The sequence below is a fragment of the Camelina sativa genome, chromosome 1 (assembly GCF_030686135.1).
Source record: "Camelina sativa cultivar CO46 ecotype springtype chromosome 1, ASM3068613v1".
In the NCBI taxonomy this organism is placed as follows: Eukaryota; Viridiplantae; Streptophyta; class Magnoliopsida; order Brassicales; family Brassicaceae; genus Camelina; species Camelina sativa.
In genome coordinates, this window is record NC_141880.1 from 13883853 (window position 1) to 14008173 (window position 124321).

At 36.5% G+C, this 124321-nt stretch overlaps 14 protein-coding genes, 3 non-coding genes and 4 pseudogenes across 18 annotated transcripts; 6 read left to right on the forward strand and 15 right to left on the reverse strand.

Annotated features, from left to right (window-relative positions):
• The first annotated feature begins 15180 nt into the window (after positions 1-15180).
• On the forward strand, positions 15181-16713 carry LOC104791125 (putative F-box/LRR-repeat protein At1g56400). The gene is made up of 3 exons (XM_019242934.2): positions 15181-15782; positions 15970-16113; positions 16197-16713. The coding sequence occupies exons 1-3, from the start codon at positions 15258-15260 to the stop codon at positions 16332-16334; spliced, it is 807 nt and encodes a 268-aa protein (XP_019098479.2). The 5' UTR covers positions 15181-15257; the 3' UTR covers positions 16335-16713.
• A 240-nt stretch (positions 16714-16953) lies between these two features.
• Positions 16954-21388, reverse strand: LOC104791133 (protein RRP6-like 1; the record flags this gene model as incomplete). The annotated part of the gene is made up of 15 exons (XM_087511253.1): positions 16954-17391; positions 17460-17555; positions 17973-18142; positions 18229-18316; positions 18409-18454; positions 18657-18739; positions 19170-19278; positions 19362-19412; positions 19503-19582; positions 19823-19906; positions 19992-20150; positions 20392-20547; positions 20689-20907; positions 21158-21183; positions 21220-21388. Coding segments are annotated over 15 exons (1842 nt in total), but the record flags the coding sequence as incomplete, so codon positions are not given.
• An 84-nt stretch (positions 21389-21472) lies between these two features.
• LOC104791168 (putative F-box/LRR-repeat protein At1g56400) lies at positions 21473-25203 on the reverse strand. Its single transcript, XM_010516998.3, has 3 exons — positions 22304-25203; positions 22031-22204; positions 21473-21952 (listed from the first exon to the last, which is right to left on the reverse strand). Exons 1-3 carry the CDS (start codon positions 22814-22816, stop codon positions 21653-21655), a joined length of 987 nt encoding a protein of 328 aa, XP_010515300.3. The 5' UTR covers positions 22817-25203; the 3' UTR covers positions 21473-21652.
• A 16177-nt stretch (positions 25204-41380) lies between these two features.
• Positions 41381-43598, reverse strand: LOC147949901 (uncharacterized; annotated as a pseudogene).
• Positions 43599-45303: 1705 nt separating this feature from the next.
• On the reverse strand, positions 45304-49600 carry LOC104708258 (putative F-box protein At3g29830; annotated as a pseudogene).
• A 4331-nt stretch (positions 49601-53931) lies between these two features.
• Positions 53932-54771, forward strand: LOC104791178 (uncharacterized). The gene has a single exon (XM_010517007.2). The coding sequence runs from the start codon at positions 54105-54107 to the stop codon at positions 54525-54527; it is 423 nt and encodes a 140-aa protein (XP_010515309.1). The 5' UTR covers positions 53932-54104; the 3' UTR covers positions 54528-54771.
• Positions 54772-55464: 693 nt separating this feature from the next.
• On the forward strand, positions 55465-55643 carry LOC147949902 (uncharacterized; annotated as a pseudogene).
• Positions 55592-55672, reverse strand: LOC147949903 (small nucleolar RNA snoZ7/snoR77). The gene has a single exon (XR_015565632.1). It is a non-coding gene; the product is annotated as a small nucleolar RNA snoZ7/snoR77 (small nucleolar RNA).
• Positions 55673-55721: 49 nt separating this feature from the next.
• Positions 55722-55873, reverse strand: LOC147949904 (small nucleolar RNA snoR2/U65). Its single transcript, XR_015565683.1, has one exon. It is a non-coding gene; the product is annotated as a small nucleolar RNA snoR2/U65 (small nucleolar RNA).
• Positions 55874-56063: 190 nt separating this feature from the next.
• LOC147949905 (small nucleolar RNA U49) lies at positions 56064-56129 on the reverse strand. Its single transcript, XR_015565690.1, has one exon. It is a non-coding gene; the product is annotated as a small nucleolar RNA U49 (small nucleolar RNA).
• Positions 56130-56654: 525 nt separating this feature from the next.
• LOC104708268 (uncharacterized) lies at positions 56655-57560 on the forward strand. Its single transcript, XM_010424818.1, has one exon. It carries the CDS (start codon positions 56655-56657, stop codon positions 57558-57560), a length of 906 nt encoding a protein of 301 aa, XP_010423120.1.
• A 4442-nt stretch (positions 57561-62002) lies between these two features.
• Positions 62003-65322, reverse strand: LOC104791187 (calcium-dependent protein kinase 6). Its single transcript, XM_010517019.3, has 8 exons — positions 64938-65322; positions 63791-64612; positions 63514-63657; positions 63265-63417; positions 63076-63191; positions 62827-62994; positions 62520-62744; positions 62003-62437 (listed from the first exon to the last, which is right to left on the reverse strand). Exons 2-8 carry the CDS (start codon positions 64545-64547, stop codon positions 62327-62329), a joined length of 1674 nt encoding a protein of 557 aa, XP_010515321.2. The 5' UTR covers positions 64548-64612; positions 64938-65322; the 3' UTR covers positions 62003-62326.
• Positions 65323-65882: 560 nt separating this feature from the next.
• Positions 65883-66902, reverse strand: LOC147949906 (uncharacterized). The gene has a single exon (XM_087511272.1). It carries the CDS (start codon positions 66900-66902, stop codon positions 65883-65885), a length of 1020 nt encoding a protein of 339 aa, XP_087367398.1.
• A 4447-nt stretch (positions 66903-71349) lies between these two features.
• Positions 71350-73497, reverse strand: LOC104791196 (phosphoglycerate mutase-like protein). Its single transcript, XM_010517031.3, has 9 exons — positions 73056-73497; positions 72853-72960; positions 72659-72738; positions 72385-72547; positions 72226-72300; positions 72055-72143; positions 71855-71974; positions 71704-71748; positions 71350-71615 (listed from the first exon to the last, which is right to left on the reverse strand). Exons 1-9 carry the CDS (start codon positions 73110-73112, stop codon positions 71537-71539), a joined length of 816 nt encoding a protein of 271 aa, XP_010515333.1. The 5' UTR covers positions 73113-73497; the 3' UTR covers positions 71350-71536.
• A 342-nt stretch (positions 73498-73839) lies between these two features.
• Positions 73840-76122, reverse strand: LOC104791205 (mitochondrial phosphate carrier protein 1, mitochondrial). The gene is made up of 6 exons (XM_010517042.3): positions 75586-76122; positions 75072-75421; positions 74945-74988; positions 74500-74714; positions 74257-74381; positions 73840-74156 (listed from the first exon to the last, which is right to left on the reverse strand). The coding sequence occupies exons 1-6, from the start codon at positions 75724-75726 to the stop codon at positions 74102-74104; spliced, it is 930 nt and encodes a 309-aa protein (XP_010515344.1). The 5' UTR covers positions 75727-76122; the 3' UTR covers positions 73840-74101.
• Positions 76123-76560: 438 nt separating this feature from the next.
• On the reverse strand, positions 76561-78101 carry LOC104791216 (homoserine kinase pseudogene; annotated as a pseudogene). Its single transcript, XR_015561992.1, has one exon. The product of XR_015561992.1 is annotated as a homoserine kinase pseudogene (transcript).
• Positions 78102-78104: 3 nt separating this feature from the next.
• LOC104767033 (glutamate receptor 3.1-like) lies at positions 78105-81998 on the reverse strand. The gene is made up of 5 exons (XM_087458512.1): positions 81108-81998; positions 79379-81008; positions 79258-79289; positions 78782-79176; positions 78105-78693 (listed from the first exon to the last, which is right to left on the reverse strand). The coding sequence occupies exons 1-5, from the start codon at positions 81391-81393 to the stop codon at positions 78244-78246; spliced, it is 2793 nt and encodes a 930-aa protein (XP_087314638.1). The 5' UTR covers positions 81394-81998; the 3' UTR covers positions 78105-78243.
• A 1315-nt stretch (positions 81999-83313) lies between these two features.
• LOC104791237 (protein NUCLEOLAR COMPLEX ASSOCIATED 4) lies at positions 83314-87026 on the reverse strand. Its single transcript, XM_010517074.3, has 15 exons — positions 86572-87026; positions 86406-86498; positions 86251-86324; positions 86071-86132; positions 85921-85972; positions 85680-85780; positions 85520-85581; positions 85310-85411; positions 85164-85222; positions 84902-85076; positions 84645-84815; positions 84361-84502; positions 83947-84004; positions 83745-83850; positions 83314-83602 (listed from the first exon to the last, which is right to left on the reverse strand). Exons 1-15 carry the CDS (start codon positions 86929-86931, stop codon positions 83480-83482), a joined length of 1740 nt encoding a protein of 579 aa, XP_010515376.1. The 5' UTR covers positions 86932-87026; the 3' UTR covers positions 83314-83479.
• Positions 87027-87170: 144 nt separating this feature from the next.
• Positions 87171-88251, reverse strand: LOC104791247 (uncharacterized). The gene is made up of 2 exons (XM_010517084.3): positions 87898-88251; positions 87171-87566 (listed from the first exon to the last, which is right to left on the reverse strand). Exons 1-2 carry the CDS (start codon positions 88126-88128, stop codon positions 87378-87380), a joined length of 420 nt encoding a protein of 139 aa, XP_010515386.1. The 5' UTR covers positions 88129-88251; the 3' UTR covers positions 87171-87377.
• A 28544-nt stretch (positions 88252-116795) lies between these two features.
• On the forward strand, positions 116796-118522 carry LOC104791257 (protein EXORDIUM-like 5). The gene has a single exon (XM_010517095.3). The coding sequence runs from the start codon at positions 117106-117108 to the stop codon at positions 118201-118203; it is 1098 nt and encodes a 365-aa protein (XP_010515397.1). The 5' UTR covers positions 116796-117105; the 3' UTR covers positions 118204-118522.
• A 1120-nt stretch (positions 118523-119642) lies between these two features.
• On the forward strand, positions 119643-120431 carry LOC104708315 (uncharacterized). Its single transcript, XM_010424863.2, has 2 exons — positions 119643-119921; positions 120039-120431. The coding sequence occupies exons 1-2, from the start codon at positions 119643-119645 to the stop codon at positions 120429-120431; spliced, it is 672 nt and encodes a 223-aa protein (XP_010423165.2).
• Positions 120432-124321: the final 3890 nt, after the last annotated feature.

The following is a 124321-nucleotide window of genomic DNA, read 5'->3' on the forward strand; positions in this document are numbered from 1 at the left end:
AATAACAATTAATTGCAACACTTTTAAATGAGAAACTAAGATAAATTAATAGTAAAAGGAGAAAGTATAGTAACACATGCATGGATATAGGGATAAATGGTGAATTAGTGTAACACGTAACCATTTTCTTATCTTTTGTGTATATTTTGAGGTGAGAGGTCATCATCCCTTTCCTCCTTTCTCATATTTAATTTAAAAAAAAAATAATTCAATGCAGAACAAAAAATAAATAATTTACCACATTTCATCTTCTTTATTGCTTTAATGTTTCAATTACAATCAAGTTATTCGGTAGGGTGACACTTTTAAGTATTGATCATGGCATGTTTGGGACTTAGCCACAACTGTACGGACATCCGTACGTCCGTACATCCGTACATATGTCTAATAAAGCCGAGTCTCACCAAGTTACATAAGGAAGAGAAGAGGCCTGTTCATCTAAGACCCATACGATCATGAGAAGTCTCTAAATATCTCTTATAACCGTTAGGAGATAAGAGGAGGAAGAGTTACATGTTTGCATACTCACATGTCTCATCCTAGGAGACTAGGAGCGGTCACTATCACCTTGGGGATCAACCTCTCTCTCTTTATGTCTCTATTACTTAGATATTCAAATGTAATGGGAAAACCCTAGTTGTCTCCCTATTAAAAGGCTTGCGCCTACATTGTAAACATACTATTCTAATAAGAATCTTTCTTCTATCCTTCCATTCTCTTTCTCTTCTCCTAAACTCTCTAATTCTCTATTTACTTCCGCTAGATTCAACATGGTATCAGAGCATGTTTCTCGATCTTGATTCTCTAAACATACTCTTCTTATTCTACTAAATTCTACACTCGATTCTCTTCTACTCTACTATTCTCAAAACTTTAAACCGATTAGATAATATTCTAGTTCTTGCTATTCTCTTGCTATGGAGAACACTAAACCAATCGTTACTCCAGTGGTATTGAAAGGTGCAAACTACCTATTGTGGAAACGGACCACGAAGACCGCTCTTAGTGGCCGGGGACTATGGATCCACATCGAAACGGACCAACTCCCCAAGAAAGCCAACAAAGAAGACGGCAAAGAAGTAAAGGAAGAAGATAAGGAGGCTGAACTGGAAAAGGAAGTCAAATGGTTCCAAGAAGATCAGACCGTGCTTGCCATCCTTCAAAACTCGCTTGACGCACCCATCCTTGAAGCATACTCATATTGCGAGACGACCAAGGAGTTGTGGGATACGCTTGCGAATGTGTATGGAAATGTGACTAACTTGACTCGTGTCTTTGAGGTCAAGAAAGCTATCAACTGTCTCCACCAAGAAGACTTGGAGTTCACGAAGCATTTTGGGAAATTTAGGTCCTTATGGGCTGAACTTGAGATGTTTCGACCAAGCACAATAGATCCAGCCATCCTCAACGAGAGAAAAGAGCAGGAGAAAGTCTTTGGTCTCTTTCTCACCTTGAATTCGGCGTTCAATGACCTTATTAAGCACATCCTAAGAGGCGACAAGCTCCCCACTCTTGAAGATGTGTGTTCTTGAGTACAAAAGGAACAAGGTTCATTGGGGCTCTTTAGTGGGAAGGAAGACCTAGTCACCGCCAACAAAGGAGTCTACAAACAAGAGGAAATAAAAGTGGTGGTGTGTGACCATTGTAAGAAAAGGGGTCATGTGAAGGACAAGTGCTGGATTCTTCACCCTCATCTCAAACCGGCCAAGTTCAAGGCGCATCTCTCTCAAGAAGGGACAAACGGACAAGGATCTGGTGCTGAAAACCAAGGAAACGCTACTGTCATGGCCGCATCCTATGGGGACCTTGTGAGGAAATCAGACCTAGAGGCCCTCATTTGATCAATTGCAACACTTAAGGATTCTGGTACCATTTTCTTTGCTTCTAAACCTAATAGATCGCTTGTTGTTGTCTCTGATGCTTCTCATCACATGATAAGTAACCCTAGTTCATTAAACAACATAAAACTGGCCCTAGGAAGTGTTATTATTGCAAATGGAGACCGTATACCTGTTAAGGGAGTAGGAGACTTTAAATTATTTGATAAGAACTCCAAAGCTTTCTTTATGCCTAATTTTACATCAAACCTCTTATCGGTAAAAAGGGCTACTACTGATTTAAATTGTTATACTATTATTGGTCCTAACAGTGTGCATTTTCAGGATATTGAGAGTGGAAAGGTTCTTGGGAAATGAAATGCTAATGGCGACCTCTATGTCCTAGAGAAAATTACACCAAGCTCCTCTCCTTGTGTTTCTTTTAAAACTAGTCTTGTTAGTGATTCAACTGATGTTTGGCATGCTAGATTAGGCCACCCTCACTCTCGTGTCTCATTTGATAACTCAAGTTGTGAGTCTTGTTTTCTTGGGAAACATTGCAAATCTATTTTTCCTAAATCTACTACTATTTATGAACATTGTTTTGATTTAGTACATTCTGATGTGTGGACATATCCTTGCCTATCTAGAGATAACAACAAGTATTTTGTGACTTATTGATGAAAAATCTAAATATATATGGATCACATTGTTACCTTCTAAAGATAGAGTATATGATGCCTTTGTTAATTTTCAGAATTATGTTACTAATCACTTCAATGCCAAAATTAAGGTACTAAGATCGGACAATGGAGGAAAATACACTGGTCATAGATTCAAAGAAGCTAAGCATGGCATCCTACAACAAACAAGCTATCCCTACACACCGCAACAAAATGGGGTGGCCGAGAGGAAGAATCACCACCTTATGGAAGTTGCTCTATCGATCATGTTTCACAAACATGTTCCTAAAAGATATTGGGGAGATGCTGTGATGACAGCTTGTTACTTGATCAATCGGAAACCAACCAAAGTTCTGCAAGATATCTCTCCGTTTGAGGTATTAAACCAAGTTACACCATCTTTGGATCACTTACGTGTGTTCGGCTGCGTGTGTTTTGTCTTATTTCCAGGTGAACAAAGGACGAAATTAGATGCCAAGAGCACCAAGTGGATGTTTATAGGTTACTCAACAAGTCAGAAAGGTTACAAGTGCTATGATCCGACCACGAGACGTTTACTTGTCTTTCGCGATGTCAAGTTCATGGAACATGCTGGCTATTTTGAGAAGGGCGACTGTAATGATTTGAAAGATCTCTCTTGTTCACCTAATGATCGATCTACAATCTTGCGGTTCGTTCTTGAATATCTTGGAAATACACCGGTTCTTCAAGGATCCGACAAGGTGATGTCACCTAACACCGCAACTACACCGGTGGACTCTCCCTCCTTGGATACACCTATGTCTACTACTCCGATGGCACCTCATGACTCACATCCTACTGATTCTTCCAACTACACTGGTGATGATGAGTCCCCTACCATCTTGAGTCCCGCTTCTTCCCTTGGCGACCAACCGATCGCCCAAGAGGAGATTGTTCCGGTACAACCTCTTCGCCGCAATGACCGCGTCAAGTCTCACCCCTCCACATGGAAAAATAAGCGTGTGTACTATAATAACCAAGTCGTGGCTCATCCTATCCAATATGTATGTTCGCTTGACCTTCTACCCTCAGACTTCCAAGCCTTCATTAGCAAGATTGATGAACATTATATTCCTCAAACTTTTGATGAAGCGCGTGAAAGTAAGGAGTGGTTGGATGCGGTTCAGGATGAAACTGGTGCTATGATCCGCAACCACACTTGGGATGAAGCTGACTTACCAAAAGGCAAGAAAGCTGTTAGCTCTCGCTGGGTGTTCACCATTTAAGTATTTGAGTACTGGTGACATCGAGCGTTACAAGGCTCGCTTGGTTGCTCAGGGGTTCACTCAAACGTATGGGGCTGACTATACGAAGACTTTTGCACCGGTGGCCAAGTTGCACACTGTACATGTTGTTCTCTCCCTTGCCGTGAATCTTTCATGGGATCTTTGGCAAATGGATGTGAAAAACGCCTTCCTCCAATGGGAACTTGATGAGGAGATTTATATGACACCGCCTCTGGGACTTGAAGACATTGTGGCTCTGGGCAAGGTCCTTCGTCTCCGCAAAGGCATCTACGGCCTCAAACAGTCTCCTGGAGCTTGGTACCACAAACTGAGCTCTACCCTCAAGACTCGTGGTTTTAGACGCTCTGAGGCCGATCATACTCTCTTCACTCTTCAAGGTCCTCTCGGCATTGTTATGGTTCTTATCTATGTGGACTATATCATTGTCTCTGGTAATAACAAGGACGGTATCCTTGAAACTAAAACCTTTCTTAAATCTGTGTTTGATATTAAAGACCTTGGTGAACTCAAATATTTTCTAGGCATTGAGTGAAACAGGGAAACTTGGCGTTAAACCAGCGCTCACTCCACTTCCTGAGGACTATCAGCTCAAGTGAAAGGGGGAGACTGTAACGCCCCCAAACCGTACTATGACCACCAAGGCCATAGCACAGCCCCGAGACGCTACTTTGGAAACATTCGCCAATGGTCCAGCCGGGTACGAGAACAAATCAAGCCCTTTGGCCGGTCCTTTGGTGAGGTTCCCGACCACATGACACGTCCTTAAGGCTTTGCAACCCTACGGACACGCCGTGTGTTGAGCCGACTCGGACAGAGTCTATATCAGTACAACTCGTTGGATTAAAGAAAATCCGATTCATTGATACTTAAAAGAGTTTACTACAAACGGTACACAAAAGTTCACAAGGCCTAACGCCAAAGTTTGGGTTGCAACACAACATACTTGAATTTTACAGTAGACACAAAATAAAATCTATTCCGGAGTCCTATCGTTCACCACGCCCTCTAGTTCCCTCTAGGGTTACCTGCAAGACAAATATTTATCGTAAGTAATCTAAAATTACTTAGTGAGCTCAGGGTTCCTGCAAAGAATTAAACCCCAATCCCAAACCCCAAAAACAACAACATGCAAGTTTAAACAACAACATGCGAACACACAACAACTTGCGAACGTATTAACAACATGCGAACATATACGAAGGACATGTAAGCATAAGTAACTAACATGCAAGCATAAGCAACAATATGCGACCATACAACAATAACTTGCGAACATAGATAACAACATGCGAACATATACGAATAACATGTAAGCATATGCAACAATATTTGATAAGCAAGCGCATACTACACCACAATCAGAGACAATATGCGGAAGCTAATAAGCCAAGCAAGATTGTTTTACAAGCAATCGCAACTACATGCACAACAAACAACAACATGCAACAATTTAACTTGAACTAAAACAACCGTTTTAACAAGTTTGATTCTATTGGGCCCGGCATGCATCCTTTTCCCTTAACCCCTCATGATTCTCCGAATCACAACCACAAAGGCATGCGATCGGATAACACTCAAAGCCACACCGTCGTGTAGACAGCCTCGGCCAGGGTAGCGAGCCCAGTAACCTCCGAGCTCTTTGTAACCAACCCTACACACACGAACATGGGTTGCATGTCGCGGCTGTATGTGGTACGGAATGGGAAGGATAGCAATACCAAATCTTACAACGCTTAGCCGGAATTTCTCGCGGACTAAGACGCCTTAAGACTTCACCGAACTTAATACTTGAGTTTTTATGGTTTTTAAGCTCATAAGTTTACAAGTATCTTAGCTAGTTATCACCCTTGTCACTAGACCATTTCGATCTAGTAACCGATGTAACCTCATGCGCATGCATTTAAACAAGAAAAATACCAAAGAAATTTCAAGTAAATGCAACTAAATGCTTCATGCAAACCGCGCACTAGATGGATGTCTTTAATTCCCCAACTAAGCCGGCGAAGTATGTGCCTGAACTCACAGTAAACCGTCGATGATCAGTCTCCTTCGACGCTGCTTCTCTCGCGGCACACTCTCGGATCTTCTTCTTCGGCTAGAATCGATTTCCTTATCGATTTAACCTTGGCCGATTGTCGATAGTCTCAGCTTGCTCCTCTCTTCTTCTTCTTTCGGCGGCAACTCTCTTCTTCTCTACCTCGCGAACCCTCTCTTCTTTCTCTTCTCTTTCGCTCACTTTCTCTCTCAAATTTCCTCTCCTTACCCCCTTGATGACTTATGCGAAAATGAGAGAGATGGAGGCTTATTTATAGAGGATTTAGGCGGTGGCGGCAGCCAATGCATGTGGAGCACTCTCTCCTCCTTAGTCGCTATTAGAGCATGTATAAACACATGGAGGAAAAACGAGCTTACACCTTGATTCCACCAAGTTTTCTTGATTTTTTTAATCCACCCACTAAACTCCACTAACCACCTTTGATTATTTAATTCCTCCACTAACTCCCATTAGATTAAATTAATCCTCCACCTTGAATAAATTAATCCTCCATTAGTGGGCTCCTTCCAACCTTGCATTCGCGTCCGCGTACATCCTTGGTCGTTCAGCGTTCAGCCGGTACGTTCTGACGCGTACGTACGTCCGGTACGGTACATGGTACATGGTACAGGGTACCACTGGCCATCTCTTGACTCGTCCAGAATTCCTCGGACATTACTTTTGTAATTCTTCTACTCTCCTCCCTTGCCTTCCATTTGTGTCCCTTGCGCGTCCTTGGACCAGGGGTTTTTATTTTAAATTTCACCCCTTGGTGAGGGTCGTTACAGAGACAGTCAAGGATAAGCCATTGGATCCATTGGACGAGCCATATGAAGACATTACACGCTATCGTCTGTTGGTAGGTAAGTTGATTTACCTTACGATTACACGTCCGGACTTATGTTATGTTGTGAATCAGGTAAGCCAATATATGAAGTCTCCAACCAAGTATCAGTGGAGTGTGGTGGAAAGAATCCTGAGTTACATCAAAGGGAGCCCAGGCCAAGGCATTTGGATGGGAAAGAACTCAAGCACTGAAATAGTTGGATACTGCGACGCTGATTATGCTGGTGACACACTGGATAGACGCTCTACCACTGGATATTGCACGTTCATAGGTGGGAACTTGGTAACATGGAAGTCGAAGAAGCACAAGGTGGTGTCGTGTTCAATCGCGGAGGCTGAGTACCGAGCAATGAGGAAGTTAACAAATGAACTCACATGGCTTAAAGCACTCCTCAAGGATCTTGGTATTGAGTCCAAACAACCGATCACGATGCATTGTGACAACGAAGCCGCAATTCACATAACCACCAACTCAGTTTTCCATGAGAGAACCAAACACATTGAAGTAGGTTGTCATAAGGTCCGAGAGAAAATTGAAGGAGTGATACTTCCATGACACACTAAGAGTCAAGACCGATTGACAGATATCTTCACCAAGGCTGCATGTCCACAGGTTTGTGAACACATTCATAGCAAACTTGGACTAGTAGACCTTACACGCCCATGATCGACTTCTCTAACACATGGACATCACACTCTTTTTCCCTTAACATAGTTTTGTCCCATGAGGTTTTCTATGTTAAGGTTTTTAATGAAGTGATGCTTCATGGGTTCCAAGCTTAGCCAATTCATTAGGTTAAGCTTTAGGGGGAGTATTGATCATGGCATGTTTGGGACTTAGCCACAACCGTACGGACGCCCGTACATATGTCTAATAAGGCCGAGTCTCACCAAGTTACATAAGGAAGATAATAGGCCTGTTCATCTAAGGCCCATACGATCATGAGAAATCTCTAAATATCTCTTATAGTCGTTAGGAGATAAAAGGAGGAAAAGTCACATGTTCGCACTCACATGTCTCATCCTAGGAGACTAGGAGCGGTCACTATCACCTTGGGGATCAACCCTCTCTCTCTCTTAATGTCTTTATCACTTAGATTCGAATGTAAAGGGAAAACCCTAGTTGTCTCCCTATTAAAAGGCTTGCGCCTACATTGTAAACATACTATTCTAATAAAAATCTTTCTTCTATCCTTTCATTCTCTTTCTCTTCTTCTAAACTCTCTAATTCTCTATTTACTTCCGCTAGATTCAACATTAAGTGCTCGGCGAACACAAGCTCCTTTTTAGAACAAAATAATGACTCACAAATGAGTCCAAAACTCAATAACTTGTCGGACAAGAAAAAGTCTATGACCTAAAAAGCCTAACGACTGATATTGTGCGATGCATCTAGATAGAGGAGGAAGACGTGAGAGTATTTCTGCTAGAAAAGGAAATAGATTGGTGTGTTACGTCTTCGAAAAAAAGAGAATCTACAAAACATCGGCTACAACATTTTTCATAGTTGTGGCCGGCTTTGAATTGAAATCCATATGTATAATCTAATACCCTTCACACCACATGCATTGAGTTATGATTTTTTTTTGGGCGCTCAATTATTGAGTTATGATAGTTTGGGACTTTTGAATAGGAACAGTGAAATATAGTGGATTCATGATTATAATCTTGTTATTATGTAACTTTCAACCCAAACACGATTTATAAAATAGAAGATAAAAAGAAAAACAGCAGATCATGTACCATCGCAATTAAAAACTTAACAGACAAGCATTCGTAGCACAAGCGACTGAATTATAACATAAAGATTCGATAAGATAAATCGTGTTTTTGGTGTAGAAGAAACGAAACAGAACGGAGAAGACAAAGTAAAAGATCTCTTCTTATTGTCAAAATAAAACAAAAGGGACAAAAACTTCTAGATTAATGTGTTAGGGTCAAAACCTAAATCATTAATGTAACTTTTTTTTTTGTAGAAAATATGTATTAAATGATAGGGTACGTATTGTCATATTTAGAATTTAGATATAAGTTTGAACAGTTTACAGGTAGGATGTTTTGATTTTTTGGAATAGTTTGGTCACTGAAAATATATGAACATAATTAAACAAGAATACGTAGTAGTAGTGGAAGATCCAGGAAGCAATTCAGGAACCTAATGATACTCTGGTTATGATGTTTTTTTGCGTTGCTTGACACCAACACCTCCTTGTAATTAACTATTGTTTTTTATTCTTTTTTGGCAAGGTTACATCTTCTAGGTTAAGCTTATTTTGTAAAACCTCAACTCTTTTATATATTAATATGATATTCACAATATAAAGAAATACGTTTTCGACGAACATAACTCAATTTTTCCACCGATATACGATAAACCAGTTGCATCGTTATCCGTGAAAATTCTGTCATGAAAATTATCCCTTAATAGTCATTCGAAATTTTGTATTTTCTGTTGAAAAATCAAACCTGATTTACTTATAAATATGTGTGTATTTTCTGATCAAAATATCAAACCGTTGAAAGCAAGAGCTTAGAACACTAGATAATACAGAAAAAAGAGAGGCTCAAATATATATCTTCATTTTTTTGAGAAACGATTACATAGCATCATTCTTGATGTTTAACCTAAAAATTACAATATTAGGTAGATTGCTGACAGATATCATCATCATCAGCAGGCGATCGGTGACGCAAGAGGACTGAACCTGTTCTGAGTTTGGAGCGTAGTATGAGCTCGCTTAGGTTATTTGATTGTACGAAAAGCACATGTGGTGTGTGACTGTCCTCTGTTACCGTTAACAAGAGATGCCATTTGAACATAGGCAACAACAGTGGACTTAGCATCCTCAAGGTCCAATTTAGCTTGTTGTTGGACTCCATTTGGGGCTTTACAACTTACATCCCCCCCCCCCCCCTCAAACTTTGGGTGGGTGGTGAGACCACACCAAGTTTGAACCTGAGATCGGTAAAAATTTGAACCGGCAAGGACTTAGTGAAGATATCGGCCAGTTGATGAGCTGAAGGAATATGATAGACCACCATTGTGTCGTCTGCAACTTGTTCACGTACGTAGTGATAGTGGACTTTAAAGTGTTTGGTCTTCTTATGGAGTGTTGGATTTGCAGAGAGATACACCGCAGACAAATTATCACAATACAGTTCTGGGACATGAGAGAGAGGCATTCCGACGTTATCCAAAAGATCCTTTAACCATGTAACTTCAGCTGCTGTATCAGAAAGACAACGGTACTCTGCTTCTGTGGAACTGCGAGAGACTGAAGTTTGTCGTTTGGCGGACCAGGAAATGAGATTCTTGCCAAGAAAGGTGCAGAAACCACCAGTAGAATGACTAGTGGTCGGGCAGCCTGCATAGTCACTGTCACTGTAGGCTCTCAGTGTAGAATCAGTATCAATAGAATAGGTAATTCCATAATCAATTGTCCCTTTGATGTATCTTATTATCCGCTTCAGCAAGTGGAAGTCAGCCACAGTTGGAGAGTGCATTCTTTGACACACAAGATTTACTGCAAACTGTATGTCTGGACGAGTGAGAGTGAGATACTGCAACTTACCGGCTAAGCTACGAAACAGAGTTGGCTGATCGAACTGCTCATCTTGTCCCCTGACCTTTTGGAGCTCCAGTGGCAGAGGTGTTGTTGCTGGAGCACAATCAACCATACCTGCAGCTAGGAGAAGATCCTCAGCATACTTATGTTGGTTGAGGAATAAGCCTGCAGAGTGATAATAGAACTGTATCCCAAGAAAGTAACTCAATCTGCCAAGGTCCTTCATGTGAAACTCTTGGTTCAAGGACTCAAGAAGTTCGTTGATCAAGGCTGGATTATTCCCTGTCAGTCCCATATCATCAACATACAGCAACAATATGATGATGTTGTTGTTTTTAAGATACACAAAGAGAGAAGGATCCTTGAAGCTGCATTCAAAGCCAAATTGCAGAAGAAATGTACTGAACTTATCAAACCATGCTCGAGGAGCTTGTTTCAATCCGTAAACAGCTTTGTTGAGTTTCGAAACATAAGATGGATGGTCTTCATCAACAAACCCAGGTGGCTGTTTCATATACACTGTCTCTATTAAGTCACCATGAGGAAGACATTCTTAACATCAAGCTGCTTTATCTCCCAATTGTAGCTTGTTGTCGCATGCAGAAATAAACGAATTGTGGCAGTTCGGACTATAGGGCTGTAGGTCTCAAGAAAGTCAACACCCTCTTCCTGATCATAACCCTTAGCGACCATACGAGCCTTGGGTCTGTCTAAACTACCATCCGTTTTTAATTTTGTTCTGAATACCCACCTGCATCCAAGAACATTCATCTCGGGTTCTGGTGGAGTCAACGAAAAAGTGTTAGTTTCAACAAAAGAGTCTACTTCATCTCCCATAGCTGCTAACCAGCCAGGATCCTATAGAGCAGAAGCTATCGTTTTAGGTTCTTTGACAGTGGTATGAGTAGCATGGAGAGCATACTTGGGATTTGGCTTGCGAACTCCACCTTTTCCTCGAGTTATCATGGTGTGATCATTAACGATGGGAGCAGGTAACGGTGGAAAATCATCATCTGAAAACAGAGAAGTATCTGTTGAGTCTGTGGTGTTACGACTAGTGGGTGCTGAATCAGGGATTGCAGGTTCTGGAATTGCAGGTTTTGCAGAAGCTGATACAGACTCAATAACTGAAACTGCAGGAACTGAGACAAGTATAGGGTCCTCTGATGGAGCAGATGAGGCATCATCAGAACTATGTGGAGGCAAGAAACCTTGTTGCCAAGCAGACATTAAAGGTGATGTTGTAGTAGGAAGAAGATTGGAATAATCAGCTTCAAAAGGGTAGACATGTTCATCAAAGAGAACATGTCTACTGATATACACACGACCTGTTGGAGGATAAACACAGTGATATCCTTTATATTTGTCATTGTAACCAAGAAAAATACACTTAAATGACCTTGGATCAAACTTGTTAGCACTGTATGCATGAAGAGTAGGATAGCACGCACTGCCAAACACTCTGAGTGAAGAGTAATCCGTTTTTTCTGAATACAATGCTTCATACGGACTCTTGAAAGTTTGATGAGCAGATGTGGGAAGTAGATTGCTGAGATAGTTGGCTGTGAAATAAGCTTCAACCCAGAATTGTTGTGGTACTTTACTGTGAAACATCATGCTGAGTCCCAATTCAGATAGATGTTTGTGCTTTCTCTCAGCTAGACAATTTTGTTGTGGCGTATGAGGGCAAGAGATAAGTTGTTTGATTCTATTGTTGGGAAGATGTGTGACAAACTGACTACTAATAAATTCACCACCACCATCACACTGAAAGAACTTGATTTTCTGATTAAACTGATTCTCAACAAGTTTTTGAAACAGCAGGAAAACTGAGTAGAAGTCAGATTTATTCTTCAAAGGATAGAACCAACAATAACGAGAAAATTTGTCCACAAGGATAACATAGTATCTAAACCCTTGTGTGGAAGTGACTGGAGCAGGTCCCCATAAGTCACAATGTAACCTTTCAAGAGGTCTACTAGCTACAAAATTTGAGGAAGAAAAAGGAAGTTGAGCCCTCTTGCCAAGCCTGCATGACTCACAAAGCTTGTTGGTGCGTCTGTTTATTGATATTGCTGCAGTAGAAGACAAATGCTGGAGAATCTCTGTACTCGGATGTCCCAAACGTTTATGCCAAACTTCGTCATTGGTTGCTAACTGTCGATTAGAATACAAAGCTTCAAACGCTGGATTACCGAGCACATAGTGATCTCTACTCCTGTTTCCGGTTGTGAGGAGCTGCTTGGTATACTTGTCCTTTACACGCACACCATCAGAGTCAAATTTAACAGAGCAAGGATAGTCATCAAATAACTTAGAGACGGAAAGAAGTGATTTAGTGACATTTGGACAGACCAGAACATCTTTAAGAGGGAGGAAGATCCTGCAGTTTTGTTCTGACTGTTGCTGTGTTGCTGAAACCCATAGCCTCTTGTAGAGTAGTTTCCTCTTCCTCTGTTTCCACCACCACCAGAACGTCCTCCTCTGTTGTTAGTTGAACTCCCTCTATCAAAGTGTTGTTGTTTTTCGGCTTGAAAAGCAAGATGTGGAGTGACCACAGGCGCAACAGAGTACGCTTTCAGTTTATCATCAAAGGCAATAACTTTGAAGACAACATCTTCGTAACAAGGAGGAGGAACAGAGTCCATAGAGTGTTCAATGACAGTGGCGACAGTCTCATAATCTTTCCCAAGACCAAAAAGTAGACCATGGATTTTTTCCAAATCATTCATAGGAAAGCATATCGAGTCTAGTTGATCAAACACTTGTTTGAGCTCACTAAGATAGTCCTCCATAGATATACCAGACTTAAGGCAAGCACGCAACTTGTTCTGCAGTTCAAACTTCCTAGAGGTTGACACCCTATTAAATTTCTTAGCGAGAGCAGCCCATACCTCTAGAGCCGATTGCAGACCATAGACGACTCTGATAGCAGCTTCAGATAGAGATCCCAGGATCCACGCCATGACCAGTTGGTCATTACGAACCCACTTCTGGAACTCCGGGTTGGGTTCTTCAGTTACTCCTGCTGTACTAGTGACAGAGCGAGTAGAAGCTGGACGAGGAAGCGTACCATTAACGTATCCAAGTAACATTTGAGGTGAGAGGAAGGACTCAAATTGAGTTTTCCATTGGAGATAGTTGGACTCTGTAAGTTTGAGAGTCATAACTTGAGAGATAGAAAGAGGAGCGGAAGAAAAAGAATCATCTGGAGCCATAGGACGTATTACTGGTGCTCTGATACCATGAAAGCAAGAGCTTAGAACACTAGATAATACAGAGAAAAGAGAGGCTCAAATATATATCTTCTTTCTTTTGAGAAACAATTACATAGCATCATCTTTATATAATGGAGTGATGTTTAACCTAAAGATTACAATACTAGGTAGATTGCTGACGGATGTCATCATCAGCAGCAGGCGATCGGTGGCGCAAGAGGACTGAACCTGTTCTGAGTTTAGAGCGTAGTATGAGCTGGCTTGGGTTTTTTTATTGTACGAAAAGCACATGTGGTGTGTGACTGTCCTCTGTTACCGTTAACAAGAGATGCCATTTGAACATAGGCAACAACATTGGGCTTAGCATCCTCAAGTCCCAATTTAGCTTGTTGTTGGACTCTATTTGGGGCTTTACAACTTACAACCGTTTGACCTAATTACATTTTTGTTTTTCAATCATCTCTATGTTGTCATTCAAATAATTTGTTTTTAAAAGTGCTACTTTCTCTATGGAAATAATATCAACCGTGAGAGAACAAGCCTCATTTTTAAGGAATCCAAGTTCATGGAAAAATCAGTCTTCGATAAAAAAAATACATAAGGGTTGTTACTTGTTAGTATATTGTTTGTTATTATTATGTGTGAATGGATCTTAAGGTTAAGGGGAAGCCCGGCTTATGTACGGTTTTGAATCTATCTTTGTGTATGCTTCCGCCACACACAAAGATCGACTCAAAACAAGACTCACAGTTATTCTTATATAAGACTTGACATATTTTTTATTGTTCACCACGTACGACTTTACACATTTTATCGGATTAGGCTTCAAACCTCTCGTTTTGAGCTACGACTTTAGTTTTGGCATTCAAGACCTTAAATGTGTTTCTTCACTTCTGGAAACTTTTCTAAAAAATATTCTATTGCCTTATGTATTTGATGTCAAAATGGTTTTTGGGTTAATATATATTTTTTTTTTCAAACATACACTAATTAGAAAGAGACTCATAGATGGAGGAAAAAAGTGTACAAAAGAGGATACATAAAGTAAAGATCTAGACGACCAGACAAAATAATCCGCCTTCAAATTCTCTGAGCTTGAAATTTTGAACAAGAAGAAATGAGAGAAAACAAACGGGAAACGAAAAAAAATCGTCAGGAAATTAGAATATTTACATTCTGTTTATAATAACTGGTTTTGGATTGAATATAATTTTATTTTCATTCTAAAAATAAAAGTAAAACATATTTTAGACTTCTCCCACTAATAAAATCTCCACTGATAACATTGTACTAGTTGCATCGTCTCACTGGAGCTAAATAGAAATGGCTAAAGAATAGCTTGCAAATATTGGGCCTACGAATAAGCTTACTAAACCATTAAACTTTTGAGAACAAAAAAAAAATATTTCTCATTTTTTCAATTGAAGCCTCTCTATTCTATATTCATTAGAGAATGCCATTTGTGGAAAAAATTAAAAGTAAGAGCATGATAGGGTTTTTGGTTGATATATAGTTCACCAAATCTGATTAACAAAGGTAACAAATCACCCAAATAAAGAAAATATCTTTTATTTTTCATTTTTCCTCTTAAAATAATTAAGCATTCTCAAATCACAATTATCTTTGTTGGAAACTCAAAGATAAATAGTTAATAAAAAAAAAGCTAAATAGAGATCAAAGTGGTTGAATAAAAAAAAAATCACAAACCAGGAAACAAAAAAATCAAGACTTTCAAAAGCTTATAAATAGATAACCTTGTGAGGTGCTAAAGCCACTGGTTTAATCATAAACACCATCTAATCTCTTTATCACCACACTCTCATAATGGTTTCAACAAACACCTCAGATTTCTTATCGAGACTTCATGATTCCCTTTTGGTTATGATAATCTCGTTGTTACCGTTCAAAGAATCAGTACGAACGAGTGTTCTTTCAAAGAGATGGAGAAATTTGTGTCGTGAGACAACAAGTCTTGTCTTCAAAGAGTACGAATTTGTTACACTTTGGAAGTTTGATAGAGATGTCGTTCGTGATAGGGTTTTCTTTGTTGGTGTTATGCTTGAGTGGATCTCAAAGTTTACCGGCAAAGTTATCCAAAACTTTGAGATTCATCTCTCCGAGCCCAGAGGTTTCGAGGGAGATCTAATGTCTCTCATCGAATTTGCCTCCTCTCGACAAGTTAAGAGCTTTGTTCTTGATTTCTCAGATCATGCCCCGACAGACTTATTAAGCTCAACAGATTGTATACTGCGATGCAAGTGTCCTCAAAAGAAGGAACTAGATGCTTCTCATATGTTTTTCAATCTTTTAAATGTTAGATCTTTGTCCCTTTGCTCTTTCTTCCTTCAGGTAATTTTTGTTTTCACTCTATATATTACATTACTTAGATCATTCATTCTATATTATTGTCTTTGATTTTTGAAGAGTTATATTTCATTTTCATTATATTTCCATCACTAGAACGTTCACTATATATGCAAACGTTTTTTTTTGTGTGTGTGTTTGTCAATTTAACATATTTTTTTCTTTGAAAAAGATGATCCAAAATTGTGATGATCCTATGGCTTTGCACGATACGATGAAAACTCGACATTTGGTGCTGAGAACTAATATGCACCCAAGTGACTTCGGGGGAATTAATAGCTGTCCGGAACTGGAATCTCTCACTTTTGATTTCGTGGTAAGTTATTTTTGTTTGTTTTCTAATCTCACATTATCTTGCCATTTGGTATAAAACGCTTAACTTTTAATTGGATTATGCAGAGAATTTGGTCGACATTGGTGATAGATCCGGTAACGCATTGGCTTACTAGCAAATCGTACGAGTGTTTGGAGAAAACGCTCAAGGTTGTGAAGGTAAAGAACTTTCATGGAAGCTCCAAAGAGTTACCTTTGCTTTAATACCTGATTCGTAATGGGCGTGTGCTGGAACGAGTTGACCTGTACGAGGAAAAGCGAATGAATTACCATAAGCAGAAGACGTGGATAATGGCTGGAGTCAAGGAGCTTCAGAAGACTCTCAAGAAAGATTCGAGTCATTTAAAAATTACTCTATTCAATGCTTGATTGAAGCATTTTCTTGATTTTCTGGTGAAAAGTGTAGACTCATCATTGAGTGATCTTTTCTGACTTTGTTTTATTTCATGTTAATGGTCTGTTTTTCAATGTTTTATTTGGATCAACTTCTTCAGTTGTTTAAGTTTATCATTTTCTTGTTTGGCTTGGTTAGAAAAACAATTGATAACTAAGAAATGAAATACTAGTTTGCTTGGTTTGGAAACTTGTACTCGTTTCAGTTTGGTTTTGTTTCGTTTCGTTTCTAAAGTTTAAGTATCTGTTTGATACAGTTTTAGAGGTTTTGTAATTTACCATAGTCTCTACTCTTGTTTTTGATTTAAAATACTTCCCCCGACGCCCTAAAAATGATGCCTTAATCCACAACTGGCATAACCTGCATAATATATATTGCGCCCAATACTTCTTTTTAGTTTATTAAACGCAGTGACAGCGCTATGTTTCGTTTTGGGTTAATTCAAAATTCAATTAACATGTCACTTGTTGTACATACAAGTCAAGATAGATTGTCTACGGTTGGACTAATACACAAAACAGCGACCAAAACATTGCACACTGTACCACAAAAGCTAAAGGGCTAAATGTTAAGAAAGCCGCGTTTTAGACTCATGAATCTCCTATGCTTCTCACTTCTCCTAATCATATCTTCATCTTCTCTACTTTCTGAGTCATTCTCTGACTCATCATCATCTTCTATAACCACAATTTCCGTACTACTTGTATTTGGCACTTGAGTCATCGATCCCTTAGAAGGCATTTCCAAAGCCCTATTGGAAGCATCCCCTCTTTCCCAGCTCTGTTCATCAGTATCATCATAATCATCCAGCACTATGACATTATCTGGCTTCGACTTGGACACTTTAACAACTTCCTTTGCCTGCAACTTGTTTGTCAGTAGATTAGTATTACCTAGTCAATTTGATACAATTTATCACACTATAAAAAACTCACCTTGTTTGAAAGTTCACTTTCAAACTTCCGTTTCTTCGTATAAGCTGTGAACTCTGTGCCCGGTTTCTCAATCATAGGTTTGATATTTTTCTCAACCTAAAAAAAAAAGCCATAGAGTAAAAGATCACATTGAATAATTACCAAGTGCATGCAATAAAACAGTCATGACTCATATGCCTATAAAGAAAAATCACCAAAACTACTAGACATCTGATTAGCAAGCTCACATGCTATTGAAGGGTGCAACATTCCGAACCTAATAAACCTGTTTTTTTATGACCTAATCAATTAAATCAAGCAAACATCATATATGATCACTGCTAATTGCTTTTCACCAAGCAAATACCCCCAACTAAAACCTTAAAACACATATTCTTTGTTAACAAATCTACTCGATGACTTCCCAAAACCACTCCAGGATTAAAAGGCAAGCACATTTTTTCCTTAGTCCTTATGTAAACAGAAAGAAACCCAAAAAAAGTTATAATACCAATTCATAACATAATATCTTACTGTTCCAGGACGCCAATCTTTTAAAGATTGAACAACTGGCTCGAATGCCGCTGCATTTTGCATTGCTCGTCTGATGACACTGATCACAGCGTCAAAATTACGCTCGATGTAAGGATGCTTAGACTTCAACAACCGGCGCAACTGGCCAACATTAATTGGCATATCCTTGGCTATTATATACCAAAACGAGTTAGGCCAAGTTAGGAACCAACGACAAATATCCAAGGACCTGGAGATGAAATAGTAAAATATCTACCTATATCAATAAGTGTTTTGTTTGGCAATACATAACCGGTGCTCTCATCGTCTGCACGTGCAATCTGATCTCGCCATTCACAAAGCCCCTGTAAGTCAGCAACTACTAAGTAAGCTTCATATTATAATATGAAAGGCAGATGAAGGGTGTCTTGGATTATTGCGCAAGTTGCCAACATACCGCAATAATGGCAAGTTGAACTGCATTGAGATGACCTGTCTGAACCCTAGCAAATGCCAAAATGGAAACACAACAACATATTAATTTAAGTTAATAAACAATGCATAAGGATTTGAATCTAATAGGGTACTGCTCTTCCATATGAAAGCAAGAAAGCAATTGACCGAACAAAAGAACAAGTACACCAGGCAATAAATAAAACTCAAGCAAATATTTTCTTTCATGAGGGGGGGCAATAAGCAACAAACCCATGAACGTGAAGATATGAATCCCCAGTCAAAAGCTCTTTCTCATATAGTTGCATGCACACATCGTAACTGCGTTTGTAAACCTGTTAGCATGGGTACCTTCGTCAATATGATTATCCAAAACTTTGAAGAAGACCATGGACACACCAGAAAACGTTAAATTATAGATATAAACGAATTAATGCCTGATCTTCATGCGCCGACAACCACGTAATAACTTGATACTAAGAAGCCATGGGATACACGACAAGGAGACACAGACCGAGAAAGAAGAATAAATTTATGTTTAATAAGCCATGCATAAGATTTCTATTAATAAGCTCTTCCAAGAGCTTAACGGTATGTTTAAAGTTATTGGGTGAAAGTAAAGAGAACAATAGTCACGACTCTTATTTTGGGAGGAATCCTGTATTTTCTTGTTTTTAATAAAGTTAGGTGTTTGTTTATAGTATCCTCTCTACTCTATCAGTCACCCTTGAATCAAAATCTAAGAAAAGAAACTTAGATTGTTACCTCTATTAGAGGAGAGTCAGATTGGTCGTTTTCCTTTGCCATTATGTGCAAGTCTATTTGCATTACGTCATAAATGTACAAAAGATAATGGGTATCTTCTCTAGCATATCTGCCATTATATGCAAAATGTGTGAGCTCAACACAACCAATGCAAAACAATAATGAAAGAGACTAGACAGAGAATATACAAACCTTGTCATTACATCCGGAAGGGGTCGTATTCTCCAGTCTGCATTTTGGTATCTGCAGCCAAGTAGCAAAATAGAAATTGAACGAAGAGTGAGAGGATGACAATGCAAGAATAAAAGTTAACGAGATTGGATTGTTATGCACTCTTTGTTTGCAGCAACTCCACAATAATGCTTCAGAAGAAATTCGAGACTCTTTCTCTCCAGCTTTAGCACCCTTGAGGCCTGACATAAAACAAAAAGTACTTTTTAAGATTTTACGGATACTTTAAACCATGAGAACCATGCAAACTAAAACTATCGTTTCATAGCCAAACATCAGTAAAGAAATACATGGACAGAAAAGTACGTTTTCACCATTTCTACCATGTCTAGCATACACAAATACAAAGAAAGAGATATTAAGTTTCATTCTTCTTTACAAGACACACGGCTTTGCGAAAACAGACTAACCAGAAATCAAACCTGTCCTGTGTCAAAAAGATTGCAGACATAAATGCCGAAGTCCCGTTGAAGCCAAATAATATCACGATCTGCTCCATGCATAACCTAGTTAAATTAAATGCTTTCACATTGCATTAATCATATTACAGGAATTCTGTAGAAAAGAATTATGCGAGGTTTTAGAGAAAACCTTTTTCTTTTTAGGGTCTTTGAAGAGTTCCCTTAGATAAGGACCAATGTGATCCCAAAGCTTGAATGTATCAACAATATAATCCTCGGTTCTGGTGGAGATTTGCATCAAACATGTTAATCCTTGAAAAGATCTATACTGATTATGCTCCAGATCAACCTACAAAATAGGAATAAAAGACAATAAACTTAGTGAGAAAGATATACCAATTAATATGGAAAGAGACGACACCATCACTAACTCATAACCTAAGTTCTATTTGACTACTCAGACTTTAAGGAGAGCTTAGTAAAATCAGAAAATTCTCATTCTCATTACAGCCTCCACCAAGCATATTGTCAAATTCCAAGAACGCATTGCATATTAGACAAAAAAGGTAATCAAAGGAAGGAAAATTTACAGCAAACTCTTCAACACTTTGCAATGTGGCTGCTAATTCCTTGAGATCTTTGACATCTTCAACAATCTTAAAAGGAGTCTCTTCCAATGGGAGAGGCTTAACAGGTTTCCTCTCTATAAGATTTTGATCCACAAAGTCCATCACCGAAAGTTTCTCCTGCAAAGTATTACAAACACATACGAAACGGCCAGGAAGACGCAAACACAAATCACATTCAGAACTGAAACAACGAAACTGAAGTCGAAAAATGAAACAAAACGAAGTATTAGCTCAAGATGATGTTTCCAAAAGACTAACCAAAGGATGAATGAAGCGAAGACCGTCCTCACTCCTCTCCAAGAAAACATGGTCGAAAGGTTTATTAGCATTGTCCACCAAAATCTTAAACTCCTCTTGAGGCTTGTTTATCGTTGCCACATGGAAAGAAACCTTGGCCTTGCCATGATGTTTCCAACTAGCAACTGAATCTTCCTCCATCTTTCGATTCCTCTTTAACTCATCTATGGAGTCCACTAACTGTATAACAACAAACAAAAACGGTTTATAAATATCAATTGATTTTGTATAATTAATTTACCCTAAGCCTTTGCAATCCCCCCCCCCCCCCCCTTATTTAACCATAACATCATCCTAAGAAAATCCTAAAAGCTGATTCTAAGTTGTAAAGAGAGTTAATTCGAAAGCTCAAATCTTTATATGAATACCCCCAAAGCTAAAAAAGTTTTAGAATTCGAATGGCCCAGAAGAAAAAGATAACATTTTTCACCACAAAATCGGAAACCCTATAGAACCCTAATCCTTAAAAGGAGTTAATTTCACTTCACTTACCACATGGTGGATACAACAGAGAAGAGGAGCCTCTTGTTATATCATCAAACGAGAAGAACCCTGTCAACTTACTAATCTTCAAATGAAAATCAATCGATTTGATTTTGGGTATAAAAGCAAAAGACCAATTCGGAAGAAGCCGATTTCTTTCTTTCAACTCTTTTCTGGGTTACCACTTAGCAATGTGAGAGAGAGAGAGAGAGAGAGAGAGAGAGAGAGAGAGAGAGCGTAAACGATGAGTCATAAAAGATTGTTTTTAAACCAAAGTAAACTAGTATTTCATTTCTTATAACAAATGTTATTTCTAACCAAGCCAAATAAGAAAATGATATACTTAAACAGACCATTAGAATGAAATAAAACAAAGTCAGAAAAGATCACTCAATAATGAGTAATACACTTATTCACGAGAAAATCAAGAAAAATGCAACAATCAAGCATTGTACAGAGTAATTTTTAGAGGACTGGAAGCTTTCTTGAGATTCTTCTGAAACTCGTCGACTCCAGCAATTATCCACGTCTTCTCCTCATGGTCCAATCCCTTTGCCTCGTAAAGCTCAACTCGTTCCAGCACACGCCCAGTACGAAGCAGGTATTGAAGCAAATGTAACTCGTTCGAGCTTCCACGAAAGTTCTTAACCTTCACAACCTTGAGCGTTTTTTCCAAACACTCGTAAGCTTCGCTAGTTAGCCAATGCGCCAACGGATCTATCACCCATGGCGACCGAACTATCTGCATAATGCGATTAAAGTTAAGCGTCTTTACCGAATAGAGAGATTAAAGATTAAAACAAACAAAAATATAACTTACCACGAAACGACTGGTAGTAACCAAATCAAAAGTGAGAGATTCCAGTTCCGGACAGCTATTGAGAAATATATTAATTCCCCTTAAGTCTTTTGGTTGCACATTTGTTCTCAGCACCAAATGTCGAGTTTTCATCTGATCATGCAAAGCCATAGGATCGTCACAATCTTGGATCACCTTTTTCAAAGTAAAAAAATATGTTACATTGACAAACACACACAAAAAAACTTTAAAAATATTATGAATCTTAGATAGCTAATAGAAAAACAATTTTACCTGAAGGAAGAAAGAGCAAACGGTTAAAGATCTAACATATAAAAGATTGAAAAACAGATGAGAAGCATCTAGTTCCTTTCTTTGACGATACTGGCATCTAAGCATACAATCCATTACAAATAAGTTTACTAAGCTTCCATGGTTATGATCTGAGAAATCAAGAACAAAGCTCTTGACTTGTCGGGAGGTGGCGAATTCGGTGAGGCACATTATGTCTCCCTCGAAACCTCTGGGCTGGGAGAGATGAATCTCAAAGTTTTCGATCACTTTGCCAGTAAACTTTGAGACCCAGTCAAGCATAACACCAACCAAGAAAGCGCTATCATGACGAGTGGGTTCTGCAAATTCGGACTCTTTGAAGACAAGACTTGTTGTCTCACGACAAAGATGTCTCCATCTCTTTGAAAGAACACTCGTTCGTACCGATTCTTTGAATGGTAACAACGAGATTATCATAACCAAAAGAGAATCATGAAGATTCGATAAGAAGTCTGAGGTGTTTGTTGAAACCATTATGAAAGAATGGTGATATCTCAAAAGAAAAAAGAAAAAAAACAAATTATAGAGAGAAGATGATGTTTATGATTAAACCAGTCACCAGTGGCTTTAGCACCTCAGAAGGTTATCTATTTATAAGCTTATGAAAGTCTTGATTTTTTTGCTTTCTGGTTTGTGATATATTTTTCAATCATTAAATACTTTGACCAGTGTTTAGATTTTTTAGTTAACTATTTATCTTTGAGTTTTCAACAAAGGTAATTGTGATTTGAGAATGCTTATTAATTTTTATTTAGCATTAAACATCAAAAAAAAAGTTTTTTATTAAAATTAAATTGATTCTTACATGATAGGCGCACTTTTTCAAAATTTTTGGTCAATAACGATATATGGTTTTTGAAATTACATTTTAAAATATAGTTTACACTTAGTTGAACTTTTCTTTTACATATTCCTTTGCAATCTTTCTAACATATTATTTTTAACAAAAAATAATTATTGCTTGTAAGTGCTTTGTTAAAAAAAAATTAATATATCTAAATAAATTCATTACATAATAAGATTTTGGTAAATAAAATTGTGAGTTAATATATTTTTTATATTATTAAATCTGTTAAAAATAGTAGATACTATGAAGTGAGTAATATTTTTATTTTGCTTTTATGGTATTTTTCATTGAAAAATGTATTTCTATTTAATTTAAAAAGCCTTACCTGGCAAATTTTAATTTGAACAACACATATATTTTGATGTAAGGGAAAAGTCAAATTTTTCTATTGGTGTATGTAAGGGAAAAAAATAAAATAAAAGATATTTTCTCTTTTTTTTTACACAAAAAAATATTTTATTTTTTTGATGTAAGGGAAAAAAATGTAAGGGAAAACTAAAACTTTTATATTGGTGTATGTAAGGGGAAAAATGAAAAGAAAATATATTTTCTCTTTTTTTTTACACTAAAAGATATTTCCTTTTTTTTGGGTGATTTGTTACCTTTGGTAACCAGATTTGGTGAAATATATTTTATATTAATCAAAAATCTATTATGCCCTTACTTTTACATTTTCCACAAATGAGAAACCTCTAATTGATAGATAGGTTTCAAGTGAGAAATTGAGTGATATCTTTGTTTTCACCATTTGATAGACTCCTAGACATGAATCTATGCCCACGAACACTTCTGAGCCACGACTTCTTGTTTCTTGTCCAGCTCCCTAAGTAATCTGTTGATGTCTTGAACTTCTTGGATTTTGATATTGTTAGAGGACCCATGATACTAGAATTTTTGTGTCTATCCTAGCAGGTTCAATTAACCGTATGCACTGTAGTACTTAAGGTGTCAATCCAAATGGGATGATGCTAATCACAAAAGATGCAATCAAGATAGAACAAGTTAAGCCAATACAGGTATGGGGGTGGTATCTATCAACCTAATGAAGCAGAAATGAAATGCAATAAAGTAAACAACTTAAAGAAGTACTAAGCAGAAATTAAGTTACTAAACAAGTGCAATAAACAAGACTAAGCAGAATTAACTAATAAGCAGAAGTAAACAAGAGAAAACTATAAAAGAGCAGAGCATAAATAAGAAAGTAAACTAGAGCTCGACCTAGCACTCGGTCGAGCATGGTATGAACCAAGGTCGAGTGCATGGTCGAGTGATGGAGAACAGAAGATTAAATGCAAAACTAAAGTGCATAATCTATAAAGAAGAAAATGACAAGTAATTAAATGCAATAAACATAAGCAAACAAGTAGCAAATAGATTCTAAGGATGGGAATTATTGGTTGGTGTTAAATTTAATCTATCTAGGTTGCTTAACAAAACTCAATCAACAAAGAGCTAATCCTTAGAAACAATGATCTTAAGGGCTTACCAATCCACTCTCATGACAGATGTAATCAAGTTTAGTAACATCCTAACCCAACTCTCATTGGTGAAACCATACTAAACAGGCTTTAAGAATCAGACCATTACTGGTCAAAAATCACCTTACACATCTAATCTCTTAGGCTAAGTATGATAATCTCTAGCATTAGCTTTATCTAACAACCTAAACATTGGTATGATGCAAGGAAGCTTAAGATCTGTTCTTACCCTCTCATATATAAGAACAGCTTAGAGTTCACCTAATCTAGAAAGAATTCTATAGAATTCAAGCTTAAACAATCCTAAACAAACTAAGTTCTCTACCAACCTAACCCATCCTTAAAATCTATCTCTACTCAGATCTAATAAATAAGATGTAAGAAAACAAACCCAGAAAATGATAAAACAGACATAATCAGAAAGATAATGATGAAATAAGCAACTTTGTAGAAGAAATCAAATGAAAATAATTAAAGGATCAAAAGTTATGAAGGTTACAAGTTTTGGTGGCTAGACCTAAAAAAACGAGATTGTCATGTGGCTAGAGGTAAAAGGTCTATTTATAGAAAAGAAGGGAAGCCCTAGTTAGCTAGGAGACAAAATATAAATCCAGTGGTAAGTGCTCGATCATGTGCTCGGTCGAATACATGGTCAAGTGATTTGTCAAGTAGCTACAGTCGTCGATCTGGTATGATATCCTTTCAATAAAATAGCGATAACTCTTGTAACACAACTCCGATCCGCCTTCGACTACCGGCATTGGAAAGCTAACTCGATTGTCTAAAACTTTCATGAAGACTTTGGAAGCTGAATGCCAACGGAAAATATTTATTTTAGTCGATCTTTGAGGGGATCATCTTGAATCCGACCAAGTGTTCGTTGGCAACGGTCGAGTGTGTGCTTGACGCCATGGTCGAGTGATTGTTTTACTCCTATTTTGAGCTTTATTCCCTTGCTAGATGTCTCCTTTTGATCATAACTTCTCCTTGGTGCTTCCAAAGTACCTAATTTACCTGTTTATGCACACAAATATGCAAATGCAATGCAAATTCTATCTTAATGTATAAACTGGAAATAAAAGACATGAATGTGCTAAAACTTACTCTAAACAATGCAAAACAGGAGATAAATGCATACTAAAAGATGGTAAAATATAGAGTTATCAATCCGTCGGGACGATCAATGCTTTTTCTGATGCTTCTTCCGATACAAGCTGCTCATTGGCTACTAGATGCTCCTTTGCTACAAGCTCCTGACTGACTTTGTCTGGTTCATGTGGTTGGATTGGGCTGACGGTGATCTCATCACCATTGTTTTTATTTTTTTGGTAAACTTTTTTTTTGTCTCGAGATTTTAGTGGATATAAGAGCATCCTTTTTGTTCATATTCAATACACTTAGTGCCTTAATCATTTTTTCAATTAATTTCATTATTAATTCAATTAAACGAGAGGTTAGTAGTGTCTATGGGAAGACAATATAACAAAGAACATGAATGTCTTATAATCTTAATTTGTTGTTATTTTTTTTAAAGACACCCACCCCCTCCATTATCTTACCAGCCAAGGTGGTCTAGTAATAGGCCCTTGCAATCTTTAAGCATTTCGTTTGTTTCTAACGACACAACCCAACTGCAATATAATGTTTATTTTGTGGGAGAAATATTCTAAAGAATAGTTTTATTTTATATTTAAAATAAATATAAAATTATATTATATTCTACCTAAAAATATCCATTTTACATCAAGTTTATTCCATGATAGAATGTAAATGTAATTTAGAAAAGTTTCGCGAAATTTAAATACAACTTTATGGTCTTGATGTAAGAAAAACAAAACTTTATATATATGCATGGTCTTGAAGCGAAACCAAAGTCGTAGACTAAAGTATGGTTTTAGTGAACGTTGCATGATATAATTAGTCAAGTACTCTTACGTTACGTGGTGAATAAAAAAAAAATTATCAAGTCTTAATTATATAAGAAAACAGTGAGTATTGTACTTCTGAGTCAATATTTGTGAGTGGCTTCCAGGGGCGGATCTAGAGTGTTGGGAGGTGGGGCACGTGCCCCATGCTTTTTAGTAATAACTGTTCAGCTTGCTAGATTGATTACTTAGAGACCAGGGTTCGGTACCTCATATTTGTACTTTTTGTTTTTATTTTGTTATTATATTCTCAATATTTTATATATTGCCCCATAAACTTAAGATCCATCCACACATAATAAGAAATTAAGAACAAACAAAGTCGTAACAAGTAACAACCCTTAGCCAGAAGGATCAAACAGTCAGACTCTCTCTCCTAGGTTCTATGATCATTAACCTGCTTTAAGTGTGGCAAAAATCTCATAACTATGTATGATGTTCCATTACTTAATGCTCTCTCTCTCTTTAAGAGATGGGTGTGTTTCTATTTGGTATAAATCTTAATATTAAACCCAAAGAAAAACAAAACCGTATCGTACACAGACTTTTCAATGAACTTGGATTCCTTGAAATTGAGGCTTGTCCTCTCATGATTGATATTTTTCCATCGTTTAGAAAAAAAAAAAAAAAAAAAAAACCCTTTTCTAAACAAATTCTTTGAATGACAACATAGAGATGATCAAAACTAAAATGCAATCAGGTCAAACCGTTTGATTTTTGGTAAAAAAAAACCCTTTTATAAGTAAAATATTTTTCAATGATTAATGGATTTTTTTCTTGACAGATGAATAACTGGTCCATCGTATATCAGGTCGGAAAGATTGAGTTATGTTCGTCGGGAACCACTACGTAAATCTAAACATCCTACCTATAACTTTTTAGACTCATATCTAAATATGATATCAAACTTAATTCTTTTGATATATCTATGACAGTATAATATCATTTAACGCAGTCAAAAACTATCAGAAATATTCCATGCATAGTTTCTACAAAAATAGTTACATTTATGATCTGTCTTGATCGTCCATCCTCCTTTCTTGTGTATTCTCTGTCCAAAAAAAAACTTGTAAAATGTTTCGGAATATAAATGGAAAAAGCTCTGATCATCAAAAACTTAAATAATTTGACAGAATCCAAATTAACCTTGATTATGCCAATCCACTAAAAAATAGTCAATTTGCGATGGAAGAATACATCGCAAATCCCTCGCAAATAGACATTAGCAAGGGATTTGCGAGACACACCAGTTCCTCGCAAATCACGTCTCGCAAATTGGTCAACATCGCAATTTCCTCGCAAATTTTGCGAGGAATATTCTTCTTCGCAAATCTCACGCATATTGCGAGAGAATGTTTTTCTCGCAAATCACTCGCAATTTGCGAGGGACTACCTTCCTCGCGAATGTCACGCAGATTGCTAGGGATTTCTTATCTCGCAATTGTCACGCAATTTGCGAGGATTTTCGTCTCTAGCAAATACGTTGCAATATTGCCATAGTTTATCCCTCGCAAATTGTTGTGTATAATAAAAAAAAATCAGAACTGATATTTAATATACTAGTACATCTACGTTGGGTTCTTCCGTAATATTCTTAGGAAATGCAGCAGTAGTTTCATGAAATGCATCATTAACCATATCATGAATACTATTTTCTTCATTATATCCATAAAAACCAAATTGATCAGATTCATGATGCACATAATTACTAGGTTGATCAACAGCATAATTCATACTTCTACTTCCAACATTACTGCTACAACCCTCTCCATGACGAAACCATACATAGTAATTTGGCATAAATCCTCGATTATAAAGATGCTTTTTCACTAGATTAAATTCCAAATACTTATCGTTGCAGCACTTAGGACATGGTCAAAATATTGTACCGTTTTGACGAGCAAAGTCTTGGTTTGTCGCCTGGTACATGAAAGCGCGCAACCCATCACAAAACTCTCTCGTCACATCACCGGTCTCTGGATCTCTGTGATTGTACATCCACTGTCTCGTTGTGTATATCTCATGATGCCCGCCTCCAAACATTATTATAGAATTTAAAAGTGTTTAGGCCTTTTTTTGTAGCCTTTTTTTCTCTCACAATATTTTTTTTGGTAGTAAAAAGGTTTTTGTTGGAAGTGTTTTGTGTTGTGGTTTCCATGGATCATGAACTTGCTATTTATAGGCTTACTAAAAATAGTTGCTATGGATTTGCTAGGGAAACTTGCAAGGGATTTGCGAGGGAAGTATAAAATTTTGTTATCTTGCAAGGGATTTGCGAGGTTTTTACTGTTATGCCGACATAACAGTTACATTCAGGAAAAACGTGGCTGCCGACATCATCGTCCCTAGCAACTCCCTCGCAAATTTGCTACGGATTTCGTCATCGCTAATTTGTCGCAATATTGCGAAGGAGTTGCGAGTGTTTTGCGAGGAACATTAGCGGAGTCGCAAAACCGTAGTAGCTCTCTCGCAAATTTGCGAGGGATTTAGCCCTCGCAAATTTTGCGAGGGAATTGCAAATACCCTCGCCTTCCTAGCAAACTACTTGCAACTCCTTCGCAAATTTGCGAGGAACTATCGCCGTCGCAGATTTCCGTCGCAAATCAACTGTTTTCTTGTAGTGATCAAAAAATAGATCATTAAAAGAAGCTACTAATACTTCTACTATACCACATGTAGCCGATACGAATCAAAGTGGTGAAAGACTCGTACTAGAATATCTCCTTCTTAGACTGGCCGCATACGGCATATCCATATTCTCTTACATCATCATCCCTCAAAGCATACTCAACAGAAACAACCCTTCAACAGAAAAAACAACCCTATCTATATCACTACAAAAAAAATGGTCTTATTGAGACGAACGTTTTTGACAAAAAATTTACTTCACAAATTTGTGACATTATAGATACATTATTCCGACTAACTATTTTTGTCATAAATTCGTAGTTATTTTGTCACAATTTTGTGACGTTTGAAGTCAGAACCGAATTATGTCACAATTAATGTCGAAAGTGTGACGATATTATTGATTGTAACAAATGTGATGATTCAGTGACTAATATATAGTCGTAAATTAGTTACAATTTTATAACAGATATATGAGTTACAATTTATACCATTAGAGTGACGAAACTGTAGTCACAAATTGGTACGAATGACTAGCATAATATTTTGTGTTAAATAGTTACATAATTTTGTAACAATTTTGTCATAATAGTGATTGATTTTAACAATTATTTATTTTGACTTAATTTGCAATGAAATAGTTGCAATAATATTAATATGTTACGTTATACACTTATACTTGAGTGTCATATATTGTTTGACTATTTCTTATGGTAAACGGAAATTTGTAACATATTTTTGAAATAGAATAATCATTTAATTTACATGGAAAAAGATTTTATAACATTTTTTTAGTTTATCTTTATTATTATTGTTTTTAGATAAACTTAATAAGCATCTTTTTTTCTTATGAGATAAAGTTAACAAAAATACTTAACTAGTTTTTTTCTATATTACTAATGAGAATAGAAATCTCATCCATCGATACATATATATATATATATATATTATTGCTTTCCTGGAAGATATCACAATCAGAACAATACCGAGATCTTGAAGTTTTCTCTACCAAAAAGCAATAGACGAGATCTTGAAGTTTTTGTCCAGCAGTTATAAGATTTTTCTTCTCATATGTATGAAAAGAAAACATTTGCCTATTCATTTACAAAACTTCACAATCAAAACATTTGTATTGTTCTCTGCAACTTGGAGAAAATATTTCCACCATCTTTTTTTGATGTTATGGAACATTTGCCTATTTATTTACCACATAAAACTCGACTTGGAGGACCTGTACAATTTAGATGAATGTATCTTTTCGAACTATACATGGGTCATTTAAAGAAAAAGATGAAAAATAAAGCAAAAGTAGAAGGTTTGATTGTTGAACAATACGTCAATGAAGAAATTTCTACATTTTGTTCTTATTATTTTGAACCCCACATCAAGACAAAAAGTCGACTAGGAGATCGACAATATGATGGATATGATCACTGTACACAACAAGCTGATGAAGTCCCATATATTTTTTCTCAACAAGGGAGGTGCAGTGGTAAAGCAAACGAGAAATGGTTTGAAAATGAAGACTACCATATTGCACATACATATATTCTTTTGAACTGTGAAGAAGTAAACCCATATGAAAGAAAAGGTACTACTTAACTAAGTGGGTGTTTACCTGTTTTATGTACAGTCAAGGGCTTTGGTTGCGTAATGAACACAGGTTAATGTGCGGTCAAGGGATTTGGTTGCGTAATGAACAAAGGTTTATGTACGGTCAAGGGCTTTGGTTGCGTAATGAACAAAGGTTTATGTACGGTCAAGGGCTTTGGTTGCGTAATGAACTAAGTGGGTGTTTACCTGTATAAAAAGGTTTCTACTTTGGTTGTGTCATTAACCTGCTTTATGTGTGGCAAAAATCTCATATGTATGTATGGTGTTCCATTGGTCTCGCTGTTTAAGAGTTAAGTGTGTTTTTGGGTTTTATTGTAAAATGTAAACCTTTTTATTTGGTATAAATATTAGCATTAAACCCAAAAAAAGCGCTGATGGATACTAGGCGCTTCTGTAGAAAACAGATTTTTATGAACTTGGATTCCTTGAAATTGAGGCTTGTCTTCTCACAATTGATATTTTTCGGTTTTTCCATAGAGAAAACACTTTTCTAAACAAATTTTTTGAATTGCAACATAGAGATGATCATAACTAAAATGCAATCAGGTCATACACTTGTATAAGTAAAACGGGTTTGATTTTCCTCGGAAAATACAAAATTTCGAACGAGTGCATTAACAGATTTTTTCCTGACAGACGGGTAACGATGCAACTGGTCCATAATATATCGGTCGGAAAGATTGAGTTATATGTTCGTCGGGAACCACTACATATTCTTATTCTTTTTTTTTTTTTTTTTTTTTTTTTTGCCAAACCTACATATTCTTATTCTTGTTTAATTATGTTCATATACTAGATATTCACCCACAATACACCGCGGAGCTATAGTTTTGTTAGGGGTTATATAAATTAATTTAATTATTTAATTTTCTATATATGTGTAATATCCGCGAACCGAAATCCCGGTTTAGGGATTGCATCGGTCGATGCACTATGTGTTTAAGTGAAACGTTGCGTTTTGGGCAAAGGAAAAAGGGAAAAAACCCTTAAGTCGTCATTTTGTCTCATTAGACGACTTTGGCCGTTTTTGAGAGAAAAGAGAAGAGAGAAGAGTGTTCTTGGTGTTCTTGGAGATTTCTATTGATTGGTGGCTTTTTCGGGTGAGATCTGAGGCTTAGGGCATTGTAGGAGGCTTTTAGAAGTGTTTTCCTGCGTGAATAAGGTTCAGAATCTTCTTGGCAAAGGTAAGTGCATGATCATGGCTTATCTAAGCTGGAGAAATCTCTGATTTGCTTGTTTTGTGTTGTTAGGCTTGTTGGATTGGTATTTGGGACGATTGGAAGCTTTCTTGTGGCTTGGGAATGTGTTTTGTGGTTACAGGAACAAAAATCTGGCGAGAAGCTTCGGGGAAAACGATGCTCGGCATTGCATCGGTCGATGCACACTGTGCGTCGGTCGATGCAGATGCGAGGAAGGCGCATAAAAGCTAGGGTTTTTGTGCTATGTCAAGCATGTGTCGGTCGATGCAATGGGAGCATCGGTCGATGCAAGTTAGCCTTGCATCAGTCGATGCAAGTTACCCTTGCATCGGTCGATGCAGATCTTGCGTCGGTCGACGCAACCTCCAATTGGTATCAGTCGATGCATGTTGGTGTCGGTCGATGCTGAGTCCTGGTTTGTTATTGTTGATTGTTGATTATTTATTGATGGTTAGAGATGACTCTATTGCTTGTGTGTATAGCCCAGTAGATGGGAGGATTGCCTTACTGAGTGTTTATAAAATACTCATGCATTGCAATTTGCGTTTGTGGTGCAGGTAAAGGCAAAGTGTGATCGTGGAATCAAAGCAATGAAGAGGAGGATGTTCTAGTGGTTCGCTTGGTTGTCTGGCTTCTGTTAGGTTGCTAGAGTTAAGTCCTAGAATGTTGTTTAGGATTGCTGGTTATCTGGTTTATGTTGTTTGGATCATTAGTTTATGATTTGGAATTAATATCGGTTATTGGATTATGATTGGATTATTTATTGGTTATTGGTATCTGTTATTTCCGCTGTTGGTTGTGTTTGTGGTTAGGTGGCTAGTAGGTATGGAACCACTAGCTGTAGTGTATTTATTATTATTATTTATTATTTATTAATTTAAAAAACGGGTCATGTCGTTTCAATATGTAACTAATTAGTTTTATATTTAGTAAATTTTATAATTTTAAAAGTCTAATATATTGTATAATTCCTATTGTGTATATCTATTGTTTGACCGCGGTTTAATAATTTAAAATAGCATTATTGTTCATAATAATTCTTTGTATTTGTATTTACAATGTAGTTAAAATATATTTTTAATACTAATAAAAATAATTAGATGAGTCTACCATAATTTGAAAACCATAATTTAGAGGGTTTTTCTTTTTATATTTTAATACTTTTGTATTTATAGATATTTACTACCATTAAAATGCTTTTTTGTTTTATAATTGGATATTTGATTAATTTTAATCTATTAGGTATAAAGATTAAACATTTGTTATAGTTGGGGGCGTTATGGCAATTCTTGTACTTGTTGTCTTATTGATTCCTATTAGTTAATTATTAATTATTTTTTTTGTTTCCACCGACTAAATCTGATTGTCTGTAGAGAAAAAGAAACGTCAATTTTTATTTTCTCTTATCATCTTTGACATTATGATTTTCTCAAATATGAGATATTTGAAGTTCTTTTTCTGATTCTTCCATGTCAACATAAGAAATAATAGATTAATTTAGAAGGTAATCATGTAGAGAGAAGCATCGATCATTGCCTGTACATATCGTTTTCATCTCCACGATGCAAGATTGGAATGGTTCCAGGTAAATAAATATGTTCTTTCTGTTGTTGATTTGTTAAAATTGTTTGAACTCACATATATGGTTATACGCCGATTTCTGATCAATTGTAGATAATCGAAATAGGAAACATATTGGGGGAGATTCGTTTATTACAATAAAGTCAGCAGGTGATTCAATCTTATCAGTTGTGGACAGCCATATATGATTTGAGATAGGTATGATGTATTAAGAAGTATGAACCTAAATCTCTTCCTCTAGCTAAATTTTTGAATCTCTTGCTTTTTCAATCGTAGCTATAGTAATTGGGGTTTTGTTTTCAGGCATCGGAAACTAAACAATGGGAGTTTTCCTTCACTTAGCCTCACTCACAAGGAGGTGGGTGGATTTTCTACACAAATCGCGTGATGGTCAGAGAGATTATCCAACCTTCGTAATTCTTGTATCTGTTGACTTGGTTCTTGAGGGAAATGGGACAAAGTCTTTCAAGTTAAATCCTTACGGATCCTATGCCCCCTTTATCTTTGTCCACAAATGGATACCATTCTGCATCAGATAAAAGTTATGTTTTTTCTTCGGAGGCTGTGAAGATAAATTCAGCTGGTCTTTGTGTTGTTAAAATTCATCTGATCAATTCGTTTTTGTAGGATGATCTACTATTTAAAGTCCTCCTGCAATTTAAGTTGAGGTACCATTGCATAGAGAAGAACAGTAAGAAGGGTAAATCGCTCCCTTTCTACAAACAACTACCCAGTTTTCTGTGAGCTCTTATGGGCGTTTTTTCTACTTATAAGGGTTAACGTGTAAGGGCATTCGAGTCAAGATGAGGAACAAACTATTCTCTTCCGTTTATCAACCGTGTTAGATCTTGTAGTCCTATTCTGTAGATTACTTTCAGAGGTAATTTTTTTTAAGCATTCTTATATCTCTTGTACTATGTTCCATCTAGGCTTTGGTAATTTGTTAAATTTTTTTACTGTTTTGATGTTGGTTTACTTTGCAGGTTAGTTGAGATTCTAAGCAATGACTAATAAAAGTGTCTGATACCGTATATATAGATTCATCAACTAGAAAAGGTAAGATGGTAAGTAGTATAGAAATTTGTTTAAGTTGTAATAACCAACCTTAAAGTATACTGTCATATATATAGCTAATTGTGTTTTTTTACCTTCAGGTTGAAGTGCAGGTGACATAAGTGCATAAATGTAACAAAGTACTGCTATCAGCACTAAGCGTCTTGAAGGTAATTTGATTGAGGTTGCTATCTATATATGCACTCACTACAATTAGTTTTTAATTTTTTTTGTGTGTTCACTGCATTGAGTTTTACAAATTTAAGTGATTAGCAAACGGTTAAATCTATTGGCTCTCAAGAAAAATTTAATAAATTGTCTCGTGTATTGGTTATGAAAATGGAAGTAAAAGAAAGGTTGAATCTGTGTTTAGAAACTAAATTTAAAATTACAATAAGCAAAATATTGATTCATATCAGTCCTAACATTCGGTTTTGATATGCTTCCTTCATGGGTCTCGAATCACTGGTCCTAGGCCTGGGCATTCGGGTACCCGTTCGGGTTCGGATCGGATATTTTGGATTTTTGGGTTTTCGGGTTTAGAGGTATAAGACCGTTCGGGTATTTCTAGATTTCGGATATTTCGGGTTCGGATTCGAATTACCCAAAGTTCACAAAACTCAAAATTTTAGTATCTAATTTAGTTTAAATTATTCGATAATACGCAAAATATCTGAAAATTTAGAGTACTTTTTACTCAAATTTACTAATAAACAGTTTAAATACTTCAAATTATCTAAAATATCTAAAAATTTGAATATTTTGGACACTTATATTATTAAAATTATAAATATTACTAATATATTACTACTATATATTAATAATGTGGGTATATTCGGATACCCGTACGGATTTCGGTTTGGATCATGTTCGGGTTTTTGGATTTAGAGATTAGAACCCGTTCGGGTATTTTACAATTTCGAATACGGGTTCGGATCGGGTTTTTTGGATCGGGTTCGGATCGGATCTTTGGATCCGGGTATTTTGCCCAGGCCTAACTGGTCCTATTGATAATGAGGCCCCTGCATTTTCTAAAAAACATCACAATTATAAGAAAATTATAGTTCTGAGTCATAATACAATGAAGAAATGAGCATGCTAGTAATATAAGATATGTAAAGTCCTTCTTCACTGATGCATGAATCTTTTTACTCTAAAAGAATGAAAGACATAAGATGCATTAGTAATAGAAAATAATTGTATCTCGTAAATGTAAACATTTATTCTTACCATCGAATCTGACAAAACCAACTCAAGTGTTTCACCAGCGTTTTCGGTATGTAGACGCCATGAATGGATGACCTTCACTTGAACCTTCCATGAGGTTTTGTAGGGACGATCATCTTTCAAGAAAGCATAGGTAGCAGCCATAATGTGAGTGATGTATAGATATGATTGCTTGTGTATAATCTTCGTTTTAGGTGAGTATTATTTATAGGGAAACCGATTAGGTCGGCCTACACATTTGTTACGATATCAAAAAGATTTGATGAGGCGAGTAAGTAGAGAGATAATCATGTGTTCTGTTTTTTATTGTATCTTTATGGGATATGATATATTCTAAAAAATTTAATTATGTTTCGGTTGATTGATTTAGGAGATGCGTAATTGGTGGAGGAAAATATTTGGAAATGAAGCAGTTTAAACACAAATCTCGCATAAGATCCTCGTGGAAGGCAAGGAAAATCTGTGCATTTTCTATTTAATTTTTGAAGATAAACAATTGGGGGGAAATAATTAAAGGTTATGTAATTTTCGAAAAAGGATAGGCTTGGGCTTATTATTTTTGAGTTGTAATCGTAGAACCCAAACTTAGATTTTTACTAATATAGACAGCAGCAGGGTTGTAAATAAGTTGGAACTTAAGAAATTTTTTCATAAATGTTTCTGAAAATGTATATATATATTTCCAGTGACCAAATAAGTCCAAAAATTAAAACATTCTACCTATAACTATTCAAACTCACATCTAAATATGATATCAAACTTAACTCTTTCGCTATCTATTACAGTATAACATCATTTAATGCATTCAAAAACGTTTAGAAATATTCCATGCATATTTTCTAGAGGAATTTGATTTAAAAAGACATTTTTTCTTCAATTTGTCCCACTATGCTCTTTTTTTGAGTTTTGGTATAGTAGGTTTTACTATACAGAAAAACTCAATTATATCCTTAATCGCAGAAAAAATTAAAATTCCCTTTTTCTTAACTTGTATTTTGTATACTTTCTAAATTTAATCAAAAAATACTTTCTTTTTAATTAATTTTTTTACTTTTTTACTCTCTCTCGACATAACTCTCTCTCTCTCTCGATATCGACACAATTTTTCTCCTTCGGCGACTCCAGTAGCTTCTCCCACCGGCGAGAATCGAAGTTCTCTGGTACCTTCTCCTTCTCCCTCTTTCTCTCTCTCTTGGAATCTATTTCCAATCGAATCGAAGTTCTCTCTCTCAATCGATGCATGCAATTGTTTTATTGGATTGTTGTGGTTCTGTTTTTTTAATTGGATTGGATTGTTGTGGGTGATGTCAGTATAGTTTCTATATGTGATTGAATCATTGTGAGATTGAGCTATTTACTTATTCCAAGGTTTCACTTCATGAGACTCTGTTTTGCCTATGAATTCTTATTATGAAGGGTTTAGGATTGAGCTGAAAATGAGTATTAAGACTTAATCACCGGATTCTTGCATATACCGCTTCTTCTCTTTGATTTTGTGGGTTTTTTGTTGTAAAGTTGAGATTTTTGTTCTATAGTTCGGATTTTTCTTGCAGATACTGCTTCCTCTCTTTGATTTTGTGGGTTTTTTTAGTTCTAAAGTTGCGATTTTCGTTCTGAAGGTGAGATTTTTGTTGAGGTTTTGTTTCAAAGATGTCACCTTTTGGGGGTTTTGTTATATATAAAGTTATGAACTTTCACATGGCTGATGCGTATTTGTGTTTAGTATGTAGGATATAAAAGCTGACGTTTTTCGTGTTAGACATGTTTGCTTGCTTACACTTGCATGTGTCTTTTTTATCCGACATCATGCTGTCTATGGTCGTTTGTGTGTTTTTGTATGGTCGTTTGTCTATGGTTGTTTGTGTATGATAGTTTTTGTATTGTTAGTTCTATGTATGGTCGTTTGTGTGTTTGTTAAAGCCTTATGTATGGTAGTTTGTGTGTTTGTGTGGCTTGAATTTCACTTTTTATGTGTGTTCGTTTGTTAGTTTTTGTATTGCACATCAACCAAGCTCCATTTTGTTCATACTAATGAATTTCAGTTTTCATAATTTTTTTTGTGTAGCTATGAAAAACAGAAATTCCAAAACGCCTATTTAGAGTTGGATGTGAGCCACAAGTGAAGAAGATTAACAATTCCTGTTGAATTTCTATCTTGGGCAAAGTCAAACAAGCATTACCTAAAGAGTATGAGGAAATGAAGAATGATCCAGTTTTTTCACATGTATTTGCAATCTACAAGAATGGTTTAGGGTATTTAGGGCGTTTGATACACAGCATGATGTCTAGGCAAATGGTTACAAAGAAAAAAAAAAGAGATATGGTTTGTGTTTGGAGGGAAGCCACTCAGATTTTCAATGCAAGAGTTTCATGCTGTGATTGGGCTCAAATGCACTGCCGATTTTAGTTGTGATTTAGAGAATTGGAAAGATGATGGTAGGTTTTGGAGCAAATTGATGAAGAGAAAAGGTCCGACTATTAGCATTAAGAGCTTGGTTGATGTACAATTACCTATAATTCACAAATGGAGTGAGATAGATAAGATCCGATTGGTGTATCTTCTTGTGATTGCTGGGTTGGTTATGGCTAAGGATGAGAAAAAGTATATTTCACTCAAATACATCAAGATGGTAATGGATCTTGATAAGGTGAGGACTTATCCTTGGGGTCTTAAAGCTTAAAAAAGTCTTGTTAAGTCTATCATAGAAAAAAGAGAAGATTTGAAGAAGATCAATAGCTATGCATTAGATGGTTTCTCATATGCATTTCAAATATGGGTGATGGAGGCAATTCCAGACATTGGAAAGTTGTTGGGAGAAAAGATTAGCACATAATTTACAGAAGCTCATCGATGTTCTAACTGGAAAGGCGCAGCCAAAGTATCATATGATGATATCATCCAACTAGAAAGTACATTTGGACCGAATGTACTTTCTTTGCCAATCCAAATCTTATCAAATGTTTTATCTTAACTTCTAACCGTTTCTTTTTAGGATGTTGTTTATCCATTCATTTCTCTTACTGGAGATTTTGACATTGTTGAATCCATTGACTTTATATGGCCTGACGAAGTTAGCGATGGTGAAGTAGATAATTTGAAAGCTATGATCAGATCTGGAAATGATTTTGGAGACCATATTTGGGGAACTGTTCAAGTTGATGATGTTGATGGTGAACATATTCAAGAAAAAGAAGACGTTGACAGTGAGTCTTGTGAAGAAAATCAAGGGTCTAGTTTAAAGAAGAGTGGTGAGAGTACACAAGCTGGTTATGATGAAGAGTCAGGTTGCAAGAGAAAGAGACAACCTGATCATGGTGCAGAGAGGAGGAAAAAGAAACTGCTCTATGAGCGAGCAGCAACAACACATCGAGCTGCAACAGATGAACAAATGAAGTCTTTGATTAGTGTGTTTGAGACTTGTTTCAAGAGTTTTGAGAATAAGGTTGACAGTCGATTGGAAAAAATAGAAAAGGATGTCTCACTGTTGAAGGATACTATAACTTCAGCTGGAATTACAATAAGCACTCAAGCCACGGTTGAGCAACCATCCATTCCAGCAGAAAAGAAGAGTAAATATGTGGTACGTAAGACTTAAATCTCTATGTTATGTTTGTGTTTTTTTTTTTAATACTCTAAAAGAATATGTAATCGGATATATATGTATGTGGGTGTAATAATTAGTGTTAATATTTTTGTTAAACTTTTTGTATTGACAGGATGAATCGTTTTTAATTGATGATCTTCTCACTCATCATAGTGAAATATATCTTAATTTGGATTCCCAAGAATTTTTACAAAAAACAGTAGGACACCTATCTCAAAATACAGATGTACTTGGGTTTGATCCTACACAGAATGTATTGTGCAAAGATGACATCAGAAATTGGAGTCCTCGAAACGAGGGTGAAAATGATGAGGATTATGTTTTGGTGTTCGTTTCTGATGATCGATTCGATGCTTTTGCAGCGTGGAGTAGAACATTGGGGTAAGTTGTTCAATTATATTTTTCCTATTCTTTTGTTCAATGAGGCTTATGCACAATTTATTCTTTTTGCAGAATGCTTAAGTTGGGTCCGAGTGTAATTAATGATGAATTACTAAGTCGAGTCATGACAAGCTACGTTTGGCTTCAGAGTGGCGTACGTTTCATGATTTTTTTGTCAATTATTTTTGTCAATATATTTTTTATTGTCAACGTTTGATTTTTGTCCATTATATTTTTTTCCAGGAAATAGATGCTATGATGTATATATTTCGGGAGAATACATCTTTAGACCGACTGAAGTCAAATCGTGTTGGCTTCATGAATTGTCTGTTTAGCATGCAAATCAAAAACGAATATTTGAAGTTTAGAGAAGATAAAAAAAGGCCACAAATGGGATTCTATGATCTTTGGTTATGCCAACGGTGACTTGCCTTCTCATGGAAAGACGGGGAAGAAATGGGCATTAGACTTCGACGGAGTCTACACTCCTGTGTTCGTCAATGATAATCATTGGATATCTCTGTGCATTAATTTTGGCCTAAGAACAGTTGAAGTATTTGATTGTTCTGGTCGCACCCACAGAAGTCATGTGGATCCATTTGCAATCCTCATCCCTCGACTTGTGAAGGAAGTTCAGACCAAAACCTATGGTAAATATCTTCATGTGGCTCTATATTCTATCATTTTTGCTTCAGTGCCACCAAATCTTAATAAGTCATGCTCTGACTGTGGAGTGTATGCACTTAAATACATAGAGTGTCATATGCTTAACCTAGATATGAGTTTGATAAACGATGACAACATTAAAGAAGCTCGTACGAAGATTGCAGTTGATTTGTGGGAAGCAGCATCTGATCCTGTGTTCATTGAGCGAATGGGAAAGTATGAGCCTCCATCTGTATCGCCTCATATTGTAGACCTTAGTTAAATTTAAGATTTTGCTAGGATTATTATTGCAATTGTAGTATGTCACTCACGTCATGTTTTTTATTGCTGGAAATTTTATTTAGCTTTTGTTTTTAAGTTTTACGTGTTACAACACCAACGAAGCACACACATCAATATTTCAAACACGTATTCTCTATGATTAAGACAAATACAACGTCCAAAACAAAAGCTTGTTTAACATAAGAAATTCAAAATAATGTCCAAAACAAAACATAAGAAATCCAATACAACGTCCAAAACAAAACATCAATTATTTTGAAACATAAAAAAATTTAAAATAAAAAAAACATAAGAAAGCCAATAACATGTATTTGAAACATAATAAATTCAAAATAAAAAAAAACATAAGATATCCAATAATGTGAACACCAAATAGTGACGAAGAAGACTACATCATAAATCCTCAAAGATTAGCCTCCATTTTACTAGCAATACCAGCCATTTTACTAGCAAGACCAGCCTGCGAAGATAAAAAAAAATAATGAATGTTAAATTAAAGAAACTAAAACATGTATTTGAAATGATGTGTAAAAGTTGTTGAACAAACCTATTATTAGATCGTGTTTTCACATGTCGATCTATTGTGGCCTTCTTTACCACAACGGCCACACTTACGCCTCTTCGCTCCTTGTGACGATCTTATCTTGTCTTCCACTGATTCATATCTTCTTTTTCTTCTTCTACCAGCTCCTCTTCTTGTCTCAGGTGGTACAATTTTTACATCACCAACAGTTTCAGGAACACACCATTCATCTTCAGGAACACCTATAGGATTAATGGTTTCCTCGTACAATGATCTCCATGAAGCAGTAGTGAACACATCATCAACGTATGGGTACAGACTTTTCCCAATACTAAAAGCTGCTTTTATGGCATGTCTACAAGGAAGTTTTCCTATGTCGAACTTTCCACATGAACAAGTCCTCTTCTCCAAATCAACAATATAATCTACTCATTTACTTTTAATCTGTAATATAAATTGAGAAATAGGATAAGCTTTTAACTTTTCACCCTTCTCTATTCTTCTAGAAATCTTCTTCTCCACCTCAATGGTTAAAGGGTCGTTTTGCTGCGCACTTAATGCCCTACGCTCATAAAACCAGCAGGTTAACATTTCTCTAATGCTATCTAACAAAGGAATTATTGGATACTCTCTTGGTGATCTCAAAGCTGAATTTATTGATTCAGCAGGGTTGTTGGTGTTAATGTCATATCTATATCCAGTAAAATGACATCTAGCCCATTTTTTAACATCGGCCTCCTCTAGATAACCTCCAATCGCCGGACTGATATTGCAAATTTCGTCAAAATGTTTATCAAACTCAGCAACTATATACACTTTTGACGCTTTTGCAACACGTCCAGCCACACCTCTTCCTTTATAATTTGTTACCACATTACCTATCAAGTGGTGGATGCAAATGCCATGATTAGCCAAGGGGTAGATTTTTCCAATCAATTTACAAATAGATATATGTCGATCTGACACAAAAGCTAAATCTTTGTCATCCACAATAACAACCTTAAATTGCATTAAAAACCACTCCCATGAAGCATCATTCTCAGAATCAGCAATCCCAAATGCAATTGGATACAAATTAGAGTTACCATCTACGGCCGTAGCAACTAGTAGAACTCCTTTGTATTTGCTCTTTAATAACGTTTCGTCAAGTACAATTACCTTCCGAATTTTCTTGTAGAACCCTCTTATTGCTTGACCAAATGAAATGAATAGATACTTGAATCTACCATCACAATCAATATCATAATTTGTATGCGTACCAAGATTCACCTCTTTTAGCATGTGCAAGTAGTTAGGTATCTTAGCAACACTTTTCTCTGGGATTCCTCTGACTTCGTTAATTGCATACTCACGAGATTCTCAAGCTTGGGAATAAGTTAGCTCACATCCATTCTCCGTACGCATAATATTAATGATGTCATTGGGTTTAGGTCCCTCATTGACACCTTCATAATTATGTTTTATGAGATTCTCGATTGTTCTTGCTGAAGGTGTTCTACCAAATTTCGTTTTCCTTGAAGGAGCACAAGTATGGCTACCCACATACTTGTTGATTTTCCAACACATAGACCCTTCTAAGCACTCAGCACGAACACGCCATTTGCAAACATTATCAATACAGCGTATACACCATAATCTTGTACCAGACTTAGTAACTCTGTAATCGAAGTTATACTTCATGGCAAAAAAATCTAAACTTGCCTGTAAAGCTTCCTTGCTTTTGAAATATTGCCCCTTCTTTACCATAGAATCAACCATCATAGATCTAGCACCAACTTCAGCGTCCTTAGAAGTTATGAATTTACAATCATTCGGTTTTGCTTTGCTCACATTTTTTTGTTGCTTTTCACGGAGGAGACTGTCAACGCCTCTCTCACTTGAATCACTTGGTTCCTTATTCAAATCGATATTGCTTCTATCATTCACTGTGGTTTTAAACGTCACACACAACCGTATGTTATTCTTCATTCTCCAATAAGCAACAAAATTTTTCACTTGGCGATCATTCATCATAACAACCGGAGGAGAATCAACACTGAGATCAAAGGGTAAATAACTGAATTCCACATCAACCATGTTTAGAGACTGTATTTCATAGTCTTCCAAAACCATCATCTTTAGCTCTTCAAGAGTTGAATTGGCTTGAAAAGTAAGAAGTCTCCCACGTTTTTCTTCATCAACAATAAATCTCCATTCATTTTGTCCGATACATCTCCATATACCACATGTTACATAGATTTGCAACATTTTGCAAAATCAACTCTTGAATGAAAGAACACAAAATTTAGGTTTACAAGCGTAAGAAAGTGAAGAATGAAAAAAAACTCTCTTAAACATGTTTTCAGAACACGTTTTAAACTTGTTAGAACGTAATCTTAAGAATATATATGATTTCTATAATTTCGGGATTACGTAAATATTTTGTTTCCTTTAATTTAGGATTCAGTTACCTTGTTTAACATAAGTCTAGACTTTGTAGAATATATTTTCTAAATTATGAAGAATATAGAATAAAATGTAGAATATATCTTCTAATTTCCGCAGGGCACATGAAAAATGTAGATTTCATATTCTGACTTCTGTAGAATATGTATAAAGTGAAGAAAACATATTCTAATATTTTTAGAATATAGAGTTATGTGTAGAATATATATTCTAGTTTTTGTAGAACACATATAAATTCCGACTTCTAAAAGTTTTAGAAGATAAATCTATTCTAAAGATTACAGAACAAGTACAATGCGTAGAATTTGTAAACGACCATATTTAGAACATGTATAGCACGTAGAATTCATAATCTAATATCTTTAGAATATATCAAATTAGTAGAATATGTATTCTAGATTTTGCAGAATGATTTTTTGTCAATGTTAAAACACATTTTTTCCATCAAAAACACCTTTTGGCAACCTCTTCTTTATTTTATTAATTTTTTTTTAGGGAAATAAAATTTTAAAATTGCTTAAAAGTTATTTCAATTTTTTTTAAGGGTAGTTTAGGCATACTCAGTAATGTACCGTAGAAAACATAATAGGACAAATTGAAGAAAAAATGTCCTTTTAAATCAAATTTCCCTATTTTCTACACACAAAAAAAAGTTACATTTATGATTTAGGTTTTGAACCTAAAACATTAATCAAGAAGCTTTTGTTCCTTAATTATGAGAAGAAGAAGAAGAGATCTTCTCATCTCGATCAAAACTCCCTATAGGTTATTATTAATTGTTGGCCTCCTTCGTTTCTTCTACACCAAAAAATTGATTTATCTTATCTAATCTTTCTGTTATGATTTAATATATTGAGCTGCGAACGCCTTGTCTATTAAAATTATAATTGCGCTGCTACATGATCTGTAGTTTTTTACCTTCTTGAAATTCACATAATAACAAAATTATAATCATGACCTGAATGCATGTTGTGTAAAGGGTATTAGATTATACATATGGATTTCAATTCAAAAGCTGTTAGCTATGAGTAAATTAGCTCACATATCCGAATGGAAAAAATTAAAAAAATAAAAACCCATTTAGGTACAATATCACATTTAAATCTGTAGAAAGCAAACAAAACCATAAATGGAATTGAATAAAACCATTAGCCAAACAAAAAAAAAACTCAATTTAATTAATAAGAAAACTTAAAAAATTCAAACAAAATTGTATAAAATTTTCGGATTTAATATCATATCGTAAATAATGATTATCAAACAAAACAGAAAGTCAGAAACTTCTACAAGTCTCCAAAACCAAGCAAAGCAGTTCTTCATTTCTTAGTTACCAACTGTTTTTCTAACCAAGCCAAATAAGAAAATGATAAAGTTAAACAACTGAAGAAATTGATCCAAATAAAACACTGAAATACAGACCATTAACATAAAATAAAATAAAAAGTCGAAAAGATCACTCAATGAGTACACTTTTCAACTAGAAATTAAAATCAAGAGAATGCTTCAATTAAGCACTGTTTAGAGTAATTTTTAAATGAGTCGAAGCTTTCTTCAGATTCTTCTGAACCTCCTCAAATCCAGCCTTTATCAATGTCTTCTGCTTATGGTTCATTCCCTTTGCCTCATAAAGTTCAACTCGTTCCAGCACACGCCCATTACGAATCAGGTGTTGAAGCAAATGTAACTCGTTCAAGCTTCCACGAAAGTTCTTTACCTTCAAAACCTTGAGCGTTTTTTCCAAACACTCGTAAGCTTTGCTAGTAAGCCAATGCGTTACCGGATCTATCACGAATGGCGACCGATCGGTCTGCATAATCCAATTAAAGTTAAGCGTTTTATACCACATAGCACAATAATGTGAGAGAGATTTTAAAGATTAAAACAAACAAAAGTAACTTACCAAATCAAAAGTGAGAGATTCCAGTTCCGGACAGCTTTTGAGAAATATTTTAATTCCTCCGAAGTCATTTGGGTGCATATTTGTTCGCATCACCAAATGTCGAGTTTTCATGGGATGATGCAAAGCCATAGGATCGTCACAATCTTGGATCCCCTTTTTCAAAGAAGAAAATATGTTAAACTAGAAGTAGACTCACGCGTTGGGCGAGATAACTTTATAATAATTTTAACATATTTTAGATTTAATAAAATATTTAAAATTTTATATTTTGTGTTTCAATAAATTATCTTATGTTTGTTATTTGTTTTGTTTTTAAATAAGTATTCTCGGTCACTTAAAATGAATGACTATTGATTAGTTAAACATTAAACTGAAATTTTTTGTTAATATGAAAGGTTACTTTAAAATATTTAGTCTGTATCCCATAATATATATAGTTCTTCATGTTTTGTTGGAAAAAAGAACATTGATTACATATAAAATAAAATGCAGCTGAGCATTGACATTATGTGTTAGTTTTTCCGCTTTTAACATAGTCTATAAAACATCAATATCTTCTAAAACCAGACACCTCCAAGAAGGACGAGACAATAGCTTGAATTTCTCGAATAACCTCTTCTTGAGCCAAAACTCATGCTTTTCTTTCATTCTCTGTGTAATTAGTTTTATTAATTAGATAACTAAAGGTAACATAAATAATTGTGATATTTATATATTTACCAGCATGCTTCACACCTGCTTAAAAGTTTTATTATTATATTGAATGTTTTAGCAATAAAATATTTTAACCTTAATGAATTATACAAATGACTTCAAAGGCATTTGTGTTCTAGAAGTAGAATTCTTTGTGTTTCTTGATTAATTGCATTTGGAAAAGAAAGTTCTCTGTTACATACTAAATGCAAACTGAATTTTAGTTTAGAATTGAGTAAAAAAATGTTATTAATAGTGTTTTTTTTTTCTGTGTTCCTTTTCTTTAAAAAAAAATAATATATATATATATATATATGTGTTGTATTATACTCAAAATGACCAATGAAAAAGAGTAAAAACATATTATCGTATTATCGAGTTACTTCTTTTAGTGTTAACTGCATAACCTAAGAGCACCAGATAATTTTTTTTTTCTTCTATGTTTTTATTTCTAAAATCATATGATGGATGGAAGAAGAGATAACTAAAATCTTCCTACTTCTCCAAGATATTGTCTCTCTCTCTAGAATGCAATTGGGATTAGTTTAGAATGATCTTTCGACTTGCACACATGGTCAAATCCCATTGCCTTGCTCACTCTGCTTGCGGGTAAGAACTACAATCACATCATCAACAATCGATCATGGCTAGGAAAAATAATGGAACATATGAGAAGAGAAAATAAGTGCATACATAGTATAACCCAAACAATAATGTTGTAAAAAGAAATTAGATGTTAATTATATTTTAAGAAAATAATTAAGACTAAATTGTGTAAGAAAATTAAAACTGAATTTGGAAGAATCACATGGTTTTGGAAACCCATATCATGAGATGTATATCACTTAGACGTCCAAATCTTTCTCGACCCTAAACCCTAAACCATCGCAAAGCATTTCTCATCAAAAGTCATAACCTATAAATAAAATAAAGGACCATGGAAATGGTTATCGGAAAGAAAGTTAATAAATACATACAAACACAGTTGTAACGTTAAGGAACAAATTTAAAGTAATAGTTTGAAACAGTTAATATTTGTTTAAACTCATTTTCATGGGTGGTAATACATATAAACACACTTGTATAAAATATAGCATGAGTAATAAGTAGCATAAATATTGTGACTAAGATATAAAATCTATTAGGGTTTATGAATTATGATCTAAAACTAAAAATTTTATATTAAAAATTTATCAAACGAATCAAAAGAACAACAAATTACAATATTGAAATACAAAATACGCATTTGAAACAACATTTACAAGTGAGAATGTGTTATGTGCCTAAGACCTTCTTCATCTAATTCTTTCTAATGAATAACTACATTTCACATGGACACTTCTATATATGCTTCAAAATTTCTACTCAACTTATTTATTTCAAAACTTACAAATGTCACATAAAAAAAAAAGTTAAATATTACAAAATTTAGAAAATTATGTGAGAGGTAGAATATGATGTTTGGTGAAGACTTTGTTTAGCTATTTAGAGATAATTTTTTAGTAGTATGAGAGGTTTTTCAGTTTTTTTTTTTGTCAAACATGATGGGAGTTATGGTTATTTTTTGAAAGAATAAATATACCATAGCTTTTGTCTGTGTTTTTTTTCTTTTTTTTTGTAAAACACAAATTGTATTGCAGTTAATACATTAAAGTATATTCATATGATGAAAGATTTGTTTCTAAAATTTTTCGAACATCATGGGAGTTACATTTTAAAGAATTAATATGCAATAAATTGTGTTAATGATTACTATTAAAGAAAAATAAAATATCATATTGGTTTATATATTTAAATTATTTTAGAATAAATTGATTTGATCTCTTTGCACAAAAACTGTGAAACAAATATTATGATTTTTTGTCAACAAATAATTATTATAATATTACAATATTTTTATAGCTTGAAATTAGTAAAAAAAATAATAACCATCACATTATATTGTTCCAAAATTATGATATTAATATTTCAATCTTTAATTATTGGAAATTTATTTTGTCCAAAATTATAATATTAATATTTATTTTTTTCTTAGTTGCAAAATTATAATGTTATGGTAATTATATAAAATATTGATAAATGATAACTATGCGAAATTATAATATTATTGTAATTATATAAAATATTGATAAATGATATCTATATATAATTACTAAAAGAACATTGCATATATAAATGTCAATATATTTTTTAGTACAGAAATATTATTTAAATTTAGTGAATATGAAAAATAATTTATGTAATTTTGAGAAAAATGAAATAAAGAATTTAATAATTGAGAAGTGAAGACATGTGTCGAAAATATACGCTGCCAAATGTCGTCGTTTTATGCTATGTTAGGAGAAAACTTTCTGATATTATATAAGATTGACACACACACATACAAAAAAGAAAATGTTTGCATAGTGATGTAGTGAACGATCTAGTGATGTAGATTTTGTGGAAATGAAATATAACAATAATATCGAATGAATGATCTAGTGATGTAGATATTATGAATCTTAGATAGCAAACGGTTCGTTTTACCTGAAGGAAGAAAGAGCAAACGGTTAAAGATCTAACATATAAAAGATATAAAAAGAGATGAGAAACATCAATTAGTTAGTTCTTTTGAGGATACAAATTAAAAATGAGCTTATTATGTCTGTCTGGGTATGATCTGAGAGATTAAGAACTATGTTCTTGACTTGTCGGGAGGTGGCGAATTCGATGAGAGACATTATATCTCCCTCAAAACCCTCGGGCAGGAAGAGATGAATCTCAAAGTTTTCGATAACTTTGCCAGTAAACTTTGAGACCCAGTCAAGCATAACACCAACAAAGAATACCCTATCACGAACTGAGGGTTCGACGATCTCTCTATCAAACTCCGAAAGTGTAACAAATTCGGACTCTTTGAAAACAAGACGTCGTCTCACGACAGAGATTTCTCCATCTCTTTGAAAGAACACTCTTTCGTACTGATTCTTTGAACGGTAACAACGAGACTATCATAACCAAAAGGGAATCATGGAGACTCGATAAGAAATCTGAGGTGTTTGTTGAAACCATTATGAAAGTATGGTGATAAAGAGACTAGATGGTGTTTATGATTAAACTAGTGGCTTTAGCACCTCACAAGGGTATCTTTTTTTAAGCTTTTGAAAGTCTTGATTTTTTTCTTTCTGGTTTGTGATTTTTTTTTATTAAACCACTTTGACCTCTATTTAGCTTTTTTATTAAATATTTATCTTTGAGTTTTCAACTAAGATAATTGTGATTTGAGAATGCTTAATATTAATTTTTATTGAGCAAGAAACATCAAAAATGTTTTTTGTTTTTACTAAAAATTAAATTAATTCTTACATAATGGGAAAGCTTTTTCAAAATTTTGACCAATAATGTTAGACACGCGCTTTTTGAAAGTATGTTTTTAAAATAATTTTTACAATTAGTTGACTTTACCTCTTTCATAATAGAAATATTTCTAACATATTATTTCTAAGAGTAAAAGTAATTCTTAAATAATAAGTAATATATCTTAATAAATCCATTTTGAAATGAAATTTTGTTAATATATATGATAAATATTGTTAAAAATAGTATACACTATGAAGTGAGTAATTTTTATATTCTTTTGCTGTTTTTTAGTATTTTACTTTAAAGATGCTTTTCTCTTTAATTTAAAACTTTTACCTAGTAAATTTTAATTTGAAATAACAATAGTGCTAAAAAGTTATAATTTTCTATTGGTGTATTTGTTTTAAGGGGAAAAATGAAAAATAAAAGATATTTTCTTTATTTGGGTGATTTGTTATCTTTATTAATCAAATTTGGTGAACTATGCTTTATATAAACCAAAAAACCTATTATGTCCTTACTTTTAAATTTTCCACAAATGCAAACCTCTAATGAATATAGACTAGAGAGGCTTCAATTGAGAAAATGAGATATATTTTTGTTTTCTGGAAAGTTTAATGGATTAATAAGCTTATTTGTATGCCCAATAATTGCAAACAATTCTTTAGCCATTTCTATTTAGCTCGAGACGATGCAACTAGTACAATGTTGTTCAATCCAAAAATTGTTATTATAAACAAAATGTAAAATTATATTCAACCCAAAAACCTTTTTGACATCAAATATATCCCTTAAGGCCTTAATAGAATGTAATTTATAAAAGTTTCCAGAAATGAAGAAACAACTTTAAGGTCTTGAATGCCAAAACCAAAGTCGTAGCCTAAAGTATGGGTTTAGTGAACGCTGCATGATAGATCCACACATTCTCAAATGTGAGGTTTGATTTTTTGAAGCCACACAATTCGATAAAATTTAGTCGAATCTTATATGGTAAACATAAAAAAGTCTTACATAAGAAATCAATAACTATATAGACTTATAAGTCTTTACTGCAATATACATTGAAAAGAGGTAAACGTATAAAGTGATTATTTACAGTTAAATACGTAAAACGAGTCATGCATGCATTAGAAAAAATTATAGTTCCTTGACGGGTCGGAGGAATCGACAGGAATCACAAGGTTTGGTCGGTGACACACAGGTCCGGCCCAGAAAAAGTGGGCAGAGGGGGCATGGGTCAGGAGGACGACAGCATGAATTTTCAGAAAAATAAATTACATAAGAAAATGGTTCGCGATTCTTTCAAAATATGTATTTGGAAATAATAATAATTATAAGAAAATGAATTTAATCCGAAAATCTCTCGTAAAAAAAGGTCCAAAATTTTATGAGTGCTATTCTTTTACTCAAAAAGGGACCATATAATTATTTTTAAGTTTTATGATCTTATTATATATAGTTTTATATTACACATAGCAAAATCTTAAATCAATAAAACTGATATGATTTACTAAATATATTTATATATATATATATAACAATAAAATATTTAGATAATATATAGGAAATTTGACACTATATTATAAAATAATAATATTAAGAAGAAAAAATGAATCACGATGGACATGATATTTTTTTATAATATAGTATACTACTTAGATGTTTAAATAAAACTTAGATGTTATGCACAGCAAATAAAATAGTTCATGACTTCAAAGGCTTCAAACCACTCAATCATAAAAACCTTGTCGATAGACTCGGAGTACAATACGCTACCATTTTGTTGTTGTTAGCTAACGGCTACACTTTTTTATTACTCGGAGAGAAGAAGTGATATTGGAATAGAGGATCCAACGTCGCGACTGAAACCTAGATCCTACTCCCCCGTCGTTAGTGTTCTCATGTCTATTCCTTGATCTCTCTCTCTCTCTCTCTATCTTAGTTCTCCTCTTTCAACAGAGATATATTGCTTGGTTTCTCACATTAGTTTGTTTTGTTGCTGAGAAGAAGAATTTAAATTCTGTTTTATAGTATATCGAATTCCTCTAAATTGATTCATTGAAAATAGCAACTTGTATATTATAATTCTATCAAAAATAGTTCAAAATTTAACTAAAAATTCCAAAAAATATGTTTTAAGTAAAAGAAAAATAAAAACCTTTCCCCAAGGGACGAGATTTATTTTGGGCCGACCGGGCGATCGAGGCTTATGACAAACTTAACTTTACAAGTCAGAAATCGCCGAGCAGTACTTGATCTTGATTTCGATCAGGTTAATCGTCACAGTGAGAACCTCTAAGGTTATCATGATATTACTTACCAGAGCGCTTTGGCCACCCACACGTCAGCGGTCAGTCTCACGGCAGTCCAATGTGGTGTAGTCATCCTTCATCTCTCGGATTTTAATTACCTTTGTAAATGCAGATTCTACAACAACTCGCTGTGAGGAACTTGTGCCGAGCAGAGCGTTGTGTTAATCAGGGAGCTGCATCAGATCACAGACGGCCGAGTTACTGATGTGGTTGTGTGTGCTGACGTGGCAAGTCTAAGCGGGATGATATGAGAAGATAAAGCAGAATCGAGAGAGATGATATCTGGAGAATATTGTGTGCGATGGTTAAGGGAATTGGATTGAGGCAAACAAGATATTGCCTTACGTGAAGATTTGAAGATCTTTTTAGGGTTTAAGGATGATCGAATATAAAATATCTAGGAGGTGTGTCGTAGGCTTTTTAACACTAAGAAAAACTTTTTGCGAGAGATTGTAACTTCAAGGCTAACAAAAAGAAAGCTACGAAGGTGAGTGTTGTTTCTCTTAAATCTATAATGGTGAGAGTTTAGATAGAGAAGTGAGGTCTGCTTAGATTTATTCTTGTAAACCGGATAAGAGTTTGATAAGAATAAATAGTAAGAACGTTTGCTTGGCGTTTTCCAAACAGGAAATTGTGGTGTTATTCCTCTATACCTTTACAACCTTTAGGATTGTTCGTACAAGGTACGGTTCATCTCAAGCACAAAATCCAATGGGCTTTTGTGCTTTTAATAGGGGTTTACTCTCTCGTTGAGAACTGGTTTTAAACTATCAATGTGTTAAGAATTATCCACATATAATATTTCATACAGAAAAGCCCAAAAAAATACACAAAATTTTCTTCTGACAAAAAGAAAACACATGTGTTTTTCATTGATTGAAAAATGATTTATGTATGTAAATGAAATTATATATTTAGTCTCTAGGGAAGGAGGGATAATAAGCAAAATTTTACAAAAAAAAATGAGAGAAAAAGAAACAGAGATATTGTGTGATTTGTTTAGTTGGGATCCAAAATTAAAATATAAAATTAAAGTTAATAATTAAGAAAAAAAATGGGAGATCTTGAATCAAAATAAATTAAAGTTACACAAATATTAGAACTTCGAACATCTTAAACCATATCCATTAGTAGTATCTAAACTATATACTCTCCTTCAAATTAAACAAAAATAAAATAGGAAGGAGAAATTGGGATAATGGATATTCAACTTAAAATCAATTTGTTATGAGTGCATTGGCTCATATGTTATATACAAGTGGGCGCACATGATTATTTTGTCATGTTTCAATGTACCATGTATGATTGATTGTTTCGAACAACCTGAGTTTGGATTCAATACATCATTGTGACTTTCTAGCTCAACATATTCCACATTTACAACACTTATTGCTCTTTCATATTAAATTGTTTATGTCTTTCATAATATATGTATGTGTTAGTTAAGTACGTTTGCATTGCGTTTGCTTCATAATTTTAATTTGAGTTGTAGACGACAAACACAATGCATTCATATTGCTTGCCAAATCGTGATTACAAACGAATTCGAAATCTTGTCATTAATATTCAGGCTCCCCAAAAAAAAAAACCATTTATGATATTTCGACAGAGAAATTTTGCTCACCATCTTGTCTTCATACGCCATCTAAAATGTATTTTAGTTACAAATTTCTCCGAAAATTCATGAACTTTAAATTATTTTTTGTTTTGCTTATTTGTTCTCTTTTTTTTTCAAATCAATCCTTTTATATCTTTAAAGGTTGTTTTAGTTTTTGAACTATATACTTATTTTTTAAATTAATTACAACTCGATATAAATGACACACACTATACCAACTTTGCCGCAAATCATATGAGAAAGAACTGGCATGTAATTATTGGGCAAATGAAAGGAATAAAAATGAACGAGGTCCACAACATACACGGGAATAAAACCAGTCAGTGTCAAAGCTTTGTTCACAATCTCTCTCTCACATCTTTCTCACTTTTTCTCTCTAAAGCAACCTGATCATCTCTCAACCTCCTGATCTTCATCTTCCTCTCTCTGTCTGATCTCTCTTGGCCATGAGCTCCTCAATTATGAAAACTCTTCAGATTCGTAAACCCACTTCTCTCCCTGTCTCTTCCACCACCACCAGAGATGAGCCAGGCCTTCTCCGTCGCCGTCTCTCTTCTCTTTCTCTAAATCTTTCACGTAACCAACCTTCCACCGTCTCTAGATCCAAGTCGGTGTCAAACATGGGAGAGCAAGGAGGGAGCTCCGTGAAAGAATGGTGGGAATGGAGTTGGTCATGGATTCTCTTAAAGAAGTTACCAATCTTTTTCACAGATCTTGAAGTTAACAAGAACGGAGCCAAACCATCATTGGGAAATCAACAAACAGGCAGCTTCACTCACGTCTTCTTCATGCTCCGTTCTGAGATCCGCCGCCTCCTCCGTCCTTCCTCTGACTCTCTTCCTCTCTCCTGCAAGCATGGACAGCGATGAGTGCTCTCTCTCTCTCTCTATCTCTTCCGTTGGTGGTTTAAGATTTTTGTGCCTACGCTTATTCTTATTAAGAAAAGTTGTAATTCTTAATTATAATTTGCTTGAAGCTATTTCCTACATAATTCCTAGTTTTCGTCATTCTAAACTTTTCTGTCATATGTATGATTATTTCATTTTGTTTTAGAAGTTGTGTACTTATGTTTCATTATATTAAGTTACAAATCATTATTTCATTACTTATTAATTACGAGCCAAATTCTTAGATGGTGATGATAAAAGATCGAATGTTATTACAATACAAGTCAAATTAAACATTTGAAGAACCCACTTAAAAGTCAAAATATTAGAGCTGAATAGAATTTTCCAAGTTTGTTTTTTACCTCCTTTGTCTTTGCGTTCAATTAGGCAGAGAAATACTAGTATAGCTTTTTGACTTGTTTACGTCTTCCAAAAAAGGTATCTCCGAAACGTCGGCTACAATCGAGGTGGCCACTGGGGACAGGAATAACCATAGGTGGCCCATCTTCATATAATCAAACAACACATTCTTTCTCTGAATTTCGATAATCGAGATTTAAAAACAAACTCATACTACTAATATAAGCGTGTGAAAAGACTACGATGAAAATCCCCGCAGAACCATTATACATCTTCGGACCATGAACCAAAACATGGTTATAAACTCTTCCTAGTCGATGGTAGAATCTTATAATCTAAGATGTAATGTGAAAAAAAAAAATCAATACTTATCATGAATACAAAACAAAACAAAAAATGCTCATGTACTTCTTTTGGATTTAATGTTAAGACAGAAAGAACAAAAAAATGATAAGAAAAAAAAAAATTATTTTGCTTCTTGATCAATATAATGTGGGATCTTTTCTTCTGATTTGCAATAATGAAAGTCTACTTGCAAGAGGAAATAGAGAAAAGACCAATGGGTTTCGATTTATGCCTGCAACGGAACAAGAACAGCATTTGAATTCTCGCTGCTCTGATCTCTCAAAGGCACTTTGCCCATCTAATAAGTATCGAAATTAAATAAAATTATATATATAGGGAAGCCTCAGTAAGCCAGCGTTTTTCACATCAAAGAGTATAAAACTCAGACGGTAATTCCATATTTTAGCAATAATCATCATCGGTAACCTTCCCAATAATCAAATATCAAAATTAATTGGTTTTAAAAATCTAAAATGTAATCGCCGAAATGGCTCCGTAGATCGTATAATAATTCAAAGATCCACAGGTTCCTATCAGTAAGCGAAACACGAACATTTGTATACGTCCAATGTAGCATCGAGGATCACAGCCACAAAGAGCTACCGTCGACGTGGCATCGGACAAGTTCATATCATAAACTAATATAAAATAAAATAAAAGCCTCAGCGAACCCGTGTCAAATCACCCACACAGCGGACACAGAACGGTTGGGAAGTACGGTAGATAACCCGGCCGAGCAGCTCGAACCCGACCTTAACTGGATCGGGAACACTGACCGGGGGATGGGTGTAACTACCGGATGCAATCCTCGTTCAGTCCACTGTTGTGTAAAGTGTCATACGGCACTTCCTATCTTATGGGATTGCTTCTTCATCGGAGATAATAAACTTCTAGACACAAATTAAAACAAAGATTACTGGTGAACATGGAGAATCATATCAAATACTAAACATATAAGAGAGATATTAGAGAGATAAGAGTAGCTGCGTTTATTTATATAGTAGATGTTAGGACTTAGGGAGGCGGCATATATAACTCAAAACCCTAATCTTCTACGTCCGGTTCATGTATTTTTTTTGTACGTCCGGTTCATTGTCTTATTTTCTTGTAACGGCTGCTGATTTTTTTTTTAATAACTTTCCTAGTGTTGCCCGTTGTTATAGTTTTCGTATGTTTCTAAAAAATATTTCAATATTAATTATACAATATTTTTGTAAAGCAAACTTAGAATTTAACTTTTCTCATCAAAAGAACAGAATATGACATATACATCACATTACTACATTTTGATTCAAACATAAAAAATGATTAATGATTTGTCTCTTTTTTTTTTTTGTAAGCATACAAGTTCATGTGTCATATCATTTTTGTAAACAAAAAAAACAGCGTTTGAGTTGAATAAAAATGACGTCTAGGGTTTTCGGAGAGAATGAGGCTACGATGATGGAGGTAGGGGAGCGTGATCGGCCGCCGGGTGATCCACCGGATCTTCGACAGTCGTGGGTAGATAAGGTTATTGGGGGTAATTTGGGAGGTAGGTTGACTCCAGAGGCAGTGTTAGACGATGAGTTTGTGGAGCAGAAGGTTCGGTTGGAGTTTCCATCTGGGGAGGATGGGGAGCCGGTGGTGACTATAGAACCGGAGGTGTTGAAGGCGATGAATGGATTGTGGAGGCACTGCATGATTGTGAAGGTTTTGGGTAGGAGTGTTAACATCTCGGTATTGTCTAAGCGACTACGGGAGTTATGGAAACTGTCCGGAGAGCTCCATGTGATGGATCTACCAAGACAGTTCTTTCTGGTTAGGTTTGGTTCGGAGGTGGAATATTTGGCAGCGCTCACAGGGGGACCATGGCGTGTGTTTGGAAGCTATCTTATGGTCCAAGCATGGACCCCGGAATTCGATCCACTGGTGGATGAGATTGTCACAACCCCAGTTTGGGTGAGGGTTTCTAACCTTACGTATAATTTCTATCATAGAGCAATTCTGATGAGCTTGTCAAAAGGACTAGGACGTCCGATTAAAGTTGATCTAACAACGCTGAACTTTGAAAGAGGACGTTTTGCCCGCATCTGTGTAGAAGTCAACCTAAAGAAACCACTGAAAGGATCCATTCTGATTAATGGGGGTCACTATTTTGTGTCCTATGAGGGTTTGACGAACATTTGTTCGCTATGTGGTCTGTTCGGTCATGTTGTGCATAATTGCCCTACGAAGAGTGTAGAGATGACAATTGTGGCTGTTCCGGATGTACCTAGTGCTGACCCTCCAGTGGTTGAGCAGGGTAGGGATGGTTTCACGCCAGTTTGACGTTCGGGGGGGGGGGGGGGGGGGGAGGTCGAGATCACTGACGACGGCTGTTGCCTTCACGGCTGGAGGATCAAACAGGGGATCCAGCAAATCTCGGGAGGAGATTTTGATTGCCAAGAATCCCGCAAATATTGTTGTTTCCAACAAATTTGGAAGGTTAGGTGAAGATTGCGATTCCGTAGTTACTATAGGGAACGCGGGATTATCGGATTTGAATAAAAAAAATATTCCAATTTCGAATGTTCGGTTTGATATGAGGAGTGGGGGTCAAGTGAAGGAAAGAATAGGTAAGGGCCCAACGTTGACTAATAGAGGAGGTGTTAGGGGTGGCCCAAGAGAGAAGAATAAAGGAGGCCCATTAACTAAAGGTACTAATGGACCAGAATTCAAAGAATGGAAATAATAAGCCCATGAGAGGACTCGTTTACGGTCCATCAAAAGGAGAAGTTGAACTGTCAGAATTTGGGAAGCGGCTGCGAGTAGAGCGGGATGTCCTTGGTCGTGCAGGCGGAGTGTTTGATGGGTTGGGTAGGCCGGAGGGGTGTACGGCTGATTCTCCTCCGCATTCGGTTGTTGATACGACGATGGGTATGGTGGCCGAGAAATAGGCGAAACAATCGGCTATAGTGCTGGTTGACAATCGGGATCCGCTAGATTGGATGGTTGCAGAGAGGCGAGACTAACAGCTTGCCCCGGTAGTTCGAGCTCGTTGCCTTATCTTCTTAATGAATTGTTTATTTTGGAATTCCCGGGGGGCAAATAAACCAAATTTTCGTCGTTCTATACGGTATTTGTTGAAAAGGTTCAAGTCGGATGTGTTAGCCTTGTTTGAAACTCATGTGAGTAGTGATAGGGCGCAGAGGATTTGTCACAGCTTGGGGTTTGACAAATCTTTTAGAGTTGATGCAGTGGATCAGAGTGGGGGGATTTGGCTGTTGTGGCGGTCGGATGTTGGTGAGATTGAGATTTTACAATCTTCTAATCAGTTTGTATATGTTATGGTGGAGAGGGATGCTGAGAAAATCCATCTGGTTGTTGTGTATGGGAAAGTACAAGGCACATGGGCCTGATGGATATCAACCAGTGTTTTATCAGGATTGTTGGGATACCGTTGGAGAGTCAGTGGTTCGTTTTGTGTTGAGTTTCTTTACATCAGGGGAGCTTCCAGCTGACACGAATGATGTGCTTGTAGTTCTTATTGCTAAGAATCAGAAGCCAGAGTCAGTTAAACACTTTCGACCAATAAGCTTGTGTAATGTTTTATTCAAGACTATTACAAAGACCATGGTGATGAGGTTGCAGGGAGTGATGTCACTACTGATAGGTCCTGCTCAGTCTAGCTTTATCCCAGGACGTCTTAGCACGGATAATATAATTATTGTCCAGGAAGTAGTGCATTCAATGCGTAGGAAGAAAGGGTCTAAAGGGTGGATGCTTCTCAAGCTTGATCTGAAGAAATCCTATGACAGGGTGCGGTGGGATTTCCTTGAGGATACCTTGAAAGAAGCGAGACTCCCAGAACAATGGATACAATGGATTATGGCGTGTGTGACAGGTCCTTCGATGACATTATTGCTGAATGGGGAGAAGACAAACGCTTTATGACCATGTCGTGGGCTTCGCCAGGGAGATCCCCTATCTCCTAACCTCTTTGTGTTGTGTCTTGAGAGGTTGTGCCATCAAATTGATAGGTCTATTGGATTGAAGGAGTGGAAGCCATTCAGTTTGTCTAGGGGGGGGGGGGCTAAGCTTTCACACCTTTGTTTTGCAGATGACCTAATCTTATTTGCAGAAGCTTTGGTAGCTCAAATAAGAGTGATCAGAAAGGTGTTGGAGACTTTCTGTGTGGCATCAGGACAAAAGGTAAGCTTGGAGAAATCTAAGATTTACTTTTCTACGAATGTGGGTCGGGAGCTAGGGCATTTGATAAGTGTGGAGAGTGGGATCCAGAGTACAACGAATTTAGGCAAGTACTTAGGTATGCCTATTCTTCACAAGAGGATTAGTAAGGATATGTATGGGAGTGTTTTGGAGAGGGTCTCAACAAAACTTTCAGGATGGAAAGGGAAGGTGTTGAGCATGGCAGGCCGTATAACCTTGACCAAATATGTTCTGTCATCAATACCAGTTCACTCGATGAGTACCATTATCCTACCAAAATCTATTCTCAAAAGGTTGGATACGGTCTCACGAGAGTTTATTTGGGGGAGTACCGCTGAGAAGAAGAAACAACATCTGGTGGCTTGGCAACGTATTTGTCTACCTAAGAACAAAGGTGGGTTGGTGATTAAGTCTTCTAAAGTGATGAATAAGGCGCTGATAGCTAAGATAGGATGGCGGATGTTACATGATCCAATCAGTTTGTGGTCACGTGTATTGCGGATCAAGTATAAGGTTGGGGAGTTTAGAGATACTTCTTGGACTCGGGTGAAAAGTACATGGTCTTCTACGTGAAGAAGTGTAGGAACGGGTCTGCGGGATGTTGTGTTTCCAGGTCTAAGATGGGTGCTGGGTGACGGTAGTAGTATAAAATTCTGGAAGAACTGCTGGTTGGATACTGAGCCACTGTTGAGTGTGGCTTCCCGAGACATACCAGCCGATTGGGAGGATTTACAGGTGAAGGATTATTGGATGGAGGGTGTCGGATGGGACTTGGCTAGGATCACACCTATTGTTCCCCCGATAGTTGTGCTACGCCTGGCTGCAGTGGTGGTTGATTCTGTCACTGGAGCGAAAGATAGAGTGGCCTGGAGTGCAAGTCAGGACGGACGGTTCACTGTAAGCTCAGCTTATTTCTTTTTAACTCGCAGTCAGGACCCTCATTTACGTATGGAGTGCTTCTTTGGTCGGTTGTGGAGAGTAGTTATACCAGAGAGGGTTAAGGTTTTTTTCTGGTTGGTTGCAAATCAGGTCCTTATGACTAATGCTGAAAGATTCAGGCGGCATCTGAGCGACTCTGGAATTTTTCAAGTGTGTAAGGGTGGGGAGGAGGCCATTCTTCATGTGCTAAGAGATTGTCCGGCGATGTCGGGTTTGTGGAGACGTATTGTAGCACCTGAGAGGTGTGCTCTGCTTTTTCACCAAACCTTATTGGAGTGGATCTACACAAATTTTGGCGATGTATCGGTACATTATGCAGTGCCCTGGGCTACTGTTTTTGGGATGGCAGCGTGGTGGGGGTGGAAATGGCGATGTCATAATGTATTTGGGGAGACCAGAAAGTGTCAGGATCGGGTTCATTTTGTTAAGGATGTAGCAAAGGAAGTGGTTAACGCTCAGTCTTTGGCGGGGCTGGGGAGATGTCCTGGAGATCGGGTGGTGCGGAACATTGCATGGACACGTCCGCAAGGCGACTGGGTCAAACTCAATACTGATGGTGCCTCTCGAGGTAATCCTGGCTTCGCTACAGCTGGGGGGTCTTGAGAGATAAGGACGGGGGTTGGATAGGCGGATTTGTCTTTAACATTGGTGTTTGTTCTGCTCTATTGGCGGAGTTATGGGGCATATATTACGGGTTGGTTATTGCTTGGGAACGCCGAATCACTCGGTTGGAACTGGAGGTGGATTCGGAATTGGTGGTCGGTTTTCTCAAGACAGGGATTGGTGATACACATCTTTTGTCATTCCTAGTGCGTTTGTGCTATGGCTTACTTTCGAAGGACTCGACAGTCCGAATTTCTCATGTGTATAGGAAGACTAACCGACTTGCTGACGGTTTGGCGAACTATGCTTTCTCTCAGCCGCTAGGGCTGCAATTATTGGAGGTTTGTCCCTCTTCTGTTGTTTTGATTTGTATGGAGAATGTTAGTGGAACTGCGTTCCTTTAGTCGGTTCGTTTGTAATTTTGAGTTTCTATTTTAATAAAATCTAAGAGACTTGCCTTGTTCACACCAAAAAAAATATCATTTTTGTAAACACAACTGTACTTTTTGCTCATGTTGTAAGTTAAGAGTATAAAAAATGATTACTAATATCACGTTAAATGAATCCATCTATTTCACCATTTTTTTTTGAAATAATTATAGAAAGTGACATAAATAACGCAATTGCATGTGCATTGTGCTGTGGACAGTATATGAAGCATAGATATATAAATAAGTGGGGAGCACATGGTTTCCCTGTCATGTTCCAATCTACCACATCGGGACCAATGTATGATTTGATTGTTTCGAACAACCTTAAGTTTGGTTCCAAGACTTCACTTTTATTATATGATTGAGACTTGTTTAGTGATCCACATTTTACATCATTTATTTCTCTTTTCTTACATAAATAAACATACATGTATTATGTCCATAATATATACACTCATGTGTGTATAGGTTTATGTACTTGCTTATTCAAAATCAAATGTAACTAGAGAAAGTAATTAGTAGACGGTGGAAGATTATATTCATATTGTCACACAACTTTTATCATACTTGTACTATATTGGATGATGATTGATCTCTCAAAAACCCAACAAGGGTCAAAGCTTTCAACGATGGAGATGAAACAAAGCTCACCGGCCAAACTCTTTTAACAATTGTTACAAACAAACAAACAAAACAGAGAGAAAATGGAGTAATCCTCACAGCTACTGATGAAACAGAACGAAACACTTTTGTTCATCCAACCATATTTTTAATCATACAGTCGATTCGCTGCAGCTAAGAATCTTGTTTCTCTTCCTCCTCATCTGTGTTTAAAGATTGCAAATGTTGGTTCCATGGAAACATTTGCAGCCTCACCAAGCAAACGGTATAAAAACGTTGTGTGTAATGTGCCTACACATCTCTCATGCTGATGTTTAGGCTATTTTTCATTGTTCTTCTCCCAACACCAGCATTTCCCTTTTGCATCATCGCAACAAATTCTTCATAATCAATCCGACCATCCTGTAAGAAACAAGAACCGAAACATTATCAGCAAATGCCAATGGTGAAGATCGGAAGAATCATGTCAAGAGGCAAAGCTTACGTTGTCTTGATCTACTTCTTTGATTACGTCTTCAAGAAAAACATCGGTCATCCCATGTTCAATGCATGATTGTTCCAGCTCATCAATGGTGATGTAACCACTTCCATCTTTATCAAAGTACTGAAATGCAGAGACAAGATGCTCTTCTCTCTCTAGCTTATTCAGATGGATCGTCGCTGCAATAAACTCGCTATAATCTATTGTACCGCTGTTGTCCACATCAGCCTAAGACACAAGACAGAATAAGGTTACTGACATCTATATAGTGAAATGAAATAGTATATTTCTCAAAAGCATGCATTTTTACCGCTTCCATAAGATCTCGGATCTCGGTATCTTTCAAGGTTGAACCATATCTTCTCAAGCCAGCTTTGAGTTCATCAAAAGTGATTGCACCACTGTTATCCGTATCCATTGCCTCAAACATTGCTCTTAAACCCGCAATCTCTTCTTCTGAGAGGCTCTCAGCTATCACCTGATCATTTCCATAATAAGTAATATGAGTAAACATATCTCAAATTAACGTGATGCAGAGACATTTAAACTACATACTGACCTTTAAAGCCATCTTTTTTAATTTATTCATTGCAGAAAACTGTTTTAGACGAGACAAAACAGCTGGATCAAGTGCTCTGTCAGGTGCAACTCCGTTCTCACAGATCCATGGATGACCTGCAAAAAAAAGAGATATATAGTCTAATGTTACCAAAAGTAACCATTTATTTAAGTGTAGATAAATACGTACGCAAAACTTCATGAGCAGTCAAGCGGTCAGAGGGGCTAGAGCATAACATCTTCCGGATCAGATCTTTAGCACTGTCGGATATGACAGGCCACGGGTCTGAGTCAAAGTCGATATATCCCTTCAACACAGCATCAAATATTCCTTGCTGTGTTTCTGATTCCAAAAAAAAACACAAAACCAAACTTCAGCAAACCTTGTCAATGGCATTAAGCGAACGCATCGAAACGGCTATAAGCCATTTGCACATACCTGCCCAAAAAGGAGGGACACCACTTAGTAAAATGTAGAGTATAACACCAGCAGTCCACACATCAGCTTCTGGACCATAATGTTTGAGAAGAACCTCAGGAGCAACATAGTATGGACTTCCAACAACATCTTTGAATGTTTGGCCTGACATTAGAATACAAAATTACATTAAGCATAACAAATGGAGCACTCTAGAGATCAAATCAAATGTTTGTATATCAAAAGCTCTATGATTTAACTAAGATGCTTAGACACTTTAAACTAGATACCACATTACCTGGTTTGAAGAAAACAGAGAGACCAAAATCAATGGCCTTAAGAGAGAAGTCATCATCCTTATTAACCAACAAGAAATTCTCAGGCTTCAAGTCTCTATGCATAACACCAAGCGAATGACACGCCTCAACAACACCGACAATGATCTTGGTCAACTCGGCAGCTTTCCTCTCGCTGTAATGCCCTCTTTGAATAATCCTATCAAACAACTCACCACCAGCACAAAGCTCCATAACAATGTGAACATACAAAGGATCCTCATAAGCTCCTTTAATGGTAACAATGTTCTTGTGACCAGCTAAATGATGCATTATCTGAATCTCCCTCCTAACATCCTCAACATCTTCTTTAGATATCAGTTTCCTCTTTGATATAGACTTACACGCATAATCAACACCCGTGGAAACCTCGGTACACAAATACGTCGTCCCGAATTGTCCTTGTCCTAGCTTACGGCTCAAGGTGTAAAGATCACGGATGTTAGGAGTCTTGTGACCAAGAACATAGTAAGCTTGGTTGTCAACGTTACGCCGCATAATAGGTTCTTTAACAGGAATCACAAGAGCTGGATTGTTGTTGTTGTTGTTGTTGTCTTGTTTGTGAGCTTCTTTGGAGAAATCTTGTTGTTCTGTGGTGGGGGCGGTAGGAGAATGATCAGAGGAAACAGTGGTGGTGGATTTGGAATTCTCCTCGGGCCTAGTATTATGATTGCCCTCGTAGATTTTGTCCTTGAAAGAACCACGGCATGAATTGCCCATGAAACAATCTCTCTATTTTTTTCCCCACAAGTTTCTCACTTTCTTCTTCTCCTCATCCAACGATACTTTTATCAAAAAATAAAAAGAAACATAAACAAACAAACTCAAATCAGAAAAAAAAAAGTATCAAACTTTGGAACCATATCAGAAAACCCAAATCAGATCAAGCTTCAAAAACATAATATAATCAATATTAAAGAACCAGAAAAAAAAAGACAAGACAAGAGTTGCTGAAAAGTCGTTATTCAGGAGAAGTTTCATTAAATGTTCATCGACCATTTTTACCAATATTATAGATGGATAGATCCCATACACAAAAAAAAAAAAAAAAAAAAAAAAAAAGAATCAATAGGTAAATAAAGAAACATCAAGAAACAGAGGATCTAGTACCGGAACAGCCAGAAGAAACGATGGTATTGATTAGGATTAGGATTAGGATTAAGATTAAGAAATCTGATTATTTTTCTGGGAGGAGATGAAGATGAAGAAGAAGAAGAAGAAGACGAAGAAAGATAAATATTATTCGAAGATTAGTTTTTGTTTAAAGTCAATAACAAAAAGAAAAAAAATGGTTTCTTTCTAACGTTATTTTTATAAAAAAGTATTTATATAACTTTGTGTGTTGCTGTTTCTGGTTGGGTAAAATGGATTCGTTGAATCATCAGCATGAGTGTAAAAGAATGATTCTATTTTTTGTGGATTTGTAAAATGATGAGGAGAGGATGGTGCAGAGAAGAAAGGGTTACTCAAGGATTAATTAATCATATAATTAATACTAAAATAATTAAAGTAACCCACTTAAAACTTAACCAAAATCATCCCTCCATTAGAGTAATCCAATGAAGAATTAAATAATATATTTTTTAATTTTTTGTTAATTAATTATAAAATTTTACTAATCTATCATGTATAAAAAATATTTATATTATTTATATTACATTAAACAGAAAACAATAAAATTTTACAGAATTCGGAATATTAAACATATTTTACAAAATTCGGAATATTAAACATAAATTATAAAATTCAAAATATTAAACATATTAAACAAAATTTGGAATAAGATTTATTGTGCGCTTGCACCAAATTTTTGCCAGATATGCTCAATCAAGTCTTTTTGCAAAAGATCATGCATTTGTGTATCATGAACATCATTTCGAATGCTCATCATATTATGTAGATTTGTTGGCATATCTGTAGAATATGATAAATCGACATGAGAACTTCCGCTTCCTTCTTCGTGATGGAATTCCGTTGGTTCGTAGAAATTGTAGTCATGTCGTTCGTCTTCCACTATCATGTTATGCAGGATGATAGATGCTCTCATTATTTTCCCTATTTTTCCTTTATCCCAAAAAGTGCGGAATTCTTCACGATTGCAAATCGAGCTTGCAAGACTCCAAATGCACGCTCTACATCTTTACGACATCCTTCTTGCCATTGAGCAAAGAGTTTTGCTTTTCGACCACGTGGAAGTGTAATGGATTGGATGAAAGTTGCCCATTTGGGATAGATACCGTCCGTGAGGTAGTACGCCATTTTGTATTGTCGTCCATTGACAACGTATCTAACTCTCGGAGCTCGACCCTCTAGGATATCATCAAACACCGGGGAGCGGTCCAAGACGTTGATATCATTTAACGAACCCGGTGGTCCAAAAAATGCGTGCCAAATCTTTAAATCTTGTGATGCCACAGCCTCTAGTACGATTGACGGTTTACCAGATCCACGTGTATATTGTCCTTTCCATGCAGTGGGACAATTCTTCCACTCCCAATGCATACAATCTATGCTCTCTATCATTCCGGGGAAACCGCGTTGTTCTCCAATATTCAGTAATCGTTGAAGGTCTTCCGCTGTATGTCTTCTGAGATACTCGTTGCCAAAAAGATTTATAACTCCCTCGACAAAATGTAGAAGGCATTTGTGGGAGGTTGTTTCAGCGAGTCGTAAATATTCATCCACCGCATCTGCCGAATATCCGTAAGCCATCAAACGAATAGCTGCCGTACATTTTTGAAGTGCAGAAAGACCAAGCCTTCCAGTAGCATCTCGCCTTTGTCTGAAGTATGGTACTCCATTCTCAATAGCGGTAACAATACAAAAGAACAATGGTTTGTTCATTCTAAAGCGACGACGGAACATATCGTTAGTGTAAGTCGGATTATCACTAAAATAATCATTCCACAACCGAGTGTGGCCTTCTTCGCGGTCTCTCTCAATGTGCACTCTTCGGATTATTGGAGCTGGTGGTACATCTGGATGAGTGTAGTTGTATTGGATCTCTTCCACTATACTATCAACTTCCTCTTCTACAATATCATCAACTTCTTGATCGGAACTCCAATTAGACATTTTTGGCAATTTGGGTATAGTAGAAGGCTTATGGGAAGTTTGAGTAAAGAATGAGTAATAGAGAAAGATTTTTTCTAATAGAGAAGGAGTTTTCTTTGGTAGAGGAGGAGTTTGAGTAGTGAAGATAGGAGCAAAGTGAAGAGAAAAAACTTGAGAAATGCAAGCTTAGTCCGCTTGTGGCTTTTCCCTTTGTTCTTAGCAGCTTTAACCCCCGGAGGCCTCTTCTCAGCTCCATCATTGCTCGAAGTAGGAGCCTCAGATGCAAGCTTAGTCCGCTTGTGGCTACATTCTTCAGTGATCCATTTCTGACCGTGCTTCAACTCCCTCCAGTAATGTACAAGGAGAAATGGCTTCTTCATGTCGTTATTGTAAAGCTCATACGCCATTCTCAAGACATCATCTTCTGATTCTCCACTCTTCCTTCTTGTACATGCTTGTGCGTAACATCCCACAAACTTGTTGACTTGGTGGTTTATCTTGTTCCACCTAGCCTTACATTGTGATTGCTCTCTTGCGTTTGAGGCGGCTGATCCATCATTTGCTTTGTAATATTTTGCAACTCTCTGCCAGAAACTATATTTCCGCTGCTCATTACTTACAACTGGATCCTTGCTTGTGTTTAACCAAGCACTTATGAGGTTGACATCCTCCTCTGCAGTCCACCTCTTCCAACTTCCTCTGCCTCCGTCTTCTTCAGTCTTTTCAACTTCAATACAGTCTTCAGTATCGGATGTTGGGCTAAAGTTAAGATTCTGAGAAGAGCATGTTGAGCTAAAATGGGGTGGCTGAGAAGAGACTGTTGAGGTAAAGTGGGGTGGCTGAGAAGAGAATGTTGAGGTAAAGTGGGGTGGCTGAGAAGAAAATGGGTTGCTAAATTGAATCGGCTGAGAGGATTGAGCAGAATGTGGAGGGTTCGGATTATCAGAAACGTTGGGAACTTTTTGAGAATTCAAAAGATCAACAAAATTTTCATCTGACAAACGATAAGGATTTCTAGGATCCATTGTTTTTGTTTAATGAAAGCTTATGTTTAACGAAAAGGGTTTGTAGCTTGAGGGTTTATATTGTTTAACAATGGGGGTTTATATTGAACTCAAGGTTAGTTTAGCTTTGAAACTGAAGGTTAGATAAAAAAAGTAAAGGTTTATTGAGTAAAAGGCTAATGAGTGTTTAGTTGAAAAACTTTTCAGTAAATCTACATGTGAAGAGAAAAACTTTTCAATAAATCTATGAGTAGACAACTGAATAACTTTTCAGTAAATCTACATGTGTACCAAATTTTCCAAAAGTTGATGTTTAAAGTCAATACTAATTTCAAATTCTATCATGTTTCTCAATAAACCAGTGTAATTATGCTTTTTATTCAAAATCAAAACAAATTTTTACCTTCACAAGCAAAAGAACAACAATCGGGTTTCCCAAAGATTTAAAAACACTTGAGCAAAAAAAGAAAACAGCAAAATAGAACAAGAACTCACAGTTTTATAAAAAAACATAATAGAGGACCAAACCTTTTCAAGGTAGAACAAGAACAAGAACAATCTATAACACCAACTCATTCATACCAATCACAACTCAGACAAAATTATACAACAACATATAAGAGAGATATAGGACCATACCTTATCAATTTTGACTGTCCAACCGCTAAACCACTTCATGAACACCACTCTTCACCATTTAACCGCTATATCCAGTTCATAAGAACCTCGTAGAAAACAGGACAATCTTGTTAAACATCAAACTAAACTTACACAAAACAGTAGTTAAACCGAAACTTACACTGACACAAAACTTACACTAAACTTACATCAAACATCAAACTAAACTTACACAAAACTTACACTAAACTTACATCAAACATCAAACTTACACAAAAGCTATAACACAAAACAAGAACAAAAAGCTACCCATTCATAAAAAACTATCAGACAATAATCAGTAGTTAAACCGAAACCCTAAATCCTACAAACAAATTTCAAAACCAAGTGAACATCAAATTAATCTCACAATCGATGCCTAATAAGTCAAATCGACATCAAATTTTAACAATTCTAACAAGCAATCAATTTAATATGAAACCCTAACAATTAAAGACCACCGGTGATAAATTAGGGTTTACACAAACAATCATAGATTAGAAGACGAACCGTATCTCTCCGATTCGCTGGACGGTGGACCTCGCCGGACATCCGCCGTTGTCCCACCAATCATCCGCCATCGTTGTCCCACCACTGTGAAACATTCGCCGTCGCCAAAGATTGAGAACCGAAGTGACAAACTCTAATAGGCTGAGTTACGCCAATTCAGTCTCCAATTACCCTCCGTATGACCAACAACCATCGAGATTTAGCCGGAAAAATCAACGATTCGATGGTAATCGGTTGATTTTTCTGTTGGAGAAGAATCGCCTGTTTATCTCCCCAAACGAGAGAGACGAGAGAAAAGAGAGATGTGGGGAAAGAATAAAAAAAATGAGGAAAAAAAAATTACCTTTTATATTTCTGAATCCACCAATCACCAACTGCCACATCGCGTTACTTAAGCTGTTGCTCCAAAATTCTTCCCACAGAACCGATACTCTGCGTGTTGGACTAAAATATGGGTTTTATATTACAAATTTGGACCCCAATACAGAGAGTAACTGAGAGAGTTACACCAGTAATCATGCTCTTAGTGCTCTCTCTCTACGCGGTTTCGTCTCACCTTCTTCTTCTTCATTCGTTAATTGCTCATTTAATTATTGAATTAATCATCTTCTTTTACTGGTGTGGTGTGTAATGACTAATGATTATTAATGCAACTAGGAAAGTAGTAGTAGTATAAAATTGTTGTCGTTTTGTTTAGGATAACTTATTTTTAAGAGATTGATTATAAGCCTAACGTTCATACTTCATAGTAGCTTTTTTTAAGAGTTGGATTTGGATTGTGCTTTTGTCGCCCAACTTAGCTAATAATAATTAACAAACATATTATTATTATTAGATGCTTATAGTTGTTAAAGAGTTGATTTATGGCTTTGGTTAACAGAACGAAACACTGGACAACTTATTTGGTCTTCAAAAAAAAAAAAAAAAACAGTTTGACTGTTCAACATTGGTTCATCAAGATTGTTCATTTTTTATTATTTTTTTTTGGCTAGAACCTAGATAAGATTTTATGAATAAAACATTCTGGTTTGGGTACGTTGCAGCTATAATTATAACTCAAATTTCATCGTCAAAAAATTTGGTTAGAATAACTAGTAGTGAAGCCTAATATAATACAACTTTTTTTACAAATAGCAATAGTTAGAAGTTAGAAGAAGAAAATAAAAAGTCACTTTTTTTTTACAAGAACTAAAAGGCGTGAGACATGTCATTGTCGGTTTGTGAGTAAGATCGCAGACTCCATTTGTCTCGCACGTGGTGCAAATTTAGTTGTGTACTTTCTTTTTTCTTTTTCTTTTTCTTTTTTGACATCACAATTTACTTCTTTTTTTTTGTAATTTTGCATTTTCGATAAATCTCAGTAACAAATCTCGTCAATTCTGTTTGTCTTTTTAACTCTTCTATATTGTTTGAGTGTTCTTTATAAGATCTTATCCATAGATGATAGATCGAGGTTGAGGAACAACATAATTTCATATTTGTTATGTGATCCAACGTCCGGACTCCGGACATAACACATGAACGAGCTGTCAAACCGATATGGAGTTGGGAAAAAGGTGAAACGCTCTATGTAATATAATTATACTAAAATCCGAATATATATATATAACTTATAAAAAAATGAAACTTTGATCTACTTCAATAGATTATCAGAAAATTACTCAACACCAAAGGATAAACTAAATAATTTAATTAAAACGGAGTGTAGTTTTTTGGAACTTTCTCTTTGTTTTATTGAAATGCTCGGCCATAAGAAAAGTCATTATACAGCTGTCATAAAATAGTCGAATATATCTTTCTTCGAAATAACAAAATTCAAAACACAAAATACAAAAGATGAAAATATGAAAAAGTCACAAAAACTGTGGAGTAAATTTTTCTCCAAAACCGGTGGTAAATATCAAATCCAAGATTCCAAGTACTTGGGAGCTTTTGAGCAATCGAAACACAAGAAAATCTCAGTATTCTCTTCTCAAACAAGATGGTCCACAACAACAACAATAAAACCCAACAACTTGGGAGCGGATAATATCATACTAATGGGTTTGGAGAGCCCAAGAATTTCTATTTACAGCTCACTAACACTTACTGATAACAACTCACAAGTTTCCTACATAACAACTCACAAGTTTCTGGTTCTGATGCTCATAGAGATAAATCTACTCATCTAAGCTTCACATTTATTTAGTTGCATCTACCATTTTCTCCACTCATCCACTTGTGGTGCTATTATTTTCACAATTGTATAATCACTGCTTAAAAACGAAATGGACAAAATGATTAAAGCTACCACTGAATTTTGGGTAAGAACAATCATAATCAATAAAATTCATTTGGCAGCAAAGTCAACCTACATACCAATATTTTTCATCAATAACTGAAAAATGCCAAATTCTAGTCCAATAGAAGCATCATGTAATTTATTCTTTTTAGAAGGAAGAAAACAATCACAGAAACTTGTGCTCTCGCTTACTCCTCAGCCGTTTAGCCACTTGGATGATCAAGTCCTTGAGGAACCTTCCCAGGATAGTTTGTGGTCTCTACAGAATCAGTCGCCAAGTTCCTATACTCCCAACAACATAATAATTAATGCAAAACACTCCCAAATCTTATTACTATTCTGTCAGAACTTATGGACATTTTCTGCTTACCCTTGATCCACGATGACCACTGAGCGAAGCTCACAGTTTTTGAAACTGAAAACAGTTAGAGATTTTTGATTAGTAAGACAGTATACTGCATTCTTAAAGTTACACAAAAGGTTAATGCGTGTAGACAGGAAGTTTGTGTTTAAACTCTTACTGTATAGACAACTCTTTCTTTATGTCATCGGCACAATCCTTCCCGAAAGAACTCAAGAGACCGTGCAAGAAGCCGCTGTGAGATACAACTGCGATCTCCTTCTCTTTCCTCGTCCATAGCCTTCACAAAAGCAAATGGCAGTAGAGAGATTCAGCTATACATATCTCCATGGGAAAATTAGTAACAAAAATAATACTCACCATTTGACGAACTCTACACCTCTGGCTGCAACTTCTTCAGGGGTCTCTCTTGGACTCGGCTTCCACAAAACATCCTCGTCGCTTTCAATCTAAAACCATAGAGAAACCTAGCATAAGCAACTTGCCAACATTTCAGAAGACGATATTAAACCAAATAAGATGTTTTTGTACAATTGAGAAATCGATTGCGGGAAAGAGAGCCTTGTACTCTGTGACGCTTCTTCGCCTGTCACAAGGATGATCACCCTACATTCATAAAAAGTAAATCTTTAACAATGTGATTATCACCCGTCTATACTAACACCACCCTCATTAATTACTTCTGTGTACCATAGTTTCTCTGCATAGCTCAACAGCAAGAAATGGTGGGACATTTAAGCTAGAAATCGCAGGACGATCGCTGCTCCCAGCGTTGGCCACCATTAGCGGTGTTGCATCAGCTCCATCATTATCTTCTTCACCTCCAAAAGCACCAACAGCTGTTTGTATAGTTCTACATTTAAATCATAAAAACTGAGTCTTTATATGGTTGGTGCAGACATAATCTATCTTAAGCACAAAGTGGTAACTTTGTTTCAAGAGGAAGGTGTGAAAAAGTATTTACCTAAGCAAAGGTGAAACAATGACAAGTTCAACCTTGTTTAAGAGTTGAGCTTCTCTAACATGGTTCCTTAGATTATCAACCTGAGCCATAGAGCAGAGATGATGATCATGACGACAAGATCGTTACAAGAGCCAATAAGATCCATACCAGAACAGAACAGAACAGAAGAGAACAGAGATTATAGATAACGGTACCTGTTGCCAACCAAGAGGGGTAAGACGGGCATCAAAGTAATCCTCAGAAGAGTAAGCACTGTGATCTTTTTCACCGGCCACATTATGAATCCCTTGAGCATGTCTCACCTACCAAAACAAAACCCGTCAGCAACATGAGATAGAGAGAGAGAGAATAAGAACCACACATTTATTTATTTATCTCCAGTTTGTAAGGAACGAACCAGGTGAATGGTTTTGCAACGATGAAGAGGGTAAAGGCCAATGCTTTCGTGGTCCATGACTAGAACAATATTTTCTTCAAATCAAGATCAGAACTCAGAAGCAAGCAAAAATGGTGTGAAATCAAAGATGTTTTTGGGAAGTGTCGTTGGAGAAAGAGGAGAGATCCTAAACCGCCGCATGTGCCACACGCTCTGTAGTATAATTTATTTATTTCGAAAAATACAAAACAGAGACGTGTGAGATTAAGAAAGGGCCATTGAAACCAGCCCAATAAGGAGTTTGTAACATCACAGCCGACCTAACTCACATGTCGGTATCATTATCGTATATTCTTTTCGTTTGTTTGTTTGACCACCAACACAAAACACAGAAAGAAAAAAAAAACATTTTTCTAAAGAACAATAGTTAGGTTCACCCCTGTTCTTTTCTAAATAGGTCAATAAAAAGCTTTGTTCCAAAAACAAAATTGGGGGTATAACTTAACCCTAATAAAGGCATCCCAGAACAGTGAAATTATTAGTTTGAGGGTTAAACTTAACCCTAATAATTAATATGCATTGTACCTGCTCTGGAGAAATGGTAAAGTTGATTGGTTTTTCACTGTTTAACTTTTAATGGAGAGATTCCTTCATGATGCTCAGTCATGATTAGCTTCAATAATTTAATCCAATCTTCTTATCAACAACAAAATTCCAAAGGAAAAATATAATAATATTGGAGAAGTCACAAAAGATCAGCTAAAACAGCAACATCTCAGTCAAAATTGGTCCACAACATGACAAAGATAAAACCAGAGACACTTGTCTTTTTACCTCAATCAGTTAAAAGATTATAGTTTCTGTTTACATCATTCTCAGTCATTAGCACTTTAGTTACAATCCAAATTTCAGGTAAGGATTGAACTAAGCGAAAATTTTCAAAACGCTTATTCCATCCGCTACACAACGCTCGGGTTATCTACTTGCAAGAGAATCTTACATGATAGTATATTTTTTGAGTTCCAGGTTCTGATGTTGACAGAGATAAATCTATACTCTTCTAAGCTTCACAATGATAATTTTGTTGCATCCACTGGTTTCCTCACTCCTCCACTTGTAGGGCTATATTATTCACAATTTGTATAATCAAGCTGGTTAGATGAGAATAGAAGCAGAGATATTAGAGCTTCTGATATGGAAATTTGGAGAGATGTCAACTTACAATCCACTTAAGACTTTGATGGCGTCATAAAAGAACCATTGCAAGGTAATGACAGGTCCAACAATCGTGATCCGAACAGGAAGACTTCTAGTGAAAAGACCAACAAACCCAATGTTCCTCACAGCCTGTAGCTCAAGCAAAATAACCAACATCAATTTAGAATACTCTGCAGTCTGCGCGATGGTATGAAAAACAGCGAAAATGGAATTCAGATATTAAAACAGTGACGGTTAAGAGTCTTACCTGCAGCACATTCTTGGCTTTGTTGTTGTATAGAGACGAAAGAACCACATCTGCGGGGTTAGAGATGACTGTACCTACGGCTCCAGCAGTATAGCCAGCAAGACATGTAACACCTAGTTGTTGAGCTTTAGAGCAATCTTGCTTCCTCTTTTGGATAATCTTTTGATATATAAACTCAACTGACTGCTCAAATGTCGAGAACATCACCATAGAAACTGAAACAAGGCACAAACATCGAAATCAACAAGATATGGTTTTTGGTAGAGAACACAACCAAGTCTACGAAAAGGCTAGTGTGCATCTATATAGCTCAAGTACTTGTTTCATATCCTCACAGCTAATGCCTCAAATTGAACAATTTGATTATATAACTGAAGGTTTTAGATGATGCAGAGAGATGATGAAGTTCAAATTGATTTAGTGATTGTCGAAGCAGTAACATTACATGGAAGATTGCGACACCAGAGCGGAAAAAGTCCCCTGTGGAAGCTGCATATGGAGAGATAAAGACTTAAAAAAGCAAATACTAAGTGATACAGCCAAGCAAAATGATTCTGTGACAAAGGGCTTACCCAGCAAGACCTTCACTTCTATATACTCTTGGAAATCCATCAAGCAAACCTTTTGCGAACAGAGGCTGCGTCTGAATTCTAACTTTAATAGCTTCAAAAGGACACAAAGCCATATCGGCGAATACCTGAGCAGAAGCACTGCTGAGAAAATATATGGAAGTTCTGTTATGATTAGGCAACACATTGCTGTAGAGTGTCTTGAAGTACTCATAGAGTCCAAATCTGCATCCACCTTGAACACCATAGCCTAATAGCTTCCCTGACCAACCTCTCCAAAGATAGGAACGGCCATGCTCTCTTAATAGAGTGGAGAAACCGGAAGGAATGCTATGATACTTCAGTGGATTCACCTACAAGAGACAGAATGATCGATCCTCATTGACTGAATGATACCAATTTGAGCAAAAAGATCCTAAATTTAGCAGTTCTATCCATCATTATACAACCTAACAAGACAAGTGACTTAAAGAATATATAAAGATGAAATCAAGAAACAGAGAAAGGATTCACAAACCTGCATATTGACTTTGAGGACATCAAGAGGGGTTATAGCCAAATGGGTAGTTCCGGCACTAAGCATTCCTCCCATGGTACAAACAGTATAAAACCAAGGAGACGACAGATCATCGTCTAGTTTCGTCTTGACTCTTGTCATCTTCTACAAAAATCGTTTCGAATCCCGATAAACCCTAATCCCTCTCAGAAAAAAAAAAAGTTGTTCTTTGGCGTTTTGTCTGGTAAACCCCAAAACCCAGAATAAGAAGAGGAAACACGTCAGAGGAAAGGTATAGAAGAAGAGGCAAAGAGTGTGTACATGGAAGAAAGGGTTCTCATTTTTTCTGATGGAGATCGGTCTTCCACGTCTCACGGACAAAGACAAGGCTCAGAACTAAACACAAGGCTCTCTCTTTTTACTTTTTCCACTAGTAAAGTTCCAAGCTTTCTGGAGAACGGGTTGGCGGAAAAATCGAATCTTGTGGCAAGAAGGTAATTTTCAATTTAGGTTTCATGCCGGCGGATTACCGTTACCGGAATATTTATGAGTCCTCTCTTTTTTTCCTAATTGGGCTTTCATGGGCCTTGTAGTTTTGGCTACACTTTCTTGAAAATGATTCTCTATATTGACATTTTCATTCATTGACAATGATGACAAGTATTAATATGTCTATGTTTACAATTTTAGAGCTTGCCTCAGATTGAAAAAGTCAATAAGATTTGGTTCAACTTCCTTAACCAGACGTTGCCTATTTATGTGTGAGGATGGTTTGCTCTATACTAATCAGTATTAGCTTGCTTCAAGTCTTCTACTAACAAAAACAGAATATGAGTTAGATGGATAAAAAAAAACATTTGCTCGGCTCTTATGGACTACTTTGTTACTACTATTTTGATAGTGTTCAAACATATGAGAGTGATCCTTCAATGAAACGCCTGATCTGCTGAGTGGTACTCTCAAACTCAAGAATCAAAATCCAAGAAACCAAAGACATGCCAAAAAGAGACTAAACAAAAACTCACACAATACATTGTCTTTTATTTGTGTAGAAACAACCAACTTTTATTATCAACTAGAAAATTACAGTACAGAGGAAGATTTGGTTCCAAATCTCAAACATCAGAAAAAATCACCTGGAAATGCTGTTGACAAGCCTAGCACCAATCTTATCAAGCTTCTTCACAGAAGCAACAGATTTCAAATGTCCAACTTTCAAAAACGCTTCCACCATCTTCTCTCCGATCACTTGACCCATCTCCTCCGAATCAATCACAGCAACCGCTGTTGGTCCAGCTCCGCTAATCGTACATCCAAACGCTCCAGCTTCCAAAGCTGCCTTCTTCACAGCTTCCATTCCAGGAATCAAAGGTGCTCTTGTCGGCTCCACAATCTTATCAGACGACAACGCCTTCCCAAGCATCACAGCGTCTCCTTCTAACACCGCAGCGACTAAAGCAGCAGCTTGACTACTGTTCCAAACATGGTGAACCATTGGAATCTCTGTAGGTAATGCAGCTCTCATTTTCTTAGTTGGAGCTTCAAAGTCAGGGCTCACTAGAACAAAGAAGAGATCTTTTTCAGATGGGAACCTCAATGGTTTCAAATCAAGAGGTTCGTAGTTTCTAATCAAAACGAATCCACCCATGATCGCTGGTGCGATGTTATCAGCGTGATAACCGGAAACCTTAGCTTCCGATTCTAAACCGGCTAAAACCAATTCCTCACTCCCTAATTTCCGGCCAAAGATCTCATTAACCGCCACAGCTGCTGCGGCAGCGCTAGCTGCACTAGAACCTAAACCACTACCTAAAGGTAAGCCTTTGTGCAAATCTAACGACAAACCAACCGATCTAATCCCTAACATCTTCATCGTAGCAATGGCGGCGATTCCAGCACAGTTCCGGAGAGGATTCGTGCTGAGCTTTGTTGTGGTTCCGGTGATCTCCGAGATTGAGATCTCACCGGCTCTTACCGAAGGATCTACGCGGAGAGTCACGTGGTCACCGAGACCATCGACGGCGCATCCTAGGAAATCAAACCCTGGTCCCAAATTAGCGACGGTGGCTGGCGCAAAAGTCTTGACGGAGACGAAAACTGGCTCCGGCTCAACGGCGACGAGGGTTTGTACGGAAGCTTTACATCGAAAGACGGAGACTTTCGCGAACAACGGCGGCGATGGATTGGATTTGGGTTGGAAATATGAAATGGGTTTGGAAGGAGACTGGAAACAGAGACTCGCCATTAGAAAGCAGTAGTGAGATCACAAATGCAAATGAACAAAGGCGAACACTTTAATACAAATATATAAAAGAGAGAGAGAGATGAACAAACGTGACCACCTAACCTAATACTCTTTCTCCAGTAAAGCTGATTACTTTTTTAAGAGTGGAGTGAGAGAGATCAGATTCAGATTGGCTCCTGACCAGTGAAATTAACGGTTTAACTACAAACCGAACTGATCGGACCGGGAAGCTTGTCCACTTTGGGTTTGGCAGCTCTTACAAGCACTTTTGAAAGTTTATACTTCAGTTAATCAGTTTGGAGGATAATATAACTTATCTCATATCTGCATCTAAACAAAATCTCATTTTGGTTGCAAATGAGGTTTGAGTTAAAATGTACATATTAACATACAAAACCATTAACCATAAGTATATATTATAGTCCTATGTTTCTTCATATAGATCTTCTAGATGCACTCCTTGAGATAGTATTCGCATTCATCGAAAGATTGTTGTGTCTTTTGCGCTTTAACCTTCGCTGTGTTTCTTCTTCCTTTTCATCAACAAATGCTAGAAACGTCTGCAGTTTTGTTAAACGTGAACGTTTTGGTGAAGGTATAGCTTCTTCTTCTACTACTTCAGGTGTGTATTTGCAGAAGTCGTGGATTATTTTAAAGAAGTGGATAAAGAGAGCGACGAGACAGACGATCCCAACCACAAGGAACATGCCCCAGAAGCTATGCACGTTGAGCTGTTCTGAGTCTCCTGACTGAGACCCGTGCGGGCTGCTGCAGTTGGATTTGGAAAGCCATCGGTCATGGATCTTTTGAAGCTCGCCTGTTTCGGATAGCCCAAGAATAGCGGTTGACATGTCAACTGCTAAAGGAGAGTCTCTTGGGAATGCCTTTTGAACAGAAATGCAAAAAATGTGATCAGAATTATGTTTGAACATGCTGGCAAAGAGAGAAGGAATTCAGTAGATGATGACTCACAAATCCCCAACCGCATCTAGTGAATTCTTGGCCTCTGATGGCAAACTTACAGTAATCTGAGAGGAAGAGATCAACATAAGGACGTTCATCAACGATTGCAGCAACAGTACCATTTTGAAGCGCATTAGCATATTCTTCAGGAGAGGCGAGAGGCACAAGCCTTGATCTGGCAATGTTAAGCTCCTCTGTCATGTAGTTTTCAGCAAATGAACCAACCTGGAAGCCAATACGACCACTACTACTGATGAGTGTATCTACTCCTTTTATAGGTGAATTAAGCTGTTGCACTGTAAGTATCGATGTGAGACTCGCTGTGTAGCTAGATGTAATGATCAGAACCACAAAAAGCCATATCAGAAGCACCATACGACCAAGCGTGCTCACTGTAGTCTCTCCTGAGAGTTTAATTTCATAAAGATGTTAATAACTTCAAACTTTAATTGCAGTAACTAGTTTGAGGGAGTTTCGAGACTTACTGTGGGAGAAAAACATCGTCGAAAAGGTGAACCTGCATCGTAATAAGAGATTAGCGCTTGCGTTAGAGCTACAGCAATCTAAATTTTATGCAGACAAATAAGGTGACTCTTGTGTACTAACCAGAGAATGGTAATGATTTGTCGCCTTGGCGGACCACGAAACTCATCATTGATACGGTGTTCAAGAATCCATATTGCAGCTCCAACAATAACGAAAAAAGATGCTGTTACTCCCCACATAGGAAGAGTAAACGGGCGTAAAAAGGCCCAAGGATTTTCGTTAAGTCTTGTGACAGGAGCAACAACTACAAGGCCTGACTCAATGTATGGCTGGGTGTAATCCACAATCTTGGTCCGTCTAGTGACAATGGCTATGTCACCTACAACAGCATCAAAGTCAACCCCAGTGGTGACCTTTTTGACCAGTTCATTGTAGTTTGGATTCGTTAGACCATCTCCGAAAAAGATGAACTCGTGAGGAACCGGATAAGAAAGCAGTTTTACCGCAGCTTCAAACACATCAATGCAATATCCTTGTACTTCGTTGCTACTTCCATTGACCCTTGAGACAAAGTCCTTGAAGCTTGCTCTATCAGGAACACCTATTCTCAACCGCCTTCCATTGTTACGAAAAACCCATCCACGAGGTGTAATTGAAGTCCCACCAGGCCAAGTTACAGAGTTCAGATGTTGGTTTGAGCTAGAACGGTTAGGAGATTTGCTGTAAAATGATTCAGGCGGTACAATAGAAAGACCAGAATAGTTCGACCAGTAACCTATTTGGTGAACCCCGTCATCAACCAAATTGATAATATCATATGAAGGATGTAGCATTGATCTGTCCAGATGAAACTGAACCGGACCAGTCAGACCAGACATCTTTGTATGCACAATATAATCAAGAAGTAGTGATCCTTGATCAAATTTGCTTAATGCACTTAGATTCAATGCTTCACCTTTCAAGCTACCTAAATTCGCATGATTGGAGAAGGTAAGATTACCTCCAGCTTCCAGAAGTGCCTTAACAGCTCGAGCAATGATCCAGACAGTATCATAAGCATACAGACCATAGACATTCAACCCAATAGTCTTATTATTATTACTCAACTTGTTCTTCCACCGTGCTGCAAAGTCCCTTTTCTTTCTCGAATCTGGCGTGTGAAGACGCAGTGATAGAACTCCATTGAATAATCTGTTATCCAACGGATATTTTGAATCTAGCAGAGAAGTCAACCAAGTTGTAGCTATCCAAACATAACCTTTCTCCATCATCCCTAACCTCTCTGCTTCCTTAAAGATCATGTTGCCTGTATTTGGGAAAGTGTTCACAACAATGACCCGAGATTCCATTCCCCTGATCTTAATCAACTCCTCTATAATCTCAACTGGACTAGAAATCACAACATCCAGGGGAAGCACTGCCTTGTAAGAAATCCTGCAACGCCTCTCTTCAAGCTCATCGCCTAACGCTGTAACACCATTTCTGCTGTTATCATCATCATTATATAACGCCACCACATCCGACCATCCATAGTATGTGATCATATCTGCAACAGCTCGCATCAGAAACAGATCGCTAGGTGCTGTCTGGACAAAATATGGGAACTGGAGTGGAGAGAGGGTAGGGTCAAGAGCCGTAAATGACAACATGGGAACAGTAAGCTCATTGGCAAGATGAGACAACACATGAGCCATGATTGATGTCTGTGGACCAATGATAGCCACTGCATCAGTCTCCATGAATTGCAACGCTGCAACAACCAAAATAACAAGTGTAAGTATTAAGTTTATCCATCCAAACACAATCAAGAAAATGGAAACAAGATTGGATTTTTAAAGTCTTGTTGAACCTCCCATGATGCTGAGGAAACCACTGCGTTTAGCATCATTCATCATAATCTGCAATTTCGTTCCACCGAGGAAGCTAGGATCGGAATTTACATCTTCCTCAGCAGCTTTGAAAGCGAGATTAGCAGTTTCACCGTACATGGTGTTTAAACCAAATATAGCACCAACTTTAATAACAGGAGGAGGCATAGAAGAAGAACTAGAAGCTCCCTCTGAAAGTAACAACAACCCACTACCAAGAACAATGATGAAAAAACTCAAAAGAACCAAATTCATTGAGCTTAACATTGAACAACAAAATGAAACCTTTGAGTTAAAACCTAAACCAGAATTCACAAGCAGAGAGAGAGAGAATCAAAGCAAGTAGCTTTCAGTGTCACGGGAAATTAAAACCGTTTTACCAAAAAAAAAAGGAGATGGAGATGAATTTAGAGGCAGAGATTATACCAAACCCAAAAAACAAATCATCCTTATTAAAGAAGTAGGGAAAGGTTAGATTAAGGGACTAAAAAGGGAAGACATGAGGGACAAGCAAGGGAAAGGGGCAGAGGAATAAATATATATAAATCGTGGGTATGCTTGGAGATTTGAGAAAGGTACAAACTTTACTTTTGATGGGTTTTGAAAATTTTTGATTACTTACAAACAGTATCCATGGAGGAGGCGACTCAGCTGTCAGCTTCAGCCTTCACGAGAGAACAGAGGGAAGCTTTTGTTGAAGGGAAAGAAAACGTGGGGAATGACATGGACAACAACGACAGTAGTGATCAGTGGTCACCGAAACAAAGATCTCCATTTTGAGAAATTTGTCAAACCACTGAAACCATAATTTCTGAAAGTGTGCTTCTATTTGGCAATGAGCTTTTTCGGCTCCATGTATTTTTTTCTGCATTTTAATTAAAAATATATATATATATAAGGGTATATATAATAACATAATCAAATATAATTAAGTACCATTAAATGAGAAAAGATATATAAAACTTTGTGATTTATATATCTGAAAACAGAAAACCTATTCATATTACTACAATTTTTTTTTTTTTAAATCACATGTGAACAGTAAATTTATATGAAGTCAAGAGCATTTCCATCAAAAAATATGAAAGTGGTAATTACTAATTAGGTCAAAAATGTTGTTAAAAAAGAAAAAATAATTAGGTCAAAAATATTTTTTTGTCAACGAATGCACTTCTATTACTCAGAAAGGTTGTGGCAAAGTAGACTTTTTCTTAATAACATTTGACATTACCGACTGAGGTAATGCCACTACCATTAATTATTTTGAGTGTAACGTTTGATGAAAGTGAACTTGTTAAAGTTTCAACAAATTTTGTAAATGGATACAAATAATGTAGAAAAAAAAATTATAATGCAAAGTGGTGTTGTGTGCGTGCCTAGTGAAGTGTTGACTGCACAACCAATATCTTGCTTTGTGCACGATGAAAAGATTGAAATGATGAACGAAAGGCAACTGGGAATAATATAACAGAATTAGGGAGAAACAAAGTGTGATGGCTATTGGCTAAGTCCCATTACAAGGACATAACTGGGACTTGTGTGGAATCTCCACTGAAATTGGACCATATAAAAAAAAAAATTCATTTTGCCTATGATGGAACAAAATATCCCGTTGTGATTATTAGATGTAGGTAATATTATTTACACTTTTGATTACGGGAGTCTGTAAATGTTTGGTTTGTTAACATACTTTGTGTAAACTCTTGTGCATTAGTTAGTGTTTAGTTAATGAACAAATCTTTTTATAAATCTGTTATGGTATTATAAACTTTCTCTCACTCAAGTTTTTATTTTTTAACTTCTTTTCTTTTCTCGAACTAAATTTAAAGCTATATTACGGTTTCGTCGAATCATCAAAGAAATGCTTAGAGAGTGAACACAGAAGTCTTGTAATGAATAATTTCTCATCACTTCACTACAATGTATAGGTAAAAGCACTTGGACTAAAGAAAGACCAAATGGTACACACGAAGTGTTTGCACACGGTGGGTTAAAAACCTGAGGTTACAAATTTACGCCTTTTTGTAGATAAAGCCAAGACTTTTAGTATGACCACACTTGGATTTGATTTTGCTCACCCACTTGGAATTTAAGATTTAATTTAGAAAATTTAGAATAAAGATTTCATACAGTTTATTACTTTATAAGTATCTGAACTTTAAACTATTTTCCTAATCGACGTTCTTATGAGAGTGAACCAAAATATTCGAATAAAGAATTTCTCGTAAATTTATGGGTAAACATTCAGTATCACAAAACCAAAACTGTTTCTGATCGATCAAAACTACAAAATTTGTTAACGCGAGTCTTCGAATAACCGCAGATTAGCTCATGAGTTGGCGACTCTTTCAAATCAGCATTTGCCTTCCTCTGGCGGAATGGTGAATGTCCACCCCGGAAAATCTGAATCCTCAAACAGAGATGTCGGAATCACTTTGTAGAACGCTATAGGAACTTGCTTAACCCTTCTCCGAATCTGCCATAATGTAAGATCTCCACAGTTAGTTTCATCTAATGGTATCAGTTTTGCAACTATAAATAATTGTAAGCCCAAAAAATCGAGTGATCTTATATTAACAAAAAGAGTTGATATCATATGAACCAGAGAGCTGCATTACCTCGTCCCCAAATATGGTGGCATATGAACCAGAGCTAAAATCTTCAATTTTCATTTCAGTGGTTTTGGCTCTGATGGTTAGATCAGTTTCTAGAGATGAGATAAACCTATTGAAAAGTAAAAAGAGGAATCAAGGAAATGACCAAATATAGAAATATTTCAAGTTTTCGGATATAATCGTTTGGTGTGGTGAGCAAATATACCTTGAAACTGGTGGGCAGTAATGATGGCGCAAAGTGTCAATCTCCCAGAGTGAACTTTCTGTAACAAGTAAGTTTGGTTTCCAGTAAAGTCATCAGTTCTCTTACAACATGTCTTAACTCTTACAGAAAGCAAAACAACACATTGTTCACGAAATTTAAAAACGGTAAAAACTTTACTTTATGACTTAACATATCTATGAATCTAGAGAACCCGGGCATTCTTACTAAACTAATATACCTAACTATGCTACAACGCCGCTGCTAGGAAAGTACAAATCAGGAAATCTGAAAGCATACACATCATCGGTTATTACTGGACGAATCATGCTTCTACATAGGGGTGTAATTCTGTGCTAGGGGCGTGGAAACTATATATAAAAAACAAAGACTGGGAATAGAGAGATAACGACTTACTTAAGGCACCAGATTTCTTGGGATCACTTTCCTGGTTGTTGAAATAGTCAATACCAAGCTTTCGCTTTTTGTTGGTCTTTGGTTGGCTCTCGTTGTGTTCATCAGCCTCTGCGTTGGATTCATTGGCATTTTCAACGGTTTCCTGAACAAGATTTAACCTATCATTATAAGTCCATGCTTTTTCTATATTTTTTTGTTCAGTTGTGAGGGATATTAACAGAAGTCATTTCCTATCTGGTAATATGTACTTGGCATTTTCAAGCACAAACAATGATAGGTCGTACCTGCACAAGATGGTTTATTGTAGGATTTCTTCGTAAAAGGTTGTAGATCAAAGCCGTTATGACCAACGATCCCGCGGGAGGAATGGAAAGTAACAACCTGCTTAGTTTCTTTGTGAATGAAGCTGCCAGATATGCTGGAAGCATTGACGATTTCAGGCAAGCATCAAGAAGCTGCAGAAAGCGTTTCAGTTATAGTGGGAAGAAGAACAGATTATAAAGTAATCTGTAATCCATCGGTTAAATAAATATGGCAATACCTGAAGAAATTTTGCTCGGTGCTTTGCAACAAAGACAGACGGAACCAGTAACGCATACAGTTTGTCATAAAAGTTAGGATACTCCAAACCATGTTGGGTCATGAGGATGAAGAGACTGCTAAGAGCCATCACACTGACAACTCCTCCAATGTCATATGATTTTGTTAAGAAGTCGCTGCGAAATATAGTGAAACATATGTAAGCGCTTACTGAAGAACAATGAGATATACAGAATGAAAGAAGCTTTGGTAAATATGCCCACCATAACATTGTAGGATTAGATAGATGGGGAATGACTGTCTGGTGAATACTAGCGAGAACCTGGTTATCAGAAGATAGCATATTGTTAAGTCTTCGTCCATGCCATATTTTAGACAAATGGCTAGTTATGAAAGTAAATAGGCTTACCTCCTTGTAAACATCAAGGGGGAGAGGGAGTCTGAGAAATGAAATCCATGCTTTAGTGAACTTCAACTTCATCCTCTTGCTAATTGTAGTAGGAGAAAGGAGCTGGAATTTTAACAGAATAAAGTTACTAGGCAAAAGTGAGCAATTGCATGCCAAGAAGAAAACTTATTCACAGATTCAGTGTATATTTAGCAAACTTGCAAAACTCACAGTGCTGTCTTGTTCCTCAGTTTTTTTCTTTTTGTTTTTCGGTTTCTCACTACTACTTTCATCTGCAAATACCAATAACTCTTATTAGAAAATTTAAACACATATGGAGTCCTCTTCACCGAAATGGAAAACATATAGTCAAAACCTCGGAAACAATCACCTGACCCACTCCACATCTCGTGTTGAGACTTTTCAGCTTGTTTCTCAGGAGGTGGAATTTGGGACAAAACTTGATAGAGCTTGCGAACAGAGAGTTCTAGGCTACAATTCAATAATTTTCCAGATCATCCACAACACAATAAAAAAAAAAAAAAACAAAAAACAGCCTAAACATAACATTCAAACAGTCTGGAAGAAAGAACAACAAATATTTGATACATCAAACATATACTGATACTAACCTTTCTTTTGAATCATTCTCAGCCTCACTATTCTCAGTCGCCATTTTATCACCTAAGAGTAACACACCAAAATAAAAACTTACATTATGCATCAAGATGATAAAAAACGAAAGGATATCAAGTAATGAAAAAGCACGAAAAAAAACGAACCAGACAAGACTGATGCTTCCAATGTTTTCACAAACTTCTCCATGCTGATGTAGGTAAAATAGCTGGGCATAAATCGATATTTAGAGTCAAAACAAAAAAATCCCAGACGAGCAAAGCTAAAGCAGACGAAAGAACATGGAGTATATACATAATATATGAAGCAAAGGGTTATCAACATACCGGACATCAATGTATTTGAAGTACTTTGATGTAAGTATATCCAAGAATATCTCAACATCAACTTCAGAGTGAATCTACATAGACAATACTAAAAACATCAAGCACTGCAAAAACAGTTACTATTTCAATACTAAGTGCTAAGACTAACAACTTACAATAGCATGAAGTACTCTCTGGTAGATAGAAGAATGAAACCTTCCAACATTCAAAAGCTTTACAAACTCCATCAATGTTCCCAACACAATTCCCTAAACCAACCAGAAACATTTTAGATAACAAAACAAACAACGCCTATGATAAGTAATGCAGAGAAGAAGATACCCTTAGATCATCTTGTGACTGTTGAGAGACGAGAACATCGAGTAGAAGCTTGACGAATTCGTCAAATTTTGATCTGAGCCAAGCTTTGAAAACAACTTCAGGGTCATCTTTGGTTTTGGTTGAAGGAGTAGACGAAGAAGTCGAAGGAAGCTGAGAGAGGAGAGGAGTGAAAAACGATTGGAGTGAGAGGAGCGACTCGACGACGAACTGCGGCGGAGACTCAGGTGTGACGAAGGTGAGAAGGAGAGGAAGGTTATTGATGTGGGAACGAGAAGTGAGTAAGTCGTTTCCTAGTGATTTGAGCTCTTTCAAGGTGTATTTATCTCTCTTCTTGTGCTTGTTCGAGATGATTGACGCCATTGTTTGGTGAGCTTTCTCTGGTTCGTGGCGCGGAGACGGTTGAAGAAGAAGAAGAAGCTGAAGAGAGGCACCACAACACTTCAAAAAAACCTAACGATGTAATTGCAAATAAGACGGCGTCGTATTTAGCACTCAGGAAATACTAAATTATATTTACGTCCCCAAATTACGTAACATATCAAGATTTGGCCCTGATATTTTCTTTGACCCAATTATAACGCTATACAAAGAAGGATCAAAGTTTGGAAAGGATAGCTTCTGAAGCAGTAGTGGCATTACACAAATATAATACACGAACATGAACACGAGTATGAGATTAAAAATCTAGCAACTAAAATGTGAGAAAAGATTTTGATTCTTTTTTTTACTCCTCCAAAACAAAAACAAAAAGGCTCTTTTCGATCGGTCTCTCTCTCGATGTTTCCATTCTCCAACCAAAAAAAATTCTATTGCTGCTTGTCGGGTTGTTCCTCTTCTTCTTGGTCCGGGTTTTCTTCTTCCTCTTCTTTCTTCTCTTCCTCTTCTTCATCTTCTTCCGGTGGATCATAAGGCATTGGTGGTGGCAATGGTGTCTTCATAGGACTAAACTTGGGGAAAATGTCAGGCCTCCTCCCAGGTTTAGGTCTCTCCCACTCCTAAACAGTACATCACAAACACAATTCACACCAAGCATTTGATGCCAATACATCGAACCTAAGTAGATTCTTGCATATTCTCTATAGAGAAGCAATGAACACTAATCCCACTTAATGCAAACGGAACACATGATGAGCTACCAAAATCAAACTTTGGAGTCATGAAATCAATACAAAAGCTTTTCACTAGACTTGTTATCAATTGATTTAACTGTTACCACATTTAAGGTAGATTCATACACAAAAAGCATAACCAATTGGGAACAAGTCACAGTTAAATCCCAATCCTATCTATACTCAATCAGACCCGCGATTCGGGGAGGGAACTTACAATAGGGAAATCGAGAGGGTTGCGACGAGTGAGCTTTTCTTCCTCGGGAGCCATAGAGACAACTTGCAGCTGATTCCGATTGCGACGCGAAGAGCGGCGAACGGAAGAGAAACCATAGACACGCGACGAAGAGGAAACAAGGGAGCGCGAGTCTGAGGAAATCTTCGTCTTTGCTAAAACATCGAGAGATGGAGAAGGAAGGAACCTCACAGAGCAAAGCGTCGACGCCATGGAACGGAGAGCTAAACTGACGATTATCCACCAACCAAGAATTATCGTGTGACAGACAGACAGAGCTTCTAAAAAGTTTCTTCATGATAGTGGGCTTTTATTGGACTGGTCCATAAATAAATTACTAAGCTTAAACATTTTATAAAGTTTAATGGATTTCAAAACTCCGACAAACATAAATAGTTATTTACTCACTCATTTTATAAAGTTTAATGGTTCTCAAACTTAGTAACTCACCAAATCATCACACATGTTAATTTTAATGATTAGAGATCAAAGTTAAAAACTCACGACATTGTGACACGTGTCAATTTTAACGATTAGAGATCAAAATTAGTAATTCATCAGATCGTGACACGTATCAATCTTAACGATTAAAAATCATAGTTTTTAAGATTGGTAAAACAAAACATAAAATAATTGTAATCTTATTATATTAAAAATAAAACAACTAAGATAAATATATCATGTGTCATCCATATCAAAATTTCACGGTTACAAAGATTCTCAACCACTACATTATAAAATAAATATATTATATGTCATCCATATTTAGTCGTATAATTATACTATATAAACTAAGACATTAAATTTTATGTCTTTGTTTGCACAAAAAAAAAATAATAATAAATTTTATGTCTCTATGGTTAGCCAATTTCGGACAGTGAGTACTGCAACAAGATTTGTGAAGGCACATACGAAGAAAACGAAGATCGTGAAGAACCATTTGGCAGTCTTAGGAAAAAAAACTTGAATTGAAGTCTCAACTAATATTTTTATTATATTATAAATCTAATTATATGAAGTTGGCTTTTCAAATTAGTCATTAACATGATCATGACACGTGTCAAGTACATTGATGAGATGTTGACACAAAAATTATTATTTTTCAAAACAGCTAATTAAGAAAATACATCAAATCTAAATAAAATTTACATGTTTATATTTAAAACAAAAAATAAAACAAAATTTTAAATCAAAAAAGAAAATTAACAAAACTAATCTATTTTCCATTGTACGTTACTTATATTATACATGTTTTCTCAATAAGATTTTGACATGTATAAACAAAAAAGTAATTCACTAAGCATGTATATTATTATTAATAAATAAATAGTGAATAAAAAATGTAAAAAGAATAACATAAGTTATGTCAAAAGAATTATTATTTTTTTAAACATATTAGGACAGCTAATTAAGAAAATAACATTATATCTACATGACATTACATGTTATATAGAAAGCTTTGATATTTGATTTTTTTTTCTGATATAATTTTGTCGATCTATTGCGTGGGTCTTTAATTCGTGTGGATTTTTTAATGGAAGCTATCAAATCCAATGAAATGAAATCGAAGTATATAAGCCCGCTAATTTAATCGAGGATATAGATACTAATGGAGGTTCCAAACGTGATTCTACAATTAGTAGCATTATATGTTTGGAAGATAAGTCGGTCGTTGATGTTTTTGGTCAAAATTTAGAGTTGTCTTTTCTGAATAATGTTGATGATTCCGATACTGAAACAAGAACTGTTTGATCGAGTAATTGAGAAGCGGTTTCAAATTTGGGATGTTGGAACGGTATACCATTTTAAAATTGGTTTCAAATAGATTTATGTGGTTTTTTATCGGATTAGGTTCGTAAATATATGAGAACTTTTGATTCGGGTAAAAATAAGTTGAGAATTTATGGTTCGAGAATATTTGAGACGAGGTCATAGCTTTAAGTTGTTTTGGTACAATTGGATATTTCTGAAGAGTAAATAGTTCATTGATCATTAACGTGATTATAACATATGTCATATTTTGGATTGTATATAAAGTGTCTATTTTGTATATATGAGTTATCTAAGACTATATATACCATCCTGATAATAATTTTCAAAATTTTATGTTTATTATATTATATTAACTTTTATTGAGTTAGTCATAAAATCATTGTAATCGAGTAAATAATTTTCACTAGTTGTTCATCCAAAATATCTTTGGAGTAAAAAAAACTTCATGGTTAAAGAAATTATGTCACAAAACAAATTTAGTAATTATAATAACTATAATTATGCCAAAATAAATGTAAAGCAACATCAAATTTGTTTAATTTGTTTAGAAAACATTTTATAGGTGGTGATAAAGAGCATATTTTAACAATAAAATAATTTTGGATATAAGAACATATTTTTAATGGTTAAAAATAGAGTAAAATTATATGTGGTAACTTATTAGATGTTGCTTTGATGAATTTATTACATGTCAAATATTTTGTGAATAAGTTGTGAAACGTTTTTGAAATTTGACAATAATAATATTTGTAATGAGGAGTATTTGGCAAAAGTTTTAGCGGCATATTATTAAGCTTTAGATTATTGTAATAATTGTTACAATATATTAAAATATATAAATATAAATAAATGTATGAAAGTAAATACAAATGTTCTCTAACTTAAATTATTTATATATTTACTTTAGGAAATATTTTTTTTTTATATTTTTTCAAAAATTGTGTAAGGTTTAGTATTTATTTTCTTCAACAATTTTTAAACCCGCACATTGTGCGGGCCCTTATCTAGTATATATATAAACTTTAACCAACAAAAGTTAACCATGTATTTGTAATTTCGTATCTACCTACATTATAAACATCTGATGTTTAATTATATCAAAGAAAAATAAACTTTTTTACGTTGCTACAGCAAAGCATTTCTTTGACATTTCTTTGATACTTTGAATAAAACTCTAAGGGGGTGTTATTAGATTGTGGATTTTAAAGGAATTTGATGTATTTAGAAATCAAGTGTTATTCAATTGTGTATTTTAAAAAATCCATTAAAATCTAGTGTTATTCAATATCCACTGGATTTTGTGTGATTTTGGATTTCAACGTACTTTGATTCTAAAATATGAACAAACACAATACCACACTTTTCTCAAGCATTTCTTTTTTGTTTTTCTCTCCCTCTCTCTTTAGATGAATCTCTAGCCTTTACCATATTATTGTTTGATTTTTTTTCTCAATCCTTTTATATATAATCACACTTATTCATCAGATCTGTGTTATTTTTGAGAATTTTTTTTTTGTGTTTTATAACTTTTTTTTTGGGTTCATGATCTATAACTTTTGTTTTTTGGGTTCATGATAAACTTTTTTTTTTCTGGGTTCATGATCTATAACTTTTTTCTAGGTTCATGATCTATTACTTTTTTTTCTGGGTTCATGATATAATCATACTTTTTTTTTCTCAGTTCAGTGTCTGTTTCTTCCTCCACAAACCCTATGTTAATTGAAGTCTTCCATGACCCTGAGTAAAAGTCTTGATGTTGTTAATTTACTATGATTATGGTGTATAACACAGTTTATGGATAATTTTTTCCTTTTTTTTCTATAAATAACTTTTAAAAAAATCCATAACAATCACCAAAAATATATTATCAATGACTTTCAAATCCACCTTATATGCATTATAAAATCCACACAAATACATTAGACTTTTAAATCCACTCATGTCCTGCGTTAATTAAAATCCATTAAAATCCTTAATCCAATAACAGCCCCTAAAACATTTCTTTGACATTTCTTTGATACTTTGAATAAAACTCTACTTAATGGAATCTTGCAGAGAACCATGCTTGAATGCTCTCGCCATTTGCAATCGTGCTCAGTCGTTTGCGAACACTTTTGTTAATGAGCTTGACAAGCTTTTGTTAATAATCGCTCTGTGACACTTTTCGTTTCCCTCCCTCCAAATAGAGTGTGATGCAGCGTATGATTAGAATAATTTCCATTTATTTGTATTTTAATATTTATTATTTGTTTCGGTATTTATCTTTAGAGTTTCTAAAATATTTTAGAGGTTTCTTAGGGGTTTTTAGGTTTTTAAGGTTTTATTATAAATAGCCTATTACGGCCTATTGTGTTAAGGAGTTGATTGAATTTATAAAATTAAGAGCTTTGTGCTTTTTGAGGGAAGAGTATTCTCGGTAGACCGAAGGAGATTTCAAGGAATCTAGGAAGGCATTGATCTTAGGTACTCTCAGACTAAATAAGGTCTTTGTAATACATTAGCTTCTGCTACAATGCTACGTCAAAGTGTAACGTATTCTGAAAAATATAGCCTATAAGAAACCTTTTAGTCTTGTCCAGTTCATTGCCTCCAAGCAAATCCATTACCTATTGCCAGTTTTTTGTGTATTTATTCAAGAGGATCCTGTTCTGATACAAACTCTCAGAATCACACCTTGGATTTATGCTTTTTAGTTTCAAGGCTTCGGCTTGAAAGGGATCGATGGACAATGGTAGGGATAAAGATGGAGTTTTGTTGATCGAATCCACGAATTAACACATTAAAGAACAACTTGAATCTCACTATTGTAGTACAAGAGTATATGTTTATAAGTTTAAGGTCCTCTGTGTAAATATATAAACCCTAGTCTCCTTCTGTTAGTATATATATGTCTGTAACCTCTCACATTGTATAATAAGAAAGATATCCATTCCTTATATGGTATCAGAGCTGCAATCAAAGCCTAGACCTAAAAAAAAAATTCACACGAAAATCTAAGCCGCCTCCTCCTCCATGACTACCTCAAGCAATACTTCTCCCTCTACTGGTGATGTCACCATGACCTCTATGCAACCTCTCTTCAACGTCAACACTGCAAATGTAACAAAACTCAACGAAACCAACTACCTCTTGTGGAACCTTCAGATCCATGCCTTGATCGATGGCTATCAGCTTGTTGGTTATCTTAATGGAACCGTTCCTGCCCCTTCCCCCACTATCACCACTGCTGATGCAACAATCCCGAATCCAGACTTTGTCTTCTGGAAACGCCAAGATCGTCTTCTGTACAGTGCCCTGCTTGGTGCCATGCCCCCCTCTGTTCAACCAATGGTGTCCCGTGCTCACACCGTCGCTGAAGTCTGGGAAACTCTGGCAGATACGTTTGCCAAACCAAGTCGTGGTCATGTTCAACAGATCCGGAACCAGATCAAGGTATGGATGAAGGGTAATAAATCTATTGACGAATACGTTCGTGGACTTGTTGTCCGTTTTGATGAACTTGCTAATCTTGGTAAACCTCTTGATCATGAGGATCAAATTGAGAAGATCCTTAAAGGACTCTCTAATGACTACAAACCGGTCATTGACCAGATTGAGAGCAAAGATATCTCTCCCACCATCACCGATGTTCAAGAGCGACTCCACAATCGTGAAGCTCGACTCCTTGCTGCTGCTGCCATGCACTCTACTTTGTTTCCTGCCTCTGCAAACATCGTCTTACACCGCTCTGCTCGACAAACCAACAACATCACTCATCCGAACGAAAACAACAATCGCTATTCCTCTTCTCAGCAGCGTCGCAACATCGGTAACTGGTCGAACAACTCGTCTTTCAACAACAACACCCACTCTAAGCCTTATCTTGGGAAGTGTCAGCTCTGCAACACTCCCAACCACAGTGCTCACCGCTGCCCTCAGCTCCACTCCATTCAATCTGATTTGTATCGCAACAACAGCCCCTTCACACCGTGGAAACCTCGTGCCAACATGGCTGTTCTATACAGTGGTGCTACACACCATGTCACCTCTGATCTCCAAAACCTTACTCTCCACCAACCATACAATGGTGGCGATGATCTCGTCATTGTTGATGGCTCCACAATGCCAATCACTCATATCGGTTCTATATTACAACCCTCTCAAACTCGTACTTTACTATTAGATAAAGTTTTATGTGTTCCAAATATCCACAAATGTCTTATCTCTGTGTACCGCCTTTCTAATGCTAACCAAGTATCTGTGGAATTCTTTCCGGCATCTTTTCAGGTAAAGGATCTCAGTACGGGGGTCCCATTACTCCAAGGTCGGACAACTAATGAGGTCTATGTATGGCCAGTGGTGAATCCCAAAGTTGTTGCAATGCTATCTTCTGCTGGACCAAGACCGAACCTCCTCTCATGGCACTCTCGTTTAGGTCATCCCTCACCTCCTATTCTTAATAATATTATTTCAAAATTTTCTCTTCCTGTTGCTTCTTCTACTCAAACACCTATGTCTTGTTCTAATTGTTTCAGTAATAAAACACATATACTCCCTTTTTCACAATATACAATTACCTCCACCTGTCCCCTTGAATACATTTATTCAGATGTTTGGACCACTACACTCGATACACATGGCTTTATCCAGAAAATTACAAATACCACCTTGTTCTTATTGACCACTACACTCGACACACATGGCTTTATCCACTTGAACATAAATCTGACGTCCACACTGTTTTCACCGCCTACAAAGCTCTTGTTGAAAACCGTTTCCAAACAAATATTGGCACCCTCTTCACAGATAATGGGGGTGAGTTTGTGGCCTTGAGGAGCTTTCTATCATCCCATCGTATCTCTCATCTGACGTCTCCGCCGCACACTCCCAAACACAATGGACTCTCGGAGAGAAAGCATCGACGTATTTTGGAAACAGGACTAATGCTTCTCTCCACCGCATCGGTTCCCAAGGAATACTGGCCATACGCCTTCACCACTGATGTGTTCTTAATTAACCGGATGCCAACTCCTGTTCTCGACATGCAATCACCATTTCACAAGTTGTTTCGTATGCCACCACACTATGAGAAACTCCGTGTTTTTGGATGCCTTTGTTTCCCGTGGTTAAGACCGTATGCTCCACACAAACTTGCGGACCGCTCCGAACGATGTGTGTTTCTTGGTTACTCTTCTACTCAGAGTGCTTACTATTGCTTTCACATCCCAACAGGTGGTATGTACATTTCACGCCATGTCTCCCAAGTCACCACCCATGACGTCTCCTACTCCGACCTCACCACAATCGACGTCCGTGATACCTCTCTCACCGCCTGTTCAGGCACTACCACCTACCACACCTCCAACGGACTCTTCCTACTCTCCTCATGCTACGGTGGTTGCTGAACGTGATATTCGTTTCACATATCACCGGCGTCTTAAAAATACGACTACAAATCAGCCAGGCCCATTAACACAAAATGAGGCCCAACAACATTCTCTAGTCCAGCTCGGTCCATTACAACCCTCACAAGCACCAACGTTGTCCTCGCCTTTGAGTTTGGGATCCCACGACTCCGGTCCTCACCCCCGTTCACCGTCGACAGCTCAGGTATCACCTTCTAACTCTCAATCTTCTTCCTCTCCATCTCATTCGTCGAACTCGGAGCCCACTGCTCCACTCGATAATGAGACGCGACCTACGTCTCAGCTTCACCCTCTCCCTAATGAGCCCACTGCTCAAACTCAAAATGAGTTGCGACCTACAACTCAGCATCAACAAAAACACCAACCCCCACCACGCCAAGCCAATCCCACTTAACCACAGATCCAAAATCAAACAGTTGAACCACCACAAAATGACAACTCAAGCCAAAAGCAGAATCACAAAACCAAACTCCAAATTTTCTCTATATGTAACAACATCTCCTTCAACGCCAAAATAACCGACAACTATTGTTCAAGCTTTGAAAGATCCAAACTGGAGTCCCGCATGTTCTAGAGAATATGATGCATTGAATATCAATCAGACATGGAACTTGGTGCCTCCTAATGCTCACCAAAACATTGTTGGTTGCAAATGGGTGTTCACAACAAAATTTCTTGTCAATGGTGAACTTGATTGTTACAAAGCACGCTTAGTGGCAAAGGGTTTTCATCAGCAATACGACAAAGATTATGCAGAGAATTTTAGTCTCGTTATCAAGTCAAGTACTATTCGCCTTGTTCTTGATGTTGCCGTGAAGAAATCTTGGTCGATCAAACAACTCGTCGTCAACAATGCCTTCCTACAGGGTGATCTAACTGAAGAGGTTTATACGTCTCAGCTCCCAGGATTTGTTGACCAAGATAGACCTACTCATGTTTGTCGCCTCCGCAAACCTATCTATGGATTGAAGCAAGCTCCAAGAGCATGGTACATGGCTCTTAAACAACACTTACTTGACACTGGCTTCACCAATTCCCTTGTCGATATGTCTCTCTTCATTTGCGGTTCCGGCTCATCAATTACCTACGTCTTGGTCTACGTTGACGACATCGTTGTAACAGGTAATAACACTTCTGTTGTTTCAGTTTTCCTTGACTCCTACTCACGTCGTTTCTCCATCAAAGATCCCACTGATCTACATTACTTCCTCGGTATCAAAGTATCACGGACGTCAAACGGTCTCCACCTCATGCAACGCAAATACATCATGGATCTCCTTCACGGCAATAACATGCATCAGGCAAAGCCAGTCTCCACTCCCTTAACAGCTTCACCAAAGCTCATGATGGCCTCGGGTACGCCTCTCGCCGATGCCCCTCAATACAGGTCTATTGTAGGAAGTTTTCAATACCTATCATTTACGCGACCTGATATCTCGTACGCTGTTAATCAACTTTCTCAATTCATGCATCAACCCACTACTGACCATTGGCAAGCCACCAAACGTGTCCTTCGTTATCTCGTTGGAACTCCTACACATGGTATATTCCTCTATGCAAACTCACCTATTCTGCTTCATGGTTACTCTGATGCTGATTGGGCCGGTGATACTAACGATTACGTTTCAACAAACGGTTATCTCATCTACAATGGTCTTAATCCTATATCATGGCCTTCTAAGAAATAGAGAGGTGTTGCTCGCTCCTCCACCAAAGCAGAGTATCGGGCTGTCGCCAACACAGCTGCAGAGATCCGCTGGTGCTGCTCACTCCTCACTGAACTGTAAATACAGCTTCCATCTGCATTGGTGATCTACTGTGACAACATCGAAGCTACATATTTATGTGCCAATCCAGTATTTCACTCTCGTATGAAGCATATTGGTCTCGACTATTACTTTGTGCGGGATCATATACAAACACACAAGCTCCGTGTATCTCATGTCTCAACACATGATCAGCTCGCATATACACTCACTAAACCATTGTCACGTTCGAAGTTCCAGCATGCGTGTGTCAAGATTGGCGTCACCAAGCTTCCTTCATCTTGAGGGGGCGTATTGGAGTACAAGAGTATATGTTTATAAGTTTAAGGTCCTCTGTGTAAATATATAAACCCTAGTCTCCCTCTATTAGTATATATATATGTGTGTAACCTCTCACATTGTATAATAAGAAAGATATTCATTCCTTATACTCACAAGTTATTATTCCACACGATCAAGAGAGTAAAGGAATCACACATAATACTCTAATGAACAAGATTACAAGACTATCAAAAGATACTTGCTTTTGAAAGAAAACACAAACTGTTTATTAAAAAACTTGAATGAGATTGAGTACCAATGAAAGCTAAAGCTGAGTTTAAATAGGACAGACCAAAAATAGTCATAATTCTAAAATAAGAAAGAAGATTGCACAATTAAAGAGAAATATGGCCGTTGGAGAATGATCAAGAATCTTGGCCGAATATGGTAAGTGTCACACATCTTGAACCTCAAAATTTCTTCATGGCACACTTAGACATGAGACATACTTGGGTGAAGGGGTGAACCTCTTCATTCATTCCCCTAAGTATTTATCCTTAGACATGTGGGGAATGTCTTCGAAATGCTGAGTATTGAGGAAGAATATAGCCATTGAGTTTTAAAGTCAAACGGGTCTGCATATGGTAAGTGAAGATTGGATTTGATCTTCATGATCAAGTGAGTTCTGGTACACCTTAGGACGTTTAGATAATTCCATAGATGATCTCATAGTTCCCAAATACGATAATATGCGCCTAACTGAAGATCCAAACTTTCCTTAAACGGCTTCTTGATAATCCACGGGTAAGGTTTGAAGGGTGCTTTCGGGTCCAATCTTCTGTTCGATGGATCTTTGGTGCTTTGGAATCCTTGATGATTTAATGAGGTGGAATGGTTCATTCTTGGGCTGAACCATATTGTTGTTTGGCTGAAATTCTCCTTGGTAAGCGAATTGGTCTTGTACGTGAAGGAAATGGCCAGAAAGTGAGGTTTCTAGATGATACTTGAAGCTAATCCGATGATGAAGTGATGTATCTCGGTCAAGGTCTCCAAAGTATGTATGTTGTTGATGAATATTAAATCCTAGCTCCTCCAAGTACTTGGTTAGCTCCATGACGCTCGCTTCACTTCTCGTATCATCTCATGTACTACTTCTTGTGTCATTCAGCTCCAAATCAATGTTGGTATTGATTCTTACGTCAGCCCCTCCCTCTTCTAGAGGTTTTGTCGTCAAACCTTTACCACATACACATAGATAAGTCAAGTTAGTCCATTAAAGTGTATAAGGGTTCATGAGCTTACATTGAGTTTGATGAAGGGGTTGATCAATTTGTTAAGCATCAGGTGGTTCTTCTTTAAATTGAATAGTGTCACTGACACTCTCATGAACTTTGTTAGCAACTTCGTTCAGCAATGGTGTTAGTTCTCCTTGATTGTATTGTACTTATTTTATTTGTAACGTAACAATGATGATTTTGGAAAATTATTATGTAACGTATAATGTAGTTATTATACTATCTATATTGTAAGTTGAATTATTCTTATATGCGTTTTTTAATTTTGTTAGTTGTTTTTTGTAACTTAAACACAATGCTTAGTGCATATTGTGGAGAAATAGAGATATGATTTTTGTTCTTTAATTTTAATTTAATGGAAAATAGATTATATTGAAGATTATGTTTGCCAAATGTCACTTTCTAGTGCAAAGTTAAGAGTGGCCCTTACTTATATTTTAAAAGTAAATTATAATTTTGTTATTTAATTTTAATTTAATGGAAAATAGATTATATTGAATATTATATTTTAAAAGTAGATTATATTTTTTTTGTTATTTAATTTTATTTTAATAGAAAATATATTATACTGAAGATTATAATTTATTGAAAAATATATTAAATTGAAGATTATGGTTGCCAAATGTCATTTTCTAGTGCAAAGCTAAGAGTAAACCTTACTTATACTTTTAAATTAGATAATATATTTTTTTGGAAAAAATATTATATTGAAGATTATAACTTAATGGAAAATAGATTATATTGATGATTATGTTTGTCAAATGTCAGTTTCTAGTGATGTAACATCCCGAACCCAATTTAGAGTGGATGTCGATAGACACCAAGGATAGTGTCGATAGACACCACTAAATTGCTGGTCATTTGATTGTTTTGAAATCACTCGGTTTAAGTTGGTTTGGATTTAGAGAGAAAACCCTAAGCCTTTTAAAGGCTCGACAGCCTCTTTTTTTGGAGGGTTGGTTTTCGTCGCTTTTAGGAGAGAAGTAGGAAGGTGGTGAGTTTGATGCTGAGAGCAAAGAGACCCTTGAGGAGGGTTAAGAGAAGGATAAGGGAGATCCATCATCTATATGTGACATTAAGGTGATGTCGGCCGACACTAGCATGTTATTGTGTGTTTGGGTCCTAAGAGGACATATGGAGTTAGGTTTGGATGAGGGGATATCAGCGGAAGTGATGTTGGTGTTGTTCGACACTAGAGGAGTTTATAGTGAATTGGAGTATTGTGGGGAAGCGTTGTCTGTAACTGGACATAATCAATTATTCCAGCCCACCTCTCTTGTTACTCGGTCGTTAGAGGTGGTTGGTTGTACGACTCAGTAACTAGATGAGGTGGAGTTTGGTGTATTTGTGGGAGTTTTTATAAGGAGCGATTTCTATGTCGGTTGTCTCGTCAGCATTATGAAGTTCCGATGAGATCGTTTCCCGTGGATCCTGTGCGGGGATTGGCAATCCGGGTGCAGTCGTTTCAAGTGCAAAGTTAAGAGTGAACCTTACTTTATTATATAAGATTTTACTATTTTTTATGAAATATTGAAAATAACATAGCATGTCTGATTTGCTTTTTACTTGAAGTTGAAATGATGGAAAATAAAATAAAGAAATATGTGTCTTTAAGATAAATAGTATTACTTTTATATCTTAAAATTATTTCATCATTAACTAATTTAGTATTCATTTCTAACTTTAAATGGTGAAATATTTCAAAAAAATTGTATCCTAAAATTATTTTACCAATATGTAAAATTTGAAATCTATTTTACTTATTATGATATATTATTAAATTGAATTATAAAATATTGTAATAATGTCTTTAGAACTAAGAGAAAAGACACATGTCAAAAGAAGGGGTGCCACATGTCAACTCTACAATGTTTCTCTTGAAAAAAAATCTTACTGGTTAGGCTAGTACACAAAAATTACAACTCTTATTACCATAGTTGATATGTTGTCATGATTTGATAAATTAGTTATAATTAGCAAATTTATATTAACTCAAAAATAATAACTATAAATACAAATATAGGAACGTAGATGTTGTTTATTAATACATAAAAAGATATATATAAATATCTATAAATATATATATTTATATATATATATCATGTCTACACAACAAAAGGAAATCTAAACATTTAAAAACAAAATATGAATAATCTCACAATTTTCCTATTTGTTTTTACTCTTTGTTTGTTTGGTCATGTATCCAGTGCTGGAATCGAGATAATAAACGAACTCGAAAATAACAAAACCATGTGGATGAAATGTTATTCCAAAGATGATGTACTAGGTCCAACAATAATACCAAACGAAGGGAATTTTACAACTTATTTCACGCCTAATTTTTTTTGAGCTTCAGAGCATTTAAAGTCAATGGCTTCTGGGAGTGGAGAGAAAGAGAAGATGGAATTTATTTAAGAAGAGAAACACAGGAATAGATTTGTTGCTAGAATAGAGAATCTGCATAAAGAGCTTGATTGGATAAATTAATCATTAACAAACTTCAATCTATATTATTATTTTCACAGCATTTTCAGAAGAAGGCTTGAAGTTGGACAATATTTACATCATATGTCATTGTAATTAAAATATTTAATACAAAAAAAAGTAAAAAAAAAAATTAGGAAAATCGAGTATGGAAATAGATATATTTCCCTAAATATCTGAACAACATCAATTTCTATTTTCATTTTTAATTACAAGTTTTAAAATGTTTTAATGAAAAAAGAAACTATAGTATCTTACCTTATTCAATTTCGATTTTCTATAATTGGTTTGGCTATACATGTTTTCCATTATACATAAATTGTTTAATGTTTTCTATGTTAAAATGGATAGAGCAATTGATGTCAAAATGGGTAGAAAAAATATAAAAATAAACTAATAATGTATGATTTTATTATATTATATAAATATATATATTTTGTTTTAACCTTCACAAAATGATATATGTTTTTTGGCTAAAAAACATGTGTCATTTATAGAGTTATGGTGTCAAATATATATATATATATATATATATATATATATATATATATATCTTGTTGCACAATTTAATTAGTGAATACATCAAATTTAGTCATATGAGTAATATCAATAATATTTTCTGTGTAAATATCAATAACAATACTGTACTAAAAAAGCAACAATAATTTATGGAAAATTTTATTTATCCACGGGTCCAAACCTAAACTAAAAATAATCATAAGAATGTGATGGGAATGGTTAATATTATTACACTTATATATTTTTGCAGGTTGTTTTAAAAACACAAACAAAATATTTTAAAACTTAATTTTACATGAAAGGAGTTAAAAACCAGCACTAACCCGCTCCATCATACTCAGATACAAAACTAACTATTTTTTAATAACTATTTTTTTTTATCCACGGGTCCAAGCCTAGACTAAAAATAATCATAAGTATGTGATGGGAAAATAATCATAAGTATGTGATGGAAATTAGGTTAATATTAGTACACTTATATATTTTTGCGGGTTGGTCTAAAAACACAAACAAAATATTTTAAAACTTAATTTTATATGAAAGAAGTTAAAAACCAACACTAACCCGCTCCATCATACTCATAGACAAAACTAACTAATTTCAAATTGGTGAATAAAAATTAAATAATTTTATACTAACTACAAAGTATTATACATATTAACAGATGTTTACTTTCACAACAACGAAATTTGATTGATTAAATTCCAAAATAAATGAATTTTGATTAATTAAATTTCAAATGAAAATAAGAATTTTTAAATAGATAAAGAAAATAAAATTACAAATATCTCAATATTATTGTAAAAAAGTTTAAAACATATATTTGATCCAACATAATGTTTTTTAGTAAGTTATATAAAATATACAAAAATACATAATCCCGCGGTGTAACGCGGGTTAAAATCTCGTACTCTTCATAATTAAGACATCATTTATAAAAGTGAAGTTTCATTATCCCTTTATTGTTTTACATGACATTTCATCATCAGTTTCTATGTATTATTTGACGATTATCTTTTCTTTTAAGACTACGTAAAATAATTTTAAGAAAAGAAAAATAAATTATTTTTTTCTAATCATATTTTTTTTGTAGTTAACTCATTTAAACTTATTTATAGCGTCAACTAAATTCATATGTGACTCTAGTACATCAACTGCAACTCGCACACAATTATATCTATTACAACCTACAAATGAGTATTTTAGAAGCTTGAGTGAACCAATGACCTCTAATTACAATTTTCATGTGTTTTTTTAGTACAATTTTTAATTAAAACAGCTAAAAGTAAAAGCTTTTACAGGGGAAAGCTTAATAAAAATAGTCAAAACAACCAAAGCAAAAGGAACTCATACACAATTTTAAACATAGATGATACTTATATGATAGAAGGATAACTATAACACCCGCAACCTATAAGAAAGGTTTGAGGTGGCTGTCAATCGACACCAACAAGTTTTAGTTAGCCATTTTAGTTTTAAGTCCTCTGGTTTGTGTGGATTAGGTTTGGGAAATCCTATGGCTTTGTTTAGAAAGGAGAAAGCTTGAAGTTTAATGTTTTGTTAGCCACTTTCCTCCCCCACTGAGAAAGGAAGAAGAGGAAGTTTTACGTCTGTTCCTAAAGCTTTTATGTGCATGTTCTTGAGAGATCCATCCTTGGAAGTGGAGATTTGAGAATAGGGGCGTCATAGAATCTTGATGTGATGTTGTTTTTGTTCATGGTTAGTCAAAACCTTCCAGAAAATATTGTCCTTACTCGCCCAATTCCAACAATCACTTTCCGGACCGTCATCCATCCAGAAAATATTGCAGCATAAGTACATTTAACTGCTGAGTTTCCTAGGGATCATTGGCCGAAAAAATAATTGCAATTTGGTGACATATGTGGCCAACTCAATTCTTTTAAATACATCTGCATGCACCACCGTATTTTCTGAAACAAGGGTGTCATAATTCACCCCCACTTATAGACCGTAACGTCGTCGTTGCTCACCAAGACTATCACCCCTTGATGATGTGAACCCTCTTGACTCCATGCTCGGCTGGATTCGTCTTTGATACCACTTATAACCCCCAACCGTCACCTCTTTTAGTGGTCCCATGTCCACTCCCGGTCCATGGGCCCATCTTTCCTAGTGGTCTCCACATCCACTTTTGGTCTGTGAGCCCACTCATATCTGACGGCCGGTTTGCTACGTCCCAAAGGTTTTAAAGACTTATGTTTTCAATCCTATGAATCATCACATGATATTCACCTATGTTTTGTCCTCAGTCGTACAGTTCCGACAATCACTTCCCAGGAGGTAATTGTAACATCCCGACACAATTTAGGGTGGGTGTCGATCAACAACAAGGAGGGTGTTGGTCGACACAACTAAATTGGTGATTGTTCGGTTTTGGGAGAAAAAGATAAAGGTTGCTTTTGTTTGCCCTAGTTGACAAGCCTCTTTTCTTTGCTCTAGTTGTGTTTTTCGCTTCTGAGAGTGAAAGAGAAAGAGAGAGAAAGGTTCTGAGTTTGATCCTCGGAGCAAATGGAGCCTTCATGAGGGTTAAGAGAAGCATAAGAGTCTGTTTTGGGGGTTTTCAAGGATTAGAGAAGGAGGTTTCGTGGTTATTGGTGTGAGGGAATTTGTTGTGGTGTTGTTCCAAGTCTCGTTCGTCCTAAATTTTTTTCTAATTCAAGGTGAGTGCATGACCATCATTTATCCGAGCAATTAGAGATTGTGTGATTGATTTGGTGATTGTACGAATTATTACCTTCTGCTTTTTGTGTATTTGGGGTGCGTGTGTGGCTGTTCTTGAATGTGTCATGGTGGGTGATGATATGGTGGAGTTTTAGGGTTGATTGATGGTGGAGATCGTCAATGGAGGTGATGTAGAGTTGCGCTGTCGATCGACACACCATTTGATGTTGGCAAAGAAAATCGCGTTAAAAATGGTGTAGTCTGGTGGTGTCAACTGACATCAGAAGGGGTGTCACCCGACACCAGGTGCCTCTGAACGCAGTTCTGGTTTCTGATTATCTTGTTTGGCTGCTTTTGTGTTGTTTCTTGTTTATGACATTAATTGCTCGTGTGTATAGCCTAGGAAATCGGAGGATTGTCTCACCAAATATTTATGATAATACGTACGCATCTCAACGGCTGTTTGTGGTGTATGTAATATGGGACGTGGAATCATGTTGACGAGGAGGAGGATGATCTAGGATCTCGGATATTGAGTTGTGTTCATGTTAATCTTGTTGGAACCTAGTGAGAACTGTGTCAGGTTGCTTGATTGGTTATGAATGGTATTGTATGTTAATATATTGTAGGTGGTTGCTCTGTTTTGATATGATTCTTGATGCTCTGATACCACTTGATATGATTCTCCCAAGGAATCAACACCTTCGAGTTTGTAGATAGATACACATTTATTCAAAATACGATGAAGCCTCAAGAATAAGGATGGTGGAACGAATGGTCTCACAATAATTGTGGAAAGACTCTTGATATACCGGTTTGATCTTTCAGCCTCACACCAAAAGATCGGATCTCTCAGCCTCGCACCAAGGAGATCGGGGTTTTGACTATTGGAACCACACCAAGTAGTTGGTTTTGATTGTTGGAATCACACCAAGCTATCGGTTTTGTTCATAATGAACAGAAGAGAATCACTCTCAAAAATTAAATGTTTTATAAAAAAGTTGGATTGATTCTTTCATTACTCTTACATGAGTTTATATAGGATAAGAAAACTTGGTAACAAAAGCCAAGTATTATTCTTGAAACTAAAAACAATAAAGATAGATAATTGAATGAAGATTCAACTCTTGAAGTTTGTCTTCCCAAGGTGTCCTTCCCAAGGTGATTATTTTGGGCTTTCTTGGACTTGAATTAGGCTCAAAGTGGGCTGGACTTGATAGACATCATCCCCAATAGAATTTATCATGCTCTCTTTGGCCATAAGCTCTTGAATTAGCCCATTAAGTGCATTCCTTAGCTTTTTAGCTCTTTTACTTCTTGATCCAATTTGCTGATGAGAAACAACATGGGCTGTTTCATTTCTTCATCTTGGGCTTAGTAAAAAACACTCTTGGTATCCATACATAATTTTGGAAGGTCCTAAACCAATTGGACATAAAACTTTTCAAGTGTAATTAGACTGATTTTTAAAATGAATAACTCCTTCGTCTGAACTCTAATTAGACTGATTCCACCTCGTGATATGCTCTAGATGAGGTAAGAATGTATCCATGATGGTTGTTTGGCTGGAGGAATTGATCTTCAATTTTTTTGCGTTGAACAAGACTCAAGGGTCGTCTTGGATGGTCTCATGATCATATCATGTCTTCCACTATTTATGTTCGATTATTCCTGGTTTATTGGTTGGTTATAATTAAATATTATGGTGTATTTAATTGTATTATTATTATTATAAATAAAAAAAATAAACGGGTCGGAGTGTTTTAGTTTAGTATCAGAGCCCTTACGGTTCTAGGGTAGGTTAGTGGTTGGTTTTTAGTGTTTTAGGAATTTAATTGGTTGAACTATTTTCCATGGTGCTTGGTGCATGATGTTTTGAAGTTGTGGGTTGTGTGATGGAACTGATTATGAATAGTCATTCAATGTGTGTGTGGTATAGGGTACTAGTATCATCCTCTTTAAGCCATCAACGAGATTCCATGGTAAGATGTGTTCTCTGTGTGCAGTTTGAATTGTATGCTTAGCCTTTTGTCTTTGGTAGTGTAGATGGTTAGAGGTAGTGCTATTGCTGGTTATAGACGCGGTCGTGGTCATGGACGCGGTCGTAGACATGGACGCGGTCGTGTTCGTGGTAGTTGCAGAGTTCCAGTTGCTAGTGAAACCGTGGATCAAAGTGTGGTGGTTGAGGGCGTCGCTGAGTCACAAGCGTTTTAGGAGGAGTCAGTGGTTTTGGCCCGTAGTGGTACCGATGGGGTAGGTGGAGCCTGTGTGAGCAGTGTCAGAGAGAGGCTGGCCGGTGGTGCTGTACTTGTGGGTGTGGGGTCGCAGTAGGTGGAGCCCATGGTCGAGTGTCACACCCCACTCCCAAAATACACCAAAAGAAAGTACAAACTTGTGTAGATATTCACATTTCTCTCCTGACCGGAAGAAGAAAAAAGAGAAAGGGATGAGTAAAACGAGTTTACTCAGTGAGGAGATCAAATCTGCCCATTGTTCATACAGTAAACCCGTTCCAAACATAAACACGACGACTACTTAGCATAGAATCAGAACGTCTAACCATCAAACAATCATCACATCGACGAAATGCAACACGTAACTCCTTTTTTACTCTTATTTATCTCCTTATCATGCTATCATGCACATTAAATATCACACTCATAGCAAGGCCCTTGCGGTACAACTACTCCCGCACTCAGAGCAAGACACTCATGGCACAACTACCCCCACACCAACATTCTCATTCTCGTTCTCATGCAAATGCTTATGCCATTCGTAAACTTGTCTTAACATGTATATTTAAACATTAACATCACACATTCAAGTTACTAATAACCTTACTTCATCATGTAATCACACACCACCTAAAGACAATTCCTTAGCCTATACTCAGCAACTATCGAAGAATATATAAGGAAAGAGGCTATTGCATATCCGCAAATACCACCCTCACCTGATTTTGGACTGGACGGAAAACTGGAAGAAAAAGGCTTAAGCTGCTGAAAACAGTATGAAACTTGCAGCAGAAGAAACAGTTAAAACACAGATTAGGGTTTTTTGTTTTTGACACAAGCTGATGATTCTTGTCCGACAAGCAATCAATGTAGAAGCAATGTGTACCTTTTCCGGTGAAAACGATGGCTCAGGTGGCTTCCCGAACACCCCTTCTATCTGAAAAAATCGCCAAACTGCCTTAAAGTCCACATGTATCGCTGAAATTCTTTCATCAAAACCTCAGGTTGAAACTATAAATTGGATCTGACACTTGGTTAATTTTTCGGCTCAGAAAATAATGATTTTCACTAACTTTGATCATGATTTCCGGATTAACCTTACCTCAGATCTAAGTACCGTTTGTTGCTACTTCTTCCTTCTTCCTTGTAGAAAGATCTTTTCAACGACACCAAAAGCATGATCTGGTTCCTTCAGATACGACGGGAAACGGATCACCAAAACCATTACTTGACAATGTTTTTGAATTCTTCTTCTTCACTCAAACCAACTGTGGTGTCATAAATTACGAACTCGGTAACCAATAGAGGCATATTCAATAGAATATATCATATATCCATGATAGATTTGCCTTACTTAAATGAAGCCGGTGTTAAACGGTGAAAACGAGACGTGGAACTCTTCTCCCCGCTTAACATGATCCCGAAAGAAAATAGAAAACATAAAGTCAACTCTTTCTCACTAAACAAACGATGGCGATGAAGAACTGAAAACAAGGCGGTCTGATGCTTTAGGTGTATATATCTCCTTCTACCCTTAGCCGCTTCGAGTTTACAGTGCAAAGAAACGGCTAAGGGTAGAAGGAGATATATACATCTATATATATGTATGTACGTGCACACACCCACGTAGGTTTTACGATCAAAGTTCTTGGGCCATTAGTGGGGTTTTATTTAAATGGAGTTTCTTTTGGTTTTATTGGTGTGTCATGTATGTTGACGTTTATGCGGTTCACAAAATAGAAATTTTTATGAATAGTTAGAACTTGTCTATTTCTGAAAAGAGTGTGAGTGATCACTCAAAGTGGTTGGGAGGTTTTAAAGTGTGGCCTAAGGGTGGTGGTGATGGTCCAAAAGGGAATATGTTTGTTGGTAGGACAAAACAATTTTTACGCGGATCACGGGGATGGTCCTGGTTGAGTAAATGCTTATAGACGTTATGACTGTATGCTTTAAGGGCGGGGGTTCCTGAGCAACTCATGAGGAGATGAGGGTTATCCTGAGGGGAAGGGGCTTCCCTAGATAATGATAGCTCGAGGGGTTGTGGTCCTGAGAGTGGCAGAGGAGATGGAGGTTCTCCAAAGGGGACTGGGTGTTTCATAGATACTTATAGGTGAAGAGGTTGCGGTCCTAATGGTGGCAGAGGAGATGGAGGTTCTCCTAGTATTGATATCCCAAGGGTGAAGACTCAAGGGTGAGACGATATGGATCAAAGATGGGGGGTCTGAGAGTGAGATTGGTATGGCTCAAAGACGGGTGGTCTGAGACTGAGATCGGTATGACTCGAAGGTTGCAACTTAAGAGTAGATGAATTGGGGTTGGCCGGGAAGGTCAGGATTGTGCTGGTCGGGGGCCAGAGTTGGATTGACCAGTGGGGTCGTTTGATGGTATGTACCATTGTGACGGTGGTTATAGGTGTTTTTTGGATAGGTTGTGGTGGTTCTAGATTTGAGGGTGAAACTATTGTTAGGGGGGAAATTGTAACATCTTGAACCCAATTTACGGTGGGTGTCAATCGACACAAGGGAGGACGTTGGTCGACACCGCTAAACTGGGTGTTGTTCGGTTTGTTTCAAAATTGCTCAGTTTAACTTGTTTAGGTTTGGAGAGAAACACTATGTCTTTTAAAGGCTCAACAAGCCTCTTTTCTTTGCCCTAGTTGTGTTTGTCACTTCTTGGAGAGAAATAGAAAGAGAGAGAAATGTTGTAAGTTTGATCCTCAGAGCAAAGGGAGCCTTGAGGAGGATTAAGAGGAGCAGAAGAGTCTGTTTTGGTGGTTGTCAAGTAGAGGAGAAGGATGTTTCTTGGTTGTTGGTGTGAGGGAGGTTGTTGTGGTGTTGTTCCTTATCTCGTTTGTCCTAAATCTATTTCTAAATCAAGGTGAGTGCATGACCATGACTTATCTTAGCAATTAGGACTTGTGCGATTGATATGGTGGTTGTATGAATGATTCCCTTATATTTTGTGTGCTTTTGTGGTGATTGTTTGGCGTTGTGTGGCTGTTCTTGGATGTGTCTTCGTGGGAGATGATGTGGTGGACTATTAGGGTTGATTGATGGTGGAGATCGTCAATGGAGATGTTGTAGAGTTGCAGTGTTGATTGACACACCATCTGATGTCGCAAAAAAAAATCGTGTTGCAGAAGTGGTGCAGTCTAGTGGTGGTGTCGACCGACAGCAGAATCTTGTGAATGAAGTTCTGGTTTATGATTGTCAGGTCTGGCTGTTTTTGTGTTGTTTCTTGTGTATGACCTTAATTTTTTGTTTGTATAGCCTAGTAGATGGAAGGATTGTCTCTCTAAGTATTTGTGATAATAAACACCAGAGATCATATTTGTACGACACCATTATAAAAAAAATCAGATATGTAATGGTCGAATGCATCACAAAGAGATATGCCTTTTTGAGGAGATTGTGAAGTAAGTTTATTTGTTTCTTTTATTAAAGTGTGTATCAAGGTTTTTAGTTAATGTAAACTAAACTGTGAAGTGTGACTCCTAATGCGATGAGTTTCCTAAGTGTGGGAAAGACTCTACTCTACAAGGAAGGTCTTTGGTTTGAGGAGTGTGTCACGAGGCACGTGCATCTCACGTGAGAGTGATGGAGCTGAATCGTTAGCTCATATATCTAGTCTCTTCTTCTTTTGTTAGATCTTATCTGATTCAGTTGTAACAGAAGATAGAGAGAGATTGAGAGATCTTGTAGAGAGAGAGAGAGAAACTTTGAGCTTAGTGGATTCCAGAGTGATTCCTCCAGCGAGACGTAGGGTTCCGTTCTGGGGCCCGAACTCGTAAAAGCCTTGGTGTTCTATCTTTTACACAAACACACACGAGAGTCGTGAGACATAAGTGAGCTTGTTCGTGGATCGATTCAGTCTCGAATCGTGCAATTGGTATCAGAGCTGCGGAGGAGATCGGTTATCAGGATCGAGGCGCACATGACGAATTCAAAGCTAAAGGTATCGGTGTTTGATGGATCTGGTGATTTCTCGCTGTGGAAGACGTGCATGTTTGCGCATCTGAGGATCCTTGGATTGAAGGATGCGTTGGTGGAGAAAGAGACTCTTCTACCACTATCTGAAACGGAAGAAAAGGATCAAGAGAAGAAAAAGAGTCGGATCGAAGAGGAGTCGGAGAGGATCGGTCAGACTGAGAAAGCGATGGACATCATTTTCCTCAACGTTGGTGATAAGGTTTTGAGGAAGATCGATAAGTGTAAATCAGCAGCAGAGGCATTGTCTCTTCTTGAGAGGTTGTATTTGGTAAAGACTTTACCAAATCGAGTATATCTGCAGCTTAAGGTTTACAATTACAGAATACAAGATTCGAGATCTCTAGATGAGAATATCGATGAGTTCTTGAAGATGATATCGGACTTGAGAAACCTTCAGATCCAGGTCCCAGATGAGGTTCAAGCCATTCTGATCTTGAGTTCTTTACCGGATAGGTATGATATGTTAAAGGACACATTGAAATATGGTAGAGAAGGAATCAAGTTAGAGGATGTGGTTAGTGCAGCTAAGTCCAAGAAATTAGAATTGAGGGACGATAATGGATCGAGAACAGTTTCTGAAGGGTTGTATGTTCGAGGGAGGTCAGACACCAAAGGAAATCAAGCTGGAAAAGGGGACAACAGATCAAGATCAAAATCCCGAGATGGTAAGAAGATCTGTTGGGTTTGTGGCAAGGAAGGTCACTTCAAGAAACAGTGCTATAAGTGGCTAGAAAAGAATAAACAGAAGTTACAGTTGCAAGGCAATGGTGAGTCAGCTTTAGCCAAGGATGATGCTCAGGATATCTTGTATTTGGTAGCATCGGAAGTCAATCTTGGTGAAGGCAGGGTGGATGCGAACGAGTGGATACTAGACACAAGGTGCTCATTTCACATGACCCCTAGGAGGGAGTTGTTCTTTGAGTATCAAGATGTAAACACGGGTAAGGTAAGCATGGCGAACAATTCTTTCTCGGAGGTAAAAGGCATTGGTAAGGTTCGGTTGGAGTCCTAAAGGTTGTCAAAGGATGTACAGATTTCCTGAAAGGAACAAGGAGAGCTTCTCTATATATTCTACAGGGAGTAGCAAGAGTGTCTGGGTCACTGGCGGTGGAGTCCAGTAGTAGTTCATCTGATCAGACACGATTTTGGCACAGCCGGCTAGGACATGTGGGACAGAAATGCCTGGACGAGTTAGCAAAGAAAGGATGTTTCGGGAAGGATAAGGTGTCCAGTCTTACTTTCTGTGAGGATTGCATTTTCGGGAAGTCTCACAAGGAAAGCTTTGGAACAGCACAACATGTTACAAAAGATAAGTTGGATTACATTCACTCTGACTTGTGGGGATCACCAAACGTGCCTCACATCCTAGGTAATTCTCAGTACTTCATGACGTTCACTGATGATTGGTCTCGTAAAGTGTGGATTTATTTCCTAAAGACAAAGGATGAGGCATTTGATAAGTTTGTTCAGTGGAAGAAGATGGTTGAAGTGCAGAGTGAAAGGAAGGTAAAGAAGCTGCGAACGAACAACCGCCTGGAGTTTTGTAATCATCAGTTCGATGGTTACTGTAAGACTGAGGCATTGATCAGGCATAAGACATGTGCCTATACGCCACAGCAGAATGGAGTTGTGGAGAGCCTCAACAAGACAATAATGAACAAGGTAAGGAGCATGCTCAGTGAAAGTGGCCTGAGTCGAAGGTTCTGGGCAGAAGTAGCCTTGTCAGCGGTGTATTTGATCAACAAAACACCGTCCTCTGCGATAGATTTCCAAATCCTAGAAGAGAGATGGACATCAGTGGTTCATGATCTATCTGGATTGAGAAGATTTGGGAGTTTGGAATTTTCTCACTCTAGTGAGGGCAAGCTGAATCCACGGGCCAAGAAGGAGATCTTTGTAGGATATCCAGAAGGGACGAAGGGATTTAGAATTTGGTTGTTAGAAGAAGAAAGGCTGATCATTAGCAGGAATGTAGTCTTCAGGGAAGATGTGGTCTACAAGGATCTGGTGACGAAGGAACGGTCAAGTAAGTCTTCTAACTCTATTCACTTTTCTACTAATGATCTGCTTTATGATATTGCAGGCAATATCAGGTTAGTAAAGGATCAAGTTCAAGGTGGAGCTTCGGGTCAGAGTAATGAACAAGACACAAAAGCTGATACAGAAGTTGATGGGAGTCAGTCTGTGAGTTTGGAGTTAGGTAACCAGCAAACAGCAACAGACAGACCTCGGAGACAGATAGTCAAACCAGCCAGACTAGATGGCTATGTTACTGAAGAAGCAGAATTGGATGAGGTAGCAGGGTACACTTATCTAGTTACTGAAGATGGTGGCAAGTCAGAACGGAGAAGTTATCAAGAAGCCTTACTTGATGCGGACAAGGATAAATGGACCGAAGCAGTGGATGAAGAGATGAGCTCTCTCAAGAGGAACAGAACCTGTTCTCTTGTGAAAAGAGATAAAAATCAGAAGCCGATTGGTTGCAAGTGGATCTTCAAGAGGAAGGCAGGTATAGCTGGAGTTGAGGGTCCCAGGTTCTAGGCTTGTTTACTTGCTAAAGGCTATTCTCAGAAGGAGGGAGTCGACTATCAGGAGGTGTTCTCACCAGTGGTGAAACAATTCACTATCAGATTTGTTTTAAGCATGGTGGTTCACCACAACATGGAGCTTCAACAGATGGATGTCAAGACGACGTTTTTACATGGGTATCTGGACGAGACAATCTACATGGATAAACCAGAGGGTTATGTGGATGAAGAATACCCAGACACGGTATGTTTGTTGGAGAGATCACGGTATGGACTTAAGCAGTCGCCGAGACAATGGAACATGAGGTTCGATGAGTTTATGCAGTCTCATGGGTATCAGCGGAGCAAGTTTGATAGTTGTGTTTACTTCAAGGAGTTCTCAAAGGATGAGTATATCTATCTACTCTTATACGTAGATGATATTCTTATAGCCTGCAAGGATATCGAGAGAGTCTCTGAGCTCAAGATTCTTCTCGGTTCAGAGTTTGAAATGAAAGATTTAGGGGAGAATAGGAAGATCCTTGGGATGGAGATCAGCAGAGATAGAGCCAAAGGAACTTTGTCTATTTCTCAAGGAGGTTACTTGCTAAAGGTTCTAGGTACGTTTCGCATGGGCCAATGCAAGTCGGTTGAAACGCCGTTGGGAGTGCATTTCAAGTTGAAAGCAGATACAGATGAGGAAGTAAAGATTCAGGGTGAATCCATGAGAAATGGGCCATATCAGAGTGCTGTTGGGAGCTTAATGTACGCTATGACTAGTACTCGGCCAGATTTGGCTCACTCGGTGAGCATGGTGTGTAGGTTTATGAACAAACCACTCAAGCAGCATTGGCAAGCTGTTAAGTGGATATTGAGGTATGTCAAGGGATCTCTGAATAAGAAACTGAGTTTTCGGAATGAAGGAGATTTTGTGGTTCAGGGGTATTGTGATTCTGATTATGCTGGGGATAAGGATAACCGGAGGTCAACGTCAGGTGTGGTCTTTACGGTTGGAGGCAATATAGTAAGCTGGAAGTCCAGCCTGCAGAAGGTAGTGTCTCTGTCATCAACTGAGGCGGAGTATATGGCACTGACTGATGCGGTTAAAGAGGCAGTATGGTTGAAAGGTCTTACGAATGAGTTAGGATTCAAGCAGGAGTCGGTTGACATTTCTAGTGATTCTCAGAGTGTCATTACCTTGGCTAAGAATGCGGTTCATCATGAGAGAACGAAGCATATAGATGTTAAGCATCACTTCATTCGAGATTTAATAAGTGATGGAGTGATACGGGTCAAGAAGATTGCTACTGAGTTTAACCTGGCGGATGTGTTTACAAAGACAGTGACGGTAGGGAAGCTTCAAGATGCTTTGGAGTTTCTCAGAGTTACAGGAAATTGAGTGAGAGCTTGTGCTCTCATGGAGGCTGAGTGGGTTTACTCAGGATATTATAAAGCTGAGTGGGTTTACTTAGGAGGTATAATTTGGTTCATTGTAACCAGGTCTGGAGGTGGAATCCAAGGTCTAAGCATTTCGTAGCATTAGAGTCAAGGTGGAGAATTGTTAAGTGTGACTCCTAATGCGATGAGTTTCCTAAGTGTGGGAAGGACTCTACTCTACAAGGAAGGTCTTTGGTTTGAGGAGTGTGTCACGAGGCACGTGCATCTCACGTGAGAGTGATGGAGCTGAATCGTTAGCTCATATATCTAGTCTCTTCTTCTTTTGTTAGATCTTATCTGATTCAGTTGTAACAGAAGATAGAGAGAGATTGAGAGATCTTGTAGAGAGAGAGAGAAACTTTGAACTTAGTGGATTCCGGAGTGATTCCTCCGGTGAGACGTAGGGTTCCGTTCTGGGGCCCGAACTCGTAAAAGCCTTGGTGTTCTTTCTTTTACGCAAACACACACGAGAGTCGTGAGAGATAAGTGAGCTTGCTCGTGGATCGATTCAGTCTTAGAATCGTACATAAACATTTATCTTAAGTTTTCACAAATCAAAATTTTAGATCCTCACTAGTGTTTTACTTCTACCATTGAACTATGTAAAAGAATAAAACATTTTCATAAATGTTTAAATTTTTGTTTTTTATTTTTATCATTTATAAATATAGACAAACCCTTTTATTAGGTGCTTGTCATTGGAGGTGCTCTACCTATCCAATCACCTCACACAGTTAGCAAAGGGAAAAATCTAAAATCATATGCCAATTTCTGATTTTATACGTATGTATGCGCCTATGTATGTACATATACATAAAATAAGATTCGAATGTAGCAAAAGCACCATACATGACTATGGACCACCATTCATAAAGGCTAAATTATTACATTACCAACATAAAATCTTCGGCCAAAAATAAATGTTGGCACTTGTCGCTTTATTAAATAAATAAATATTTTATTTAATTTCGAAGCCAGACTAATAGCAATAAGAAATCCAAATTTTTAGTTATTGTATATCTTCAAATTGATTTTTATAAAGTTTTAATTTTATCAAATTTTATTTTATATGAATTTTTTTTCTCGATTCTCTATATCAAACATAGAAAATAATATAGTAATAAGAGAGGAAATTTTCTGTTTCTATAACAAAAGATAAGTACAGTAAAACCTCTATACAATATTATTAATTTATAGAGGTTTTACTGTAGTATTACTAAAACTGTTTTTTTTTTTATTTATTAAAGATACTACCACGAAAAAAAAATCAAAGATATTGCCATTACTAGGCATGCGACTTTGGTTTCTTCGAATATTTTGGTTTTCGATTATCTTGGAAATTGAAAACTGTTCGGAATTGAACCGATTAAGATTTCGGTTTGGTTTAGTTTGGAATCAGTTATCTTGATTTACAATCGGGTTGTTAAAAAGTAAAAAAAATCAATTGATGGATCGACACCAACGGCGAGTTCTAAAAGGTGGATCTTCTTGTACTGATCTGAAAGGCGAAGATGATGATGATGATTATGAAAGAGGATGAATCGAAAAGAAGAAGATGATTATGGTGATGAATCAAGTAGGGGAAGATAATGGTGATTGATTGACGAAGATTAGAAGAAGATGATGATGAATGAAAGAGGAATGAGAAGACAATGGTGATGAATCGAAATAGAAGGAGAAGAAAGAAGAATTGTTTTTTTGCTCAGAAGAGAAAAGAAGAATGAATAAAGAAAAAAGAAAAATCGATAAAACTAGGAAAAAGAAGAGAAGAGTGACTGCTAGATGATATATTAGGTTAGGATTTTCATTTATTCGGTTAACCGAACCGAACCAAAAATCTCGATTAGCCGAATCAGAATTGAAATCATTCCGATTGGTTGTATCAATTAACTTTAACCGAACTGATTTGCCTAAAATCTTTGTTCGGTTAGATTTCGACAAATCGGTTTGATTCAAATTCTCATGCCTAGCCATTACCATACATGCGATCTAGCTTTGGAAGAAAACAAAAACTAAAATGAGAATTATAAGAGATGCATCAAGACTCAAAGACTCAAAAGTTTCAATAAACAAACTTTAAAATCTCAATAAAATTTGCCTTTAATTTAATACTATAATCAGTGCAAAAAAGAGAAGCCAGCATTTTGCATTGAGTTATTTAATTCGAAAAGAGTAAAGAGGAGAAGATATTTTTCTTTTTTATTTTCTGCTCCTATTCAAGCAAAACCAAGGTTTTAAAATAAGGAGGGTGGTTACTGATTATCATAAAATGTCAACGTAGATAAAGCATCCGATAACTATAACATTCGAACGAATCAAATGCACTAAATACATACATTTGAAAGATAAGATTTTATTTGGCATTAATTTAAAATATCAGATGTTTTTATTCCAGATAAATGAAAAATCCAAATAAAAATAATTTGGTTTTTTTTATATAGAAAATTTGAGTTTTTTTTTTAGAATTTTTCCAAAAAGAAAAAAAAAAGTTAAAAAAATCCCATTACATATATATTTTTGTCCAAGTTAGTAAATATCATTTTTTTTTTTCTTTTTTGGGTTCAATGTCGTCACTTTTGATCACAAAATAAAAATGACGCAAACTCAAGAAAAAAAAAGCGAGAAACCCCATCACGCATAGTCAGTCAGTCACACTCCGAGAAGAAGACAGACAAACACCAAATTGGGCGCGTGATAGCACACGCGCACTGCAGCTGGCAACAGCCAACTTCCCTCTCACATTCTCTCCTTTTAAAACCTCCCTCTCTCTCTCTCTCTCTCTCTTCCTCACTTAAATCAAATCACACTTCACTCCTTTTTTAACCTCAGCCAACAACAATGTCGTCTCCGGCGACTCTCTCCTTCTTCCTCTTCTTCACTCTCTTCTTCCACATCTCTTCTTCTCTCGATACAACCATTACCAACAACAACAACAACAAACACACAACTCTTAACTCCTTAACCATCCCTTCCCCCACCGCCGCGGCGGAGATCGAGCTTATTAACCCTAAGCTCCCGCCGCGTAGCCTCTCCCTCACATCCTCCAAAAAATTCGAAGGATCCTCCGATCTAATCCACCTCCGTTACCACATGGGACCTGTCCTCTCCTCATCACCGATCAACATCTACGTTATCTGGTACGGACGCTGGACTCGTCCACACAAATCACTAATCAGAGACTTCCTCAACTCAATCTCCGACGCCAAAGCACCTTCCCCTTCCGTCGCACAGTGGTGGCGCACCGCCTCTCTCTACACAGACCAAACCGGAGCAAACGTCTCCAGATCCGTATTCATCGCCGGAGAATACTCCGATTCTAAATACTCACACGGGAACCACCTGACTCGTCTCACGATCCAGGACGTCATCGCCTCCGCCGCGAGATCAGCTTCTTTCCCTGTGGATCACAAGAACGGTATGTACTTAGTCCTGACGTCACACGACGTCACGATGCAAGACTTTTGCCGCGCCGTGTGCGGGTTCCACTACTTCACTTTCCCGTCTATGGTTGGTTACACGATGCCTTACGCCTGGGTTGGTCAGTCGGGTAAACAATGCCCCGAGGTTTGCGCTTACCCGTTCGCTTTACCGGGTTATATGGGACACGGCGGTCCCGGTGAGCTCCGACCACCGAACGGAGAGACGGGAGTCGATGGGATGGTTAGTGTGATTGGTCATGAGTTAGCTGAAGTTGTTTCGAATCCGTTGATTAACGCTTGGTACGCCGGAGAAGATCCGACGGCGCCGACGGAGATTGGGGATTTGTGTGAAGGGTTGTACGGAAGCGGCGGAGGAGGAGGGTATATTGGTCAAGTTATGAGGGATAGGGAAGGGAAGACTTATAATATGAATGGTAAAGGAGGAAGGAAGTTTTTGGTTCAATGGATTTGGAACCCTAATTTGAAAGCTTGCTCTGGTCCCAACTCTGTCGACTAAACCAAACACGAAGAAGGTGAAAATTAAGTGGTTAATCACTATGATAATGATGAAATAACTCGTTTTATTTATTTTTATTAGTAGAATTTTTAGGTTAGTACTATTTTATTTTGTAACAGTTATTTACTTTTTGATTATATATATATATATATACTGCTTTTTGTTTGTGTTTTTTGAATGAATCTTGATTTTTTTTTTTTTTCACACTCACTTTTTTTTGTTTTGTTTTGTTTATTTCAACACTATTGGTAATGTACTAATGTTTATTTATGTACACTTTCGGAAGTGAAAAAGTTTGAATTCAAATTCTTTTAAGATATTTTTTCTTTCTGCATTATTTTAAAATGGGAATCGGTGTTTCAATAAATGTAAGTGTACGATAACGATAACTTTAGTTGGACTCTTTTTCAGTATTTATGGAAAAGACAAAATAATTAGTACTTTAAAAGGTTTTGTTGGATTGAGAGAACACTGACATGATAAACAGAAACGAATCTTAATACTCTCTTTACAAAGGTTATGTAAGATTCTTAATTAATCATTTATTTGTGTAGTTAGATTTAGCTGTCGGATTATCTATCAAAGCAGCAAAATCATATTTAGATGTGGACGGTTTATATGAAAACAAAGAAAATGTGGTCTATAATTACATGTACTATGTTCGATGAACTCTTAGTTACAAATTCTTTTATTACACAAACTGAACTTTCATATCACAACAAGTTTACAACGTATATAATCAAATGCAATACAATTGTTTATAAGCATATACAATTTCAATTTCGATGAAAGAATGAAATATGACCTCACTATTCATATCACATATGTAAATATACTTTACTAGCTTAGAGTATTTAAAATAAATACAGCTGTATTGTAGAGTATATAAGGGACAGCTTGTACAACATGTACGGTTAATGAATAAGAATCTTTTCACTCTCTTTCTAGCTCAACCTCTCTTTCTCCAGTTCATTATCGTCTTCTTCGTAATTTTGTTACAACAATCTTGTTATGGTATCAGAGCTTACACGATTCGATTGACTATGAGCGCTTCTTCGTTCAAGCTTATTCTCATTCATCTCTTTTCTTTGATTTTGGATCTCTCAATTCGTCTTTCGTTTCTCGTTTTTGCGATTCTTCAATTCATGTTCGCAAGCGAGTTCTGATCTGTGTTTCTCTTTCATCTCTTAATCAAATCTTTCGTTTTTTTTTCTTTTTCTCTAAAACCTTGGGTTCTCTCGATTGCAATGGCGGCGAATCTTCCGCGAACAGCAATTTCACCCAATCGTAATCAGTCTTCATCTTTGGTTACTCTGAATCGTACGGATCTATATGCCAGTCCCTATTCTTTGTTGAGTACGGATCATGCTGGGTTACAAGTAGTCTCGGATCGTCTTGACGCATGAGCTGAGTTTCATTCTTGGAAGCGATCTGTGCGAATGGCGTTGAACGTCATAAATAAATTGGGATTCATCGATGGTACAATTCCTAAACCTCCTTTAGATCATCCAGATTCAGATGCTTGGTCTAGGGTAAATGATATCGTAATCACCTGGTTGATTAGATCTGTTTCTAAGAAGATAGGCCAGAGTTTGTTGTATATGTCTACTGCTGAAAAGATTTGGAAAAATCTGATCACACGTTATAAGCAAGATGATGCTCCGCGTGTCTATGAGATAGAACAGAGACTAGGAAGTATTCAACAAGGTGCTATGGATGTAAGCGAGTATTATACAGAACTTGTTACTCTGTGGGAGGAGTATACAAACTAAATTGAACTTCCTGTATGTACTTGTGGGCATTGTGAATGTAATGCTGCTGTTTTATGGGAGCAGTTGCAACAACGTAGCAGGGTTACAAAATTTCTGATGGGACTTAATGTTAGTTATGAACAAACAAGAAGGCACATTCTTATGCTAAAGCTGATTCCTAATATTGAAGAAGCATACAACATTTTTGGGCAGGATGAGCACCAACGTGTTGTGAAACCGGTTATTAAGAATGAGAGTGTTGCATTTCAAGCTACAAGCTCTTTTGTAGACAATCAATCCTATATGCAGAATCAGATGGAATATGCTGCAGCTTATAATACCTATCGTCCTAGAGGTAACAGACTTTTGTGTACACATTGTGGGAAGCTTGGCCATACTATTCAAACGTGTTTCAAGCTGCATGGATACCCTCCTGGTTATAAACCTCCGAATTCGGTGAACACAGGATCTTCATGAACTAAGAGTTTCTATCCTCCTCGAGGTCCAAATGCATCTAACACTATGCCACAGAAACCACACTCAGGATCACAAGGTGCCTTTGGTTCGCAACAAAGAACTGTTGCAAATGTTTTTACTGAGCTACCTGCTGATAATTCACAGCAATCCTCTATGCCATATTATCCTCCTCCAGCTGCTAGTGCTGTGAATCTTGATGTCAGCAAATTAACTCCAGAACAAGCTCAAACATTGATAGGTCAACTTACTTCTCATGCTCGAGGACCAGTCTCACATGTTTCAAATTCAGTTTCAAAGCCTCCAGTTACTTCTAATCAGGCTACTATCTCTGAACAGGGTGTCATGGTTGTTTAATCGTCCTCTGGTAAAGTCTTCTCCATTTCCACCAATCTTCGTTTTGAAAATCAAACTCTTACTTATCAACATCATTGTCTTACTTCTCTCCATCATGCATTGCCCAGTGGTTCTTGGATAATTGATAGTGGTGCTACGAGTCATGTCTGTTTTGAATTATCAAAATTTAGGGAGACATTTTTAGTTTCAGGAATCACAGTAGCTTTGCCTAATGGTAATAAACTTGACATTACACATATAGGAACAATAGAATTATCTGATTCATTAGTTCTTTACAATGTTCTTTATGTGCCAACCTTTCAGTTCAACTTGATTAGTGTCAGTACTTTTGTTGCATGATAGTAACTGTTCTGCTCATTTTTATCCTACTGCATGTTTTCTTCAGGAGTTTTCTCAGGGATGGATGATTGGGAGTGATAGAGTTTTCCACAATCTATACATCCTCAACGATCATCCTCACTCTCAATCTACACCTGCTGAGTCTCCTGCTAGTTCACACTTTTGTGGATCCTTGTCTACTGATGGCAGTCTTTGGCATCAACGCTTAGGCCATCCGTCAGTCGCCAAGTTACAGAGTCTTTCTGGTACATTCTCCTTGTCTAAGTCCATTTTTCAGAGTCATAGTCATTGTCCTATATGTCCATTAGCTAAACAAAAGCGTTTGTCGTTTCCTTTTTATAATAACATGTCTTCCTCACCATTTGATCTAGTTCACTTGGATGTTTGGGGACCTTTCTCTGTTGAGTCTGTAGATGGTTATAAGTACTTTCTTACCATTGTTGATGGTTGTACTAGAGTCACATAGATATACATGCTAAGAAATAAAAGTGATGTTTCAAACATTTTTCACATGTTTCTTTCTCTTGTTTCTACTCAATACAACACAAAAGTAAAAGCCATAAGATCTGATAATGCTCCTGAATTAGGCTTTCCTGCTTTAGTTCAATCACATGGTCTAATTCACTACTTCTCTTGTCCTTATACACCACAACAGAATTCTGTTGTTGAAAGGAAACATCAGCATTTGTTAAATGTGGCTAGGGCTTTACTTTTTCAATCTCATGTTCCACTAGTTTACTGGAGTGATTGTGTTTTAACAGCTGCTTTCATCATTAATAGAATTCCTTCTGCACTTTTGGATAATATGTCCCCATATGAGAAACTGATGCATAAGAAACCACAATATGATGCTTTGAGGACTTTTGGCTGTCTTTGTTATGCTAGTACTCTCTCTGTTGACCGAAATAAATTTACACCTAGGGCTCAATCTTGTGTTTTCTTAGGATATCCATTAGGATACAAAGGTTATAAAGTGTTAGACTTAGCAACGAATAAAATTTCAATCACTAGGATTGTAGTTTTTCATGAAACTCTCTTTCCGTTTTTCTATCTTAAGGGAAGTCCAGGTCAGGGGTTATTCTACTCGGCGACTAATGATACATGTGTTAATGCTTTTGCTGATGCCGATTGAGGAACTTGCCTTGATTCACGACGTTCTGTATCTGGTATTTGTGTATATGTTGGAAAGTCTTTGATATCGTGGAAATCAAAGAAGCAAAAGGTGGCTAGTAGAAGCAGTACAGAGGCAGAGTACAGAAGTTTGGCTGATGCTACTTGTGAAATACTTTGGATACAGAAGCTTCTGCGGGATTTTCATGCTCCTATGTCTCAAGTAGCCAAACTGTTCTGTGACAACAAATCGGCTATTTACATCGCTACCAATCCTGTTTTTCACGAACGGACTAAGCACATTGACATTGATTGTCATGTCACGCGGGATCAAATCAAGCTTGGCAACCTCAAGACACTTCATGTTTCTAGTGAGAACCAATTGGCGGACATACTGACTAAACCTCTGCATCTGAAGCCTTTCCATTCTCTACTAGGTCGAATGTCCTTGTCACACCTTTATCATCCTTCCTCTGTTTCGGATTCAAAGGTTTGCGGAGGTGTATCACAGATGTAAATATACTTTACTAGCTTAGAGTATTTAAAATAAATACAGTTGTATTGTAGAGTATATAAGGGACAACTTGTACAACATTTACGGTTAATGAGATTAAGAATCTTTTCACTCTCTTTCTAGCTCAACGTCTCTTTCTCTAGCTCATCATCGTCTTCTTCGTGATTCTGTTACAACAATCTTGTTAATTCATAAATGAAATTTGTTATGTCTCTTTTCATTAGCTATCATCTTTAGTTGAAAGTCCAAAATGCAATCCGCATTACTTTTATTAATATAAACAACTGTGATCTTATTTTCCTGTCGATACACAAATGTATACAAATTATCTCTATACTATATATATATATATATATATATATATATATATATATATATATATAAACTACACTAAATATATTATTGAACTTAGGAATCAAGCCTCTTTTTATTGTTAAAATAAGTAACTGTGGTTTAAATTGGTTATTCTTTTCTTTTTTTTTTAACAAAATTTTTGAAAGTATATGTATACGATCGAGTTTTCAAATATATGTATAGTTTAAAGACGAATTTCATCTTTATAATAAATAAGAAAGCAGTTCAAAAATGGTCGAGGAGGACCAAGACTATAAGGACATTCGAACAATTTTTTTTTGCTATTTAATGAAAAAAGAACTTTTTTTAAGATCTAATTTCTGAAAAAATAAATTCATGTTCCTTTTTGCATGAGTGTTTAATAAATATATATATATATATATATATATATATATATATATATAAATTGGTTATCAACACCAATAATATTTATATATTAAGTCTTTTTTCTTATAATTAGATTGGAGTGCCTCCCATACTTTTGTGAGGCCATGCTTCTCTTACTTACCTTAGTGTGGCAATGTAATAATAAAGGTAAGGAAAAGGACTTTCAAGACAACATTTTGCTAGTGGAAGAGACAATATTGAGAGTGTGTTTGTGAAGGACAGCTAAGATTGTGACCCCATTTTGAAACTACAATCATTACTTATGTCCATGGAAACTGCATTTATTACCTCAACCCTTTTCTATTTTCTTGCCTTTTTCATCTCATTAGCTATTATCATTGACATTGTAGATAATTGATGTTTTAGGCAACTCTCATGTTGAAATGTTTATCATTCCATCTTAGCTAAGAGTCTTTTGATTTCTTATGCAAAAGTCATGGAAAAAAGTAGGCCAAAACTTACGGACCATCTTGCTGCACGTAGCTCACATATGCAAGCTTCACAAGCTCACATATGCAAGCTTCACAAGCTAGTCATATCTGCATAATTATAGTTGTGGGTTTTAAAAATGAAAATATTTTTTAACCAAAAAATATGAGTATAATTCAGTTACATTCAATTTAATGAATTAGAGTATTTTATGAACTAATTTATTTTATAATTAATTTTGATCAATTATATCTCACACTTATAGGATGGAAGTATATAGAAATAACAAAATGTGATGTTTCACACTAATCACCGTTCTTAATAATATGAATATAATTGATCAAACTTAAATTTAAAGATATAACAATTTACTTTAAACTATAATGATGAACAAAAATTAGGT

Coding starts and splice junctions, on each gene's coding strand:
- LOC104708315 (XM_010424863.2), top strand. CDS start 119,643: ATGGCGTTGAACGTCATAAATAAATTGGGATTCATCGATGGTACAATT. Junction 119,922..120,038: donor TTCAACAAGGTGCTATGGAT/GTAAGCGAGTAT, acceptor TTATGGGAGCAG/TTGCAACAACGTAGCAGGGT.
- LOC104767033 (XM_087458512.1), bottom strand. CDS start 81,393: ATGTTAAGCTCAATGAATTTGGTTCTTTTGAGTTTTTTCATCATTGTT. Junction 79,290..79,378: donor CAAATCATTACCATTCTCTG/GTTAGTACACAA, acceptor ATTACGATGCAG/GTTCACCTTTTCGACGATGT. Junction 79,177..79,257: donor GACGATGTTTTTCTCCCACA/GTAAGTCTCGAA, acceptor TTAAACTCTCAG/GAGAGACTACAGTGAGCACG.
- LOC104791237 (XM_010517074.3), bottom strand. CDS start 86,931: ATGGCGTCAATCATCTCGAACAAGCACAAGAAGAGAGATAAATACACC. Junction 84,503..84,644: donor CAATAAACCATCTTGTGCAG/GTACGACCTATC, acceptor AATCTTGTTCAG/GAAACCGTTGAAAATGCCAA. Junction 84,005..84,360: donor CAAGAAATCTGGTGCCTTAA/GTAAGTCGTTAT, acceptor TACTTGTTACAG/AAAGTTCACTCTGGGAGATT.
- LOC104791178 (XM_010517007.2), top strand. CDS start 54,105: ATGAGCTCCTCAATTATGAAAACTCTTCAGATTCGTAAACCCACTTCT.
- LOC104791247 (XM_010517084.3), bottom strand. CDS start 88,128: ATGGCGTCGACGCTTTGCTCTGTGAGGTTCCTTCCTTCTCCATCTCTC. Junction 87,567..87,897: donor ACCCTCTCGATTTCCCTATT/GTAAGTTCCCTC, acceptor TGTACTGTTTAG/GAGTGGGAGAGACCTAAACC.
- LOC147949906 (XM_087511272.1), bottom strand. CDS start 66,902: ATGTCTAATTGGAGTTCCGATCAAGAAGTTGATGATATTGTAGAAGAG.
- LOC104791168 (XM_010516998.3), bottom strand. CDS start 22,816: ATGGTTTCAACAAACACCTCAGACTTCTTATCGAATCTTCATGATTCT. Junction 22,205..22,303: donor TTTGCTCTTTCTTCCTTCAG/GTAAAATTGTTT, acceptor ACTTTGAAAAAG/GTGATCCAAGATTGTGACGA. Junction 21,953..22,030: donor TTACTACCAGTCGTTTCGTG/GTAAGTTATATT, acceptor CGCATTATGCAG/ATAGTTCGGTCGCCATGGGT.
- LOC104791257 (XM_010517095.3), top strand. CDS start 117,106: ATGTCGTCTCCGGCGACTCTCTCCTTCTTCCTCTTCTTCACTCTCTTC.
- LOC104791125 (XM_019242934.2), top strand. CDS start 15,258: ATGGTTTCAACAAACACCTCAGATTTCTTATCGAGACTTCATGATTCC. Junction 15,783..15,969: donor TTTGCTCTTTCTTCCTTCAG/GTAATTTTTGTT, acceptor TCTTTGAAAAAG/ATGATCCAAAATTGTGATGA. Junction 16,114..16,196: donor CTCTCACTTTTGATTTCGTG/GTAAGTTATTTT, acceptor TGGATTATGCAG/AGAATTTGGTCGACATTGGT.
- LOC104791187 (XM_010517019.3), bottom strand. CDS start 64,547: ATGGGCAATTCATGCCGTGGTTCTTTCAAGGACAAAATCTACGAGGGC. Junction 63,418..63,513: donor TGTCCCTCCTTTTTGGGCAG/GTATGTGCAAAT, acceptor TTTTGGAATCAG/AAACACAGCAAGGAATATTT. Junction 62,745..62,826: donor TCCGAGATCTTATGGAAGCG/GTAAAAATGCAT, acceptor CTTGTGTCTTAG/GCTGATGTGGACAACAGCGG.
- LOC104708268 (XM_010424818.1), top strand. CDS start 56,655: ATGACGTCTAGGGTTTTCGGAGAGAATGAGGCTACGATGATGGAGGTA.
- LOC104791196 (XM_010517031.3), bottom strand. CDS start 73,112: ATGGACCACGAAAGCATTGGCCTTTACCCTCTTCATCGTTGCAAAACC. Junction 72,548..72,658: donor ATTGTTTCACCTTTGCTTAG/GTAAATACTTTT, acceptor ATTTAAATGTAG/AACTATACAAACAGCTGTTG. Junction 72,301..72,384: donor AGCTATGCAGAGAAACTATG/GTACACAGAAGT, acceptor TTATGAATGTAG/GGTGATCATCCTTGTGACAG.
- LOC104791205 (XM_010517042.3), bottom strand. CDS start 75,726: ATGACAAGAGTCAAGACGAAACTAGACGATGATCTGTCGTCTCCTTGG. Junction 75,422..75,585: donor TCCTCAAAGTCAATATGCAG/GTTTGTGAATCC, acceptor TGTCTCTTGTAG/GTGAATCCACTGAAGTATCA. Junction 74,715..74,944: donor CTGGTGTCGCAATCTTCCAT/GTAATGTTACTG, acceptor GCCTTGTTTCAG/TTTCTATGGTGATGTTCTCG.